Here is a 144,179-nt window from a genome sequence, read left to right on the forward strand (position 1 = left end):
TATAACCAGTGGATCTGCTAGGGAAGATTCCCCTGGTCCCGTCAGCCTAGTTCCAATTCAGTCACCCGAGCCACCCCATGGCACTCCCACTAGGGTAGTCTCACTCCCAGCGTCCAAACTCCTCATAGCACTCACACCGATCCGGTTCCACAGAAGAGGAGGTTGCTCCCCCACTTCTGTCCGACATTCGTCCTCCACCAGTTTTAAAGCAACCAGCGCAGCCGTGGCTGTAGCACGACCCAGCTTTTTCTTTTCTACCTATTTCCAATTCCTATACACTCTCCATGCTCAAACAAAGGAACTGCGGGAGCTTCCCTCCTTTCCCCTTTGGTTTTCCCTTATTTATTTATTTATTTATTATTTTTCACAGGTGCTCACCCTGCTCTGCAGGGGTTACAGATGCCTGCCTCTGCAACAGCACTTCTGGTTTAACCCCTTCTTAACCCTGAATGTGAATGTGCTGCTTGTTGCCAGTGACAGCAATTTCCTCCTCCTTATCAATACCTGATAGGACAGAGGCAGAGGGTGCTCCTCTCGGAGGTACCTGTGATATATAATTTTCTTGATGACTGTCCCAATATCACAGGCTGAACAACATCTCTCCAGCTTAGCTTTCTGTTTTTCCCTGTCCTTTTCCAAAACCAAAATTAGGGATCTGGCAGAGTTATATTAATTTCACATTCTGTCTGCCACTCCAGGTGCTTTCTTAAAGTGAAACATATCTGCATACATTACTTCATTGCATTTTCTTGGCCACCTCAAAACCAACATAAATTGAAAAAAATGCATTAGAATTCAGAGTTCCATTTTTAGGCCATTTTTCCTGATTTTCCAAAGTTTATAAAGGCCACCATTGATTACAATATTTTACCAATGTTTTCTTGTTTACCGAGCCCCCAGAAGAACCTCCCAGTTCTTTCCAATGTGCCAAAATGTAACCCAATGGGCTTTTCTTCAGAATTCCCTTGTTTTGACCGGCTCCCATTTCAAACAATCTCTTACAAATCTCTATAGCTTCTCTTTCCCAGTGCTCTGCAAATGCACTTAAAATATGAGAGCACCTACACACAAGTTTTATGATATTCTCAGGGGATTCAGTAAGATAGTATCTCTGGGTTCTGCAGATCAACTCCCCTGTCATTAGAACATAGTTTCAGTTCCAGCAAAATTTACACTGCCCTAGTATCCACAACAGGTTCCACTGTTCAAAACTTATTATGCACTCATATGTCAGGTTACGAAGGTTTTCCTAATATCCCCCGTTGATTGTCCCAAAAAGAGAGACATTAATTGTTGTATTCCCATTTTATTTTTTTCCTTTGTAACCACATCTTCTCAAATTTTCTTTGATACCTTTTATAAACCCTTTCTCAGTTTTCCATTCTAACTTCCCGGAAGTCCGCCAGGATTTTGTGGCTTTTCTCCACAAAGTAATCTTTTATTTCTGGTCACCGATTAGATAATTATAATTTTCTACCTGGCAGTGTTTTGTAAGACACCCCGAGCAGTATCTGCCCCACCGGTGTCCTGAGTGGCAATATCCACGTGAAATGCCACCCGTCCCATACAGTTACACTCCTACAAGGCACATACTCTCACAGGGCATATAGGAAATTCCCTTGCCCTTGTATTTCGTAAAGTTATCCACTGCGGGAGGGGTAGCCGGACCTTCCCCCGCTTTCTAAGCTGCTTGATGGTTATACACAGACAAGACACAGGACAGAAAAACATAAACGCTTCGTCCGTCTCCGGCCGCTCCCCTCACGGAGACACGGAACTACGGATTAGGACTCCACACTCGCTTCGTAGCTACGCTACGTCTCAGTCACACAGAAACACATGGGATCCCACACACTCACGCTATGGTTCCGCTTACCCTTCTCCTGCTTCCTACACGGTCATTAGCAGGTCCGTCCTGGCTCCCAAAACTTGGGATGCAGCGAAAACCCGGGCTCGCCCGATCCGCCTCCAGGATCGCTTGCAGCCGCGCTATCGGTCGACGAGCCCCCAGCTTGCAAGCCCTACCTACCAAGGGGAACTCCGCAGTGCGCCAGACATCTCTGCACGCCTTACCAGCAGCCCCGGGCCACGCGTACGCCCTACAGGCCCCCCAAAGTACCTAAATTCCAAGCATACCGCCTCTCCGCAGCCGGCGCAGGTCGCTGTCTGTCCCCGCAGTGAGCAGATGAGAAGCGGAGCTCCCCCAGGCAAGCGGCCTGGGAGGGGGGCTTAGGATATCCGCTCCTCACCCGATCCTGCAGCCGAACAGAGGCCTCCTGGCTGGCTTGCCAAATTGATACGCAGATTGACTCCACAACTCTTTAAAGTTGTAAAATAGGTATGCTTTATTCAGCGCTGAGGTGCATGGGGATCGTTCCTCCAAAGTATGCACACCCAGGGTCGTTTTTCCTTTACATTTATTCCCTTACGCCTATACATATTTAGTATCTGTCCCCGCTTCATGTTATACCTTCTTTTTCTTTTGTTTAGTTTTTATCTCATTCAGCGGGTAAAGTCTAGCTCCCGGTCTTTTTAGCCACACTTCCGCATATTGACTCTCCTCAGGGTTAAGGGTTTTTTTTTTTTATTATTAACCCAGAGGTTTAATTGCTGTCTTACCCAATCTTCTTCTGACCCATAGACTGGCCAAAAAAAAAAAAAAAAAAATTTAAAAAATCTTCTTCCCTTCCCATATCTTAGTACAATATTCTATCATTTTTTGCTTATCTTTCCCTAGGGTTCCAGGGAAATATCTCCAATTGTCTAAGATATATGCCAGAGGGGTATTCTTAGGTACAATGGGTTCCCTTCCCATGGGAGTCGAAGGCTTGCTGCCCTTCGCCCCCATCTTCTGGAATATCTCCAAACACACACTCACTCGCTCCCCCTTGTTCCTGGCCCAGTCCCTCGCGGGAGATGGGAACCGCAGTACTTAAGGGTCCACACTCGCTTGGTTCAGTATATCGAACCTCTCATTCGTTATATTCCAGGAAACCCAATCCCGCCCGAACGGTAAACCCGCGAACAACTCTGCCGTGAACAATCACTCTGCAGATCTGCCGTGAACAATTTCACTCTGCAGATCTCCCGTGAATAATCTCACTCTGCAGATCTGCCGTGAACAATTTCACTCTGCAGATCTGCCGTGAACAATCTCACTCTGCAGATCTGCCGTGAACAATCTCACTCTGCAGATCTGCCGTGAATAATCTCACTCTGCAGATCTGCCGTGAACAATTTCACTCTGCAGATCTGCCGTGAACAATCTCACTCTGTAGATCTGACGTGAATAATCTCACTCTGCAGATCTGCCGTGAACAATTTCACTCTGCAGATCTGCCGTGAATAATCTCACTCTGAAGATCTGCCGTGAACAATCTCACTCTGCAGATCTGCCGTGAACAATTTCACTCTGCAGATCTGCCGTGAACAATCTCACTCTGCAGATCTGCTGTGAACAATCTCACTCTACAGATCTGCCGTGAACCAATTTCACTCTGCAGACCTCCGCCGCGAACTATTTCGCTCTGCGGAAAATTTCGCAATATACTTACGCGTCCTGCGTCTTCGTCCGGACTCCCGTGCACAGAATTTTTATGAGATTTTACCGGTTTCTCCTTTGCTCATTATTCTAGAATTTAGGTTCGTCAGTAAGGATGAGGTAAGCTGTTGGTTGCGGGGCCGCGAAATGTCGCGGGGCGCCTCCCCGGAGGACCAAAGACCACCGTTCCTTATCCGAGTCACGGCACCAGAAATTGTTATAAATTGAGACCACAACGGATCATAATCCAATTAAAATTTTATTAATTATAGCAAGTAGAATATGAGCAAAGACAGCGCTGGACGACAGGGGAGTCTGCGCTCCGCCAACTGCCGTGTTAAGTATTTCAAACAGCCCCTTTTTATGCATCTTTACTTCTTTGTTCATGAAATAGTGGAAGTACTCTGCGCATGCTTCAGTTGTTGTTAGGGGGTAGTTTCCTGCCTCCTGGTGATCGATGAGACCAAGGTGAGAAGTCTTCCTCCTTTGATCCTTCATTCATATGTCTTTGCAGGGAGTTGCTAGTCTTATCTCTGCCAGTTCCTGGGACATCTTGCGGCTATCTTATCTTGGCCAGCTGTGTTTTATCTCTGTCAGTTCCTTTACATTTGGCTTAACATATATCTTAATAAACAATACACTAGTCTATAGTTTCTCACATGGAACATCTTACAGCTATCTTTAGGCAACATCTGCTATGTTTGCATAAACGATAAGCGATTGCGGTTGGCGACTGTTAGTCTATGTAAGCTGTGTCCGGTGACTGTTTGAGTAAGCAATTTCATACTTTTTATTGCCTAACCTTTACATTGGGCTTAACATAAATCTTAATAAACAATATCCTAATTCATAGTTTCTTACAATGCAGCTCTCCCGCCGCTGTTAAAGTGGGTTTTCCCATCACAAAACAGGGCCCTGAGGGCTGGAGGACAGCACTCTAAGCTGGGGTCACCCGGCAGAAGGCTGCTCTCCACCAGCTCTACCACCTTTACACAAGATCCCCCCACCTCCCGCCCGCTCCACCACCTCAACCCCAGCCCTGAACTGGCCTCGCCTTTTTGCTTCAGAGCCAGCTTCTTGTGCGAGTGCTGCCTCCATCACCATCCAGCACCACAATGTTTGGAAGCCTGGCACTCACCAGCAGCAAAAGAATTAAAGAACAACAAATAGCTTTCAAGACTTGTTTTATTGTTGAACGGATGACTTCGCTACAATTTCTTTTCCTTCCTGAAGGCCTGTGGAGCAACTGCCTCCCCTCCCCCGCACCTTTGGAGTGTGCAAGGACCAAGGGAGACAGGGCAGCAGTCATGGAGGATCAAGCTTTACAAAGACACACCCATCGTGGATTTCAGCAGAAAGCCAGCCGAGTTGTGCAGTCTTTCCCTTTGTGAAACGAACATGACAGTTCTCTGGGACACAGCTCCCTCCTCCATCGCCACTGGCTTTCTCTGCCCAGCACCAGCTGCATGGAAGATTATCTGCAGCAAATTTTTCAAAGCATTCACATCTTTCCAACAAAGAATGCAGGCACTTAGTCCTGTGTTCACAGAAGCAGCAAGGCTCTTCAGTCACCTCCATTTCAAGGGGACACCAGACACCTAGAAGCCATTGTGGACCTGGGCCTTAAATGCTTAATCTCAAACAGCAGTTGATCAGAATGTGGAGTCCTAGGCACTTCTGTACTTCTGAAAATTTTACCTCGCTTAATCCTGGCCAGGCTAACCAAAGCCCTGAAGCTCCTAAAATCTATTAAAGCAGAGTTCAAAATGCTTCTGTCCCACTTCTTCCCTAAAGTATGGTTTGTATCTTTGTACCTTAGGCATAAAAACCGATCATTGCATTTGGAAGCATTGAAAAAACTTAATTTCAAGTGGTTCTGAAATTCTACCATCTGCATGGCAGTGATGGTGTTCACATTTGCTCATTCAGCAGTGAGCAGGGAGGGACTCAGCCCTGACTGGAAATGTGGATTATAGCAAAACCTCATAAAGTACAGTCAGCAAGGAAATGAGGTCCCTGCAGCACAGATTTGGCAGTCTTGACTAATCAAAACAGGCATTCAAGGCAGAAGAGAATTCTCATTTTAGCAGAAAGGCTAACCAGCACTCCAGTTTGGGATTCAGTCTATATTGGGAAAAAAGTCAACAAGAAAAATGATGGACAGAACTGTCTTAATTCACACATCGTATTCCAGAGGTTCAAGAGAAACACTTTTTTAAAAAATAAGTATATTTCTGGATGACATTCAGCACCCTTGCATTAGCAAAGGCAGCAGGTGAAAGAGTTACTCTTAAAGAGCTTGATTCTGGGACCTGTGTGCAGCCCTCTCTGCTCCTATTTAGGTTAGCAGAAAGAGTAGGATTTACATTCTTTCAATTCTCCTCCCCATCTCTCCAAGAGCAGGGGGGAAGAAGGTGGGGGAGTGAGCGAGAAGCTGCATAGTTCTGATTTACTGGCTGGGCTTAAACCATGACACATACAAATGTCACAAGCGTGTAACTGAAGTGGAGCAGAGATTCCCAGTGGATGATCCCTAACCAAAAACATGAAGTGTGGCCCCAGATGTTCTCAGAGCAGGGCTGACATGTGGCAAACAAGGTGCATTTTTAAAAGACTTACAGAATAAGACCAAACTTGCTGTCCAAATAACTTTTTTTTTTTTTTTAAATAAACTGGCCCTAAGTTCTCTTCCAATCTTTTAAGATAGCACAATATTTCCAAAGTGAATAAAACTTTCAAAACCAACACTGATTAAAAAGAGATGTTAGATGATACCTTAAAAAACACCCAGAATATGAAATTAATCCCAGTCCAATGTTATAATTAGTTAAGAATACCTCCTGAAAATTATATCCTCACCAAAAAATGTGGGTACTGAAGTTAAAAGCATCAGAAACTTGAAAATACCACCAATCTTTTAACGTTTAAAGACAAATCAGAACATTCTTTAGAATCACAAGGTTATTAAAACATGTTTCTCTCTGGTCTCCACACTGACTTTTCAAATTAGTCTGTGTACGGATTAAGTCTTTGAACAGTTTAATATCCACTGTTGGAAAACAGAGTCTCTGACCAGCAGGAGGCTACATTGAACAGGAAAACATTGGCATTCTCTTTTTAGTACTGACTTCTCCAAAAAACTTGAGCACAAGACTAAACAGCCCTGGTTTAGGAGATACTTATTTGCTCTTCTTTTCTTTTCTAAAATGCATTGTATGTGTACTTCCAGTGCAAATTTTTTCAGCACTTGTGTCAGGAAAGAAGGAAAGGGGAAGAAGAAAGACAGTCTCCTATGGTCTTGCTTGGAGGAACCAACAGCCATAGTGCACTGAACTACTAGCTCTCCTTATTCTTGAAACCAGTTCCCATTGCTGGCAACTTGAAATAGTTTATTAAAGATTTCATTTTTAAGATTAACAGATAACAGATTAGCATGAAATCTGGCGATGGCTATGGTTCTATGTGCATAAAGATTGGTCGGAAGTTCTTTCCCCTTTCAGCACTGGCTGTAGTTAATTGAAAACAAGTCTGGTATTTCTCCATATGTGTCATGAAATGTGAGAGACCTGTCTGACTCGGGTTTGTATCTCCTGTCGACACAAAGGGCAGGTCTCCAGCTGCAAGGCACACTCCATACACAGGTCACTGCAGGAGAAGAAAAATCAGTTAAAGGCTGCATTTACAGTGTGAAAAACTCAACAAAACAAGAAAAAAAACCTCCAAGCACTAAGCAGTTTAGTTACCCTGCTAGGAACACCCAAGTCTTTCAGCATGGAGATTAGGAATTGCAAGTCAGGTGTTGTGGATCCACAGGCTTTGAGAGGAGCTCCTGCTGCTCAGCATCTTACAGACCCAGTGCCATTGGTCAGGATTACACTTTGTTCATCTGGGCACTGGGTCTGGAGAACAGTGGTCCCAGTGCCCTGTGGGGAGCTGTTGCCACTTACTGTGGACACACACTGGGCACCTCTCTCCTCTTTAACTTTCCAGCATCCAGACCCATGGCAAGACTGCTTCCATGAGTGCTCTAAAAATACTAAGGAACTGGATTTAGCTGGATTAATTTCCTAGTAGGCTCCTTAAAGGCAGGAAAGTACTATTATGGTATTGTACTGCTGTCCCATTTTTAGCTTTTAGAGGAATTTGTGACTTCAGACAATCCATTTGTTAAACATTTAATGAGTATTTGAGCATATAATGAATTTTCTGTTCTCTCTTCATGTGATCTGGATTTCACAGCACCAGTACTAAACAAGCACTGATCTAGTGGAAGGTATCCCTGCCCATGGTAGGGGGGCTGGAACTAGATGAGATTTAAGGTCCCTTCTAACCCAAACCATTCTAGGGTTCTGAATAAACCTTTGAAACCAGGGAATAAAGACTTAGGGGTACCCCCCCTACCCAGGGGTAGCATATGTACGTAGCTGCAGTACTTCCCCAACCCAAGACACAGACAATTAAGGATTAAATCTCAGTTCTATAGTGAGGGGAACAGTGGGAATGCTATGCTTAACCTCTGTTACGTCTGGAAGAGAAGGGGTTATTTCCTTTATACTTGGGAGTCAGTCAAGATAAGCAGGGACTGCATCTGATCTCACCTAAGCCAAATGTCAAATGCATATTTTCCCTCTTTTATTTAGTTTTGGGTTGTTTTTAAGGTTTTACCTGTGTCCGCACGGCCCAAGTTCTGTGTCTGCTACCTCATCACAGCAAAGCGTACAACAGTTCTCTCGGATACTCACTTGCTTCAACAAAGCCAGGCGCCTGTGTCTGAGGGAGAAGACATCCACCCGTTAGTCTGACTCAAAACAATAGATTCACACCTATTCCAACTGTTGCATCAAGACTAATGAAACACTTGCCTGTGCTATTCAACACTACTGCTGATAAACATTGATCATAACTTCCCCCCAAAAAGGCTTAACACACCCAGAGATGTTCAAAACAGTCTTCAACTCCCTATTCTGGTTTGTCAGAAAGGGACAAAGAGGGTGTCAGATTGTAATTTTTCTAGCTCCCACAGCAGAACACTTCAAAGAAATTGTTCTTTAGTATCTGTGTACTTTTAAGAGTTGTGAAAAAATCCACAAGTAAACCACACAAACCCTTGCATCAACAAAATTCAGAAACCCTACAATGCTGTAACATAGTTCAGTTTAAAAGAATAGAAATTGAAAATAAAACCAACAGCCCAGGGTTGAGTAAAAAAATCCCCCCTTTTATGAAATAAGACAGTTCAGATGTGGAAAACACATTACACATCTAAACTGTTCAATGGCAAGGTGTCTAGCCCAGACTACGACCCAACGCTGGACACATTAAATTCAGCAAAACTCTACATGACATCAAAAGGACCATGGCCAGCAGGTCAAAGGAGGAGATCCTGCCCCTCTACTCTGCTCTTGTGAGACCTCACTTGGAGTAATGTGTACAGTTCTGGAGTCCTCAACATTAAAAGGACATGGAACTGTTGGAACAAGTCCAAAGGAGGACCACGAGGATGATCAGGGCTGGAGCACCTCCTGTATGAAGACAGGCAGAGAAAGTTGGGGCTGTTCAGCCTGGAGAAGAGAAGGCTGCGTGGAGACCTCATAGTAGACTTCCAGTATCTGAAGGGGGCCTACAAGGATGCTGGGGAGAGACATTAGGGACTGTAGATATAGGACAAGGGGTAATGGGTTAAAACTTAAACAGGGGAAGTTTAGATTGGATATAAGGAGGAAGTTCTTTCCTGTTAGGGTGGTGAGGCACTGGAATGGGTTGCCCAAGGAAATTGTGAATGCTCCATCCCTGGCGGTGTTCAAGGCCGGGTTGGACAGAGCCTTGGGTAACATGATTTAGCATGAGGTGTCCCTTCCCATGGCAGGGGGTTGGAACTTGATCTTAAGTTCCTTTCCAACCCTAACTATTCTATGATTCTATGACATGACACGGAAGAATGGCATTAACATGCTAGGGGGAGACTGAGATGAGATCTTAGGAAGAGGCCCTTCCCTGTGAGGGTGGTGATGCTTTGACACAGGTTGCCCAGAGAAGCTGTGGCTGCTCCACGCATGCCCCCGGTAGTGCTCAAGGCCAGGTTGGACAGGGCTTGAAGCAGCCTGGTCCAGTGGAAGGGGCCCCTGCCTGTGGCAGGGGGTTGGAACTGGATGAGCTACACTTCATTAAGTGCAATGGTTTTCTTTATTTTTCAACTGCAAACATCAGCACCGCTCTGTTGTGCTTTAATCCAAGTGGTAAATCTGGGGTATGCTACATCCCAGATTACACTATGTACTTTGTATAATGCTTGTGTTCCCGTAAGTTATTTCATTACTAATGACCCAAACAAGAAAAGTTATTAGTTTTCTTTCCTAGCAGAAATTTGGTAAGTTAAGGAAAAATATATCCAAAACTGTTCTTACCTGGCTTGATTTATGTTTAGGTGGCAAAGTACTTCCAAATCTGAATAAACTTTGTCAACACTGTCATTCAAAAATGGGGAATGTCATGGTTTAGGCACAGCTGGTAATTCAGAACCACACAGCCACTCGCTTGCTCTCCCCCGCTCCCAGAGGGATGGGGAGGAGAATCCAAAGAATGTAAGTCCCATGGGTGGAGACAAGAACAGCCCAGTAACTAAGGTATAACACAAAACTACTACCACCACCACCAATAATAATACTGATAAGGGAAATAACAAAGGGAGAGAATATAAAACTAAAAGGGGAAAGGAAAAACAAAATGCAATAAACCCAAGTGATGCACAATACAACTGTTCACCACCTGCCGACTGATGCCCAACCCAAGCAGCTATCTGCCCCTTTGGGGTAACTCCTCCCAATTTTTATACTGGCCATGACATGCTGTGGGATGGAATACCCCTTTGGCTAGTTTGAGTCAGATGTCCTGTCTCTGCTTCCTCCTGGCTTCTTGTGCCCCTTCTCACTGGCAGAGCATGAGACTGAAAAGTCCTTGATCAGGGTAAGCATTATTTAACAACAACTAAAAACATCTGTACGTTATCGGCATTCTCAGACTAAACTCAAAAACACATCACTGCACCAGCTACTAAAAAGGAGAAAAATAACTATTACAGCTGAACCCAGGACATGATCCACCCCTTATTCCTTACCATTCACATCATGCTCAGATCCCATAATTTCAAATATACCATGGCTTTTGGTCTCTCATATATATATATATATACCCCCCCACACAAAGAGAGAAATATCATTATTTAGTCCATGAACCAATCCCTATAAAGTTGCTGAATTAATTCAGTCCATGATGTCAGGCTCCATCTCTTGTAACAGTCTTTCAGAGCAGGAGAGATGGTGTGTAGTGTTGGATTGTTGCCTGCTGATGACACCACTGGTGAAACTTGTCTGGTTTCATCCAAGTTTATTCTTTGTTGGGGTAATGATTAGAGAAAAGTCAGGGTCAGTCAACAGTGACCTGAGGACAGTTCCACTGCTGCTGGCTTTTCCCATGACTATTCCCTGATGATGATCATGGCAGCACATAACTTCTTTTGATAGCCCAGAGTGGTAGAGATGGGCATCTAGCTGGTGGGCTACAGAAGTGTTATATAGCAGGCAACAGCACATAATTGAGTTCATTGGCTGTTTTCCCCCCCACAATTAAATCCCATTGAGGTACACACCAGGCTTAACCATCATCCAGCATTACCCACCAAGAAAATCTGGGTCCCTGAGCAAAAGCAATCCCACAAGTGGGTTTGCCTTTACCTGAATCAGAAATAACCCAGACTGTCTCTCCCAGCAGATTCTTTATGTGCACCACAGGAACTTTGTCCACCTCTACAGTACATTAAAGTTCTTATTGGGCTGGGCCAGCCCTGTTGGCAGATCCCCTAGTGTTGACCAACCAGGTGGCTTTTTCTAAATCTGTATCCCAGTGTCTGAAATCCCCACCACCCATTGCTCTCAGTGTAGTTTTTAACAGCCCATTGTACCGTTCGATTTTCCCAGAGGCTGGTGCATGATAGAGGATGTGATATACCCACTCAGTGCCATGCTCTTTGGCCCAAGCGTCCATAACACTGTTCTGGAAATGAGTCCCACTGTCTGACACAGTTCTCTCTGGGGTACCGTTTTGTCATAAGACTCCATTTTCAAGAACCAGAATAGTGTTCCGGGCAGAGGCGTGGAGGACAGTGTATGTTTCCAGCCATCCAGTGGTTGCTTCCACCATATCAAGCACATGGTGCTTGCCTTGGAAGGTCAGTGGGAGTGCGATATAGGCAATGTGCCAGGCCTCCCCATATTTGTACTTCAGCCACCAAAGAGACTTTAACAGCTTGGCTTACTTAACTGCAGCATGCTTCACACTTGTGAATAACCTGAGCAATAGTGTCCATTGTTAAGTCCACCCCTCGATCATGATCCCATCTATATGCTGCATCTCTGCCTTGAAGGCCTGAGGTGTCATGGGCCCACTGGGCTAAAAATTATTCACCCTTATGTTGCCAATCTAAATCCATCTGAGCCACTTCTACCTTAGCAGCTTTATCCACGTTGTTGTTCTGATGTTCCTCAGTGGCCCGACTCCTGGGTACATGAGCAACTATGTGGTGGTATACCTTCACCACCAGGTTCTGCACCCGGGCAGCAATATCTCGCCACAGTGCAGCAGCCCAGATGGGTTTACCTCTGTGTTGCCAGTTCCTCTGCTTCTATTGGTGCAATTGCTCCCCACAGGGCATTTGCCACCATCCATGAGTCAGTAAAGAGATAAAGTACTGGCCACTTTTCTCATTCAGCAATGTCCAAGGCCAGATGGATGGCATTCACCTCTGCAGAATGACTTGATTCACCCTCTCCTTTAGCAGTTTCTGCAGCTTGTCCTAGGGGACTCCACACAGCTGACTTCCATCTCCGACACTTTCCCAAAATACAGCAGGACCCATCAGCAAACAAGGCATATTGCTTTTCACTTTCTGACAGTTTATTATATGGTAGGGCCTCTTCAGCACGCATCACCTCCTCCTCTGGTGGCATTCCAAAATCTTTGCCCTCTGGCCAGTCCATGATGACTTCCAGAATTCCTGGACAACTGGGATTTCCTATTCAAGCTTGTTGTGTAATCAGTGCAACTGACTTACTCCATGTAGCATCGGTTGCATGATGCATACAGGAGACCCTGCCATTGAACATCCAGCCCAGCACAGGCAACCGGGGTGCCAGGAGGAGCTGTGCTTCAGTGCCAATCATTTCTGAAGCAGTTCCAACACCTTTCATAGGCTGCCAGTATCTCTTTTTCAGTTGGAGTATAGCTGGCCTCGGATCCTCTGTACCCCTGACTCCAAAAGCTGAGGGGTCGACCTCGAGTCTCCCCTGGAGCTTTCTGCCAGAGGCTCCAGGTAGTACCATTCTCCCTGGCTGTGGTGTAAAGCACATCTGTCACATCTTGCCCGCTATCGGACTGGTCCATCCCAGGGCTACTTCATGAACTATCTCTCATTTAATTTGTTCAAAGGCTTGTTGTTGCTCAGTGCCACATTTGAAATCATTCTTTTTCCGGGTCATGTGATAGAGAGGTTGTACAATCAAGCTGTAATTTGGGATGTGCATTCTCCAGAACCCCACACCACCTAAGAAAGCTTGTGTTTCTTTCTTATTAGTTGGTGGAGACATAGCTGTTATCTTGTGATCACAAGATCCCCTCAGGGATTTACATTCTTTCGATTCTCCTCCCCATCCCTCTGAGGCTGGAGAATCATAAGTGGCAGGGTGTGTGGCATAGTATGATGTCATGGTTTAAGCTCAGCCAGTAACTCAGAACCACACAGCCCCTCGCTCACTTCCCCCCATTCTTTCACCCCTCTGCTCCCAGAGGGATGGGTAGGAGAATCCAAAGAATGTAAATCCCATTGGTTGAGATAAGAACAGTCCAGTAACTAAGGTATAATACAAAACCACTACTACTACTACTACCAATAATAATATTGATAAGGGGAAATAACAAGGGGAGAGAATATAAAACTAAAGGGGAAAAGGAAAACATTAAACACAAGTGATGCCCAATAGAATTGCTCACTACCCGCTGACTGATACACTGACCCGAGCAGCAATCTGGCCCTTCCGGGTGTCTCCCCCCAGTTTCTATCCTGGGCATGACTTGCTGTGGGATGGAATACCCAGTTTGGCTACTTTGGGTCAGGTGTCCTGTCTCTGCTTCCTCCTGGCTTCTTGTGCCCCTCCTCACTCGCAGAGCTTGAAACTCAAAGGTCTTTTATCGGGGCAAGCATTACTTAGCAACAAGTAAAAACATCGATGTGTTATCAGCACTGTTCTCAGACTAAAGTCAAAAACACATCACTGCACCAGCTATTAAGAAGGAGAAAAATTACTGTTACAGCTGAACCCAGGACACCTACTCATTAAGTTGCACTGGAGTCTTTTCTAAAGGAGACCTATGGAGGTGTGACCCTGTTAGATTAATGTTGCTACGTACAACAAAGACTTTGCAACTTGGAAGTGAATCATTTTATTTCTCCATATGGAAACACACTGCAACTAGACAGGAGGATTACCTGGGCAAAATGATCTTCTCTTCTGCTGTCAGAAAGGCATAATCATTAAAAGTACTAAATTTCATTGATGGTGGGTATTTGAAAGGTTTTGCCCCAAAGTTGAACTCACATTGTTGATAGGACATGAAACTAGCTGCAGCAAAAAAGCCAGATCTGCAATATGGAGGAACAGACATTTTAGAATTACTTAAACTATAGGAGAAATTTCCAGATGTTACTACTATTACCAGACAAAAATATACCCTGAAACAAAGAGACAAGTTCCTTCAATAGGAAGTTCTACAGCTAATTGCAAGAAAGCCTCTAACACACCCAGTTTCAACTGCACATGTTCACCTTATTTAGTTCTCAGCTTTTGAATTTACTAACAGAGTTTAGCTGAATTTACTCTGAGTCAGCCAATAAGGGCTGCCTGCTCTACAGTTAGGATTAGTCACACACTAAAAGCAGATACATCCATCTGAGCAGTCTACAGCCTGTTCCTCTTTACACTGATCACCTCAGATATCTCCTACAGCACTGGAAAAAAGTATTTTTCTTCCAAACAGCTGCTGTTTAGCAGAGCTGTGTGGAGCAATACCAGCTGCAAGGGACACCTCCACATCCACCGCTCCCCTCTGCTTTATTTGAGCAGGCAGGAACCTGGAGAGCTTGCAATGCTCATACACTTGTGTGGGATGAATCCAGGTCTGAACACAACAACCATCTGCTCCTTCTTGCCCTTGCAGGATTACCTCAGGACAGCTGTCTTCTTCACAGCCACCTTGTAAAAAACACCACAACTATTGCCTCTCTCAGTTTTATTTATTGAAAGGGCCAGAGTTGAGTAATACCTTAAGTTCTAACCAAGTAACAGAATCTGTTGAGTATATAAATGACATAGTCCACATGAAGATCTACAAGTTGAATATACAAGATACTCTGCAACTCTTTAAACTGAACTACTCTTTGCTTGCATCTTGAACTTAATTTTAAGGAGAAAACATGAATGAAATTATTAGCTCAGTAGTATTACTTTACATAGTACTGTAATGGTTAGTTAAGCTACACCAGAAGCTTCTTTCTCAAGTATCACACCAGCTTATCTTTTCAGAACTAAAAGGCTGAACTCCTCCATGAGCCTCAGAGGAGTTGGCCATGTGTTAATTTTAACAGAGCTATCAAAATAAGCCTAACACTTTTCTGTAATGATACCAAGAGACACCTTCCCATGAATACTCAATATGCTACTGCAGGAACTGGCTTCAGTGAGCAGCAGTAAGTAAACAGACATTCTTCAGCACTTGCAGGACTAAGGTGTCTTGCCTGCCCTGCCTTCCCCCCCCCCACCCCCAAGATAAAAATATTCCTCAAGCACTACTAGAAATATGTTCATCTTTGTTATAGCCTCATTCTATTTCAGTGCTGTGCTAGTTTGACAGTAGAAAACGTCGAGTTAAATCTACTTTTGAAAGTTCAAAGTATTTATTTTAGACCCTGAAATCCACCTGTAAAATGATATCCTTCTCACTGATTTCTAAGCAACTTTCAATTGGGAAACCTGCTTAGTGATGGCTTCAAGTAAGCAAATATGAATGTACATCTCAAATGGGAAACACTTCATACAATTAAAACAACTATTGTGCAGGTCACTGTCCTTCCAAGTGAGCACATACTTACATAGAAGATGAAAATATTTGCTTCTCAGCAGGAAGCTGGTTTCCATTTAAATAGAAGATCATTTGCTTTTCGTGCAAGTCTAGTAGAAATCCTATTATGTCTCCTTACATGCAAAACAAAGATAAAGATTTCAGTCATTAAATGCCAACAGCTGAAACAGTCATTGCTTTAAGTAACACATCTCAGTATGAGTTGTCTCACTTAAAAGGAATCGTTTGCAAAAGCATAAGGGAAGAAACACTGATAGAAAAAGATAGAAAAAAACAGGAGAAAATAGTAAAATATTAAAATATTTTAGTCTGCCAGAGCATTAATACTGCACAGTTGTAGAAGGATTGCAGAGTATTTGCCAAAGCTGGAAAAAACTGCACTCTGTCTCTCCCTGGCTGTTTACACCTGTTGGAGCTATTCTCAGAACACGTATTTGCTAAAATCTGTTTCGAACATACTTGTGCTATTTAAGAGGCGTTTTAATTTAGCCATCCTTGGGAGAAGTTTTTAATAGAAGAGAAGGCAGCACAGTTCACACAAGCATGGCATGCACAAACTCCTACCAAGATTTCAAAGCTGAGATCAAAAACAGAACTTTGCTGTCCAAGTAGTTATCCAAGAATTTAAAGTAAGCAAGACAGTGCAATGCCTCCTTAAAACAAACAAAGTTAAAACAAACAAAGTAGTCTAATTCAGAGATCAGGGTTTGTTTTGGTTTGGTTTTTTTTCCCCCTTCTCTAAAACAACTCTTTCAACCCAGAAGGAAGATTTCAACCCTGTTTTGTAGGATTGCAAACATCTGGACAGAAGTTTTATGATTGAATGTCCAGCAATGTTAGCTGGTGCTATGATTTGCACTCTGCCCATTAAAAGAAAAAACATTTAACCAACAGATTCCTTTTTAAACAGACTGGAGTAAGAGCATGGTGCCCACTTTGTACATTTAAACCACTGCAAATACTAGTAAAGGCACAATAATTATTAAACTTTTGGTATCATTGAGATTAGGCAGTAACTGCTCTGTTCCCACCTACTAACAAAATGCTTTCTAGACACCTGCAAGAGGAAAGTCCTGTGCAGAAATCCAGATCAACAGCAGAAGATGGACTGAGTACCTTCTTTCCAACAGGGATGGGAATGTGGTTTACTTCTGGCATTATACCAAATCAGCTGCCGGCAGCCATCGTAGGCACAGGAATATTCATCATCCCCAATGCCATAACCTTCCTTTAGAAAAAGAGTAAAGAATTTCAGTCTGCAGGCAGTCCTCACACAGAAGGGCTCAAGTGTATTTTTATTCAGCTACACTACTCATCCAGAGCAAGAAGGGTTCTCCCACCTACATAAACAATTCTTTCCAACTAGTCTTAAGTTTCATTTCACATCAAAAGGAATTTGTTGGGATAAGGAGGGGGAAAGAAAGGGATATTGTCTCCTAAGCATTTTTCATTCTCTGTGAGCTCAAATAAATCCTATTAAAATATTTAGAAATCAGAAGGCTAGTACCCAAACAGCTAGGTTTTTTGCATCTTAAAAAGTTAAACAGAACTGTAACTACCCTCTTATCTTGAAGTCCCACTACCAGACCCGTAGTACCTTCCCCCACAAGATATCCCAGTGCCATCGGAACATACAAAGAGAACAAACCCTTCACTGGATTTGTTGCATATTGTAGCCCTTTCAGTGCCAGCCTCCCTCAGCTTGCAAAGAGGTTATCAAGTGACAGTGCCAAGGTCCAAGACAAATGCAAAACTAAAAGTTTCAGAGCGGGAGAAGAATCTGTCATGTAGGAGAGGCCAAACATGCCACCCAAAAAGCTTGTGCTAAGAATAGCTTGTCTGGAGTGCAAATATTAGACAACACATCTGATTATACAAGCCTCCAAGTTCTCAAATTAAAGCTAAGCTCAGTTAATGGGTGTTTAATGTCACATTTAAGACTAGTCTTTTTGTTACACATGCTGTAAATACAGAGCATATGGCTACTCTGATGACTGTGTTTGCAACATACCCAGAAGATAATACCATGTATTTCAGGTACACACCCAATGAGCTTGAACAACAGCAGCATTTAGCCAACCAGCTGTAGCAACAGAAAAATCCTCCTGCTCAGATGTGACACTTCCTGTTTTCATACCTTGTACAGGAAGCACAGACAGAAAAATGCATCTACACTAAGCTCCTTACCAGTAAGTGTGAAAAATCTTTTAAGCCTCTTAGCAGTCTAAAGGCAGACACACAGCCTTGTATTTCTGTTTCCATTACACTCAACATCTACAATGCCTGTGCTCAGGGCAGATATGTAAGAACCTGCTAGAAATGCAGGACTGGACTGTGGTGGATGTGATGTAGATGTCATACACCAGTAGAGGACAATGCTATTGACATGAATAATTAGGAGGGATAAAGCAAGATGACTGAACTAACAAGGAAGATTGAAGTTAAATGGTAAGAAAAGCTACTCTCCCATTCCTTGGTTTTCTTGCCACTGGTGTTTGTTTCATGTCCTTGATGTATTTCTGTCATACCCCCCACCATCAACATTTACTCACATGTATGTTTTTAGCCTATCTTCATATTAGCTTCTGCATTTGACCCAGCTATAGAATGACTTTTTCCTATAACAATCAGAAATAAGCAGTTTTAACTGCTTATCTCTACATTAAATATATAAATATAATTCTTCTCCTAAATTAAATTCCAAGTAGGAACAGAAAGCCATGCAATTACAATAATAAAGAAGGGCTACAGGTACGTTTCTTACTCAAGCTCAGCCAGTAGTAATGTCAACTTAAAATCCCAGCACTGTATTTCCATTGTGGTTAGTGGTGGTAGGCTGGCCACACTCGCCTTCTGTACTGCAATTCTACCTTGCACTTGAATGAACTTCCATTAAAGTTTGGAAGGCTGATCATATGGGAAGTCCTCCCTAAGCTGAAGCAGACAAGTATTTTGGGTAGTAATCATTACACTTTCTTAGTATTGTGGAAATACAAGTAAATTATGCTACAGCATACTGAGTTTACAACAGGCATACAGAGTTACTACAAAGACTTAAGAAGAAAGAAGTTCTAGTTACATCTCTACTAACGGTCAAGATTATTGTTTGACTATAGGCTTGGACTTCATGTGCACATGGCACATTTTGCTTTAATGCTAATAAGTACTTGATTTTAATAGCAGAAAGAAGAATACTTAGAATTAAGAATAAGATATTAAGTTATCTAGATGAGAGGGAGAGGAAAGCAAACTATAAAATAAGACAGTGTACTTATGCTGTATTATCAGAATAAAGGCAAGAAGGGTTTCATGTTTTTGTAATCATAATTTTTTTAAAAAGGAAGCTGTCACACCCAAAACGTACCATATTTCTGTTACCAAGTACATGTACTCACATGATTGAGAAATTTGCTGTCTCTGGTAGCCCATCCTATTTGCATCACTCCTGAAGTAATGACTGTAACTTCGTAGTACCAAACTCCAGAATCGACGCAGAACGTACATCTAACACTTTCAAAGGATGAGGCATCACATCGAGCCTACCAAAGCCAAACAAAAAATTAAGTTTCTACAAAATTAGCATTCAAACAAGCTCCTTTCTTCCCTGGATCAAGTTTCTGCATATAAGAATACAGCAACATAATTTTAGAGGCACTTCAGACAGAAAGTGACCTCTCTTTATAGCAATAATTTTCACACAAACTAGTAGTACGCAAGACTGAGAATTGTTCAGTGGTAAGCCACAAGGGAAAGAAAAAAAAAGTATAAAGTTGACAGAGTCAATTTAAAGAATAAAGACTAAGCCAGGATAGGAAGACCCAAGTTACTGGTTATTAGTTGACTCCTGGTATGAAGGACAAAGAGGTATTTGAATGTTAATGAATGAAAACCCATGTGTAAGTAGTCAAAAAAGTTCTTAGAAAAAGTAGTGTGTGGGGGAAAAAAAAAAAAGCCACATGGCTGAGACAAAAATCCTGCTATGGGCTTTGCAAGACTAGACAATTAACAATTAGGAATTATATAAATTCCAATATTATTTAAAAATATCCTATAATTTAAAAATTTTAAAATTTTTATTAAAATAATATTTTTTATTATTATAAATTATTATAGAGGAATTACACTTTATGAACAATTTTAGTCAACATGCATGAAGAGCCAGCTGCCTCCTAAGCAACCTTGGAGGGGGGCTTTGGACAAGGGCCTGTAGGGGCAGGATAAGGGGGAATGGCTTTAACCTGCCAGAGGGGAGACTGAAATGAGATCTTAGGCAGATCTTCCCTGTGAGGGTGGTGAGGTGCTGGCACAGGTTGCCCAGAGAAGCTGTGGCTGCCCCATCCCTGGCAGTGTTCAAGGCCAGATTGGAGGGGGCTTGGAACAACCTGGTCTAGAGGAAGGTGTCCCTGCTCATGGCAGGGGGATGGAACTGGATGAGCTTTAAGGTCCTTTCCAACCTAACTAAACCATTCTAAGATCTTCCTCACTCTTCTGAAGTTCTGGGGCACAGATACAGGTGTTACTTCAGTGTGAACATTTCTCCAGCTGAGATCAGTATACCGATGTTAGGACCCTCTGACAAAGCAAAGCTTCTATACAAAGCTAGCAGAGAATTTTGATTTATTCCAGGAAATAACAGGAGCAAGTAGCAACCAAAAAGAGTTAAAAAATGCCTTTTTCTTCAGGCTCCTTTTTAGCTTGGAATCATGAAATTATATCCTACCTCTAATCCATGTGGAGATATCTTCAGGTATTCACTGACATCGTTACTGTTCAGCATAGCCCTAATGTTGGTCAAGTCAACCTTCTCATATGTAAACTGCCTGCCTTCTTTTAAAACTGCAAAAAAAAACTTGTTTTAATTACAGCTGCAGCAAACCCTTATTTTTATCATTTCACACCTGGACAATCAATTTCTCTGGGATCCAGTTAATTTTTGGCATACCTGAATGAGATATTGACATTTTGCCAGCATGAAAACAGCATCACTTCCCATACACTGTGTGCTAAAATAGCTGCTAAACATGAGAGCACAACCTAGACCTCTGACTAGAGCTCCTACAGTCTAGTTTCTACTTTCAGGAAACCCACAGGCAAATGTAAGGCATCCAAGTTCATATCAAGAAGCCACTGCTTCAGGATTTATCATAGTAAAAAAAAAAGAAAACAAGAAACCTGAACTGAGCCAAAGCAGCTCCTTCTCCCTGCACCCCCTTTTCACATGAAAGGATCAGAAGTATTTATCTTGCAGGTGTCAAACTGGTGACACATGCAGAGTAAGATCTCAGATTTGTAAATTAAGACACTTCATACATCCCAAACTTGCTATACACCCACACAGATGTTTACTAAACACAACTGACATTGGCCTTTCATAAGCTGGCTAAAGCCCAACAAGAAGATTTACTGAAATTTCCTCAAAAGACATTAGAAACTACAAGGTCTTTAGAGTTGCACCCTCCAAATCAAAACTAAACAAGCAAATCTGATGATTATTCATCATCCAAAAGGAGAGATCTCAGCAAGTGCTTTCTCAAACACTCTTCAATTTTGATCACAAGACTGCATCTATACTTTAAAAAGTCCTTAATAATTCTTTGTAACTGTGAACTGCTGGGGTATGATAACAGTAGTGACTGTCACCAGGATGTCAGTAATCCAGCTGTTCCAGAGATAGAGCTGTACTACTTAGCAATTCAGCACATACGCTGAAGCATGGGTTACAGGAACTACAGAACAAAGAACAATTTTCATTGCAGCTCACATTTGCAGAGTACAAACCACTTCCTTTCGCAAACATTATCCTTGCTCTCATGGTTTAAGCCCAGTGGGTAACTCAGAACGACACAGTGGCTCACACACTCGCCCACACCACCCCCACCCCCCCTTCTTCCTTCCCCTCTACTCCCAGAAGGATGGGAATGAGAATTGAAAGAATGTAAATCCCATGGGAGGAGATAAGAACAGCACAGTAACTAAGGTATAACACAAAACCACTATTACTACCACCAATAATAATGATAATGGAAATAACAAAGGGAGAGAATATAAAATTAAAAGGGGAAAGGAAAACCAAAATGCAATAAACCCAAGTGATACACAATGCAATTGCTCACCACCCCCCGACCAACATCCAGCCCAATCTAAGCAGCTATCTGCCCCTTTGGGGTAGCTCCCCCCAATTTTTATACTGGCCATGACATGCTGTGGGATGGAATATCACTTCAACTAGTTTGGGTCAGATGTCCTGTCTCTGCTACATCCTGGCTTCTTGTGCCCCTCCTCACTGGCAGAGCATGAGACTGAAATGACTTTGATCAGGGTAAGCATTATTAGCAACAACTAAAAACATCTGTGTGTTATCAGCACTGTTCTCAGAATAAACTAGAAAACACATCACTGCACCAGCTACTAAAAAGGAGAAAAATAACTATTACAGCTGAACCCAGGACATGATCCACCCCTTATTCCTTACCATTCACATCATGCTCAGATCCCACATTTTTCAATATACCATGCATATACACACACAAACAAAAGAGAGAAATGTTATTCCTTAGTTCATGGACCAATCCCTATAAAGTTGCTCAATTCATTCAGTTACAAGAGCTCCATCTCTTGTAAAAGTCTTTCAGAGCAGGAGAGATGGTGTGTAGTGTTGGACTGTTGCCTGCTGATGTCACCGCTGAACTCATCTGGTTGCTGATGAGCTCATCTGGATTCATCCAAGTTTATTCTTTGCTGGAGTAACAATTGGAGGGAAGTCAGGGTCAGTCAACAGTGACCTAAGGACAGTTCCGCTGCTGCTGGCTTTTCCCATGACTATTCCCTGATGATGATCATGACAGCACATATCTTCTTTTCATAGCCCAGAGTGGTGGAGATGGGCATCTAGCTGGTGGGCTACAGAAGTGTTATATAACAGGCAACAGCATATAATTGAGTTCATTGGCTGTTTTCCCCCCCACAATTAAATCCCATTGAGGTACACTCCAGACTTATCCATATTCCCAGATTACCCATCAAGTACATCCAGGTCCCTGAGCAAAAGCAATCCCACAAGTGGGTTTTCATTTACCTGAATCAGGAATAACCCAGACTGTCTCTCCCAGCAGATTCTTTATGTGCACCACAGGAAATTTGTTACCTTCTACAGTACATAACAGTACTGATTAGGCTGGGTGTGGGGCACAGCGTATTTATCCAGCCATCTGGTGGTTGATTCCACCATGGCACGCACATGGTGCCTGCCTTTGAGGATCAGTGGGAGCGTGACAAAGGCAATGTGCCAGGCCTCCCCATATTTGAACTTCAGCCACCATCCTGCATACCAGAGAGACTTTAACAGTTTGGCTTACTTAACAGTGGACACTATTTCTCAGGTTATTCATGAGTGTGGAGCGTGCTGCAGTTAAGTCCACCCCTCGATCATGATCCCATCTATATGCTGCATCTCTGCCTTGAAGGCCTGAGGTGTCATGGGCCCACTGGGCTAAAAATAATTCACCCTTATGTTGCCAATCTAAATACATCTGAGCCACTTCTACCTTAGCAGCTTTATCCACTTGTTGGTTGTTCCGATAGTCCTCAGTGACCCTGACACTTGGTTCCATGAGCACCTACATGGTGTACCTTCACCACCAGGTTCTGCACCCGGGCAGCAATATCTCGCCACAGTGCAGCAGCCCAGATGGGTTTACCTCTGTGTTGCCAGTTCCTCTGCTTCCATTGGTGCAATTGCTCCCCACAGGGCATTTGCCACCATCCATGAGTCAGTAAAGAGATAAAGTACTGGCCACTTTTCTCATTCAGCAATGTCCAAGGCCAGATGGATGGCATTCACCTCTGCAGAATGACTTGATTCACCCTCTCCTTTAGCAGTTTCTGCAGCTTGTCCTAGGGGACTCCACACAGCTGACTTCCATCTCCGACACTTTCCCAAAATACAGCAGGACCCATCAGCAAACAAGGCATATTGCTTTTCACTTTCTGACAGTTTATTATATGGTAGGGCCTCTTCAGCACGCATCACCTCCTCCTCTGGTGGCATTCCAAAATCTTTGCCCTCTGGCCAGTCCATGATGACTTTCAGAATTCCTGGACAACTGGGATTTCCTATTCAAGCTTGTTGTGTAATCAGTGCAACTGACTTACTCCATGTAGCATCGGTTGCATGATGCATACAGGAGACCCTGCCATTGAACATCCAGCCCAGCACAGGCAACCGGGGTGCCAGGAGGAGCTGTGCTTCAGTGCCAATCATTTCTGAAGCAGTTCCAACACCTTTCATAGGCTGCCAGTATCTCTTTTTCAGTTGGAGTATAGCTGGCCTCGGATCCTCTGTACCCCTGACTCCAAAAGCTGAGGGGTCGACCTCGAGTCTCCCCTGGAGCTTTCTGCCAGAGGCTCCAGGTAGTACCATTCTCCCTGGCTGTGGTGTAAAGCACATCTGTCACATCTTGCCCGCTATTGGACTGGTCCATCCCAGGGCTACTGCATGAACTCTCTCTCATTTAATTTGTTCAAAGGCTTGTTGTTGCTCAGTGCCCCATTTGAAATCATTCTTCTTCCAGGGCACGTGATAGAGAGGGCATACAATTAAGCTGTAATTTGGGATGTGCATTCCCCAGAACCCTACAGCACCCAGGAAAGCTTGTGTTTCTTTCTTATTAGTTGGTGGAGACATTGCTGTTATCTTGTTGATCTGGTGCCTTCCACTGTGCCATTTTATCCCCCAAAATTGAATCACCTGTGCAGGTCCCTTGGCCTTATTCCGTTTCATAGCAAAACCAGCTTTCAGAAGAATTTTGATTTTCCTCCCATTCTCAAAAAACTTCTTCTGCTGTATTGCCCCACACAATAATGTCATCAATGTATTGCAGGTGTTCTGGAGCGTGCCCCTGTTCCAGTGCAGTCTGGATCAGTCCATGGCAGATGGTAGGGCTGTGTTTCCACCCCTGGGGCAGTCAATTCCAAGTGTACTGGATGCCCCTCCAAGTAAAAGCAAACTGTGGCCTGCACTCTGCTGCCAAAAGAATTGAGAAAAAATGCATTGGCAATATCAATTATGGCATACCACTTGGCTGCCTTTGACTCCAGTACATATTGAAGTTCTAGCATGTCTGGTATGGCAGCACTCAATGGCGGTGTGACTTCATTCAGGCCACGATAGTCTATTTTTAGTCTCCACTCTCCGTTAGACTTTCGCACTGACCATACGGGCTATTATAAAGGGTGAGTGGGTCCTACTGATCACTGCTTGGCTCTCCAGTATATGGATCAGCTTATGGATGGGAATCAGGGAGTCTTGGTTGGTGTGATATCGCTGCCGGTGCACTGTTGTGGTCACAACTGGCAGTTGTACCTTCAGCAGCCCCACAACAGAAGGATCCTCTGAGAGACCAGGCAAGGTGGGTACCTGCTTAGTTTCCTCTATCTCCAAGGCAGTTATACCAAAAACCCATCAGTACCCTTTTGGGTCTTTGAAGTACCCTCTCCTGAGGTAATCTATGCCAAGGATGCCTGGAGCCTCTGGACCAGTCACAATGGGGTGCTTTTGCCACTCCTTCCCAGTTAGGCTGATTTCAGCCTCCAGTACAGTCAACTCTTGGGATCCTCCTGTCACTCCAGAAAACAAATGGGTTCTACCCCTTGATAGCATCAGGGTACACTGTGCACTGGTATCTACTAGAGCTTTATACTCCTGTGGGACTGATGAGCTGGTCCATCTGATCCACACAGTCCAGTAAACCCAATTGTCCCTCTCTTCCACCTGGCTGGAGGCAGGGCCCCTCTAATAGTGATCAAGGATTCTCCACTTACATCTTGTAGAAAGGGATTAGTATTCCTTCTCACAGGACTTGGAGTAAAATCAGCTCTTCCACTCCATCTGGGAAGCTGCTCACCAAATACTGGAGCAGCAACTTTCATGTGAGTATCATCCTTGACTGTTGTTTTCCTCCTCAGTTCTCACACCCATTCATCCAGAACTGGGTTAGGTTTTCCATCCCACTTTCTCATGTCTTCTCTGTGATCCCACAGGTAAAACCTGTGGCGTGTGTGTGGCCCGTGGCGTGTACCTCCTATATCGTGGCGTGTACCTCCTATATCGTCCCTCTTGGGCAATTGGGTGCTTTCTGTTAATAGCTGAGGCATGGGTTGGAACACGTTGGGAGTTGGACAGATCATCTCTCAATTGTTTGAACTCCTAGGTCAGGAGCTTTTCCACAGCTGAAATGACTGAAGGGGTGAGATTGTCTTCAAACTCTCGGAATTGCAGACTCACTTCATCCATTTTTGATGGTACTGGTCATTAATGCCAGTGAGTGGGCATATGATGATGGCACGCTCCGTGCCACGATGCCACGTGGGTCATGTACATTCAACTTCACCTGGATGTATGGGTGCATTCCCAGTATGTGACATATGATAGATCATCTCTGGAATGGCTAATTCCCTCAGGTACCAGAGGCCTCTGTCTAGCGTGGTTCACTTGGCTGAGCAACACATAACATTGTCCTTGTAGGGAAACCTTTCCTTCCCAGCTGCCAAGAGCCTCCTCCAAAGGCTGAGGGACTGTTTGTCTTTTGCAATCACTTTGTCAATTCCCACTTCCCTGGCAAGTGATCCCAGCTGCTTGGCTTCCCTACCTTCTAGTTCATGACCCCATTGTCCCAGCATCAGAGCAACCAGGTGACAATGTGCTATTTTTCTTTATTCCACAGCTCGGTCGAGGTCTAGGATCAAGAAGTTACCTCTTCCTTCGATTCCTGTAGTAATTCCTGTTGTTCAAATGTTGTCCCCTCTAGTTCATGCACTGGGTTTTCATCTTCCTTCAGTGCACAAGTTGCTTTTTGTGGCTCTCTTTTGCTTTTTGCCTTGCTTATAAGGGCACCTGATATTGGCATGGATTGGCCCTTTGGTTCAGCTGCAGTGTCTATCACTGCGGTTGGAGTAGCTGCAGTGTCTGTTGTCGGAGTTGGAGCAGCTGCTGTGCTTGTTGCTTGGGATGGAGCAGCTGCATTGTGTGTTGCTTTGCCACCAGATCCAGAGACATCTTCTTCCCCATGAAGGTACTGGATAGTGTTGAGCAGGACTTTGTAGGAGTAGGCCAAACCCCAGCACATTGCAGTGATTTGTTCCTCTCTGGTATTGCCAGGACAACAGCACCCATTTCCTAATATTTCTGCTATTTTTTCTGGATTCTGCATTTGTTCAGGAGTGATGTTCCGAAGCCCATATTTTCCCACACAACCTGCCACTCATGACTGTCCAGCATCAGGGAAGATCTCTTGGTGGTATTCTTTGATAGTTGCTTAACTTTAGACAAGACCCAAGCCAGACCGTGCTTAACTTCCAAGATCAGACGAAATAGGGCGTTCTCAACGTGGTATGGCCGTGGGTAAAACACATGCAGCATGTGCAGCAACGTGCTGATTCCCAGCAAAAGCAGCAGGCTGGCTTCAAGGGTATTCAAAGGATATTGAAAACCTTTAGATTTTTCAAATGCTACTGTAAATAGCCTGGTGGGGTAGCGGAGGGTGTGAGGGGATGTCACCTTCATAGGTTGACCCTCCAAGGTGGAAGAAAATGATGTGTAATTGTTAACAATTTCCATTAAATGCCTCCCAAAATATAGACATGACAGCCACATGGAGAATGCATGCCAGACCGGTTTTGTGATCAATGAGTCTATTGTATTACAAGTCATTACCATCAAGTACAACAAAACAAGAACCGTAGCCCAGGACCCAAACCTGATAAACACTAAAGCAGCAAATGCTGGCTGCAAATAAGGTATGAAATACTGAAACTCTAAGACCAAGCTCAACAACTCTGAGAGCAAATACATCAACATTGTGATGAGTAACTATTAATCCGAAACAATGACTGTTTATCGCAAATACAATTAGACACACTCTGGTCAGACCTGTCTTTATTTCAACCCTTTGTGCCCCACGTTGGGCACCAAAAAGAACTGTTGTGGTTTAAGCCCAGCCAGTAACACAGAACCACGCAGCTGCTAGCTCACTCTCCCCCATTCTTCCCTCTCCTGCTCCCGGAGGTATGGGTAGGAGAATCCAAAGAATATAAATCCCACAGGTAAGAACAGTCCAGTAACTAAGGTACAATACAGAACTACTACTATTACCACCAATAATAATAATGATAATGGAAATAACAAGGGGAGAGAATATAAAACTAAGATGGGAATAAGAAAAGAAAACAATGAACACAAGTGATGCAAAATACAATTGCTCACCACCCGCCGACTGATACCCAGCCTGACCCGAGCAGCAATCTGGGCCTTCTGGATGACTCTCCCCAGTTTATATACTGAATCCATCGTTTTCTTATACCTACACAGATTGTCTAAACTCCACTGGGCACAGAACCCAACCTGACGTTTTAAATAGTCTGGATTATCTGTCCATTTCTCAAGCAGGATCAGTTGGTCGCTAATGCATGATTGAGAAATTGTCAGTTTATTTTCACCTGCAATGACAGCAAAAAAGAATAAATGTTATAAACTAGTGACAAGTTCAGTTAAAAATAGTAACATTCTACAAATGCAGTAGAACCCCCCCTAAACCTATTACAAACAGCATAAATTTCTTTCCCCAAGCAGATGTGCATTAACTTCACACTCCAATATACCAGTCCTCAGCACAGAGCTTCATCAAGAGGCTATTATATCACAGCTGTTCTCCATCTCTCTAACAGAGATTTATTTCCTTTCAAATAACAAAGGTCTTATGTCATAAGTCTTTATGCAGCAATTTTGAAGCTGAGAAGGACTGAGTTTCCACAAATCCCTTAATGGTTTGTGGGTGGGGTGTTGTTAAAGCAATAAGTATTTTTTCCTGCTTGCAAATACCCAATCATAGCTGTTCTCTACCTGTAATAGATTTATTTCAGTGACAAAGGCCTCATGGCATGAGTCTTTCTACATCAATTTCCAACTGGGAAGGACTGCACTGAGTTTCAGCAAATATCTCAAGAGTTTGCAGGGGTAGAGGGATGTCAATAAAGCAGTAAATATTTCTTGCCTAAGTGGACAAACATTTCTCTTCCATACTTATGTTTACACCAACCCAGCCTCTCATGCTCCCAAGTTACAGTAGAAGCATAGTATGGCTGTTAAGAGCAGTATCAGGCTAATACTTACTTGTTTGTGCAAACTTCTCCAGTGCTATTAGTGCAAAAAGCATCACTGTCGGATGGGACTGGAAGTTCTAAACATGGGCAGGAAGAAAAGTTATTTAATAAACACCCAGCACGGATGGGTTGGAGAAGCTGTTAGTCTGCCACAGAATGCTTAAGGTTGAAGGGGAACTCCACAGCTCCTCTAGCTCAGCCTCCTGTGGAGAGCTGGTTTGAGATCAGGCTGCTCAGTGCCTTGTCCTAGTGACTTCTAATTATCTCCAAAGATGGAGATCCTAGAGACTCTCTGGAATCTCAACTTTCTGTAACAGATATTACCAGTATTTACCAAATATGACCCTAACTTTTCACAATAATAACAAAAAAAAGCATTTTAACTGTTATGTATAGATACATACAAAAAGATGGAAGACACTTACCAGGCTGTAAAGTAAATATTCCAATATGCCTGGGCTGAGTAAGCCTATGCTCGCAGGACCTACAAGGACATTAAAAGTTGACCACATCCATGGGAACTACCCTATACTCATCATTGCACAGATCTTTTAAACACAAGACAAAAACTAAAGAACAAGAACTTCTCAGCAAAGCAGAACTATAACGTAGAATCCTTGAATCATTTGCGGTGGAAGGGACCTTACAGCTCATCCAGTTTCACCCCCCTGCCATGGCAGGGACACCTTCCACTAGAGCAGGTTGCTCCAAGCCCCCTCCAATCTGGCTTTGAACACTGCCAGGGATGGGGCAGCCACAGCTTCTCTGGGTAACCTGTACCAGCACCTCAGCACCCTCACAGGGAAGAATTTCTGCCTAAGATCTCATCTCAATCTCCCCTCTGGCAGGTTAAAGCCACTCCCCCTTATCCTGTCCCTGCAGGCCCTTGTCCAAAGCCCCTCTCCAGGTTTCTTGTAGCCCCTAAAGTAGTACCTAAACTGGAAGTTGCTCTAAGGTCTCCCCGGAGCCTTCTCTTCTCCAGGCTGAACAAGCCCAGCTCTCACAGCCTTTCTCCAAAGCAGAGCTGCTCCAGCCCTCAGAGCATCCTTGTGTCCTCCTCTGGACTCGCTTGAGCAGGTCCAAGTCCCAATGTATGTAGAACAATTATCGTTGTTCCCAGTAAAATATTTGGTACACATTTAATAATTACACAGTTACTGGCAAATTACAAACATATTCAGTTTACCTGCTGTAAATGGGTAGAGTTCTATCCACACTTCTAAGATTTTGAAGACTCTACCAGCCTCTGCTTATTATTTTCATGCTCATTACTTTTGAAAAGAGACCGGCTCCCTTTTACTTCCAGAATCAATGTATAAAGATCAGTAGCCCAAAATAAGTAAAACTGAGCATCTAATGCAGCCTACCTGATAGTTAATGATACAATTTGCATCAGCATCATAGCAAGCAGCCAATTTAAAAATAAAATTAAAAAAAAAAAAAAGCCCTGAAACACTGTGTGCTGAATCAAGAGAAAGGTACAAGGGAACCCAACTCTGGCATCTACAAACTCAAACAAATTGCAGTGAGTTCCAACACAGCATTAACAGATTTGCTGCCTGAGCTGATACAGCAAGATCTCTGTCCACTAAAATGAAAGTAGAGACAGTATCTAATTTTGACTTAGTGATAGGACAAGGGGTAATGGGTTCAAACTTAAACAGGGGAAGTTTAGGTTAGATATAAGGAAGAAGTTCTTTACTCTGAGGGTGGTGAGGCACTGGAATGGGTTGCCCAAGGAAGTTGTGAATGCTCCATCCCTGGCAGTATTCAAGACCAGGTTGGATGGAGACTTGGGTGACATGGTTTAATGTGAGGTGTCCCTGTCCATGGCAGGGGGGTTGGAACTAGATGATCTTAAGGTCTTTTCCAACCCTAACTATTCTATGATTCTATAACAGGGTAGAAGTATTATAGTATAAAAAAGCTTCCTGCCCTTGTTCTTTACTTTTTTTGACAGAAACACGGATTTTTTCTAATAACCATTAGGCGATACCAGACAACCACTTTTTCTTCCTTTTCCTGTCCACTTTCAGAAAAGGATCAAAAAGCTAGATACAAAATCAACCATCAGCAGGAAAGTAACTAAATCGTCAGTTTCCAGCAGGGTACTAGAAATGGCAAGGAATAAAAATTTCTGTATGAGAAGACACCTTAAAATAGAATCCCAGCAATTTTCTTTTAAGTAACATAGAAGAGGGAGTCTTTTCTGTGACCTACGATAGAACAATACACGTTTAGCAGAAAAAAATCCCATATTTTTTGTTTCTCTATAGCTTCCAAGTCTACTAATTTGATACTCCTGCCTATGGGTAAAAGAACTATGTGTTCTCAGTAATTCACACACAGCCAGAGTAGATCCACAGAAGAGACTGGTGACCAGTACTGAGGCAATATACCATAAGCAAACACTGATCCACAATCACTAACCACACATCAGAAGGATTTGATGCTTTTCAAGTATGTGGGATTGTGAACGGCTCATTCAGACCCAAGCTAGGGAGTGCTCAATGTTTTAATCATACAGTAGATTTTCACACGAGGTCTCCCCGCAATGTGAAACATTATTCAGTTCTAAGACAATGTTTCTGAACTCAGCTGCAGTACGGGTGCTACAGCAGATGGTGCCTCAGTGAGCCAAGTGCAAGCTTCCTGAAGAATTCCACAGCTTTACCTGCTAACTTCTCTGCTAAGCAGCCCAGCACTGCCGTTGTATTCCGGTGTTTGGCAGGGTGACAAGCATCCTGGCAAGCAGCAGCTCCACTTAAGTTTAATATTTCAGTTAACTTCTGTAATGCGTCCTGAAAAAGAAAAATCAGAAGTCTCATCATCAGTGTCAGATACAATTTTCCCCCTAAATCAATATAGTACAACCAATTATTTTTATATTATAGTACTAAAGTCGGCATCACATCACAGACAGCACAGGATGGTTATCTTTTAAGATAAGAAGGTAATACAGAACAGATGGGAAGAAAAGTTCAACATAACCAAGAGTTTTAACTTTACAATTAGCACCAAATTGGTCACTGGTGTGATCAACAACTTGGGACACTCTGGACATAGACAAGTAACCTACCTATAGCAATACAAATTAGACAAGTAGACAAAGGCAAACTACCAACCAGCACACCTGGTACACCATCTACTCTGTTTCCAGTGTCCTAAAACTCACCCTTTCCAAACTAAAAGGGCAGTTTCAAACTTTAGAATTCAGGACTGAAGAGATAAGCTCCCCAAAAAAAGAGCCCACAATCCCAATCATAAATTTAGGAAACTGTCAGCTTTGCAAGATGTCATAAATTATGTTCTTGAGGGAATAAATGGCTTTCTGTAGCCACACTAATTTAGGAAATCACCAATGACGGTAATTGTCCTGGGTTCAGCTATAGCAGTTATTTTCCTCCTTCCTAGTAGCTGGTGCAGTGCCGTGTTTTCAACTTTAGCCTGAGAACAGTGCTGATAGCAACAATTAAAAACATCGGTGTGTTAAGTAATGCTTACTCCGATCAAGGACTTTTAGTCTCATGCTCTGCCAGTGAGGAGGGGCACAAGAAGCCAGGAGGAAGCAGAGACAGGACACCTGAAACAAACTAGCCAAAGGGGTATTCCATTCCACAGCACATCATGCCCAGTATAGAAATTGAAGGGAGTTACTCAGAAGGCCCAGACTGCTGTTCGGGATTAGTTACTGGACTGTTCTTATCTCAACCTGTGGGATTTACATTCTTTTGATTCTCCTCCCCATCCCTCTGGGAGTGTGGGGGGAAGGGGAGGAGTGAGTGACGGATACCCAGCCTGACTGGAGCAGCGACCTGGCCTTTCAGGTAACTCCCCCGCAGTTTCTATACTGGGCATGATGTACTGTGGGATGGAATACCCCTTTGGCTAGTTTGGGTCAGACATCCTGTCTCTGCTCCCTCCTGACTTCCCGTACCTCTCCTCGCTGGCAGAGCATGAGACTGAAAAGTCCTTGATCAGGTTAAGCATTACTTAGCAACAACTAAAACATCAGTGTGTTATCAGCACTGTTCTCAGGCTAAAGTAAAAAACACAGCACTGCACCAGCTACTAAAAAGGAGAAAAATAACTATTACAGCTGAACCCAGGACAAGTGGTCAGTGAAAAGTATTCTAATTTGCCAAAACTCTATCTAAATATTTCATAGTTAAAAACACCTCATGTGTTTAACTGAACACACACTGGTGTTGTATTGCTTATGCACAGGATAGGAACAAATTCAGTAGGGACTTCTAAATGTGCAGCTTCCAGAACTGGAGAACAGAAAGACAGAACTTGGACTACTTTCATGATATCTGTAGAGCATACACGTACCACAGGGCAGTAGAGGAAAGCAGGAAAAGCAGCTAAAGACCAAAGACCTCTTGTTCTTCTCCATCAACAACATTCCCCCCCCCCCCCCCCCCCCCCCGGCTTCTAGCATTAAGTAGCAATTATCACAGAATCATAGAATAGTTAGGGTTAGAAAGGAACTTAAGATCATGAAGTTCCAAAAACCCTGCCATGGGCAGTGACACCTCACACTAAACCATGTCACCCAAGACTCTGTCTAACCTGGCCTTGAACACTGCCAAGGATGGAGTATTCACAACTACCTTGGGCAACCAATTCCAGTGCCTCACCACCCTCAGAGTAAAGAACTTCCTCCTTATATCTAATCTAAACTTCCCCTGTTTAAGTTTGAACCCATTACCCCTTGTCCTATCACTATAGTCTCTAATGAAGAATCCCTCCCCAACATCCCTGTAGCCCCCCTTCAGATACTGGAAGGCTGCTATGAGGTATCCACACAGCCTTCTCTTCCCCAGGCTAAACAGCCCCAACTCTCTCAGTGTGCCTTCATACGGGAGGTGCTCCAGTCCCCTGATCATCCTCGTGGCCCTCCTTTGGACCTGCTCCAACAGTTCCATGTCCTTTTTATGTTGAGGACTCCAGAACTGTACACAATACTCCAAGTGAGGTCTCACAAGAGCAGAGTAGAGGGGCAGGATCACCTCCTTTGACCTGTTGGTCACGCTCCTTTTGATGCAGCCCAGGATACGGTTGGCTTTCTGGGTCATGAGCGCACGCTGCTGGCTCATGTTCAGTTTCTCATTGACCAACATTATACATCATACCAAGTCATAATTATATAGCAAGTCACCACAAATTACTCCAAACTGCAAGTCACAGCCATTTTCTGAACAGCTCACAGTTTTGCATCACTGGTGAAACCCTCTCAGGAGCTATCATGGGTGTGACAACCACGAATAACTGAAATTCAACCACAGGTAAATATTTTTGCCTTAGACTCACTTTTGTTGGCAGCGGACATTCATCAAGTAGCAGCGTTATAACAGCTGGTCCCAGGGGATCTTCTAATGGAATAACTCTAATTAAAGATTGGACCACTTCCAACCAGCCTTCATCTGTCAACCACAAAACAGAAGTAACACTCAGAATTAACACTGCGATCCTGAAATGTTCAAAATACATCCCTAAATATAAATTGAAGAACAACCCAACAGTTTACCTTTTACATCAATATCTTGGTTGGCAGTAGGTTAGAAGTTTAAATTCAAGGAGAAAAAGGTTTACAGCAGCTTGGGTAATAGTGAAACCCTCTCTTGTTTGGAGAACAGTCTTGCCCAGGCCAGAGCATCCTTGAGCTCCCACTGGTATTAGGAAAGAACACTCATGACCAATATGGACAAGCACTTTGCTCCAGTGCGATACTCTAAGAGTTCAGTGTCCAATATCAACTCTTAAATGTGAAATGCTGCATCCATGATGACACTGAGTAAGTATTTCTTCTAGCAAGAATGGGAGGACTCTTCCTGAGTTCCCTCAAGTGGGGAGACATGAGCCTCTGAGGAACTGCATTAGTTTGTCCCATGCCTAGTGGTCTACAGAAAATGTTTTCCTAAGGAACAGCTCTCACTGCTTAATGAGTAGACAACAGCCTCTATTTGCAAGTACACAATAATCCACATATAAGATGTTAAACTACTAATAAAGTAAACCAGGTTCAGATTTACAAGAAAGTAGTTCCCTTCAAAGTGAAAATATAGACAGAGTCTGTATCTGCATATAGGAGAGTGAGGTTAAAGACACTTAGTGCTCCCTTCAACAGTGACAAATAGGTAATACACTGGAGTTTGAGTTTGTTTGCACATTCCCCTGAAAAACATTTACTGAAGTGTTATAATATCTAATCAGGTTGATTAATTCATGATGATCTAGAAATATATTTCTTAAGACCAGTAGCAACTCTACCAAGAGACAAAAATCTTGAGCTGAGAGAATTTCTCCAACTGTAACAAAGATGAAACAGCCCATGCTGACAAAGCTCATAATGCAGAACTTAGGGACAGGGTTGGAACAACTACATCAATAAAGCAGAGGTGAGCACAGCAAAACCCCAGACAAAAAGTATGTAGTATTTGCCAGCACAGGAGCACATGGGTTTAAACCATGTCTACCATACACATCTAGGTTGGCTCTGCCTTGCTGCAGACAGACATGCTTTGTAGCTTATGGTTTAATGCCGTTACGAGTTTTGGCCATCCGTTGGATGATTCTGGAGAATTCACATGGGAAGTTTAACAGAGTTCAAAGCTGAGGCAAAGGCAATAAGCTCAGTGAAGCTTCTGAAGAGTAGAACTGTATTTTGGATCCCACCTCTCTAGAGCTACATAAAATCATAACTCATATTGCTCACATGCATTTGTCTTTGCAAAGAAAAGAGGGTTGTGGCTTTTTTTGGGTTGGTTTTTTGTTTGGGGTTTTTTTTTCTTTTGTGCTTTGGAACCACAACTGAAATGCCCAACACAATGCCCTGATACCTGTTTCTGCCATTTCATGCAACGTGATCATTGAATAAGGAGGCTCCTGGTCACTGAAAGAGATATTACACAGGTCAAATTTTATGCACAATCATCAACATAATACACTAAATGATAATACACAGACAGAAAATTACTCCAGTATTTAACAAAAGGAAGTTTCATCAAAAAGCAGACTGCTAATGCCACTTTCAGATCTGAAACACAGATGGGAATGGAGCCTCTCTCTGGCTCAAAATCAACATCTTCATATCTACAATAGCTGATGAATAAAATGGTGATCCATATCTGCATGTCTAAAAGCTGAACATAATCCCTAGCCTTAGTGCTACTCATTAGCAGGGTTCCTTGGAGTATGAAACGAGACTGCTCTTGGCTCACTTCACAATCTCTGGTACAGTGCACAAGGGACACAGCTTAAACATACTTTCCCCCAGAAATTCTCTGCTAAATATATAAACACTAAAAAAGAACAAAACAAAAAACACCCACAAAATGACATGTAAGCCATCTGTGAGCATCACAGACTTCAAACTCAGTAACAAGAACTGTAAGAGGTAGGTAAGGCAGTTGAACAGAAGCTATTTAACCCAGTCACCTTTCCAACATGAAAACCATTAAGAGTTCAAATTAGATCAGTTCCTAAGGCTTGGTGCTGGAGCAAGGACAAGAAGCTATGGCCAGGTCTGCCCATCTGAGCATTCACTGCTACTGGGAGTTCCTAAAGCAAGATCTCAAAATCCCATTCAGTAAGCAGCATAAAAATCATTCACAACAGCATGACCTAAATGCTATGTTTGAGCACTGCAGATTAACCCCAGGCTTAGAATGATACGTGCCATGCTCAATTTCTATCACACAGCTCTGAAATTAAATTAGAAACGTAAAATACAAATGAATTTTAGAAAATAATTTCAACACAGATTAATCATGCAGATAAAAAAACTTTCCATAGAAGGAAAAAAGCTTATAAAAGGTGGAAGTTAGGACAGGCAGCCCCGGGAAGAATACAGGGACACTGACCAGGAAGCTAGGAACCAGGTCAGGAAAGTTAAGGCCCACTTAGAATTGAGACCGGCCAGGGATATCAAGGATAACAGGAAAGTCTTCTATAAGTATGTTGCCACCAAAAGGAAATCTAAGAATAATGTGGCCCTCTCTGGAAGGAAACAGAAACACTAGCTACCCTGGATTTGGAGAAGGCTGAGGTTCTCAATGAATTCTTTGCCTTGGTCTTCACTGGCAAGTGCTCTGGCAACACTGCTCAAGTCTTGGAAGGCAGAAACAGGGACTGTGAAAATGAAGACCTTAGGCCCACTATACGAAAGGATCAGGTTTGAGATCATCTTAAGAACCTGAAAGCGCACAAGTCCATGGGACCTCATGAAATCCATCCGCGGGTCCTAAAGGAGCTGATGGATGAAGTTGCTAATCCACTGTCCATCATATTTGGAAAATCATGGCAGTCAGGTGAAGTTCCCGACGACTGGAAAAAGGGAAATATAACCCCCATTTTCAAGAAGGGGAAAATGGATGACCCAGGGAATTACAGACCACTCAGTCCCACCGCTGCCTGGCAAAATCTTGGAGCACATTCTCCTGGAAGGCATGCTAAGGCACATGAAAAACAAGGGGGGTGGTGACAGCCAACATTGCTTCACTAAAGGCAAATCATACCTGACCAACTTGGTGGCCTTCTATGAAGGGGCTACAAAACTGATGGACAGGGGCAGAGCAGTTGATATCATCTACCTGGACTTGTGCAAAGCATTCAACACTGTCCCACATAAAAACCTTGTCTCTTAATTGGAGAAACATCAATTTGATAGATGGACCACTTGGTGTCTAAAGAACTGGCTGGATGGCCACACACAAAGAGTTGGGGTCAATGGCTCAATGTCCAGTTGGAGACCAGACGTGTCCCTCAGGGGTCAGTGTTGGGACCGATCTTGTTCAACATCTTTGTCGGTGACATGGGCAGTGGGATTGAGTGTGCCCTCAGCAAGTTTGCCGATGACACCAAGCTGTGTGGTTTGGTTGAGATGCTGGAGGGAAGGAATGCCATCCAGAGGGACCTTGACATGCTTGTGAGGTGGGCCGATGCCCACCTTATGAAGTTTAACCACGACAAGTGCAAGGTCCTACACCTGGGTCGGAGGAATCCCAGGCACAGCTACAGGCTGGGCAAAGAAGAGATTCAGACCAGTCCTGAAGAGGAATTGGGGGTGATGGTCAATGAGAACATGAGCCAGCTTCAACATGCACTCACAGCCCAGTAAGTCAACCGTATCCTGGGCTGCATCAAAAGGAGCAGTAGGTTGAAGGAGGTGATCCTGCCCCTCTACTCTGCTCTTCTAAGACCCCACTTGCAGCAATGTGTGTGGTTCTGGTGTCCTCAACATAAAAAGGACATGGAGCTGTTGGAGCAAGTCCAGAGTAGGGCCAGGAGAATGATAAGGGGCTGAAGCCCTTATCACCTGCTACAAGCTCAGGAGTGCTGCATCCCAACTAGAAGGAAGTGCAGCAGGAGGGCCAGGAGACCTCCTTGGATGGATAAGGAGCTGCTGAGGAAAATTCAAAGGAAAAAAGAGGCTTATATAAAATGGAAGCAAGGACAGGCGTCCTGGGTAAAGTACAGGGATGTTGTCCGGGAAGCTAGGGACCAGGCTAGGAAGGCTAAGGCCCAGTTAGAATTAAACCTAGCCGGGGTGTTAAGGATAATAGGAAGGGATTCTACAGGTACGTAGCAAACAAAAAACAGACTAGGGACAAAATAGGCCCCCTGAGGAAGCTTTCGGGAGAACTGGCTACGCAGGATTTGGAGAAGGCAGAGGTTCTGAATGACTTCTTCGCCTCGGTCTTCACTGGCAAAGGCTCTGACTGCACCACCCAGTTCTTAGAAAGTAGATGCAGGGGCTGTGAGAATGAAGACCTTGGGCCCACTGTAGGAGAGGATCTGGTTCGAGACCATCTTAAAAATCTGAACGCACACAAGTCCGTGGGACCTGATGGAATCCATCCACGGGTCCTGAAGGAGCTGGCAAATGAAGTTGCTAAGCCACTGGCCATCGTATTTGAAAAATCATGGCAGTCAGGTGAAGTTCCCGATGACTGGAAAAAGGGAAATATAACCCCCATTTTCAAGAAGGGGAAAATGGAAGACCCGGGGAATTACAGACCAGTCAGTCTCACCTCTGTGCCTGGCAAAATCTTGGAACACATTCTCCTGGATGGCATGCTAAGGCACATGAAAAGCAACAAGGTGCTTGGTGACAGCCAGCATGGCTTCACTAAGGGGAAATCCTGCCTGACCAATTTGGTGGCCTTCTATGATGGGGCTACAGAATTGATGGGTAAGGGTAAAGCAGTTGACGTCATCTACCTGGACTTGTGCAAAGCGTTTGACACTGTCCCACACAACATCCTTCTCTCTAAATTGGAGAGATATCAATTTGATGGATGGACCACTCGGTGGATAAAGAACTGGCTGGACAGCTGCACACAAAGAGTTGTGGTCAATGGCTCAATGGCCGGCTGGAGACCGGTAACGAGTGGTGTCCCTCAGGGATCGGTGTTTGGACCAGTCTTGTTTAACATCTTCGTCGCTGACATGGACAGTGGGATTGAGTGCACCCTCAGCAAGTTTGCCGATGACACCAAGCTGTGTGGTCCGGTTGATATGCTGGAGGGAAGGGATGCCATCGAGAGGGACCTTGACACGCTTGTGAAGTGGGCTGATGCCAACCTTATGAAGTTCAACCACGACAAGTGCAAGGTCCTACACCTGGGTCGGAGCAATCCCAGGCACAGCTACAGACTGGGCAAAGAAGAGATTCAGAGCGGCCCTGCAGAGAAGGACTTGGGGGTGCTGGTCGATGAGAAAATGAACATGAGCCGGCAGTGTGCACTCGCAGCCCAGAAAGCCAACCGTATCCTTGGCTGCATCAAAAGGAGTGTGACCAACAAGTCGAAGGAGGTGATCCTGCCCCTCTACTCTGCTCTTGTGAGACCTCACCTGGAGTATTGTGTCCAGTTCTGGTGTCCTCAACTTAAAAAGGACATGGAACTGCTGGAACAAGTCCAGAGGAGGGCCACGAGGATGATCAGGGGACTGGAGCACCTCCCGTATGAAGACCGGCTGAGGAAGTTGGGGCTTTTCAGCCTGGAGAAGAGAAGGCTGCGTGGAGACCTAATAGCAGCCTTCCAGTACCTGAAGGGGGCCTATAGGGATGCTGGGGAGGGACTCTTTGTCAGGGACTGTAGTGACAGGACAAGGGGTAACGGGTTAAAACTTAAACAGGGGAAGTTTAAATTGGATATAAGGAGGAAATTCTTTCCTGTTAGGGTGGTGAGACACTGGAATCGGTTGCCCAGGGAGGTTATGAGTGCTCCATCCCTGGCGGTGTTCAAGGCCAGGTTGGATGAAGCCTTGTGTGGGATGGTTTAGTGAGAGGTGTCCCTGTCCATGGCAGGGGGGTTGGAACTAGGTGATCTTGAGGTCCTTTCCAACCCTAACTATTCTATGATTCTATGATTCTATGAAGCACCTCCCATATGAAGACAGGCTAAGAAAGTTGGGGCTGTTCAGCCTGGAGAAGAGAAGGTTTTGCAGAGACCTCATAGCAGCCTTCCAGTGTCTGAAGGGGGCTACAAGGATGCTGGAGAGGGACTCTTCATCAGGGACTGTAGTGGTAGGACAAGAGGGAAAAGGGTCGAACTTAAACAAGGGAAGTTCAGGTTGGATATAAGGAGGAAGTTCTTTACTGTAAGGATGGTGAGGCACTGGAACAGGTTGCCCAGAGAAGCTGCGGCTACCCCATCCCTGGCAATGTTCAAGGCCAGGTTGGACAGAGCTTTGGGCGACATGGTCTAGGGTGAGGATGCCTACCCATGACAGGGCGGTTGGAACAAGATGATCTTAAGGTCCTTTCCAACCCTAACTATTCTATGATTCTACACTGAAAAACAAGACCTCCAGACATGATATTTTTTCTAAGTGAACATTCCTATTAATCTAAGAAGGGTTTATAATTAGCTTCAAGTCTAGCAGAACAGCTTCTTAAACTTTTTTCAGACATATTTAGAGATCTTGCCTTGTGAACAGACCCCTCCATTATTCATAACCATAGCTCTTTGTCTTATCTGCAAGAACTTGCAATATTTAGCTGCATTATAAAACTAGCTGGGGCTTGCAAAACAAGGGAAACCAGCATTCCAGTACAGCCCCTTTTTGGGCTCCTCACGACCAGACATCAAAAGAATGAGTCTAGCAGAGGGCTTCCAAGATGGTTGATGGCTGAAAAATATGTCACAGAAGCAGAAGCTATGAGAAATAGGTTTGTTCATCCATAAGGGGGAGTAGTGGAAAGGAGAAGAAATCATACTGCTGTCTGCAACTATGTAATGGGAAAGAGCAGAGAGGACATTCAGATTTTTCAGAGTTGCATGGAACAGGGGTGTGTTAGAACATAGGAAATTCCAACTTTTAAAACTATTTACTATTTAAGTCATGGGCATGGTCAAACACTAGAACGGGGACCCAAGGATGTGGAGGATTCTCTATATCATGAAGATGTTCAACACTTGACTGGGTAAAATCATGAGCCACCTGCTCCTGCTAGAACTGGGTTTTAAGCAGGAGGCTGGAGTGGATGATCTTCATGAGGTCCCTTCCAACCCATGTGGTTATGGGAGTCTCAAAGTATTTCACTGGAGTCTGTATTAAATAAGAAACACGGTAGCTTCAGGAATTTATCAGAAACAGGACTCCAGGATCAGCAAAATAACTGCTTATTGTCCCCCTGTAGCATAGGAAAGCACTTACAAGATTACAAAACTGATTGCAAGACCCACAGGAACAGGATCAACTATGCATGAAGTGTTGTGAAACAGCTTAAGAAGCCGAACTTAGGGGAAAGGGGAAGGCATGCAAGATTAGGGAGAGGCTTTCAAAACAGTTTTAACTTTATGATTTGAAGACAGACCACAAAATAAAACCTGTTAAGAAAACCAAACCCCTTAGATTTAAATGTTCAGGAAAAAAAAAAAAATAAAAATCCTGTTATTTCCATTTAAAGCATTTTACAGCAGGAAGACAAACTCTGCAGGCACATTTCAAAGTAACAATGCAGATATATGAATCAAGGCTCACATTCTGAGCCTCGTCCACCTTAAACTCAAACCCTAGCTGTGAAGCTAGAATAGTTCCTTTCCTTCTGTTTCGGCCTTTCCAATTCCTAGCCTGCACCTAATCTAAAAGGTGATGAGCTAACTTATCCCATCATTTGAAAGGTCCTTTAAAAACTTTGTAGAAAACAATGCAAAACAAACAAAAATGATGAAACCATAAATATCCCCCTTAATGGGTGCTTTGAGCATGTAAAGAACACAGTTGAACAGTCACAACATGCAGTCCCTTAAAAGTAGAGAGAAAACCTCAGTCTGTTTATACAAGCTAACAAAGATCAAAGCTTCTCAGTTTTGCTTAACTATTTCCAAAGAAATGTAAATACAGCCTGAAAACAAAAAACTTGCACAACAATCAATTTTTAGGAGAGAAGTTCCCAAACTCTGAAGTGTTTGTTGCTTCCTAAACTGTGTATCTATGCCAGGTAAGAAACACTGAACACACTCCTCATCCCACCTGCGTGTAGTGCCATACAGGAATTGTGAGAAAGCTCTCAGCTCCTGGGAGAGTCTGTACCTGTGCACTTCAGAGCTACTTCTATTACCTAGGAAAGGTGCTCCTCTCCTAAGCCTCCAGATGGAAACACGCAGCTGCTTCAGGGAGGGTCAGGTGCAGACTGGTGAGAGGATGGAGCCACAGTTTGAAAGGAGACAAGAACATTTTCACTCATGTTGGATTATTCCTTGAGGAGGTACTTACTTATCTACTAATGTCCGAATTACAGCCAATGTGTCGAGTACTAGTCCATCCACATTCTGTTTTTTCCTTCTTGGTTCATGAGGCCCTCGACCCCTCCTGGGTGGACGGACAGGGTCCCTTGGGTGGCTTCTTGCTTCAGGTACATGTACTCTACTGTTCTCCATTTGCTGATTCCGAGATTCCACATTGTCTTCTGCTCCACTGTCATCATGGCAAACACATGAGTTTCCCATATTGCCAGCCCCCAGGGCTCCCAGTAAATGGGGAATGTGGTGCTCCAATGTTAACTGTAAACTTTGAAAAAGGCTTCTGCTAGCATAGAACACAACTAAAGCAACTACAATCATCTAGAAAGTTTTAAGAGTAATGTTTGTGTGATCCTGAATCATGATTTATTTGCATTATAAGCATTGCTACCAGCTGGAATGAATGGGAAGTCAGAGACTTAGTTTCTGATACAATCAGTTAAAATACACGTTGGTCATCCAGAAGGAGGTCTGAAAAAGCAAATCCAAAACAAAAGTCAGTGTTTCTACTTCTAATGAATAGCAGAAGAATTCCTATTTTAGTCAACAGAATCAGTCTTGGTGGATAAAGCACCTCAGAAACAAAGTTTGTACCTGAAATCTATTGCAGGGAACAGGAAAGGAAGTAAGAGGAGGAGAAGGAAGTGCCCTGGGTAAAGTAGCTCTCACCCACACACCATTCCTTTCTATACTACCTATTATTTCCCCTTTCTTCCATGGGTTTTTGGATGAAGAGAAACAACTTTGTCTAGCACAGTGTCTAGCACGCTTTAAATCTATGACACTGCAACCCTTTAAGTACTACGTATTACCAAACCAATTTCATTTGTTCTTTACCCTTTATAAAGGCATACTGCTTAGGCCATCCAAATAAAGGCTGAATACTTAAGGGTCTCATTTTGCATCAGGAATATTCAGTATCATTTCCAGAATCTACAAAATAGCCAAAATTGTAAAGAATTGAACTTACAGTTATAGCATATCTCAACAAACTGTAGATTTAACAGTGAACTGTTTAGTCCATCTGTGCATAAACATGTCTTTTGGAATGTTCCTACATCAACTGGATCCTTACCCAAAGAAGCACCAAGTACCAACCCTGAAATAAACAGGAATTGCAGACACCATTTTAATGCCTACAGATCTAACTGGGATTTCAAAAGGGGTGTTTTCTGTGCAGGTTTATGCTTGTTCAGATCTAGTGTCAAACCAATCTTCCCTTTTTGAAAACGAGAGCTAATTCAATTATTCCTTTGTTCTTTATACAAATGGTTTGGATCAAATACAGGCCCACGAGCAACTGAGATTGTAGGGCAGTCCCTCCGAGCCATTACACTGAGAATGCTAGCAAGAGCAAAAATATTCAGACCCCCATTTCATCAGAAGTGATTTTTTCAAGTCATAGGGTGTATGATCTATTAAAATCTCACCTAAAATAAAGCCTTACAAAAGATATCATTTCACTACTTAAGCACTTCAGGTATGCCAGAATAAATAACTTTTAAGACTAAGCACATTTTATACTTTTAAGAATCAAGTTTAACTTGAGTTAAGCTACAAGTTATAGTGAATATCCTGTAACAGGTTATTACTATTCTACAATCATTAAATAATTTATTTAACAGTACACATGTGGCACCATGAACTTAAAAGAAAGGCTTTCAGACATGAAAGGCTGCCATTTGGGACAAGATCATAACAACATTACTTGGGAAGCAAGACAGTGGTCATATGAGCAAGTCTCTGGATGTCCAGCTGTCACTAGAGAGCACTGCAAACAAGCTCTTGGACTCTTCTCTAGTTTGAAGTACATTATCTTCTTTTAGCACAGTGAAAGGTTCTGCATTAAGAAATTAACTGAAGGCTAATTAGGGAAGAAAAAAAATCCCTCAAAGGATATTAATTGCAAAAAAAAAAAATATTAAAAAAATTAAAAGATCTTGACAACTTGTTCAAGAAATTCCTAAACCACAGATCATTAGAAGGGTTCTGGCACAACAGTGTGCTTGCCTTACTCTCTAAGCAGTTGGATCACAACAAGAGGTAGGACACAAGGCTCAGGAGCTCTCCCATCTGAGCCATAGTCATCCAGTCAAAAGTACATGTGAGGGAGCCAGTAGAGATTGCATGGATCTTAAACAGAATTGTGCAAGATCACAACAGGTTCAAATGGTTGGGGGGGTGTGTGGGGGGTTATTTTTTAAAAAGAGCTAGTTACATTAAACACAAAACATGTCTTCCCAAGGAAAAAAAATATGCATGGATCTATGAATCAAGATAATTTAAGGGCATTATAGTAACATAATACTTAAATGTAAAACGGTTACAGATTTTGAACCTGAATTAAGCTGTTCTATAACTTACAAAAACGTTAACACAGTGAATCTCTTCTCATTAAAATGAGCATGGAAAAGCTGTATTTTATGAATTAGCAGTGAGTAAGAACCTACCTAAGGAACAAAAATAGACATAAGATCAAAATTGATAAGTGAAATCTAGGTTTTTCTAGTTGACAAATTAAAAGCACGATTAAAAACAAGTGGTTCTGATCAACTCACCCTTAGGTATGTTTGGCTCAGGAACAGCTGGGATTGTTCACAAAGAGCTGTAACAGAAGTGGACTGTACTTCAGGGCGTAGATGCAGTTGTATCTGGAACAGCAGCAATCTGTAAGCCTTTATGGTGGGCAGCAAGTCAGGGCTGACCCTGCTTTCACTTTTAGGAACTATGCTGAAGAGTCTCTGAAGACAGATGGAAAAGAACAAACAATTCACTTGGAAACTGCCTCTAAGGTAGATGTTTTCCACCTCCTTCCTAGACCTCCCATGACACCAAGCCATGCTGTTATTTTCAGCTACATTCAGCCTTACAGGGGATATGCTCTTGAGGTTTCAAAAAACAGTTTGCCACCTACTAGCTTTAGGACTAGACACAGCTACTGAAAAACACAATCTGTTTTTTACAGCCTTGGTACTTGAGACACCATAGCACCAAATGCAGAGCAGTGACTAACACCTTGCCTCAAATTACTGCTTACAGGAGGAAGAGGAGCACAATAGTATCTGTTCCAGGTCACCCTCAAGTAAGGAAAGCAGAACATAAAAGCAAGTACACTATAAAAGTTGATTATATGAAAAGTGACAGGATAAACTCCCCTTATTTAGTAGAAGCCAAATTGGACAGCACAGCCTTGGCTGTTGCTTACCATCATTTACAAGTTCTCTGTCAAGCCTCAGACAAACCGAGAAGCTCAATAATTAGAAACATAAGGTAGAAGGCGGAGAGAGCTGGGCCTGTTCAGCCTGGAGAAGAGAAGGCTCTACGGAGACCTTAGAGCAGCTTCCAGTGCCTAAAGTGTCTACAAGAAACCTGGAGAGGAGCTTTGGACAAGGGCCTGTAAGGAAAGGATAAAGGGGAATGGCTTTAACCTGCCAGATGGGAGACTGAGATGAGATCTTAGGCAGAAGTTCTTCCCTGTGAAGTTGCTGAGGTGCTGGCACAGGTTGCCCAGAGAAGCTGTGGTTGCCCCATCCCTGGCAGTGTTCAAGGCCAGATTGGATGGGGTTTGGAGCAACTTGGTCTAGTGGAAGGTGTCCCTGCCCATGGCAGGGGGTTGAAACTTTAAGGTCCCTTTCAACCCAAACCAGTCTGGGATTCTATGAAGAGTGCTACAGATCTGCCTTGCAAACCAGATTATCTGAACAGAGTATCAATGCATGAGGAAAGGTTCTGATGTGCAGAGGAAAAGCTCTTTAAGAGAAGTCTTTTAAAACAGTGATGCACTGGATTGCAGGAGAGCTGGGGCATTTTTTAAGGGCAGCTTTACAACATAATGAACTTCATCATTTGGCTGCCAGTGGCCATCCTGACTCCCTCACCCAGACTGCTGAAGAAAAGATGATGAAGGCATCAAACTTTAATTCAGGTCAGCTTCATGATGGAACAGTGGGGGGAAATACAGCAGAGAGGGAGATGCAAGCGATAAGTGATCAATTCTGCTTCTGCCCAAACTTAGAGACCTCAGAGACACAGCCAACACACAAGAACAAAAGCATCGTGTACATCATGAAAGATGCACAAGATATTATTGTTTCAGTATGATGTAACAATCTCTGCATACAGAGATGGAAAGAAATTTAAAAATTAACTTCAAGCCTAATTTTGGAAAATCTCTGCTCTCAGTAAAACCTTGACACAAAAATGTTTTGTTTGGGCTTTTAATTCTAAAAATACTTCACAGTCCACTTACAAATACTGTGGGAATAAAAGGGGGCTTTTTAAATACTTTGCCTAAACCAAGAAAAAAAATTCAAGGAACAAACCAAGAATGTTACAACAGCAGCACTGAGAGAGGCCAAGAGAAGCCTCCTGTCCTACCTGGCAGCAGGCAGCTAAAGCCAAGCTTAACAGCTAAGCACATACTAAGACAAACAGGCACTTTCATAGTGTTCAGCAGTTACACAGCCAAGTATCTGCAACTGCTCTGAAAATTCAGCAGTCTTCCATAAGGCCATGACCAACTGTTAAGCAAAGAGCGCCAGTTTCCTTATGAATTATGCTATAGGAGAATTCAGTGTGGCTTGCAACTTTTACCTTTTGTGTTTGAACATGCCCTCCAAACACTCTTTAACCCAAACATAATATGAGCTAACAGCTAAGATTCAACTAAGCAAAAGCACCATTTTCTTTAACAATTAGTGCAGGTCAAAGTAGAACTGAAAGTCTTCAGATGAAGCCACTGTGTGTGCAAATACCAGCAAGACCTAAGCTACAGTAAAACAGATTCTCCATGCTAAAAAGCTGTGAGCCTTTTCATATAATCATAGAATAGTTAGAGTTGGAAAGGACCTTAAGGTCATCAAGTTCCAGCTGCCCTGCCATGGGCAGGGACACCTCACACTAAACCATGTCACCCAAGGCTCTGTCCAACCCAGCCTTGAACACTGCCAGGGATGGAGCATTCACAACTTCATTGGGCAACCCATTCCAGTGCACTCAATCCCACTGTCCATGTCACCAAGAAAGATGTTGAACAAGACTGGTCCCAACACCGATCCCTGAGGTACACCACTCATTACTGGTCTCCAGCCAGACATTGAGCCATTGACCACAACTCTTTGTGTGCGGCTGTCCAGCCAGTTCTTTATCCACCGAGTGGTTAATCTATCAAATTGATGCCTCTCCAATTTAGAGACAATGAAGTCATGTGGGACAGTGTTGAATGCTTTGCATAAGTCCAGGTAGATGACATCAACTGCTCTGCCCCTTTCCATCAGTTCTGTAGCTCCATCATAGAAGGCCACCAAATTGGTCAGGCAAAATTTCCCCTTAGTGAAGCCATGCTAGCTGTCACCAACCACCTTGTTGTTTTTCATATGCCTTAGCATGCCTTCCAGGAGAATCTGCTCCAAGATTTTACCAGGCACAGAGATAAGACTGACTGGTCTGTAGTTCCCTGGGTCATCCATTTTCCCCTTCTTGAAAATGGGGGTTATATTACTGTCCTGGGTTCAGCAGTAGCAGTCATTTTTCTCCTTCTTAGGAGCTAGTACAGTGCTGTGTTTTGATCTTTTGGCCTGGGAACAGTGTTGATAATGCCGATGTTTTCAGTTGCTGCTCAAATGTTTGGTCTGGCCAAGGACTTTCTGAGCCTCATGCTCTGCAAGGGAGGAGGGGAGGCCAGGAGGAAGCAGAGACAGGACACCTGACCCAAACTGACCAAAGAGGTATTCCATACCACAGCACACCATGCCCAGGATGTAACGGGGAGTTACCCCGGAAGGGTGGGAACGGTAGGTTTGGACGAGGTATCGGTCGGTGCTCGGCTGGGGGGAGTGGGGCGAGTTATTGGTCGGCTGGTGTTGAGGTGTTGTATTCTTTCCTCTTGTTATTTCCTTTATCATTATTATTATTGGTGGTAGCAGCAGTGATTTGTGTTATACCTTACTTACTAAACTGTTCTTATCTCAACCCGTGGGAGTTGCATTCTTTTCAATTCTCCTCTCCGTCCCTCCAGAAGCAGGGGGAGGGCAAGAAGGGGGGGAGTGAGTGAACGAGGTTTGTGGTTGGGTTTAAACCACGACAATTACCCTTTTTCCAATTGTTGGTAACTTCACCTGACTGCCATGATTTTCCAAATATGATGGACAGTGGCTTAGCAACTTCATTTGTCAGCTCAGCTCCTTCAGGACCCGTAGATGGATTTCATGAGGTCCCATGGACTTGTGCACGTTCAGGTTCTTAAGATGGTCTCGAACCAGATCCTCTCCTACAGTGGGCCTAAGGTCTTCATTTTCAGTCCCTGCGTCTGCCTTCCAAGACTCGGGTGGTGTGGTCACAACATTTGCCAGTGAAGACTGAGGCAAAGATTTCATTGAGAACCTCAGCCTTCTCCAAATCCAGGGAAGTCAGTTCTCCTAATAGCTTCCAGAGAAGGCCCATGTTGTCCCTAGTCTGTCTTTTATTTGCAGTGTACCTATAGAATCCCTTCCTATTATCTTTCACATCTGTAGCCAAGTTTAATTCTAACTGGGCCTTAGCTTTCCTAACTTGGTCCCTAGCTTCCCAGACAACATCCCTGTATTCTTCCCAGACCACCTGTCCTTGCTTCCACCTTTTATAAGCCTCTTCTTTCCCCTTTAAGTTTCTTCAGCAACTCCTTATCCATCCATGATCGCTACAACCAAGGCTGCACTGAAGTATCACATTTCCAACCAGCCTCTCCCTGTTGGTGAGCATGAAGTCAAGCATGGCACCTCTCCTTGTCAGCTCCTCTATTAATTGCAGGAGGAAGTTGTCTTCCACACAATCGAGGAACCTCCTGGACTGCTTGTGCCAGGCCATACCATCACTCCCACAGATATCAGGATGGTTGAAGTCCCCCATGAGGTCAAGGGCCTGTGAGCGTGAGGCTGTTCCTATCTGTCTATAGGGCGCTTCATCCACAGAGTCCTCTTGATCAGGTAGTCTGTAACAGATTCCCACAGTAATGTCCCCCACAGCTGTTCTCCCTTTGAACCTGACCCAGAAATTCGCTGTTAACTGATCACCTGTCCCCAGACAGAGTTCCATACTCTCCAGCCTATTACTGACATAAATAGCCATCTCACCATGTTTCTATTATATCAATTATATCCCCGTAGACATGCACACATCTTTAATTCCTCTTGTTTACTCCCCATAGTATGGGCATTTGTATAGAGGCATCTGAGCCAAGCTCCAAATGAAGCCGGCTCATTGGCTGGAGCAGCTGAAATATCTCTACATCACTCTGAGCATTTATTATAGGTGCTGGCAACTGACTAGGTATGTTGGGATGGAATGATGCCTCCCACCCCCAACACATCTAGTTTTAAGCTATGTTGACCGGCCTGGCACACCTCCTACAAAAACAGCTCTTCCCCTTTGTTGTCAGACCTCACAAATCGAGTCCCATGTTCTAAATGCCCAAACCCCTGACTATGGCACCACTGTTCTAACCATTTATTAACCTGGCCAATCCTCCTAGCCTTTTTAAGGTCCTCCCCTATATCCTGGAGAACTGATGAAAAGACAGAGCTACAAAGACCCTAAACACCTCTCCCAGGGCTCTGTAGTCCATCCTTCCTTCCTTCCTTCTTCCTTCCTTCCTCCATCCCTCCCTTCCATTCTTCCATCCCTCCATCCCTCCTTCCTGCCTCCCTTCCTCCTTCCTTCCTTCCTCCCTCCCTCCTTCCTTCCTCCCTCCCTTCTGTCTTTCCTCCCTTCCATCCATCCCTCCCTCCTTCCTTTCCTTCCTTCCCTCCCTCCTTTCCTTCCTTCCCTCCCTTCCTCCCTCCCCCCCTTCTCTCACTCCTTCCTTCCATCCTTCCTCTCTCCCTCCCTCCTTCCTCCCTCCCTCCTTCCTTCCACCCTGCCTTCCCTCCCTCCCTTTCCTTCCTTCCCTCCCTCCCTTCCTCCCTCCCCCCTTCTCTCACTCCTTCCTTCCATCCTTCCTCTCTCCCTCCCTCCTTCCTTCCCTCCATCCCTTCCTTCCCTCCCTCCCTTCCTTTCCTTCCTCCTTCCTTCCCTCCATCCCTTCCCTCCCTCCCTTCCTTTCCTTCCTTCCCTCCCTCCTTCCTTCCCTCCATCCCTTCCCTTCCTCCCTCATTCCTTCCTTCCTTACTTTCTTCCTTCCTCCCTTCCCTCCCTCCCTTACCTTCCTCCCTCCTTCCTTCCTCCCTTCCTTCCCTCCCTCCATCCTTCCTTCCTTCCCTCCCTCCTTCCTTCCGTCCTTCCCTCCCTCCCTTCCTTTCTGCCTTCGTTCCTCCCTCCCTCCTTCCTTCCCTCCCTCTTTCCTCCCTCCCTTCCCTCCCTCCTTCCTTCCGTCCTTCCCTCCCTCCCTTCCTTTCTTCCTTCGTTCCTCCCTCCCTTCCTTTCTTCCTTCGTTCCTCCCTCCCTTCCCTCCCTCCTTCCTTCCTCCCTTCCTCCTTCCTTCCCTCCCTCCTCCCTCCCCTCCCTCCTTCCTTCCCCCTCCATCTCTCCTTCCTTCTTCCCTCCCTCCTTCTTCCCTCCCTTCCTTCCCTCCCTCCTCCCTCCTTCCTTCCCTCCCTCCCTTACTTCCTCCCTTCCTCCTTCCTTCCTTCCTCCATCTCTCCTTCCTTCCTCCCTCCTTCCCTTCCTCCTTCCTTCCCTCCCTCCATCTCTCCTTCCTTCCTCCCTCCTTCCCTTCCTCTTTCCTTCCCTCCCTCCCTCCTTCCTCCCTCCTTCCTCCCTTCCTTCCCTACCTCACTCCCTCCCTTCACTTCCTTCCCTCCCTCCCTTCACTTCCTTCCCTCCCTCCCTTCCTCCTTTCTCCCTCCCTCCTTCCTCCCTCCCACCCTTGCCTCCCTACCTTCCTCCCTCCCTTCCTTCATCCCTTCCTCCTTCCTTCCTCTCTCCCTTCCTTCCTCCCTTCCTTCATCCCTTCCTCCTTCCTTCCTCCCTCCCTTCTTTCCTCCCTTCCTCTCTTCCCTCCTTCCTTCCTTCCTCTCTCCCTTCCTTAATTCCTTCCTTCCTCCCTCAGTCCATTCCTTCCTTCTTTCCTCCCTTCCCTTCCTCCCTCCTTCCTTCCTCCCTTCCTTCCCTCCTTCTCTCCCTTCCTTCCTTCCCTGCCTTCCTTTCTTCATCCCTTCCCTCCATCCCTCCTCCCTTCCTCCCTCCTTCCTTCCTCCCTTCCCTCCCTCCTTCCTTCCTCCCTCCTTCCGTCCTGCCTTCCTTCCCTCCTCTCCCTTCCTTCCCTGCCTTCCTTTCTTCATCCCTTCCCTCCATCCCTCCTCCCTTCCTCCCTCCCTCCTTCCTTCCCTCCCTGCCTTCCTTCCTCCCTCCCTTCCCTCCATCCCTCCCTTCCTCTCTCCTTCCTTCCTCCCTCCCTCCCTTCCTTCCTCTCTTCCTTCCCTCCCTCCTTCCTTCCCCACCACAGTGAAGCAGCCACTCTCCTGGCAGGCTCAAGCACATACACAGATGCACAAAGGAGCTGCAATCTACATAGGCTGACCAGCTTGCCACTGCGGGAAACCCAAGTGGGCAAAATGAGCTCATCCTCCAGTGGAACAAAGTGCTGTCCAAGTGGATATGCAGTTGCAGGGCAGTGAGGATGCCCAGCAGACCCAAGAGCGGCCTCCTCTGCATCAACCCACGGAGTATGCCCATTTAGTCAGCTCCAAGTGGCACTAGCCTCCTTCTCTCTGCAGTGTGCAGCCCAAGAGCCAGTGATTCATCCCCTCAAATATTCACTTACAGCCAACCCTAATACTGCCTCATGATGGAAATTGCCTTTCCTTTCCATGAAATGGGAGTGAAATGCCAAGGAAACAAAAAGAACCTCTCACACACAAATAAGCTTTTCCAGCTTCTGCCACTGTTACAAGAGTAAGACCAACAGTTTCTCCTCTCAAGAGCAGAGTAACTCAGAAGCTCAGTCAGCAAACCACACAGTGAAGCTGACAGCTTTTCAAATGCAAAATAGAGTTTTGGCCAGCAGCTCCTTATTAAAGAGATAAAATAACTACAAATATTTCCTCAGTATTTCTTTCCCAAAGACACAATACTCCTAAAATGTCAGAAGAGATGGAAATACTTGTCATGCCAGTGGATGAAAAGTTCTAACTACCACAAGAAGGAAACACAGCTGATGAATTGCTGCAAGATATTTTACTTCAATACAGGAATGAGAGGGGGAAGCAGCCTGTTTTCAAGTACAAGCTTTTATAATATGGAGAGGATATCAGGGTGGAAAAAAACTGGGATAGGTGACAAAACCCAAGAATTTCCAATAAAATAAATATAATTATCACAGAACCATAGAATCCCAGACAGGTTTGGGTTGGAAGGGACCTTAAAGCTTGTCCATTACCAAACCCCTGCCATGGGCAGAGACACCTTCCACTAGACCAAGTTGCTCCAAGCCCAGTCCAACCTGGCCTTGAACATTGCCAAGGATGGGGCAACCACAGCTTCTCTGGGCAACCTGTGCCAGCACCTCACCACCCTCACAGGGAAGAATTTCTGTCTAAGAGCTCATCTCAATCTCCTCTCTGGCAGGTTAAAGCTAATCATCCTTATCCTTTCCCTACAGACCCTTGTCCAAAGTCTTTCTCCAGGTTTCTTGTAGCCCCTTTAGGCACTGGAAGCTGTTGCAAGGTGAAACAAGGGGGACAGAAAATCACAAAATGGAATATATAAACCTTTAGAATCAGTTTTAAGTAATGTTAAGTTTGATGGCTTTGTAACAGTAGCAATGAAAAATTACTAAAGTGCATGATACATAGAAAAAAAAAGAGTGCAGCTAGAGAACACACTGAGCATTCTTGTACAAGATAAATTGTTATAGTTGACAGAGTTTTAAGAAAAACAGGCTAGAAGAACAGGACACAGGGATAAGGAGTATCTGGGAACGGCAGGTGTCCAGGATGGGCTACAGTTAAACTAACTGATAAGTAGGAGGATAGGAGGATTATTATGTCTCCTGTGCTAACGAACCGAGTAGCTTGAGAGAGGACGCCTGCAACACCGGAGCGGAGAGGGGAGAGATCAGCGTCCAGGAGCCTCACCTCAGAGCGACAAGAGCCACTGAGGAGGGAGCCTCAAGTCCTCAACAGGACTTGCCCAGGACTCGGAAGCTCAGCTCCCGCGAGGGGCTGACTCACAGGGGGCGGAGCCAGGAGGAGTGGCACCAGCTGGGAGTGGCTAAAAAACCTTCCCAGGGAGCGCGGCGAACAGAGCCAGCAAACAGAGAGCGTCGAGGCAGAGGGTCGAGGCAGTTTGCGCGGCAGTTCGCGCGGGCAGGCGAGCGGGCAGGGAAGCGTTCCAACCGCCTCATCGAGAGGACTCGCCTGGAGTACAGGAGGGGGAAGGAGTGCTGAGGGACGTAGACGGATTGATTGACCAGATAGATCATGGTTACAACACGATCGAAAGCTGTAGTGAGTACTAATGTGGGTATCCAGACTGAGCCTTCCTGCAGACATGCAGCTGTGCAGGTCTCTGGCTGCAGCGAATGCCTGAGCCTGGCACTTGTATTGGAGGGAGCCAGTGATACTGCTTGTGTTTGCTGTGAGCAAATAAATGACCTGCTCAGGCAGGTGGCTGAACTGAGGGAGGAGGTAGAAAGGTTGAGAGCCATTAGAGAGTGTGAAAGTGAAATAGATTGGTGGAACCACACCCTAAGGCAAGGGCAGAGGGAAGTGGTTCAACAAGCTATGGATCCCCTTCCCTCCTACCATCAGACAGAAGGAGAGAGCTTAATGGACAAGGATGGATGGAGGGAGGTTCCTCCTCGGAGAGGTAAGCGAAAACCCTCACAATCCCTTCCTCCCTCCCAGTTGCCCTTGAATAACAGGTACGAGGTCTTGGAAATTCAGGGCCAGGTGGATGGAGATGGTGAGGCAAATCTATCTAGTGAGTCACCCAGGGCTAGTCACTCACCCACATACCTCAGAACTTCCCCAACCAAGAAGAAAAGAAGAGTAATTGTGGTGGGTGACTCCCTTCTGAGGGGAACAGAAGGGCCCATTTGTCGACCGGATCCACCCCACAGGGAGGTCTGCTGCCTGCCTGGGGCTCGGATTAGAGATGTTAAAAAGAAGCTCTCTGAACTGGTGCAGCCGTCTGACTACTACCCACTGCTGGTTTTTCAGGTTGGCAGTGACGAAATTATTACGAGGAACGTAAGGGCAATGAAGAGAGACTACAGGGCCCTGGGACGGCTGGTTAAAGGGTCTGGAGCGCAAGTGGTGTTTGCCTCCATACCTGTTGCAAGCGAGGGTGAAGGGATATATAAGAAGACTCTGCAGGTTAATGTATGGCTACGTGACTGGTGCCAAAGGCAGGGGTTTGGGTTTTTCAGTCACGGGCTGCTGTATGGGACACCTGGTTTGCTGGTGACAGGCGGGATACACCAGTCCCAGAGAAAAAAAAGGGTTTTGGGGCAGGAGTTAGCAGGGCTTATTGACAGGGCTTTAAACTAGTTATGAAGGGGGGAGGGGATTTAACTGGGCCTGTTGGGGACAAGCCCAAGAGGAACATGCTAGGGATTGAAGGATGGCGGGCTAAGGAGGACTATCAATCTCTTGTTTCACTTGTGGGAAAGGATAGCTCTTTAGACCCTGTCCCGCAGGGGAAAAAGGGTACTAGGACTGGCTCCCTGAAATGCCTGTACACCAATGCACGCAGCATGGGGAATAAACAGGAGGAGTTAGAAGTCTGTGTGCGGGCTAAAGGTTATGATCTAGTGGCGATTACAGAGACATGGTGGGACAGTTCACATGACTGGAATGTGGTCATGGATGGCTATGTCCTTTTTAGGAAAGATAGGTCAGCGAAGCGAGGTGGTGGAGTTGCTCTTTACGTGAGAGAGCAACTAGAATGTATTGAGTTCTGTCCGGGGTCGGATGAGGAGCAAGTGGAATGTCTGTGGGTACGAATCAAGGGGCTGACTGGCACGGGTGATACAGTTGTGGGGGTCTATTACAGACCTCCTGATCAGGACGAAGGAGTTGATGAGGCTTTCTACAGGCAACTGGAAGTAGCCTCGTGACTACATGCCTTAGTCGTCGTGGGGGACTTTAATTACCCCGATATTTGCTGGAAGACTCACACAGCCAGTCATTCACAGTCTAGGAGGTTCCTCGAGTGCATTGATGATAATTTCTTAATGCAAATGGTGGACGTACCAACTAGGGGAGCAGCGCTGCTAGATTTAGTACTCGCCAACAAGGAGGGTTTGGTCGAAGTGGTGACGGTCAATGGCAGCCTTGGCTGCAGTGACCATGAGATGGTGGAGTTTAGGATCCTGTGTGGGAGGAATAGAATACCTAGCAAAGCCACAGTTCTGGATTTCCGAAGGGCCAACTTTGGCCTCTTCAGTCAACTGCTAAGGGAAGTCTCATGGGAAAGTGTACTAGGCGGTAAAGGGGCTCAAGATAGTTGGTTAGCATTCAAGGACCGCTTCTTCCAAACTCAGGATCGGAGCGTCCCAATGAGTAGGAAGTCAAGTAAGGGATCTAGGAGACCGGCGTGGTTAAACAAGGAGCTGCTGGGCAAACTCAAGTGGAAAAGGAGAATCTATGGATTATGGAAGGAGGGGCTGGCCGCTTGGGAGGAATATAGGACAGTTGTTAGAGGATGTAGGGAGGCAATTAGGACAGCTAAGGCCTCCTTGGAACTCAATCTTGCTAGTCGGGTTAAAGACAATAGAAAGGGCTTCTTCAAATACGTAGCAAATAAAACTAAAACAAGAGGCAATATAGGCCCACTGCTGAACGAAGTGGGTACCCTGGAGACAGAGGATATAAAGAAGGCAGAGGTGCTGAATGCCTTCTTTGCCTCTGTCTTTACTCCTGCAGACTCTCCCCGAGGGCCCCGGATTTCTATAGCCCCAGAAGGAGTCAGGACAAAGGAGGAGTTTGCTTTGGTAGATGAGGATTGGGTTAGGGATCAGCTATGCAAACTGGACATCTGTAAATCGATGGGTCCGGATGGAATGCACCCACGGGTGCTGAGGGAGCTGGCGGAGGTCATTGCTAGGCCACTCTCCATCATCTTTGGTAAGTCGTGGGAAATGGGCGAGGTGCCTGAGGATTGGCGGATGGCAAAGGTCACACCAATCTATAAGAAGGGCAAGAAGGAGGACCCGGGTAATTATAGACTGGTCAGCCTTACCTCCATCCCTGGAAAGATGATGGAACAACTTATTCTTGACTCCATCACTAGGCATATCAAGGATGAGGGGGTCATTAAGAACAGCCAACATGGTTTTATGAGGGGGAAGTCATGTATGACCAACCTTATAGCCTTCTATGAGGAAGTGACTAGGTGGAGGGATGATGGTAGAGCGGTAGATGTAGTTTTTCTTGATTTCAGTAAGGCATTTGATACTGTCTCCCACAGCATCCTCATAGATAAGCTAAGGAAGTGTGGGCTTGATGATCAAGTAGTGAGGTGGATCGAGAACTGGTTGAAAGGAAGAAGGCAGAGAGTTGTGGTCAATGGCGCAGAATCTAGCTGGAGGTCTGTGACTAGTGGAGTTCCTCAGGGGTCGGTGCTGGGACCGGTGCTGTTTAATATTTTCATCAATGACCTGGATGAGGGAACTGAGTGCACCCTCAGCAAGTTTGCTGATGACACAAAACTGGGAGGAGTGGCTGACACACCAGAGGACTGTGCTGCCATTCAGCGAGACCTGGACAGGCTGGAGAGTTGGGCGGGGAGGAACTTGATGAAATTTAACAAGGGCAAGTGTAGAGTCTTGCATCTGGGGAAGAACAACCCCATGTACCAGTACAGGTTGGGGGTTGACCTGCTGGAAAGTAGTGAAGGGGAAAGGGACCTGGGGGTCCTGGTGGATAGGAGGATGACCATGAGCCAGCAATGTGCTCTTGTGGCCAAGAAGGCAAATGGCATCTTAGGGTGCATTAGAAAGGGTGTGGTTAGTAGGTCAAGAGAGGTTCTCCTCCCCCTCTACTCAGCCTTGGTGAGGCCGCATCTGGAATATTGCGTCCAGTTCTGGGCCCCTCTGTTCAAGAAGGACAGGGAATTGCTTGAAGGAGTCCAGCGCAGAGCCACAAAGATGATTAAGGGAGTGGAACATCTCCCTTATGAGGAGAGGCTGAGGGAGCTGGGTCTCTTAGGTTGCAAAAGAGGAGACTGAGGGGTGACCTCATCAATGTTTACAAATATGTGAAGGGTAGGTGTCAGGATGATGGAGCTAGGCTTTTTTCAGTGATATCCAGTGATAGGACAAGGGGCAATGGGTGTAAACTGGAACATAGGAAGTTCCACATTAACATCAGGAAGAACTTCTTTACTGTAAGTGACAGAGCACTGGAACAGGTTGCCCAGGGGGGTTGTGGAGTCTCCTACACTGGAGATATTCAAGGCCCGCCTGGACAAGTTCCTGTGTGATGTACTGTAGGTTACCCTGCTCTTGCAGGGGGGTTGGACTAGATGATCTTTTTAGGTCCCTTCCAACCCTTGGGATTCTGTGATTCTGTGAATTAAACTGGTATAAGCATCTACTGCGCGTGCTCCAAAGGCTGCCAGAAGTGATGAAGATTGTTGGAAGAAGTAAACGACCCTCAGAGACCACCACCACAATTCTGTACGCATGCGGGGAACTTTCTGGAAAATGACGTAATGTATATATGCCCAGGGACTATATAAGGACAGCTTGTGGAGCAACAGGGGGACACACGTTAGGTGGAGCTATCCCCCGTGTCTCCCGGCACCGCAATAAAGAATACCTGCTTGTCAGCTTGAAAACTTTGTTGGCAAGTTTGTTCCTGGAGTTTTCTCCGAATCAAAGGACTCACCAGAGCCTTCCCTTCTCCAGGTTGAACCAGCCCAGCTCTCTCACCCTGGCTCCAGAGAAGAGCTGCTCCAGCCCTGGCAGTATCTCCGTCACCTCCTCTGGCTCCAACAGCCTGTCCTATCTGGACTCAGGTCCAACAGCTCCCACATCCCTCCTGTGTTGTTGCCCCAGAGCTGGAGCAAGACTGCAGGAGGGGAGTACCTCCCCAGAATGCAGCAGAGGGGGAGAATCCCCTCCCTTGACCTGCTGCTCATGCTCTGCAGGTGCAGCCCAGCACATGGCAGGGGGGCTGAGGGGTGTGGGGGGAGTGTGGTGTTTCTGGGCTCAAGCACACACTGAAGCTGGGCCACGGGGAGCTTCTCATCACCCAATACCCCCAAATCCTTCTCCTCAGGACTGCTCCATCCAATCTCCCCCAGCCTGTGTTTGTGCCTGGGATTATAATGTGAAATTAAGACTTTCTCAGAAGATTGCATTGAGATAAACTGTAAGACTTGATTGTTCCATACAGGCCTCAGGCCAGTGGGCAAGTAGAAAAGATGAACCATCTGATCAAAGAACAGACTGGTAAAATACATGTCAGGAAATTAATTAATATTGGTACCAAGCCTTATCACTGGCTCTATTAAGAATTCAAACTAAACCTCGGTCGAAAGAAGAGGTTAGCCCATGTAAAATTTTATATGGAAGACCATATCAGTCCCAGTTTAAAGGAGAAAGTCTTCTGGAAGTGGGAATAGGCTATCTCCGAGAGTTTCTGGTCAATCTGGGAAAACAATTAGAAATAAGAGAATACTGGGGACAAGAGCGAGAGGCATGGATTATCCAACTCACCCTTTTAGATCCAGAGACTGGGTTTATGTTAAGAATTGAGATCCTCTACAGGAGAAGTGGAACGGACCGTACCAGATATTACTGGCCACCTTTACAGCAGTGAAGATAAAGGAACAACCTGCTTGGACACATTATTCAAGAATAAAGCAAGCACCAGAACCAGAGAAGACATGGCAGATCGAACCTTCAGGACCCTTACGTATGAAATTGCATCTGTCATAATTTGGACTCATGATAACTGGCACACAAGCTTAGGACCAGAACTTATACCTGAAATTAGTGCAGAATGTCACTAACGTTTTTAATCGTAGTGACTGTTGGGTGTGTGCATAGTTGCCTGAATCAGGAGAAGATCAGGGCCTTCCATTAATTGGCGTTCCAATTTCCAATACTATCTCATGGACAAATTTAAGATTTGGAATAGTTAATCCCAATCCAAGTAAAGAATGTTATACCTGTGTACAAAGATGTATTACACCAGGAAACAGAGTATAAGATTGTTTAAATGCCACAGGTGTAAGTCACTATTCAAATTGCAATCACACTATTAATATAGGTGGTATTGTGGTTCAGTGGTGGCCTGCTCCTGAAGGGAAAGGATGGTATTGGTTAATTTCAGTTTTGCGAGATGGCTAATTCCATCTTTGGGAGTAAGTAAATTAGAGAAGGCAATCATAAATATCTCAGCAACCATAGAGGAAACAGAAAGTAAAACCATTGATATAATCCAAGTGGAACAAGAATCAATGAAAGTTGCTGTTCCTGAAACAGATCTGAAGGAAATCTGGAAACAAAGTAAAATATTTCATAAAATGGCCAAGGATGATACCTCCTGAGGATTTGAAGAAATATGGAAAAAGTTAACTTCATGGTTACCTGATCTCTCCTGGTTAAGGCAACTGTTTGCAGGAATACTAATATTAATTGTTTTAATATTGATTACTTGTGGTATAACAAAATTTTCTTTCTGGAACTGTAAACAATCTATGATAAGTTATGAAGATTGGAAAAAGAAATGAAATTTAAGCATCAAGTAGAAACAGGAAACTATTTCAAAAAGACTCTGAATGGTAATGGCAGTGTATAAAATGTTGCAAAAGAATTTGCAAAAGGACAGAAAAAGGGGGGATTTGAGACAAGGAGGCACAAAAGCACAAAACGTAATCAGTTCTAAGTAATGTTAAGTGTGATGGTTTTGTAATGGAAAATAACTGCAGTGCTTGAAGGTAGTTGACATAGTTTCAAGTCCTTAGGACCTTAGTACAAAAGGTGTAAAAAAAGCAGAATATTAAAACAGGACCTGGGGATGGGAAGTATCTGGGACTAGCAGACATCCACGATGGGCACAGTTAAACTGATAAGTAGAAGGACAGGATGATTGCTATGTTTGTGGTGTTAATAAATTAGGTGGTTATGAAGATTGTTGGGAAAAGTAAACGACCCTTAAAGACCACAGTCACATTTTTGTATGCATGTGGGAAACTTTCTGGAAAATGATGCAATATGCCCAGTGACCATATAAGGATGGCCTGCATGGCAATACAGGGACACACGTTAGGAGGAGCTATCCCCCGTGTCTCCCGGTGCCGCAATAAAGAATACCTGCTTGTCAGCTTGAAACTCTGTTGGCGAGTTTGTTCCTGGAATTTTCTCCAAATCAATAGGTATTTGCAAACAATGCTTTCTGTTAAACAGGCAAAATTCCTTTATCCCTTCTTGCACAACCCCCTTGTACATTGGTCAACCCTCCGCATCAGTGGGCTTTTGAACACCCCCCCCCCCCCCCCCCCCGTGTGGTTATTTCTTCATCACTTTGTTTTAGGATCGTTGTCATATCAGTAACCACCAGGGGGTTCTGGCAGAGCTTATTTTAGTAATTTCCTTTTCTCTATAGTTGCTAACAAAGCCTAACATCCTTGAGATTACTCATTTACAACCCTATTCTTCAATCAACCCCATTCTTCAGACTAGTGCAACTAAAGAGAAACAACTACTTGGCATGCAGGATGGCTACCATGCAGCACATGCGTAAGTGGACCACAGCCTTCGGGAAGGGCAAGTAAATGCTGTGCCAGTCCTTGTGCACGCAGTAACCAAGCACTGAATTGTGCAATTGAAAACAAACCCCTAATTCAACTCTTATTTCTTTTAAAGAATCCTGGAGAGTTAGAGCTAGTGTAAAAACCTCAGTGGAAGACAGCATTTACTCCTGTGCAGTGTGTCACCATCTGACGGACAAAGCCATTACCACAGTCATTTGTTCTCTTGCTGTAGTCAGAGCACCCTAAACCAAAAGCAGACTGATCATGCCTGTTCCACAAAAAGGTAAAGAGACTGATCACATCTGGAAAGTTTCCAGCTTCTGCCAAGGTACTTAGCAGTGAAACCCCCCCAGGGGTGTGCAGGGCTTATGCTTAAATTGGGCTTTAAACCTACAGTCTCCTCTAGGCAATTTTAGCATGGTCAGAAACACTGAGTAGCTGATCTCTCATTTGACTTGATGTAACAGTCAAAGGAGGAAGACACAATAGACACTAAGTACCACCACAGTAGTTTCTTCCCCATGAGGGTGGCAAGGCCCCGGCACAGGTTGCCCAGAGAAGCTGTGGCTGCCCCACCCCTGACAGTGTTCAAGGCCAGGTTGGACAGGGCTTGGAGCAACCTGGTCTAGTGGAAGGTGTCCCTGCCTGTGGCAGCAGGTTGGAACTGGATCAGCTTTAAGCTCCCTTCCAACCCAAACCAGTCTGGGATTCTGTGATTTTTACATAGACTCATTGTGAAAGTCAGAGTTTATCACTGTTGGACTATTTTGTCTTTTTACCTCCCTTAAATCTGTTTATTAAACCAGTACAGGAATGCTAAAATTGCAACATCGATGTAAAGCAAACTTTACGTTCTCACTTAAACGGGTATCTCCAAAGTAGGCACCAGAGACTATTCTGCTACAGCTCTTTCTGAAGAAGAAACTGAAGCAATTACCACTTTCCCCATCTCAGAGGTCCTAATTTGTCACCTCACAATCATTTAGGTGGAACTGTCCTTAGTACCCCAGCCTCCAGAAAACCTCAGCTTCACTTTATGTCTAAGCCACCCATTCAATGCTGGTATCAATCATGCTTCCTGGTTCTCATCTCCCCAAGCTGTTGACAGGTCATTACATTTCTATTCAGAGACAAAGCTCCATGTTAGGCTTCGAGGCAAATGACTACACTTCTGAGATAAGAATCTTTTAACCAGATAGTTGCATTTGATAGCTCCAGGGCAGCTGAACAGGAGTTGCCTCCAGGAGGTTGATGTGGTGTGGCAGAGCAGTAGATCTCAGCAGTTGCCCAAGGATCAGAGTATAATGCGCTGTTTCAGAAGTGGCAGTAGGATAAGGATAATGCCCTGCAGATGGCAGGGAACACTAATCCTACAGCCTTAAGGGATACAAGCACGTGGAATAAAATTGATAAGCTATACCATATTAAGTTTTGGCAAGCTCATTTGGAGGCTTAAAAATAAATCCTTCAATTAATTCAAGTTAATCTTCTTTGCTGCCCTGAAAGTTACAGACCTTAACAATAAATTAATTAGTTAAATTTTGACAAAAGGATTCCCAATATCAGCATTCAAAATTTAAGAGGAAAAAAATATCAAGAAATTTCAGAACAGACAGTGCTGTAAGGAATGTGTGGACTCTGGGTACCAGAGAGGTATAGAACTGCAAAGAAACACCACAAACAACACATTGGTTTTTAAACTTTTTCTAGTAAATTTAAATAATAGTCTGCTTCAGAAAGGATAAGGATTTACCTATATTACTTACCCAGAAACCAATGAAAGTCCTCAAATTATAGGGAGATCAACTCCTTGTAGTAAACTGCAGTAATACATAAAGTACCTCATACATTAATAAAACATAAACCCCAAAAGCATTTTGGAGGGACAAATCAAGAGACTGAGCAGCTCAGTCACACAGGGTAGTCCTGCTGTGGAAACTAGATCTTGGGCTGACACCCAAGGCTACATCCATATCATATATATATATATACATATATACATATACATACACACACACCTAAGATCATCCCATGGGCTACAGAAAGATGTTACAAGCAGGGTGTGCTGGAAGCAGGGGCAGATCCTTGTCAGCCAACCACCAGCTTCACATAACTGAGCTGGTACAGTGACAGCCCAGAATTGTGCCATTTCTTGTCTGTAAACTAATCTTAGTGCTTTTGTTTCTTCTAAGTCAGAGGTGGGCTTGTTTTCAAAGGAAGTCAGGTACAGAACTACTCTGCAGAAGGCAGAATAGTTTCCTGCTGTAGACCACAGAGAGGAGCGCCGGAAGACAGCATGACTAAGCTATTAATGCAGAGTGCGTAAAACACCGAGAACAGTTTTGAGTGTGTGAAAGATTTTGATAACATTGCTGAAAGATTCAGTGATGCCTTAGTCGGAAGCTTGCATTTTCAGCTGTTTTGTCACCTCAGAGAGCAGAGCACAGAGCAGACAATGTCTAGACCCTCCAATTCTCAGCCTCACCAAATTTGTCACTTTGTGACACTGGTTCTCCCTAACATAAAAAAAAAAAAAAACAAATCTAACAAGTGCAGCAGGAAACAGGCTGAAGAAAGCTCCCCTTCTTGATTAACTGAAGCAGCACTGGAGTTGAAGCAGCCCAATCTGTTGGTAGCTATAGCTGAAAGCCAGAGTTGTGACCTTCATTGCTGGCCACAGAAAGCTGGCAGCTCTTTGCTAGCTTAAGTTCAGGACTTCAGCAGAACAGAAGACATCCTTCTGATTCTCTTTCCTCCTGTAAGTGGATATGGTGACAGCCACTCAAGAGACTGTCATCTGAGTCTGATATAACATGTAAGTCACTAGGTTAGCAAACCTGCCTCAGAGGCATTCACAGAAAGCATGATCCCTGATCTGTCTGGGGCATCCAGAGCTGAAGTCTAGTGTACTTGATGCATGACTCTGGGCAGGCCACTGGAACCCCTTATCCCTTATCTCACCTATTCAAAAGGAAAAAAACCAAACCAAGCAACCAACAAACAAACAAACAAACAAAAAAAAACAAAAAAAAAAAAACCCACAGAAAAACCACCCAAACAAAATCCCCCCCCAAACCCAAATAAAACAAAACAAACCAAAACCACACAAAACCCACAAAAAAGCCAAAAACAAAAAAACAACAACAAAAGCCACAAACAAACACCAAACCCACAATAAAGAAATGGATGAAAAAAGACCCCAAAAAACTCCAATCACAAATGATCCCACACAAGACCCCAGCTTTGTTTCTCCCCATTTGCCTCTTCAGGTTCTTTCTCAAGGACCTTTTCTCTCTGCCTTGCTACAAGTCTACCAGGAAAGCACACTGCAGGAGATCCTGATGTGGAGTAGGTTAGGGGGTTAGGAAGGGGGATGAAGACAAATGTGTATACATTTCATCACAGTCTAAACAATGGCTTAAACAAGAGCATGTACCCATTTAGGTTGTCATCACTGCACACCAAAAAAGGCAGAAAGCACAACACAATTTAAGCAGGTTTCAAAAAGCTGGAATTACATCAAGGACTGATACATTGACCAGAGTTTGGGTGCAAACACACACATCATTCTTCACTCATCATTAGGTGAATGTTTTTAAAAGCATTGAAGAATTCTAAGCTTTTGGCATGCCACCAGACAGCTTTGCTTCTAAATAAAAATGAGCATCAGTATACCTGCTGGGTTTTCCTTTTCCATTATCACTTCCTAGCACATCCCACTGTCTAGAACATGTAAAATACACACAAATTGCCCAGTCTTCCAGCACATGGTTCATTGGCTGTCCTCTAACCTGTGTTTCAAGCTATATTAATATCAGTTTGTGCACATGCACTGAAGGAAGCAATACCAAAAGCTACACCAATGCTTCAGAATTTCCTCAGCTCTTGTCCTTCTCCTCATGTCTATCAAAACATCAAGAACCTCGGAAACTTACAGCAAGAGCAAATGGTTTCCTATGGCAAAAGCAGCCTTAGAAAGGGAGAAAAATAACTACAGTTGCAAGTGTCTTACATCTTTCCCCTTGGGAGAAGATGCATGCATCAGGTAAAGGATGGATTTCTTGTCACTGACCATGGTGACCCACTGAACCCCCATTAATAAGGATACATTAACAATGAGGCATCCCAAACTTTGAACTGTCAGGTATCATCAAAGGCTCCTAAAATGGTTTGCATTGGAAGGGACCTTAAAGCTCACCCAGTTCCAACCCCCTGCCATGGGCAGGGACACCTTCCACTAGAGCAGGTTGCTCCAAGCCCTATCCAATCTGGCCTTGAACACTTCCAGGGATGGGGCAGCCACAGCTTCTCTGAGCAACCTGTGCCAGTGCCTCACCACCCTCACAGGGAAAAACTTCTGCCTAAGATCTCATCTCAGTCTCCTCTCTGGCAGGTTAAAGCCACTCCCCCTTATCCTGTCCTTACAGGCCCTTGTCCAAAGCCCCTCTCCAGGTTTCCTGTAGCCCCTTTAGGCACTGGAAGCTGTTCCAAGGACTTCCCAGAGCCTTCTCTTCTCCAGAGCAAATAAAACCTATCAAATACACAAAGTTCCCATGGCAGAGTTGCACTTCTAAAGCACAAGTTTGGCCACAGTAGCGGTAGATCAAGCAGGGCTGAAGAGAGATAATGATGCATTGATCAGTCACACAATGAGTCACACATGAACATATGACTTTTTTTTAGACCTCAATACCATAATGAATAATAGAAAAGGCAATAAAGATTATGCTGGCAAAGGCACTGCTGTGGCACGCCAGCTTCACAGCCACCACATACAAACTGGGAGTTGGTAGGACACAAGGAAACACAAAGCACAGCAACATGACACAATTCTAATGAGATATTCAAAAGACACGAATCCCAGCACAGCACCTCTGCCTGAACTACATTAAAGCAAGGAATAAATTCAAAGTCTACTGAGCAATCATAAGCTCAGGAGAAGGAAAACTAAAAAACACCACCACAAACACAAACAGTTTAAAATGTTGAACACATGCTGACAATAGAGCAGAACAAGACAAAACCTTCACATTAACTTGCCTTTAATTTATTACAAGTTGACAGTGTTTTACCTTAATGCTCCTGTGTCAAGAGGGAAATCAAGCAGTGCATATGACTAGCTCTGCTCCACTCTGTGAAGATACCAGCACATGTTGAAGTGACTTGGAGACCAAGAGGAGAAATTTTAAAACACAATATGTTAGCAGCTAGGGGAAATACTGATATGAAAGGAAATCTGAACAGAGAAGCCTAAAGAAAAGAATGCCAGGTAGCATATGACAAATTGCCTCCTTTCTATCACTAATTACTGATAACGCTAACCTATTGCTTACACCACTAAATATCCCCCTTCTAATCCTTAATTTTAACAAACAAGCAAAAAGCTTGAGGGAAATGGACTTTGATATCACCTGATAGGCAGAATATGAGAGATATCTTACTAGGGAACCAAAATGTTGTAAGTAATCTATTTCAGCCTATTCATCTTGTCTCTAAATTGGAGAGACATCAGTTTGACAGATGGATCACTTGGTGTCTAAAGAACCGGTTAGATGGCTGCACACAAAGAGTTGTGGTGAATAGATCAATGTCCATCTGGAAACCAGTAACGAGTGGTGTTCCTCAGGGATGAGTCTTGTTCAACATCTTTGTCAGTGACATGGACAGTGGGATTGCGTGTGCCCTCAGCAAGTCTGCTGATGACACCAAGCTGTGTGGTCCGGTTGATATGCTGGAGGGAAGGAATGCCATCCAAAGGGACCTTGACACGCTTGTAAAGTGGGCTGATGCCAACCTTATGAAGTTTAACCATGCCAAGTGTAAGGTCCTACACCTGGGTCAGAGCAATCCCAGGCACAGCTACATGTTGGGCAGAGAAGGGATTCAGAGCAGTCCTGCAGAGAAGGGCTTGGGGGTGTTGGTGGATGAGAAATTTAACATGAGCTGGCAGCATGTGTTCGCAGCCCAGAAAGCCAATCATACCCTGGGCTGCATCAAAAGGAGCATGACCAGCAGGTTGAAGGAGGTGATCCTGCCCCTCTACTCTGGTGAGACCTCACTTGGAGTACTGTGTCCAGTTCTGGTGTCCTCAACATAAAAAGGACAGACTTCAAGGAAACTAAACACCCCAGGTATGCAGAAGCATACACCAGTACCACAGCTGAGGGAGGCATAGGGACTAGCTGAATTAGAATATAAGTAATCTAAGAGCAAGTAGAGAACCAAAATTAAGCTAACAATCAGCAATAGCATTGGCAAGAGATATGCAGAATGCAAGGTACTGCATTAAAAGATCCTGAAGAAGCTTCCTAGGCAGGTGATTGATGGCACATATTGAAAGTGTTCAGTTTGCATGAACCTTGAGAGTGTGTTTGCATGAAAAGGGGAGAAACAAGAGATGATCACATAAATACAACTGAGATTCATGCATCTGGGAAAACCAAACCACCCCACAAAACAAAACCGGACATCAGGAGAAATACAAAATGTATTCAACCAGACTTAGGAGAACAAATAGCAGAGATTAGGACATGAAGGAATAACAGTAACATCCTAAAGAAAGAGACAAAGGAACAGGTGCCAGCAGGAGAGAGGACCTCTTTTACTGAGTGGGCAGACAACATACACACACAAAAGCACTTGCAGAAGAAAGGACCGGATTTAGATCAAAAAGATGAATCCTTCACATATGGATAAATGCAAAAGAAAAATATATTTAACAGCATCCTGGATTCTCAAAAAAGAAGTATGAGACTCTTAAAGTAGTTTTCTTGCACAGTCCTGCAGAAATCCAGTCAAATACTGGAGTCCAGGAGACAAGACATGAGGGAATATTTCAGATGGCTCATAGGTGCTGAAAACATCCACTGTGAACAGATTTCTAAAGTTTAGCAGTTGTGATAAACACATAAATGTATTGGCTTTCGTAAATCATAGGGTGTGGTTATGTGGCTATAACTGCACAAGTTTACAATAACAGAAACAAAGCTCACTAGAGACACAAGATTAGACAAGTTAAAGAAGGGCCAGAACTCTTGAGCAAAACAGTCACATAGCAAAAGAATTTGTAAAGGTAAAAGAAAGAAGGGGAGGCTTGATATAAGAAAAGCTAGTGCCTGAACAACAGAGTTAAAGTACTTTTTAGCTTAACTTAGGTTGTAGAAAGAGAACATGTTGTAAGTCTGTGGAATGTAGTGGCCCCACTAAACATGAGTTGTTTCACACTAGTCTTCTAAAGTACCTTTAGCTTTAAAGAACAATGTTTGTGTTGTAAGTTTGTGGTGAGATAACAGGATTTAGTGTCCCCACTAAACATGAATGAGTTATTTCACACCATCCTTCTACTTATCAGTTAGAGACAGAGCCTCCCAAACATCTGCTAGCTTGGGATACTCCTTGTCTGCCCATCCTGCAATAAATTTTGCAGGAAGGTCACACTGTTTTAAAACTTTGCTAGTTATCAGAAGAATTACAGATATGGCTGGTTTCAGCTAGTTGTGCTATTACTGGGGCACCCAACTGTGCCAAAGGTGAAAAGTACACTGTGAGGAAGACTGCTTACTTCATCTTGAAGACCCCTACTCACAAGAGGAAGACTGCTTACTTCATCCCCAAGACCCCTGCCCACAATCACTGGATAGCAGTGTGCAGATGCCAAGAGGAAGGGACTTATTATAAATAGCTTCAGGAACTTATTATAATATTCCCCACCTATACACGGGAATTATGAATATGTATGTGACTAATGCAATAGTGAAAGTATATAAGCCTGTAACAAATACTAATCACTTGCGCCTCTGGCTACGGTCATGTACCCAGCGCTGTTGCTTTTGCTTTATTGACTTTGTCCCTCAATAAAACCTTGTTATCTCATTTAGAGGAGTGAGTTCCTATTTCACACAGGGAAACAGCAAAAAACTTTAATCCTAAGAAGTAAACAGGGGAATAGTCACAGGACACAAATGGATGTAGATCTCCATATAACAATAACCTCATAGCACCGATCTACAATGCAGAACTGAACTGAAGACCAGCATGAAAGAAAAAAAAAAAAAAACAAAACCCCACTACACCAAAACAAATGCATTCACTGTGAGACAAAGGACAGAAAAACTAAAAACATGAGGCAAAGCTAGTGCTAAGTGGAAAAAAATTCTTATGTTGAAGAAAAACACTGACAGACCTAAAAGGAAAAAAACAAGCCACCAAACACACAAGCATTAAGAAAACAGTGCAGTATCTACAAGGCTGAATAAATTTAGAAGAGAAAAACCAGCTCTTCTGTCCATGCTTCCCCACGGAGCAAAGTCCTCCTGTGCAAGAAACACTGACAAATGCAGGCTGACCACAAAACGAGCTCTGGGCTCGGGTGGATACAGAGAGCTTCAGTGCAAGATTTTGGAATAACAGAACAGAAAATGAAACCCAGGATGACTACAGTCATTCTCAGTAATGTCTCCGCTATATTAAGACTCTACCCAGAAGGGACACTGCACCTACTGCTGCACAATAGAAGGTAAGAAACAGCAGTATTAAAGAAAGAGGAGTGATGAAGATATGCAAGATGGAAACAGTGATGAGCAGGACAGAATCAAAGTGCTTAAAAGAAAAATGCATGCTTGATATCAGCACAATACAGGCTGTGCAAAGACCTGCTTTGTAAGCTGTTAGCTAAGAGCAAAGCAGCACCCTGGTGTTACCGCTGCACAATCCAGTGCCCAAACCAGAACCTCTAGGTAAAGAGCTGCACTTGGTAGCTCACTCCACATATTTTCTCTGTAAAAGCAGAAATTTGCTCTGCAGAAATATTTTTATACTGACAGCAGTAAACAGTTGTAGGATTCTGACTTTTTACCTCGATATAAAAATATCCCAGGGCTCAACAAGATTCTTCCGAGTGTTCCCGAGCTCCTAGGAGATCCCAGAGCAGCCGGTCACCTCGCCCCCAGCCCACCCTGGACCGCTGGAGCAAAGCCCATGTTTGGCAAGCCATACAAGCACCAGGACGAGCTCTCAGCACCCGCCGTAACACCGAACGGCCCCTGCCCCGGGGCGCCCGATTCCACCAAACCCCCGTTTCATCCCACAGCCACCCATCTCTTCCCGCTGGCTGCGTTCCTGCGGGGTACGGGAGATCCCGGCGAGGCAGCGCCCTGCCACAAGAGCCAGGGGAGCGCAGCGCCTCAAGCCCAGCCTCAGCCCCACACCCGGCGGGCTCCAGCCCTCACCCCCTCCTTTGGGACCCTAACCCAGTAGCGGCGGCGGCACACGCGGAAGCTGGACGATAGGGTAGGGGCAAGCACCACACTCTCCCCTCGTTAACCCGAGGCCGGCCCCAGCATATCAGACCCGCCGCCACAGCCCAATACAGAGCAGTCTCTTCCCTTCAGCACCAGCCGGTGCGGTGCGGTGCCCTGCCCTGCCCGCTCCACCTCAGCCTCGCGGTGCTCACGCGCCCCTGCCATCCGAGGGCGGGATGCTACCCATCCCGCCGCCACCTCCTCACCTCAGAACCAGTAAAGCGCAGCAAGGCCCAACCACTCCTTTGTACCACAGCGCCACACAGCAGAAAGACAGAAGGCGACTCGCAACCCGCCCCAGCCCCCCACCATTTCCCAGGTAGCCCGCTCCTCCCTCAGCACGAGCGCTTCACCTAATCGGGACGCAGGGCTACCCTTACGTCACCTGTCGTCTGCCGTGCGCATGGCCTTTCGCGTGTTCTTCCTTCCGTAAGAGCAGCGGGGATTGGCCATCAGATAGAAGGGGACGTTTAAGGAAAAGTTTGTTCGGTTGGCTCTTATTAGCGGAGGGGGTGGACGCTAGCGGCGAGCGAGCTGTTTAGAGGGGATCAATAGTGGTGTGCTGGGTCTGGTTGCGACTCTCACTGTGACGGGTCGGCGGCTGCGGTACGTGTGGGCGGTGGCGGGATCTGCAGCAGGTCTGGGGCTCTGCGGGCGTGGTGGGGAAACTGGCCGTGCCCGGGCTGCGGGGCCCTTCGGGTGCGGGGGCGGAGAGAGCCGAGGCCGGGTCCTGCGAGTATGGCGGGTCGATCCGTGGGGGGAGGCAGCTCCCGGAGCCGGGGGGAGGGGGGGGGGGGAAGGTGGAGAGAGGAGGCCGCGGTGAGGGCTTGGCGGCGCGGGCTGGAGCAGGCCCCGGCCCCGCACTGCGGGCCTGCGCCAGGGAGGCTCGCTCGCTCCGAGCGGTACCGGCAGCGGCGAGGCCGGATCTCGGTGGCGGGTTCTTGACTGGGTACACCGTGGTTGGAGCTACGCCTCGCCCTGGCTCTGCGGTGTCTCCAGACTCGGCGCACTGCACTGGGTTTGATGTGCGGCGAGGTGCGGGGAGCGCCGCCGGGTGTGTTGCAGTGGTGGGGAGCGGGGCCCTCAGTTGAATGAGCTCTGAGGGTGTCGGGAGCTGCACAGGGGTACCCAGGAACGGCTCCAGATCCCTTCCAGCCTGGACGGTGGCAAGGGCTGTGCAGGTGTTGGTTTTGCTTTGATCCTGGGAATGTTACCATCCGGTAGTATCGAGAGATGCAGTTTACCGCTGTGACGTGGACGTCTGTCATTCACCATGGCTGGGTGTCACTCGCTAGAACACAATTATAAGTGTAAGTGGACTTAAATGTGATGCTGCTTGAGTTTTATTTTTTTCCCCACATCTTTGTGCCTTGTCACGTGGTTGTCGGGTATTATTATTTGCTGAAATGCATTTGTTCAGCCACCGGTTTCCAGGACTGCAGTGAAAAACACTGTAGCTGTATGTCAAAACTTTAATCTACTTTAAGTGTCTTAAAATATGATGTCTAAGTGAACTGGCTGTTTTCCAGAAGGCAGGTGGTTTGCTGTTGAAAGCTTTAGTCCCAGATGATACTGTGCCCTTGCTGAATCCTTCTCTTCCAGTTTGTTTTTATGACTTTCTGTCACCATTGTATTGGAACACTTCATTTCCTCTCTAAATGGACTGTCTGAGGTGACATAAGTGGAGAACCAGGTTATCTTGGTTTTACAGCACATGGACAGGAAAGCTGGCCGTGTGATTACGACCTTTAGTCAGGAGGGAGATTCACTTCTCATTTTCTCTGTTTCCAGTGTGAATCACCTTCAGAAATTACACTCAAAGGGCTGGTGTTCTGTGCTTTTTGGAAAGGGGACTTGGCTTAGGGTGGATTTTTGTTAAATATTAAAAAAGAAACAAAAGAAAGTTTAAAAAAAAAAACACCCTTGGCCTTACCTTCCTTTCCCCAGCACTTAAGAGGATCCTTTTGTTTTCTCTTGATAATTCCCACCTTAAGAATTCGTTCTCCTGTAAAAAATATTTGTCCAGTACCTTAAACTGGATTTCTCCTGAGACTTCAATTTGTCATTTGTATTGCAAACAATACCCCACAAAAGTACCAGTTTTTGTAAGAACTCTGGGACTCTGCTGCCTGTAGGAGTGGTTCCTAGTGGTACAAAGGAGGGATAAACTTAGTTCTTCCATTAGCTGGGTTACTGCATTCCTCCCTCCCTCCCTGGAAGAGTAAGTGTTCTGGGTTCTCTTCCAGAGCCAAAATGCAGGCAGGCTGAGATCCTAAGTGAATAACGCTTGGCAGTGCAGGGGTCAGTTGTCTGTAGTCCTTGAGGTACCTGTTGAAGTTATACCAAGGAAATAAGAAACTAAAAGAAAATGAGGTTAGCATGACTTGAAATGAACAAGTGTGTTTAGGTTGTGTCTACCTTGTACTTGCCTATACAGGCTTGGTGTAAGAAGCAAAAATAGGCATTAATGCTCTGTTCTCGTCATGGTTTAACCCCAGGTGGCAGCCAAGTACCACACAGCTGCTCACTGACTCCCTGCCCACCCCCCCCTTGGGCTGGGGAGGAGAAATGGAAAAAGGTCAAATCTGGGGGTTGAGGTAAGAACAGTTTAATAACTGATATAAAGTAAAATATAGTAATAAGTGTGTGAGAGAGGAATAAAACCCAAGAAACCCAAGTGATGCACAATACAGTGTCTCACCACCTGCTGACCAATACCCAGTCCAACCCAAGCAGCAATTGGTCCCTACCAGGTGACTCCCCCAGTTTCTATACTGGGCATGATGTGCTGGGGTATGGAATACCCCTTTGGCTAGTTTATGTCAGGTGTCCTGTCTCTGCTTCCTCCTGGCTTCTTGTGCCCCTTCTCACTGGCAGAGCATGAGACTAAAAAGTCCTTGATCGTAGTGATATAAGGAAAGCAAGTGCCTGGAAAACATAGAATGTACCTCCCACTGGTTGAGATAAGAATAGTCCAGTAACTAAGGTATAATACAAAACCACTACTGCAACCACCAAAAATAACAATAAGGGAAATAATAAAGGAAGAGAAGATAACCGCTCACCACCTGCAGACCGATACCCTGATATAAGGAAAGCAAGTGCCTGGAAAACAGGGTTAAAATACTTTTAACTTAACTTAGGTCTAAGATAGAGAACAACCTCTGAGGTAATACCATCCAAGTTAATTGAGTTTTCCTTCCTGTGTCAGGATTTTCCATTCAAAAGCAAATAAATTTTGGCTTTCTTTGGCCAATGGTAAGCAAAAGAAAGCATCCTTTCAATCCAAGACAGCAAACCATTTCTGATTATTATTCAATTTAAAGTCAGTAAGGTATACGGATTAGCTACTACTAGATGAATATCCTCTACAATTTTGTTGATTGCTCTAAGATCTTGAAACAATCCGCAACTTTTCCCATCATATTTCTTTACTGGCCAGATAGGAGTATTATGTTCCAATTCACATTCAATTAATAATCTATTTTTTAAAATTTAACAGTGATCTCTTTGATTCCCTTTAATCTTCTAATTTTAAGGGATATTGTTTTATTCTAATTGAGCAGGCCCCCCTCTTTTTATTTCCACTTTAACAGGCAAAGCATTTTTCGCCTTACCTGGAGCTTCAGATGCCCATACTCCCAGATATACCTGATTAAGGATTTCTTCTATTTCAGGGAGGTCCTCCTGTTCACTTTTCTGTTGAATTAAAGATAAACTCAAAATTGTAATTAATTGATCGTTTTTAACTCTTAATTCCATTTTGCCTTCTTTAAATGTTGCTTCTAGCCCTCATAAAGATTTTGGAGAATTTGGCATGCATAAAAATTTATGCATTCCAATTTGTTTTCCCAATTTGTACTTTAAAGGTTTCAGAAAGAATGCTTTTTTTTTTTTTCTTTTCCTTGGCAGCCAGTAGCTCCTACAACTGTAACAAATTCTTTTCCCCCTGATTTAACGCTGAATAAGTTGCTCCTGTATCCACTAAAAATTCCACTCTATTTCCTCTAGTACCTGGCTTTAACCACTGGATCTGCTAGGGTAGATTCCCCAGGTCCCTGTCAGTCTAGTTCCAACTCAGTCACCGGAGCCACCCCACGGCAGTCCCCCCAGGGCAGCTTCACTTCCAATGTCCCAACTCCCCACAGCACGCCCACTGATCCAGTCCCACAGGAGAAGAACCCACTCCCCCACCTCCACCTAATATCCCTCCTCCACCTTTGCCTGACATTCCTCCTCAACCAGTTTCAAAGCATCCACCATAGACATGGCTATAGCACAACTCTTTTCTTTTCTACCTGTTCCAATTCCTATACGCTCTCCATGCTTCCTCCTTCACTCTTGTCCGCATTAATCCAACAAGCCCTCTTTTTTTCCTCCCTCTTTCTTTCCTTCCCCCCACCCCTCCCCGCTCCCAGAGGGATGGGGAGGAGAATTGAGAGAATGTAACTCCCATGGGTAGAGATAAGAACAGCCCAGTAACTAAGGTATAACACAAATCACTACTGCTACCACCAATGATAATAATGATAAGAGAAAATAACAAGAGAAGAGAATACAATACCACCGCTGAACGAGGCAGTTACCTGCCTGGGCATGATGTGCTGTGGTATGGAATACCTCTTTGGCTAGCTTGGGTCAGGTGTCCTGTCTCTGCTTCCTCCCAGCCTCCCCTTGTCCCTGGCAGAGCATGAGACTCACAGAGTCCTTAGTCAGGGTAAACATTACTTAGCAACAACTAAAAACATCGGTGTTATCAGCTCTCTTCCCAGGCTAAAAGTCAAAACACAGCCCTGCACCAGCTACTAAGAAGGAGAAAACCTGACTGCTACTGCTAAACCCAGGACACCCCCTCAAACCAACATTAATTGTAACAAGGTATTATAGTTCAGAGTTCCATTTTTAGGCTTTTTTTCCTGATCTTCCAAAGTATACAAAGGCCACCATTGGTTACAATATTTTACCAATGTTTTCTTTTCTGAGCCCCCAGGAGACCCTCCCAGTTCTTTCCAATGTGCCAAAATGCACCCTAAAGGACTCTTTATCAAGATCTCTCCACTCTGCTGATTTTCCATTATCAATCTCACATTCACACACACAGAGGTTCCCACAGACACACTCCACACAGTTACAACACTTGAGACAGATACTAAAATTCAATCAAACAACAATTAATAACACAGTTATAACATCTTGTCACCAATACCAAAATCACAAGACCAAAATCATTACTGTAACAAGCCACAAAATAAGTCGAATACCAATAAGACCCAAAACCATTTCCACAAGACACCCCCTGTGTCTTGTAGAACCCAAACCACAAGATGCCCCCTGCTTCTTGTGGGTGTATACCAAACGGACGCTAGCAGTCACCTATACACCTTTATCTACCACCTGTGTATCGATACACCAAACCCTTGGGGCGAGCACCTGCACTTCTTTACCTCATGTAGGACGTCTCCTTACAACTTATAGGTATCCCCTTTACCTGGTTCAAACATACCTGACGATTCACTAGTGATGGTCCTTGTCTGCCCCTGTGGTGATCTGAGTGAGTGGGAGAGTCCTCCTGAGAAATCTCAGGGGCGCCCAGAGGAGTCCCGTCCTCAGCAGGTCCCGCAGCTGGACAGAGATTGTCCCATCTGGGGTGCCAAATTGAAGCACGGAATCAGACTCTCCAACCCTAACTATTCTATGATTCTAACTCAGAGAGAGTTATAAAGCAGGTACGTTTATTATGGTGCCGGGTGCAAGGGGGATCGCTCCTCCTAATTTGCACATTGAGGGATTAAGCAAGCAGATATTTATTACACACAAACATACATATTTGTTAGGTTCCCAAGAGTTCGGGGGGGGGTGGGGGGGGAATATTACAATTAGTTTAGGTACTCATCATAAGTTTCCTCCCTTTTGGCGCTTGCGCACTGCCCTCCAATGGTCGTGGGCAGAGGTCTTCAAGATGAAGTAAGCAGTCTTCCTCAGGGTGCACTTTTCACCTTTGGCACATTTGGATGCCCCAGTAATCACAAATTAGCTGAAACCAGCCATATCTGCATGTTTCTGATAGCTGGCAAAGATTTAAGACTGTGTGTGACCTTCATCTACGAAATTTATTGCTTCCCAAGCTAGCAGATGTTCGGGAGTTGCTGTCTCCAAACTAACTGATAATTAGAAGGATGGTAAGAAATACTTCACTCATTAGAAGGATGAAAGCAAACAATTCACTCTTGTTAGTAAGACTACTAAATTCTGTTATCACACCACAGACTTACAACACAAACATTGTTCTCTATCTTAGACCTAAGTTAAGTTAAAAGTATTTTAACCCTATGTTTTCCAGGCACTTGCTTTCCTTATATCAGGGTGTCGGTCTGCAGGTGGTGAGCGGTTATCTTCTCTTCCCTTATTATTTCCCTTATCATTGTTATTTTTGGTGGTTGCAGTAGTGGTTTTGTATTATACCTTAGTTACTGGACTGTTCTTATCTCAACCCGTGGGAGGTACATTCTTTCGATTTTCCTCCCCATCCCTCTGGGAGGGGGAGGAAGAAGGGGGGTGAGTGAGCAAATGGCTGCGTGGTTCTGGTTTGCTGACTGGGCTTAAACCACGTCAGTAGGTATCTCAATCAGTGTGGTGGTCTTTAGAGAACTGAAATTATTACCAGTGCTGCAGGTCTGTTTTTCAGTATGTGTAGTAACCTGTTATGATAAGTGAAATCAGGTCTCTGACGTCCTTCATATTGTGTTTTTAGGATGGGCTCTTCCACAATGGATGGGGCAGATGGTACTGCTGACCTTGTGATTAACAAGAGATTTGTGTCTGAATCTGAGCTAGAGGAGCGACGGAAGAGGAGGCAAGAGGAATGGGAAAAGGTCCGAAAACCTGAGGATCCAGAAGGTATGATCCCATACCTTTTAATTTTAATAATTTTAGGAAGGAGATCTGAGAATATTTTGCTTTTGTGGAAAACAGAAATAAAAGGTAATAGTTTGTGTTCTACGATTTCAAAAGGTTTCTACATGAAGGAACTAAGATCTGTTGGTGATTTAGTGTTTCTAATGTATGGTCTCATTTCCCGATTTGTTCCTTCCTTTCAGAATGCCCACAGGAGGCATACAACTCACATTCCTTGTATAAAATACTTCAGGAACAGAGAGAAAAAAAGCAGGAGTTTGAGGAGCAGTTTAAATTCAGTAAGCACCAGTAGTTCCTATTTTGAACCAAACCCCAGCAAGCTGCATGTATTGTGCAACAGCTGTGTACAACATCTGACTGAGGGATATATCTGTGTTTTGTCTGTCTCTGAGAGATAAATAGAGGCTTCAGAAAAGTATTATTCATGTCTTGTATTGTTCAAGGGTGGTAGACGTTCCTGCAGACAACACATTGTCCTGGGCCCTGTGACAGCACTGTGCAGGTGTGACCCTCAAAAGTTGCTTGCAGTTTCAAAGCTGCGTTCCTGTAAAGCATGGAATGCTTGGCTTATTTTGCACAATTAAATCAAAAAATCCCCTGATACCAATTCCTGGAAGAGTGGAAATATAATGTGGTTTTGAGACTCTTGAACTCTGTCCTGGTTTCAGCTGTAACAGTTATTTTTTTCCCCTTCTTAGTAGCTGCTGCACTGCTGTGTTTTCAGCTTTAGCCTGAGAACAGTCCTGATAACACAACGCTGTTTTTAGTTGTTGCTAAGTAATGCTTACTCAGATCAAGGACTTTCTCAGTCTCATGCTCTGCCAGGGAGGAGAGGAAGCTGGGAGGAAGCAGAGGCAGGACACTTGACTCAAACTAGCCAAAGGGGTATTCCATCCCACAGCATGTCATGCCCAGTATAACTGGGAGGAGTCACCCAGAAGGCCCAGATCACTGCTCAGGTCAGGCTGGGTATCAGTCGGTGGGTGGTGAGCAATTGTATTTGGCATCACTTTGGTTTATTGTGTTTTGTTTTTCCTTTTCCCCTTTTAGTTTTATATTCTCTCCCCTTGTTATTTCCCTTATTATTATTATTGGTGGTAGCAGTAGTAGTTTTGTATTCTTTCGATTCTCCTCCCATCCCCCCAGGAGCCTGGGGGAGGGAGAAAGGAGGGGAGTGAGTGAGCAGCTGTGTGGTTCTGAATTACCAGCTGGGCTTAAACCACAACAAACTCATTCTTTAACACAAGACCATTCTATTTGAATCAGTAATAAAAAAAACACCCTGTTTCAGCAGCTGTTAAATTTCCAAGCCATAATTAGTTGACACAAAAATGAGTTGAAACTCAAGATGACTAAACATGCAGGAGTTGATTATTCTAAAAGTAGGTGTTTAGCTCTTCTAATGAAGTAGAAACCTAATTTCTGCTGATGTTTGAATTACTGGTTTTATAGAAAAATCCTTTGCATTGTATCACCTGTATATGTGCTGCTGAGTGCAAAGATGATAATGAGAACTAGAAAATTATTAGTCCACCATTTTGGGAAAAAGGGAGCTATTGGCTCTTATCTAAAGAGAAGTGGGGATGATACTGTGAGACTCTATTTTAAGGTGGCTTCCGATCCATTTTCGTTCTTTAGCTGGAAGCCTTACCCTTAAATGATTGTGTTCTTTAAACTCCAGTTTGCCTAGCTGGGTTCTGTCTAGAATTTCTCTTGCATTTGTGATGTGACAAAATCATGTTTTACCTTTATGTTTGGGACAATCTGAGTTTCCTTAGGTAATGCTCCCTGCCCCTGCAGATGCTATTGAGTACGGCACTGATGACCATGACTGCCTTTGCTGTTTTGTAGTAGATGCTTTTAGAATCATTCCTATAGCCAAATTTCTTTGGGAGAAGGTAAGTGGGAGGAACTGACTAACAATCAGTGTTGGGTGGACTTTGGACCACTAGTTTTACCTCATCAGAGTTCATCCCAGTTTGGCCACTTGTGACAAGATTTGTCCCCTTATATGCTTGAATTTACCTTAAAATGTTCATAAATAATTTTTCTATCCATGGGAATTTTGGAGGTATAGAAAATGAGTTTAGTGCACTGTCATTCTGATCTGTCAGAATTGGTGATGGGACTTGGGAGGAGAAACACCTTAATGATAAATTTGTTCACATAAATACACAAACTTAGTGACACTCTAAACTTTTTGTGCAGATAAAAACCGATACACAGACTAGCAGTTCTTTCTGCTGGGTTATTCAGCATTGCAAGAATGTCTTCCTTTTCAAAGTAAAGTAATTTTAGTAGACTGTTACAGCATTTTAAATGAAGAATAATGATAGAATCACAAGAGTGATTTGTGTTGGAAGGGACTTCAAAGCTCATCCAGTTCCAACCCTCTGCCACGGGCAGAGACACCCTCCACTAGAGCAGGTTGCTCCAAGCCCTGTCCGACATAGCCTTGAACACTGCCAGGGATGGGGCAGCCATAGCTTTTCCGGGCAACCTGTGCCAGCATCTCATCACCCTCACAGGGAAGAATTTCATTCCATTCTCCATAATGCAACTTTAAAAATTTTCTTTCTGAATGAATATGTAACCAAAATAAGGAGAAGTGGAAGTTATTTCCTGTCTCTCAAGTGTCACTTGTATTTTTGGTGGTGAAAAGTGGAAAGTACAGATGGCAGCATGAATGCATAAAAGTCTCCAACTGTGCCTACAGGATTCTTTCCAGCTGGAGAGTTAGTTGCTAAGCCACTGGCCATCATATTTGAAAAATCATGGCAGTCAGGTGAAGTTCCCGATGACTGGAAAAAGGGAAATGTAACCCCTATTTTCAAGAAGGGGAAAATGGAAGACCCGGGGAAGGAATTACAGACCAGTCAGTCTCACCTCTGTGCCGGGTAAAATCTTGGAGCACATTCTCCTGGGTGGCATGCTAAGGCACATGAAAAACAACAAGGTGCTTGGTGACAGCCAGCATGGCTTCACTAAGAGAAAATCCTGCCTGACCAATTTGGTGGCCTTCTATGATGGGGCTACAGAACTGATGGACAAGGGTAAAGCAGTTGATGTCATCTACCTGGACTTGTGCAAAGCGTTTGACACTGTCCCGCACAACATCCTTCTCTCTAAATTGGAGAGACATCAATTTGATGGATGGACCACTCGGTGGATAAAGAACTGGCTGGACAGCCGCACACAAAGAGTTGTGGTCAATGGCTCAATGTCCGGCTGGAGACCGGTAACGAGTGGTGTCCCTCAGGGATCGGTGTTTGGACCAGTCTTGTTTAACATCTTCGTCGCTGACATGGACAGTGGGATTGAGTGTGCCCTCAGCAAGTTTGCCGATGACACCAAGCTGTGTGGTCCGGTTGATATGCTGGAGGGAAGGGATGCCATCCAGAGGGACCTTGACACACTTGTGAAGTGGGCTGATGCCAACCTTATGAAGTTCAACCACGACAAGTGCAAGGTCCTGCACCTGGGTTGGAGCAATCCCAGGCACAGCTACAGACTGGGCAAAGAAGAGATTCATAGTGGCCCTGCGGAGAAGGACTTGGGGGTGCTGGTCGATGAGAAAATGAACATGGGCCAGCAGTGTGCACTAGCAGCCCAGAAAGCCAACCATATCCTGGGCTGCATCAAAAGGAGCGTGACCAGCAGGTCGAAGGAGGTGATCCTGCCCCTCTACTCTGCTCTTGTGAGACCTCACCTGGAGTATTGTGTCCAGTTCTGGTGTCCTCAACATAAAAAGGACATGGAACTGCTGGAACAAGTCCAGAGGAGGGCCACGAGGATGGTGAGGGGACTGGAGCACCTCCCGTATGAAGATAGGCTGAGGAAGTTGGGGCTGTTCAGCCTGGAGAAGAGAAGGCTGTGTGGAGACCTCATAGCAGCCTTCCAGTACCTGAAGGGGGCCTATAGGGATGCTGGGGAGGGACTCTTCATTAGGGACTATAGTGACAGGACAAGGGGTAACGTGTTCAAACTTAAACAGGGGAAGTTTAGATTGGATATAAGGAGGAAATTCTTTCCTGTTAGGGTGGTGAGGCACTGGAATGGGTTGCCTAGGGAGGTTGTGAGTGCTCCATCCCTGGCGGTGTTCAAGGCCAGGTTGGATGAAGCCTTGTGTGGGATGGTTTAGTGTGATGTTTCCCTGCCTGTGGCAGGGGGGTTGGAACTGGATGATCTTGAGGTCCTTTCCAACCCTAACTATTCTATGATTCTATGAAGTAAACTCTTGATCTAGGTCATTGGTGATGTGAGTAAGCAATTCTTGTTCAGGTAGCCACCAGGAAACTGACTGCTAGCAACCTGGATGGGTAAGACTTCTAGTGCTTTTATTCCTTAATTACAGAATCCAGCTGTTTCCTAAGTGGTTTTAGCTTATCAACATGCATTCTTTTCCTTTATTCAGAAAATATGGTAAGAGGCTTAGATGAAGATGAGACTCATTTCCTTGATGAGGTTTCTCAGCCGCAAGAGCTACTAGAAAATCAACAAAGAGAAGAGCTGAAAGAACTGAACGAATACAGAATATCCTTTACGTTCAAATGGCTGGTGGTTTTATAGAGAAGGAGAAGAGACAGGGCTGTCATTTTATTCTGTGATAAACATTGCTTCTATAGAACTGTGTTACAGAACGTGTTCTATGATAGACTTTTTAATATTGAATGTTTCCATTGTAACTTGCTTCTCCCACTGTAATGCTTGATGTTCCTCCCTCCCCCCCAACCTACACATCTTTGGTACTTTTCTTTCCCCCTCCTCTTGTTTGAGATTTTGGTTTAGTTTTCCCTGTAATTAAGGGCATGAAATACCATAGTTAAAAAGAGTAAAAGAACATAGAGGAAAATCAGCATATTACTTCTAATCTTTTCCTTCTTATTGAAAAGTAAATGTTCTTGTTTGGTTTTTTAACTGCATATTGGCTGGTTTTAACATGCCTGCTTGAAATAACGTTTGAATGTCTCTCTGTTATTGTTTTGAAGTCTTATCTACTTTCTCTCTTGCTGATACTGCAGGATGAGAAATTACATATATCTGTGCAGGTGTGCTTACTTTTTTCTGGGAAGTCAGTGCCCATGGAGACTCAGCTCCTTTGGGTAATACAGACTTTTGGGCAGTATTAGGAGCAGGATAGTTTGGCTTTGCTGTTAAATGCCAAATTTTCAAGATGTGCTAGAAAATAATATAGGATGCTTTTTCTCTTAGATCATGCCAGTCAAGGTAGGTTGGAATGATTTGAGGATTTCTGTGCTAAGCTAAGCATTGTTTTTTTGAGGTTTACTGAATCTATGCAGAACCTGATGGTCTCTTGCCTCCTGATAAAAACCATTTTAAGTCATCAGTGAGCAAAGCACAAGTTCTCCAGGATGCTTTAACATAAATGAGTTTGTTGGCACAAGGAGGTGACTAAAACCAGTCAGCAAGTGAAGCTGAATAGTGCCAATGCTACAAAGGTCTGCATTACCTTGTATTAGTTAATGTTTTACAATTTAGAGTATGTGTTCTGAGAAGAGCATCTAAGTTATCTCAGCAATGTGTTTATGAAAAAGCAATAATCCTAGAATGGTTTGGGTTAAAAGGGAGCTTAAAGCTGATCCAGTTCCAACCTGCTGCCATAGGCAGGGACACTTTCCACTAGACCAAGTTGCTCAAAGCCCTGTCAAAGCTCATGCATTTTTTTCACTTCAGAAATAGGTTACAGTTGGTTCAATGATTTGGAATTTTTTCTTGATTTGTTGGATCTCATAATGAGATGCTCATAGGATAAATTCATTCGGAGAAATCTCCAGGAACTCGCTCACAAAGTTGACAAGCAGCTATTCTTTATTGCGGCGCCTGGAGACACAGAGTATAGCTCCACCTAGCGTATATCTCCGTATTGCTACACAAGCCGTCCTTATATAATCACGGGACATACATATTCATTACCTACATGCATATTCATGAGGCTGCGAATGAATTGCATCATTTTCCAGAAAGTTTCCCCCCATGTGTACAAAATGTGGTGGTCGCTGAGGGTAGTTTACTTCTTCCAGCAATCTTCATCACTTCTGGCAGCCTTTGAAGCACGCACAGTAGATAATGTTTATACCAGCTTAATTGGTTCAGTAACACTGCAGACATAGCAATCATCCTGTCCTTCTACTTATCAGTTAGTTTAGCTGCAGCCCATCCTGGACACCTGCTAGTCCCAGATACTCCCCATCCCCACGTCCTGATTTTCTCTCCTATTTTTCTTACACTTATTGTTGTACTAAGGTCATGAGGACCTAAAACTATGCCAGCTACAACGGTTTATCTTATACAAAAATTCTCATTATGTTCTCTAGCTGCACTCTACTATTTTTTTTTTTTCTGTGAAACATGTACCTCAGTTATTTTCCATTGCTACTGTTACAAAGCCGTCAAACTTAACATTACTTAAATCTGATTCTACTTATTTACAAAGGCTTATATTTCATTTTGTGATTTTGTGCCTCCTTGTCTCAATATTTAGTTTTGGTGATTGTTGCTTCTGGGTCTGGCCGATGCAGGGATGTGTCATATAAGATTGTGCTGTGGAAGCAGATGACAGCTCTAGTTAGGTCACATACATCTGGGGTGAACCATACCAGCCCAGAGGGAATCTTATGTTGTCTTGAATTAGCCACATAACACATGGATCCCTGAATTTAGTGAGCAAGGCCTGTTCAAGATGTACAGGCCATCTAACATCAGTCTTTACAGTCTTAGAAATATTGTCTGGCTTTGTATCTGAAGTCTTGCTGTAAATTAAACTGCAGAACTTATTGCTGATGGAGTGGGTGCAGGGAGAATGTTTTATAGTTGCTTCATCTCATGAGGAACTGAGAAGTTTTGCTCATTCCTTTCCCTTTTTTAATTTTTTTATTATTATTATTTTTATTTAACCATAATATTTCAAGTAACCTCAGGCAAACTTGCAAAATGACTCACCTGTGTTTTGAAAGTTTTGGTGGTATGCTTTTGAAACAGAAAAGGTGGTTTTGCATCTGCTAGTTGTTACTAATGGTTTATCAGTACAGTGACAAAAAACAGTGGATGCTAGGTAAATGTGCTGGATCTATAGGCACTGTTCAAGTGCTCTTCCAAACTAATAAGAGGAATGTCAACCTCTTGGGTTTGATTGTTTGGTCTTTTTCTTGGTATAACACCCAATTTAAGCTACACAGAGGCACTAATTTAAAGGTAAAAACCTATAAATGAAATCATGTGTTTTAAAGGATAAGTATGCCTTGGAATATTTTAATGTGCTCTCAAGCACAAGAAATTCATATGCATGGATGCATAGGAATTTTACTTCCTCCTACATGAACAACTAGGGGGGTTTGCTTCTTGCCCTATCCAGACCCCGCTGGTCTGACAGTGTTTCATAGAATCATAGAATAGTTAGGGTTGGAAAGGACCTTGAGATCATTGAGTTCCAACCCCTCTGCCATGGGCAGGGACACCTCACACTAGACCATGTCACCCAAGGATTAAAGATTTAAACTTTAAAGATTTTTTATTTTTTTAATTTTTTTTTAAAACCAGTTCCAGGAAGTGTTTGAGAACAGCATCCTCTTGTCTTAAATCCTATGTAAATGTAGGAAAAGTCCCACTCCCAAGAAGCAGGCTTTTCTGTAGGACAGCTTTTTAAATGCTGTTGATATTTAATATCAAGAGTTTTATTTCTAATGTAGTCTTCCTGAGAGGGGATGCTTCTTGTCTAGATAGTGTTACATTTGCTAATGGTAGCAGTACATAGAAAATCCCTATTAAAAATGTGCTGTGTCTCTGGTAGTTGAGGTGTGTCAGGAGAATGGCATCCTGGATGGAAGTGAAAACCCTGTAATTTGGTATTGTTTAAAAGAAAAGTCTTTGGGTTCTTCAGCCTGGCTTTTGTAGTGCAGTGTTAGAATGCAACAAGGTAATGAATGGACACACAGAAGTTGAACACTGGTGTGTGGAATCGTGTGTTGCAACATCAAACCATGTTTGACACAATGAGCTTTCAGATTGCTTCTGATAGCCACAGGATGGCATTCCTCTGCCATCTGAAATAAAACTTAGCAGAGGTTTTGGCTGACATGGCTTTCAGTTGAGATAGTGATTAGTCTGGGTTACTACTGTATCCTTAGGAAAATCCAATAAGGAATGGCATCTGAATGCTCCTAATTGTAAAGTGATTGGAGACTTTGAGCATGTCACTTCAAAGGAAGGTGTAAGGGTTTTCTGATTTGCAGATGTTCAGTGAGGAAAAAACTGACTTCATATATATGATCCATTGATGTGAAATTCACTGTCCAATTTGTCCACAGTAACTGGGGCACCTGTGAAACTCTGGCTTGTGGTGATATCATATGTTCAGTGGAATTGCTATCAGGTTAGATTTAGGTGTATAAACAAATGCCCTTTTAAATCAGGTTGTTTTGCCTTTGCGATGTGGAGTTTAAAAGTTTTGCAGACGTTTTTGTGACTCCACTGGCACCTCATTAACAAACAGGATCTTTGACAGACCTTGCTTCATCAGGGATAGCTTGGACATGAACAGTTATGGGGGTGGGACTAGGTCCTGCATGGAAGGAGACCTGTTTAGTGTGATTGTGCCTTAATAACAGACCAAGCTCCTCCTTATCCTAAGATCCTGTTTAAGCTTCTCTTCCTCATTATAGGTTTCAGCTGCATCCCAGGATTCTAACACTGTTTTAAGGTAATTAGTTTTTTCTGTGCTGTCACAATCTTTTGGGGAACCACATGCACCCTTTAGTCAGATGTGTCTCCTTACTCTTGGGTTTGGTATTCAAACTGGCCTTGTGGCCCTTACAAAGAGATGAGATAAAAAGTTAAAGTGATAAGTACCAAACCAGAAAGTTGAACTTTTTTGCTGTGGCAGGCTGATGTCTGCTGGACTTAGCAAAAGGAGGTTTGGAGGAGTGGAAGTGAGCCCACATATTGCTACTTATGTTTTTTGTAAGGATTTAGGGGTTGAAGCAGCAAATTTGAATTACAAATGTGTTGATCCCCATAGAGAGAGGAAGTATTGTATTGTGCTTTTTTTTTTTTTCTTTCCCCTGTTAGTTCAGTCTGACCTTTTTGCTTTTCTAAGACCTTTAGGAAAAGGCAGGATGCTGGGTATGTTTATGGGTGCTGGATATGTCATGTGTTGCACCTTTCTGCCTTCAGAAAAGCATCTCCTGATCTGCTGCCTGGATGTCTTTACAGGGAGAACTGGTATTAATACTGAGAGAACTTCAGACTCAGAGGGTGAAGTCTCTGCTGTCTTGGCCAAAGATGTCAGCTAAATGTCATTACAAATAAGGTTATTTTGATAGAATATGTGAATGAACTTCAGTCGCTGCTGTCAGCAGAGCTGGCTAAATATATCAGGAGAGGAAGTATCTGTTCTCTCCCTTTCTTCCTGGTTGATCTTTAACCCTTAGTTCACAGCTCTCTCACCGAAGTGGGAGTCAGTGTGGACCCAAAGAAGGAAACTGAGAAGAAATTGCCCATGAAGTTAGTGGAAAGCAAGAACACATTCTCTCAGGCAAAGCTGTTAGCAGGAGCTGTGAAACACAGAAGGTTAGTTTCGCACCTTTATAAATTCATGAGGAACAGAACCCAGTTAATAGTGTAAAGGGAGGCAGGCCAAAACTGCCTTCAGAGAGTGAGGTGTGAACTTTAGCCCTAAAGAAAAAAGGGGGGAGGTAGAAGAAAAGACCAGCCTTGTTTCCACAGGCTCTCACAAACTGTGGGAAAAACATGACAAAATTCAAATAGATAAGTGTGTAAAAGCAAGTGGGTAGACTGTTTATTCTAGACTGCCAGGCTTGACCAGTCTCGCTTGGGGATCTAGAGGGAATCTATTTTACATCTCTATTTATAGATATCAGTGTCACCTCACTTGTGTGATTTCATTCAGGTTTGCATAGTGTATCAACTGATTTTTATCTGTGTTTTAATTGCTGCTGGGGGCAGCATGGGGGAGACAGAAGTTACAAGAGAGGAGCTTGGTGTACCAGTTTGATCCTGAGGGTATCAGGCAAACTTCCCTTATTCCTCGCTGATTTGCACTGATACATCAACACTCTTTCCATCCCAGGGAGATGGTAGCTGGGTTTGTGACCTGTTTGCTGTTTTGATCATGGCCTGCAAATGCAGCTGCTGGTGTGCTACAGGTTATGGAGAAATTAGGCAATGTGGGACCAGACTTATTTCCCACAGATGAGTCATCTAATACTTAAGATGATTACTGACATCTCAAAATTCAGTCAGTGTTTTTGTCCCAGAGAATTAGAGATTATTTTAGAAGCTTATCTTGTAGGGTGATATTTAGCTACCAGTACAGCAGTAATTGCATGTCTGAAAACTGAAGTAAGTACTTCTACCACCTAATGTGTGTAGGGTTGTGTAGTTTGGGTTTTTGGAAGGCAGAGAAGAAAAGCCTTGAACTGATAACAAGCAGCCAACAATGTTCTGGGGTGTGTTTGGGTTGTTGTTGTTGTTGGTTTTGGGGGCGGGGGTTTCTTATAACTACTAGTACTTAACACAGTAGAATGTAGAGAAGGAGCTGGCATGTGCTTAATGGCACATCTGAAGTCTGCAGATGGCATCGATTTGAAGAGAGCAGCTTAACTGACATGTCAGTGCCATCACAGACTTGTTTTGCAGTCTTCTATTTTTGCTGTCTTATCTTTTATTGCAAACTGTCCAAACCCAAGCGTAGCATGAGATCAACATCTGCTCTCTGAGCTTTGTAGTTTCCTGTAAAGGATGTATTATTATTATTAAAACCTTTTATCTTTATTGTATGCTCTGACAGGGACAGGAAAGAGTTAATGCATAAGGATGCTCATACTTCATCACTTTAGTTCATCACAGCTGAAGCTGGGAAGCATTTGTTTATGTGGATGGCTTAAGATTGGGAACATGCAAGAGGGGCATAAAAAGAAACTGAAACTGTAGAAGGGAAGAGACATGGGTGTTGCACCAGCAACCATGGTAATCATCCACATGAGCAAGCCTATGGGCATGTGGGGTGGCTAAAGCTCAGGTCATCATTCTTGATCTCCTTTGAGATACTTCCAGCTGAATAGGCAGCTCTGGGTTGCTGTGCAAGAGGTCTAACTTGGACTCCCAGAGTCCAAGTGTGTCTGATTCCCAGGTTAACCTACTTGCAATGTAGATATTGACTGTCTAGGATCCTGCATGTTTCCCAAGGAGCTCCATTTAATAGCAGTTAGAAGTGGTCATGGTCATCAAGGGATCCCACTGGCATTTGCTATAGCATTTGAGGCAAAGATGTGACTTTAACTTCACAGTAATTAAATGGTTACCTTATGAGGAACAAGACACTTTCTTATTTTGTCTGCAGTTCAGATGGTGGTAACAGTGTGAAGAGGTTGAAACTAGACACTGATCATGATGAAAAGAATCAAGGTATGTCCTGATTTCTGCATGTGGCAAGCTGGCTGTCTCTCACCTGAACAGCAACTGACTTGGTGTTAAGTCTGATAGAGGATTTGCTTGTTTGGTCCTTCATTATGCAAGACAGCACAGATCACAGTTGGCATGTTCTCTCTTAAAGCAGCAGAAATGGTAACTATAGGTACTGACAGCAGTCTTCATAGAAAATAGGGCTGGAAGGAACCTCTACAGGTCATCAAAAGAGCAGACTTTGGCCTCTTCAGGAGCCTGCTTAGTAAGGTTCCATGGGATATAGCCCTGGAGGGCAGGGGGGCCCAAGACTGTTGGTTGATATTCAAGGATCACCTGCTACAAGCTCAGGAGTGCTGCATCCCAACTAGAAGGAAGTGCGGCAGAAGGGCCAGGAGACCTCCTTGGATGGATAAGGAGCTGCTGAGGAAAATTCAAATGAAAAAAGAGGCTTATAAAAAATGGAAGCAAGGACAGGTGGCCTGGGTAGAGTACAGGGATGTTGTCTGGAAAGCTAGGGACCAGGTTAGGAAGGCTAAGGCCCAGTTAGAATTAAACCTAGCCAGGGATGTTAAGGATAACAGGAAGGGATTCTACAGGTACATAGCAAACAAAAAACAGACTGGTCCCTGCTCATGGCAGGGGGGTTGGAACTAGATGATCTTGAGGTCCTTTCCAACCCTAACTATTCTATGATTCTATCAGTCTGTCCCCTGCCTAAATTATTCCTGATGGATATTTGTCTGAGCTGTTCTTAAATCTCCACAGATAGAGATTGTGCACCCTCCTTAGGCAGTTTATTCTAATGCATAACTGATTTTACCCTTAAGGAGTTCTACCTGATAACTAATAAGAGTCTCCTTGGCTGCATTTTGAGCCTAATGCTTGTTCTGCCAAGAGGAGACATGGAGAACATATCAACCCTTCCTCTTCACAGCAGCATTTGATGTATTTGTATATATCCACTATTAGCTTTTCATGCGTTGTAGTGATCTTTTCCATCCTGAAACCAATTTGTTTCAGGAAATTATGGGGAACTAGAAGCAAAATTAAGTTGCATTTCAGTCTTAGCTGTCAGGGCTGCAGCTGACTTGCTGTCAGGATACTCTGACACAAATAGGATGAGCTGCAATTGCATAATACCAACCCAAGGCGCTTCCTGAATCTCCTTCTGTTCAGTACACTTTCAGAACACTAGAAATAATTAACTGTGGAAGATGGGAGATGTTGACTGGCAGAATAAAGCTTTTCCCCAACTATGCTGTTAAATTGCAAAAAAATACTCAATTACACAAAGCAGAGCTATTTATTCTTATTTAGTGGGTTTGGTACTTGACAAGCATCAAACTGACAACTTCAGAATGAAAATCTGTAATGCCAGCATAGAGCTGGACTGAAATTAGTGATGAGAAAAGGAAAAAAAAATTAAAAAAAATAAAAATACCCTGAAGTAGCAAGTCCTTCCTGTCAGAATAGCTTCATTGCAACATAAAGCTGCCTTATGCTTTAATTAAATCCTGCAGTCATTCACTGCTGTGGCAATAGCAGGTAACTGACACAAGGCTGATTAAAAGCCTTTTCCCTGTGTATTCTTTTTTGATTGTGGTATCTCTCTTTCAGAAAAAACATCCTGTGTTCCCTTGGGGAGCAGCTCAGTGGGAGGCTCCACAGTCCACTGTTCCTCAGCAGCCGTGTGCATTGGGATCCTGCCTGGCCTGGGCACCTACTCGGGCAGCAGTGATTCAGAGTCCAGCTCGGATAGCGAAGGCACTATTAATTCCACTGGGAAGATTGTCTCTTCTGTCTTCCGTAGCAACAATTTCTTTGATGGTCCATAATGAAATCCCTCCATGTGTAATGTAGTGCAGAGTATCTTCCAAAGCCCTGATGGATGCTTGATGCATCCTTCTGCCCCAAATGGAATCTTTCTAGCTAACCTTGCAATGTTAATACACTCAGATACTCCTAAAATAACTCATTATATCCCACCCCCACCTATCTTTCCATTTCTGTAAGAAAGGCTGCCATCCTAAACTATAAGGCACACCTCATAACTGTCATGGTTTAAGCCCAGCCAGTAACTCAGAACCATGCAGCCCCCGCCCACTCCCCCCCCTCCTCCCCCTGCTCCTGGAGAGATAGGGAGGAGAATTGTTGAGGGCTTTTTAACAAACAATGGGCATGTGAGTGATCCAGGACTCTTGCCATTGGTTAGAGTTTGTAGTAAGGATTAACGGCCTAGTTCAGGTTACTTCCGGGCAAAGTTGTGGCCACGTATGTGGAAGTTCTGCAGGAGGGAAACAACTCCCAGATGCTGAAGAAGGGACCAGTCAGCTAGTGTTGCTCCCGGATGCTGAAGAAGGAACCAATCAGCTGTCTTTGCATCATGTGTAGAAACCAATCATTGTAAAGCTTAAGCGCGTGACCAAGCTTGGAAGCTATAAAAGGCAGTGCTCTGAAGTGAATAAAGGTCAGTTTCTGATTACATTAATCAGCGTGCTGTCCGTTGATCTTCCGCAAATGGTGCCCGAACAGGGACCCTCTTGCTGTTGCTTGACTGAGCGAAAAAGACAGCTGGAATAGGAGGGGAGCGGAAAAGCCGACCGAAGGGGTTGCTGTCCCGGCAACTGAAAAAGCAGAGTGCACTCTGAGGTATCCACGCGGAAAGGGAAGCGTGAGGAGAGAGGGAATCTCATCCTGATCAGGTGAGCAGTCAGGGAGGAGATGGGGTCTCACTGTTGAAAGAAGAGGCAGCAGTAGTAAAGCTCCTCCAACATATCCTTTCTAAGAGAGGACTAACATATGATGATGGTACCTTAAAAGCCCTTTTAAAATGGGCAAAGGACTGGGAACTAATTTTGGGAGTGGGTGCAGCTTTTGAGCTACACACCTGGGACCAGATTGGGTCCGCTTTATGGGAAGAAATTAGTAAGGGATCCAAGGAGGTTCATAAATTAGCTACCTTGTGGCGACTGATTAAAGAGACTTTAGAAGAAATGAAAAGTGAAAGGGCAGCCACTGCGTCTGTGTTTGCTGCGCTTTCGCCAAATTCCTCTGGGACAGAATCTACTTCAAATGAACTATTTTCCCCGATATCAGTGCCTGGACTGGCGCCGATACAAGCCCCAATCATAAACCCTCTTCAACCATCACAATCAACAGCTCCTGAAGTGAAAAAAAAAAAAAAAAAAAAAGATCATGGAGCCCATTGCCCCCCCCGGCGGCTGTGAAGACTGAGGACAGAGATGAAGATGATCCTTTGATCCAGGCCCTATTGACCCCGAGAAGGAGCCTGTGAATATTCATCAGACTGTTGTTGCTGCTTCTGAGGTTCTGATGCCTGATAATTCTGATGCTGACCTGGATGGTCCTTTTGACCCAGGGCCTATTGATCTGGAAAAGGAGTCTGATTTATATCCCCCAGATCCTCATGATAAATGGGCAGCTGTAGAGGGAGAAGCGAGATGGGTGGGGGATGCAGATGTACTGTGTGCTTTCCCTGTGATGTATGTGCTGGATCAAGACCTGCGGTGGGAAGGTCTCTCGTATGCTCTTATCAGGGGTATCAGGCAGACTGTGGTGGACTGTGGACTTGGGGCCCCATATACAACTCATTTGATACAGTCTGTGATACTCATGTACTAGAAGTTGGCAAGTATAAGTATGTCCATGTTTCTATTGATGCTTGGAGACCTTTATAGATATTGCTGGCCACTTCTTCCGACATAGGCTGGCCACCTGTGTCAGAATGAGTGTGCATTTTGGTCAGCATAAAAGCCCAAGCCTCATGCAATGTGGGGGAGGCAGAGCCTCTGTGGGGACGCTCGTTAAGGTTGAGCCTGCCACCTCGTACTGTGATGATGCTTCTTGGAGCTGGTTTCCTGATAGTCTTCACAGGGTCCTTGTGCCACGTTCTGTACATGGGACCGTGTAGTGGGAGTAATGATTGTCTGGATTTTGTGTTTCAAATATTGTAGTTGTGTGGAGTGTGCTTGTGGGATCCCGTGTGTGTGTGTGTGTGTGTGTGTGCTGAGGACAGATTGTGTCTTTTTTTTTGTTGTCGGGTTCATGTAAAAATTTTTAACAGGTAGCAGTTTAACATTTCAGGCAAGAAAAGGTTAATGCAAAAGTGCGGTTGCTGGCAGATATTTATGGTTGCTGCTGAAGCAGGCAGGCAGCTGTAGCTGCTGCGGAGTAGGCAGGCGTTTATAGCTGCTGCTGAGCAGGCCGGTGTTTGTAGCCGTGCAAAGCAGGGTGAACATCTGGAAAAAAAAAAAAAAACCAAACCAAAAAAAAAACATAACCCCAAGAAACAAAAACCAAACCTCTTCATCTATTGAAGTATTGAGGCAGTTTGTAGAGACAACACAGACAAAGCCTAAAGAGCACCTGCAACACAATGGGTGCATGGTAGGAGCCTTGCTTAGTGTGTTTAAAGTAACCTGGGGCTAAATCCAACACTTGGAGGAACAGATTGCTTGAAACATGAACTGCTAACTGAAAAAGTGAGAAGGGTAGTGCAACCACAAGCTTTATGAGCTGTCACCTAAGCAGCATCAGGGTTGCAGGGAAAGAAGAAAAAAAAAATAAAAATGGGTAATGATGCAGCAAGCTTCTTGACTGTTAAAAATGTGCAGTTTACTTCTGCAGCTGCTTTACATTCCTTTTGCATCGGAATGCCTCTACTTTAAGGAAACACTTTAACCTGTCTACTTTTCAAGAACTGATAACATGGAAGAGGGGGTATATTTGTGTCCTCCTACCTACAGGTCCATGGCAGCTGCCTGCAAAGTTTGTCAAGCCTTGCCATGAGTTGGACAGACGAGTGGAAAAACCCAATGCCTCAGCTACAGGAGCCGACCGTGAATACCCCAAGCAGAATGAGAGGAAGAGAAAAATGAATGATTGCAAAACATCACTTGGAGGCTGTCGTGGTTTAAACCAATCCACACAGGTCGTCCACTCACCCCCCCCCCCCCGACCCTCCCCACTCCCGGAGGGATGGGGAGGAAAATCAGGAGAATGTAACTCCCACGGGTTGAGATAAGAACAGCCCAGTAACTAAGGTATAACACAAACCACTGCTGCTACCACAAATGATAATATTGATAAGAGAAAATAACAAGAGAATACGATACCACCGCCGAACGAGTTCGACCCCCCCGAAGAGCCAGAGCCTGCCCCTTCCGGGTAACTTCCAGTTCCCCCTCCAGGCATGACGTGCTATGGTATGGAATACCTCCTTGGCTAGTTCGGGTCAGGTGTCCTGTCTCTGCTTCCTCCCGGCCTCCCTCGTCCCCAGCAGAGCATGAGACTCACAGAGTCCTTGGCCAGAATAAACATTACCTAGCAACAATTAAAAACAATCGGTATTATCAGCTCTCTGCCCAGGCCGGAAGTCAAAACACAGAGCTTGCACCAGTTACTAAGAAGGAGCAAAACGGCTCCTGGTAAACCCAGGACAGAGGCAACTGAAAAGTAACAAGTTGAATAAGTGTGCTTGTAAAGTAGCTATTATTAGAGGCTGTAATTTTGTGTATAAAACCACCTGTATTTACTAGCCAGTTGCTAATACGAAACTACAACTTGTATGGATTTGTCACTTGCAAAAGAGATGTTAGAGCATGCAAATTTGCAGCAGCTGCTAGAAAATGCTAAGGCAAAAGCTAGAAAGATTCTAATATGACGGTAGTGTTATAAAGCAGGTAATGGAACAAATTAAGAGGGTGGGAGAACTCCACTGGTAAGAAATTTCTTTGGCTGGTCCCTCACTGCCATCAGCATCTACACAACAAGGAGCAAGGACTGAGGTTGGCCAAATGCCTGCTACTACAGTCAAGGGCAAGACTGGGTTGGCCTCTGTGTTTGCCACCAAGAAGAACCTTTATCTCCACTGTTGGATGCAACCCAGCAGGTGTGGAGCGGTGGGGACACATGCCATGCCAGACCTCGATGTGAGGGATGGCCTCCCCTGTTATCAGAGAGCCATCCAGGAGAAAAAGGGCAGGCCCAGCAGCCTGTGGCTGGCATATGTTGGAGGTATAATCTAGTCCAAATCCTCTGCTCATGTAGGGTCATCTAAAAGATAACTAAAACAAAAAAAAGGGGAATGCAAGGGTTTTCTCCACGTGACTAACGATTCCTTGCCCAAACCACTGGTTCTGTATAAAGACCTACATGATAACGAGTGGAAAGGACCAGTGCCATTGCTTACATGGGGTCAAGGATACGGCTGTGTACAGCTATCAACAGGACCATGCTGGCTGCCAGCGAAACGTATAAAGCCCCAGAACTCAACAACATAAAGAAATGGCAATGTTAGAAATCTTTGTAATATCTGTTCTATTATGTGTGATCATGGGTAATGGACGAGTATACTGGGCACATTTGTTAAATCCCCATTATTCCGACCGGTTACATGGTGTGTAGGATTCACTGGTATGCCACATGTTATAAAGTTTCAAGTGACTTCAAATCAGACTAATCTTACTGAAATAAAAGGAATTGTAAACTCTTGTCCTGCATGTCAACACACAGGCTTTGGCCTTGGTATTGGAGTAAATCCTCGAGGCATTTTACCGCTACAACTTTGGCAAATGGATGTCACTCATATTCCAGAATTTGGACACCAAAAATAGGTTCATGTCTCTTTCAACACCTTTTCCATGGCAATTTGTGACATCGCTCAAACTGGAGAAACTTCTCACCATGTTGTGAAACACCTTCACGCCTCTTTTGCCGCCTTAGGTGTACCCCTATTTCTTAAAACAGATAATGGCCCAGCCTATACTTCTTCTAGGTTTCAGCACTTTTGTTCACTTTGGGGTGTGAAACATCTCACCAGACTCCCTAATTCACCCACTGGACAAGCAATTGTTGAGTAGGCTCACCAGTCCCTTAAAAACCTGTTAGTTAAACAAAAAACGGGGGAGAGCGGTGTAAGACCTAGTGAACGTCTGGCAAAAGCATTATATGTGTTAAATTATTTATGCCTGGCAAGAGAAAGGGAAGAACCTTCCATGGTAATTCACGGTAGTGCCTTAAAATCAGGGTTAACAAAAAAGGAAAATATTTTTGATCAATACAAAGATCCCAAAATGGGAGAATGGAAGGGACCTGTTGAGGTTTGTATGACTGGTCGAGGCTATACATGTTTAATTACAGGAGAAGGCCCTCGTTGGATTCCAGCACGATGGGTAAAACCTTGGAAATCACCGATCGAGGAAACCTCAGAATAACCTCATTTATAGGTTGCTGGATGATGGCTATGACTATAGGTCAAGCATTACATACCATAGAACCACAAGAGAACATGTGGATCACCTGGGCAAACCAAATGAACCACTCATCCTTCTCTCTCCATGGCCACTCCTGGGGACCCTTTTCGTACTTGTTTAATCGGCATCCCTTACCAGAGCCTGGCGGACTGGACCAATTGGATAAATAACAGGATGGTTTTAAATGGCTCTTTCATAACCAGACATGTAATAGAATTTATGATTGTACTGTTCCAGAAAACAAACCGGCCTGCTGTTATGGGGAAGTGAATCAAACAGGGATGGCTGGAGTAACAATCATTAATGCCTTAAACGCAACAATGCCTTGGGACCCTCAGGAGTTAGATCTCTGGGGATCCTTAGCGGGCAATGGGTCATGTTTTTATTTTGGGGGATCGGCACCTACAGGGGTAAATTTTTATAAGAAATATATTTGGAATTATGATTATAAAAATTATAGAAAAAACGGATATTGCAATGGAGCAATAGGTGCTGAGAACCTAGGTAGTAAATTTTCTATTTGGAATAATAATTCGGCAAAACAATTTCCTAAAGGATATTTTTTTAAATCTGTGGACATAGAGCTTGGCAAGGGGTACCGAAAAACGTTCAGGGAGAGCCATGTTATATAGGGAAGCTGATTATGTTTGTTCCTAGCATGAGGGATATGCTATCATTTTATAAAAGTAAAACCAAGCAACGAAAAAGAAGATCAGTAGAACAACTAGGACCAAACTGTGATGGTAATGTTAATATGTTAGGTAACATTGGAAGAGTTTTTATGTCCATTTTTATTCTTGGGGCGATGGCTGGGAGGGCACTAAAAGACATAGAACGTTTAGCTTGCTGGACTGCAAAGCAGATTAATATCACATCTAATGTCTTATCAGAATTATTAGAAGATTTAGACAGTGTTAGGCATGCAGCTTTACAAATTCGTGCAGCTATTGATTTTTTGCTTTTAGCACAGGGCCATGGTTGTGAAGATTTTGAAGGGACGTGTTGTATGAATCTGTCTGACCATTCTAGTTCAATTCATCAACAACTATCCCAATTAAAAGATAGCATGAAGAAATTAATGATCAGTCATGGTTTGGATGGTTGGCTCCAAAGTTTAGGTATTACTGGATGGTTTGCAGATTTGTTTAAATCAGGCATTATAATGTTATTAAGTATTATATTCTTTGTTATTATTATCAGTATATTATGGCGTTGCTTAATGTCTGTAGTATCGTGAATGAGAGGATCTGGTTCGAGACCATCTTCAAAATCTGAACGCACACAAGTCCGTGGGACCTGATGGAATCCATCCGCGGGTCCTGAAGGTCTGGCGAATGAAGTTGCTAAGCCACTGGTCATCGTATTTGAAAAATCATGGCAGTCAGGTGAAGTTCCCGATGACTGGAAAAAGGGAAATATAACCCCCATTTTCAAGAAGGGGAAAATGGAAGACCCGGGGAATTACAGACCAGTCAGTCTCACCTCTGTGCCGGGTAAAATCTTGGAGCACATTCTCCTGGACAACATGCTAAGGCACATGAAAAACAACAAGGTGCTTGGTGACAGCCAGCATGGCTTCACTAAGGGGAAATCCTGCCTGACCAATTTGGTGGCCTTCTATGATGGGGCTACAGAATTGATGGATAAGGGTAAAGCAGTTGACGTCATCTACCTGGACTTGTGCAAAGCGTTTGACACTGTCCCACCCGACATCCTTCTCTCTAAATTGGAGAGATATCAATTTGATGGATGGACCACTTGGTGGATAAAGAACTGGCTGGACAGCCGCACACAAAGAGTTGTGGTCAATGGCTCTATGTCTGGCTGGAGACCAGTAATGAGTGGTGTCTCTCAGGGATCGGTGTTGGGACCGGTCTTGTTTAACATCTTCGTCGCTGACATGGACAGTGGGATTGAGTGCACCCTCAGCAACTTTGCCGATGACACCAAGCTGTGTGGTCCGGTTGATATGCTGGAGGGAAGGGATGCCATCCAGAGGGACCTTGACACGCTTGTGAGGTGGGCTGATGCCAACCTTATGAAGTTCAACCATGACAAGTGCAAGGTCCTACACCTGGGTCGGAGCAATCCCAGGCACAGCTACAGACTGGGCAAAGAAGAGATTCAGAGCGGCCCTGCAGAGAAGGACTTGGGGGTGCTGGTCAATGAGTAAATGAACATGGGCCAGCAGTGTGCGCTCGCAGCCCAGAAAGCCAACCGTATCCTGGGCTGCATCAAAAGGAGCGTGACCAACAGGTCGAAGGAGGTGATCATGCCCCTCTACTCTGCTCTTGTGAGACCTCACCTGGAGTATTGTGTACAGTTCTGGTGTCCTCAGCATAAAAAGGACATGGAACTGCTGGAACAAGTCCAGAGGAGGGCCACGAGGATGATCAGGGGACTGGAGCACCTCCCGTATGAGGACAGGCTGAGGAAGTTGGGGCTGTTCAGCCTGGAGAAGAGAAGGCTGCATGGAGACCTAATAGCAGCCTTCCAGTACCTGAAGGGGGCCTATAGGGATGCTGGGGAGGGACTCTTTGTCAGGGACTGCAGTGACAGGACAAGGGGTAATGGGTTAAAACTTAAACAAGGGAAGTTTAAATTGGATATAAGGAGGAAATTCTTTCCTGTTAGGGCGGTGAGACACTGGAATCTGTTGCCCAGGGTGGTTGTGAGTGCTCCATCCCTGGCGGTGTTCAAGGCCAGGTTGGATGAAGCCTTGTGTGGGATGGTTTAGTGTGAGGTGTCCCTGTCCATGGCAGGGGGGTTGGAACTAGATGATCTTGAGGTCCTTTCCAACCCTAACTATTCTATGATTCTATGATTCTATTGCTCAAAATAACGAAGGGGGATTTGTGGAGAACAAACAATGGACATGTGAGCGATCCAGGACTCTTGCCATTGGTTAGAGTTTGTAGTAAGTTCACAGGTTACTTCAGGGCAGAGTTGTGGCAACGTATGCGGAAGTTCTGCAGGAGGGAAACAACTCCCGGATGCTGAAGAAGGAACCAATCAGCTGTCTTTGCATCATGTGTAGAAACCAATCATTGTAAAGCTTAAGCGCGTGACCAAGCTTGGAAGCTATAAAAGGCAGTGCTCTGAAGTGAATAAAGGTCAGTTTCTGATTACATTAATCAGCGTGCTGTCCGTTGATCTTCCGCAGTCCCCATATTTGTACTTCAGCCATCGTCCTACATACCAAAGGGGCTTTAACCATTTAGCTTGCTTAATTGCAACACATGTTTCACAATCATGAATAACCTGGGCAATAGTGTCCATTGTTAAATCCACCGCTTGATCGCGAGCCCATCTGTATGTTGCATCTCTGCCCAGATGGCCCGAAGTGTCATGGGCCCACCGGGCCAAAAATAATTCACCCTTATGTTGCAAATCTACGTCCATCTGAGCCACTTCAGTCTTAGCAGCTTTATCCGCTTGTTGGTTGTTCCGATAGTCCTCAGTGACCCCGACACTTGGGTCCATGAGCACCTACATGGTGTATCTTCACCACCAGGTTCTGCAGCCAGGCAGCGATATCTTGCCACAGTGCAACAGCCCAGATGGGTTTACCTCTGCGTTGCCAGTTGCTCTGCTTCTATTGCTGCAACCACCCCCACAGGGCATTTGCCACCATCCATGAGTCAGTACACAGGTAAAGTCCTGGACAATTTTCTCGTTCAGCAATGTCCAGGGCCAGCTGGATGGCTTTCACCTCAGCAAAGTGATTCGATTCATGCTCTCCTTCAGCGGTTTCTGCAACTTGTCATTGAGGACTCCATATGGCTGCCTTCCATCTCCGACACTTCCAAAGCACTGGAGGGACCCGCTGTACTAGATACTTGCCCATACTATCCCTTGCCACTCATGACTGTCCAGCCTCTGGGAAAATCTCTTGTTGGTCCTCTTATATTGTCGTCTAATCCTAGACAAGACCCAAACCAGACTCTGCTTAACTTTCGAGGTCACTGAAAATGGTCATGGGTAAAACACACTCTGTACGCATGCCAACATACTGATCCCCATCACAATCAGCAGGCACATCTCAAGGATACCCAAAGGCCATTCAGAACCTTCAGAACTCTCAAATGATGCTGTAAATAGTCTGGTGTGGCGGCTGGAAACGTAAGGGTATGTCTTCTTCATAGGCTGACCACCCGAGGAGGGGAAAAAGGATTTGGAATTGCTAAACATTTCCATTATATACCTCCCAAAGTACAGAGGTGATGACCACACTGGGAATGCAAGCCAGATCAGTTTCATGATCAATGAGTCTATTGCATGAGGAGTAATTACGTACAGTACAGTGAAACAAGAACCCTTGCCCAGGCCCCCCAGCTGATAAACACTAAAACAGGAAATACCCGCTGTAAGTAAGGTAGGACATGCTGAAACTCTGAGATCAAGAGCAACAGCTTTGAGAGGCAATAAATCAGCATTGTGATGAGTGACTATTTATCTGAAAGAATGAATGCTTATCACAAAAAGGATCAGACACACTCTGGTCAGCTCTGTCGTTATCTCAACCCTTGATGCCCCAAGTTGGGTGCCAGAAAGAACTGTCGTGGTTTAAGCCCAGCCAGCAACCCAGAAACCACGCAGCCGCTCTCTCACTCACACCCCCCCCCCCCTTCCCTTCCTCCCCCCACTCCTGGATTTTTCCATCAGGCTTCACACTCTTCTCTGAAAGCTGATCTTCAGCTGCTTCTGTGCCTTTTCCAACCTTTCTCTCTTACAGTTGTGTCGTGGTTTAAACCCAGCCACAAAGCTCGTCCACTCACTCCCCTCCTTCTTTCCCTCCCTCTACTCCCGGAGGGATGGAGAGGAGAATCAAAAAGAATGCAACTCCCATGGGTTGAGATAAGAACAGTTTAGTAACTAAAGTATAACACAAACCACTACTGCTACCACCAATAATAATGACGATAAAGAAAATAACAAGGGGAGAGTATACAACACCTCAGCACCAGCCAACTGATAACTCGCCCAACCCCACCCGACCGAGCACCGACCGATACCTCGTCCAACCCTGCAGTGTACTAGCCCTTCCGGGTAACTCTCTGTTACATCCTGGGCATGACATGCTGTGGTATGGAATACCTCTTTGGCTAGTTTGGGTCAGGTGTCCTGTCTCTGCTTCCTCTCGGCCTCCCCTCCTCCCTGGCAGAGCATGAGGCTCAGAAAGTCCTTGGTCAGACCAAACATTTGAGCAATTACTAAAAACATCGGCGTTATCAGCACTGTTCCCAGGCCGAAAAGTCAAAACAGAGTGCTGCACTAGCTACCAAGAAGGAGAAAAATAACTGCTACTGCTGAACCCGGGACAAGTTGTCATGATTTCAGTCACTTTAATTCATTATTCTTCAGTCTGATTCCTAAATGGACACATACAAGCAATGCATCTTCCTACCCAAACTCTCACTTCAATACTGTATGAAATACCTGAAAACAGAACCATATTTTATTGCCGTCAGAGACTTTGACTTACAGAACTATACCATAGTTGAAGTGCATCATACAAGAATGCAAGATTTTAAAAACTTGTACAAATCTTGAGTACAAATGAAAGCATAGAAAACATTATCTTAAATTTGTAAAGACTTAAGTTCACCATTTTACATCTTGAACAGGTTTTCAGAACGATTATTTTGACTGCCCTCCCTTTTAGCCCCAGAGTGAAAATGCACACCAGACACCACTTCTTTGAAAAACTGTAAGCCCTCCAAAGAAAAATTAGTCCTTTTAGGGTATTTTAGTTGGATGGCTAAAATAGAAAGCCAGTTGTTTAAATCTTGGCTTTCAGGAAATCCCAAAGAAGGGGGCTATAAGATGCATAAAATTTTTATTGCTGAGCAGGTTTCTCACAGTTTCACTCCTCCTTTGTTTCTCATGACAGTCAATTTCATCTTAGCTTGCACATTTTACAACTGTAACAACTGAGACTTAATAAACCAGTAACTCAAATACCACTTGCTGAAAAGCTTAAAATAGGAAAAATCAGAGCAAGCAGCAACTTAGTAAGTTGCTCAAAGATGTTTAGCTCAGAGTAGCAGACACATTTATGATAAAATTTGTATGTGTATTTATCACATTAGCAAACTGCAGAGCTCTGCAGAAGAAATAAGAGGAAGCAATTGTTCCCCAGTTCTAAATGACTTGAAAGCACTTCTGCAAAATAAATAAGTTTTCTTCCTTTTTAAGAGCACCACTTGTTAACAAGAACAGCCAAAGCTAAGCATAATGTTAAAGCACTGTGCAAACAGGAATCTAACAGTGGAATTTAACTAGTCTCAGTCCAAATAAAAATCTAGTTGCTACTTCAGCCACTCTTTTACCTGCACAATTACTCTTCATTTATTCTACTTCTGGGCTAAGGTTACAACCGTCAAATCAGCATTCACCTTGAAACAAAAACAAAAGGACCTTTCACTGTTTCTGAGCACACAAGAACTCTTCCTCCCTCCCTATGGGATGAACACTGAGCATTGTATGAAAAACAGCTCTGACATGTTCCAGTGCACCCTGCTCACTGCAAGGGAGCAAAGGAAGAAACCATCTATTCCTACCCCTTTTAGACTGCGCTTGTATTGACTTCTGTGAAACTGAACTATTTCAGAGTAACACCTCTGAATTATCAGATTATAGAGCAATGAATTTGCAGCTAGCTCAAGGCTTCCTAGCAAGCAGGGAAAAAACTAAGTTTTATGATCCCAGAACATCCATCTGACAGCAGTGTTACAGGGTCTGGAAAGGAGGGGTCAGCAGCATTCCAAGAAGATGCTCATTTCTCTCAGCACCTCCCCTTCAGGCACCCATTTCTTCCAATGAAGGGTTAAGAGCTAGCACAGGATCTCATGATTTTGGTTTTGTCTCTACGCAACACCCCCCAAGACCATTTTATGCCTAACAACTCCAGCCTTCCTACCACTGCTCCCACCCTTCTCAGACAGGGACCCCCAGGGACTTTACATCACCTGACAGCAACAGGGGAGCATGGGCAGATTAGTTTGTATCAATTTCTCGTGCAACTTTTTTGTTATGACCCCCAACTTGTAAGCTCCAAAACCAAGCTCATTCTTAAAAAAGTGGTAAGAAGGTTCGGCCATTGTATTTTTTATAATGAGGGTGGCAGAACACTGGCCCAGGTTGCAGGATGGGCAGACAAAGGAGTATCCAAAGCTAGCAGATGTTTGGGAGGCACTGTCTCTAATCTAACTGAGAAGTAGAAGGATGGTGTGAAATAAGTCATTCACGTTTAGTGGGGCCACTAAATCCTGTTATCTCACCACACACAACACAAGCATTGTTCTTTATCTTCGATATAAGTTAAGCTAAAGGTACTTTAGAAGGACGGTGTGAAATAATTTACTCATGTTTAGTGGGGCCCTTAAATTCAATAATTCAATAAATTCAATAAATTTTGCAGGAAGGTCACACTGTTCTACATCTTTGCCAGCTATCAGAAAAATTACAGGTATGGCTGGTTTCAGCTAGTTTTGTGATTACTGGGGCATCCAACTGTGCCAAAGGTGAAAAGTACACCATAAGGAAGACTGCTTACTTCATCTTGAAGACCCCTGCCTCTATGAGGAAGACTGCTTACTTCATCCTCAAGACCACTGCCCACAATCACCAGAGAGCAGTGCGCAGACACCAAGAGGAGGAGACTTATGATAATAAATTCCTGGAGCTAGTTATAATATTCCCCGCCTATACACGGGAATTATGAATATGTATATGGCTAATGCAATAGTGAAAGTATATAAACCTGTAACAAATGCTAATCAGTGCGCCTCTGGCTACGGTCATGCACCCAGTGCTGTTGCTTTTGCTTTATTGACTTTGTCCCTCAATAAAACCCTGTTATCTCAGTTAGAGGAGTGAGCTTGTATTTCACAAACTGGGGCTCGTCTGGGATAAAGCCTCCTTGCTTCCGTGTGCCTAGGGGAATTCAAGCGAAAGGTGAGCCCTGCCGATTTTGGCAGTTTGCTCGATTTTTTCTGGTCTCATTGGCAATTGCAGGTAATATCCTGGGCAAAGAAGGGGACTTATAAAGCAAAAGCGGGGAAGGGCTCCCAGGGAAACCACGGTCGCCTGTAATTCACATGCACAAAGACCTGGACAAGAAAATGGACTATAAGTATTGCTCAGTTAGGCGGGAATATGGGGGTGATTGGTGTGTGAATGAGACACGGACCTGATAGCCTGGATCTGTGAAGTGAGTACTGAGTCTTTCTAACCACGGTTCCAATCTCCCGCGAGGGAATTGGCTGGTGAAGAGACAAAGTGAACGAGTAACTGAAGAAAGACTGAAAGATCCCCCAGGGTATAAGTATGGGACAAGGGGTGGGTAAGCTGAGTCCCAGGAAAGAAAGGGAGCAAGGAACTACCGGCTGAAATAGCCCCAGACAGTCCACTGGGGCTTATGTTAGCTAACAGGGAATATGGTTCATGTACAAAAAGAAAAGGACGTGATAAAAAAATTCAACAGGGGGAGATACAAGACTAGGGGTGTCAGGGGCTCTACCTCCTGGGGAATAAATACCATCTAGAGCCCTTGATAAATTTAAAAGTAGGACCCCAGGAGAGACATTGAAGTTTTTAGTATGTATCAGGTAAAGGGGATACCTATAAGTCATGAGGAGATGTCCTACGCGAGGTAAAGAGCACGGGTGCTTGCCCCAAGGGCTGGTTTAGTAGGGTATTGATACAAGGGTAACTGTACTAATGTTTTTACTAACCTTTGGCAGGTAAACAGTGGCTTAACATTTATGTGTTTTCAATTATTGGCTTAGACGACACTCTGTGTGAAGTGGGTGATTAAGAGACAGGCCCTTGTATGAATGATTGTTTTGTGAGAGTGAGACGTGGCATAACTACGAAGCAAGTGGGGAGTCCTGATCCGCGGTTCTGTGTTCTCCGCGAGAAGAGTGGCTGGAGACAGACAAAGTGTGTATGTCCTTTGAAATTGAACCTATGGTTGAGTTTTGGTGTCCTATCCACTGTAGTGTTGTGTGTAAACCAATTTTTGTCTTTGAATGTTTTGTTTGTGAGGATAAAGTGTGGGGGAATTTGATCAGGATTTTTGGTGTGTTAATTGCCTGGGAAATTGGTCTGATTGGGACCAGATTGAATGTTCGGGTGGATTATTACGAGTACTTTGTGGAAATTTGTGAGAACTAAAGAACCATTAGAGCAATATAGGGGTTAACTGTCAAAGTAGTGTTCAAGCTCCCTGGCACGGGGCTCGAACTAGCCCTTGCCCTATCTGTCATCACTGCAGTTTGTATATCCGAGCTAAGTGTCCTGCTTGTTCAAAATATGTTATCTCTTTTGGTGGGAGACAAGAGGTTTATTTACAGAACTGTTTGGAATTTAGGTGCATCCGTTGTGGGTGCAGCACTCCGTTATACCTTTTACTCTGGGTAAGATTTTATTGTTGTAGGTCTAACCGTATCATATATCTTTAAAGGTTTACAATGGGAGGACAACAGAGTGGGGGAATTCTCAGAAAGAGACCGTTAGGTTGCATTTTAGCTCATTGGAAATACATAAGGGTGCCACCGGGAGGAAGTGTGAATAAGAAAACCCTGATCAAATATTGTAATCAAGGGTGGCCTTTATATAAATTGGAAGACTGGGAAAAGTGTCCCTTCAATGGAACTTTTGAACTATAATACATTGTTACAATTGATGTTCTTAAAGCGACAAGGAAAAAGGGATGAAGTGATTTATGCAGATATATTTTTCACTTTAAGAAATCACCCAGCATGACAGACGGTATATGAAATTAATATAGCTCCTGTGTTTATTAATATAGCTCTGCTAGATCCCTTAATTTTGGCTTTGGAAAAGGACAGGGAAAAACAGAAAGCTAAGCTGGAGAGATGTTGTTCAGCTTGTGATACTGGGGAAAGATATTTAAAGTTAAAAAAAAACCCAACAAAAAAACCCCAGAGTAATCAGGAAGATAGGCTGGAAAATTATGTGTCACAGGTACCTCTGAGGGAAGCACCCTCTGCATCTGTCCTATCTGATACTGATAAGGAAGAAGAGATGACTGTCACTGGCAACAAGCAGCAGATTCACATTCAGAGTTAAGAAAGGTTTAAACCAGAAGTGCTGTTGCACAGGCAAGCATCTGTAGCCCCTGCAGAGCAGGGTGAGCAACTGTGAGAAAAAAAACAAAAAAGGGAAAGCCAAGTGGGAAAGGAGGGGAGCTCGTGCAGCTCCTGTGTTTGAGCGTGGGATGAGTGCTGGGGCAGGCAGACAAGTGGGAACAGACATGTTGACAGACGGGACTGAGGGCTTGCTGGTCCCTCACTGGACAAACCCTTTTATTTGTATGAAGCAATATTAATTAATAACAATGATTTAAAATTAGTGGTGGACAAAAGTCTAAACCCTGCTTAGTTCTTATATGGGGAGCAAAATGAAGGTTTAACCCATAACTGTTTAGAAGTTATACAATACCAGACCAAGATTCGGAAAGATTTAATGGAACAGGCCCTCCTGGAAGGTGAAAGAATATATGTGGACAGATCTTCTAGATGTCTACAGAGAAAAAGGATGTCAGGGTATGCACTAGTTAATGGAGAAAAGATGCAAACCATTGAAAAAGGGAAACTACCCTCAAATTGGTCTGCTCAAACGTGTGAGCGATATGCTCTAAAAAGAGCCTCAGAATACCTAGTGCATAGGAAGGGAACTATTTATAATGACTTGAAATATGCATTTGGTGTAGTGCACACTTTTGGGAAAATTTGGGAAGACCAGGGACTTTTAAATTCAAAAGGGAAGGGGTTGATTCATGAAGGGCTTATCCTGGAAGTCTTGGAAGCATTAAAATTACCTGAAGAAATAGCTGTAGTGCATGTTAGGGGACATCTGAGAGGAATGACACCCAAAATAAGGGGAAATAATCTAGCAGACCAAGAAGCTAGAGATGCAGCTGAAAAAAGAATTGAGAGAGTCACATTGGTTCTGTTACCTGAGGAAGAGGAATTGGAGATTCCAAAATTCAGTGAGTCGGAAGAGAGAGAGTTGAGTAAAATAGGAGGAAAAAAGATCAACATGGGAAATGGAAACTCCCTGATGGGAGGCAACTTCTTAATAAACCACTGACCAGACAGATATTAGAAAACATACACCAAAAGACTCACTGGGGCACACAGACCCTGTGCGACCACTTTTTAAGGGAGTATGGATGTACTGGAATTTTTAGGTTAGCGAAACAACTGATGAATGCATGACTTGCCAAAGAGTAAATAAAAAGGTTATAAGAAAAACTACCTCCGGGGGACGTGAATTGATGATGCAGCCCTTTCAAAGCATCCAAATAGATTTCACTGAACTCCCTCCTGTGCACAGGTGGAAGTTCCTATTAGTAATAGTAGATCACTTAACTCATTGGGTGGAAGCAGTTCCAGCTGTCAGGGCTACAGCAAATACAGTATCAAAAACCGTTTTGGAACTAATTATCCCTAGATATGGGATGGTTAGCAGAATCGACTCAGATAGGGGAACACATTTTACTTAAAAAATTGTACAAGTAACCCAAGCCTTGGGGATAAAATGGGAATTGCACACCCCATGGCATCCTCAAAGCTCGGGAAGAGTGGAAAGAATGAATCAAACCTTGAAACAAACATTAACTAAACTAATGATTGAGACCCAAATGTCCTGGGTAATGTGCTTGCCTTTAGCATTGTTAGGCATTCGAAAGCAACCCAGTTCGGATTTAGGGATATCTCCTTATGAAATGATGTTTGGATTACCTTTCATGGCAACCCAAAAGGAGACTGCTACTTATGAAGGAGGAGAGGCGTGTATCAGAAAATATATATCACCACAATAGTTCAGACTCTGGAACATTTAGGATTAAAAGGATGGATTCCCCAGACGATGCCTTTAGACTTTAAAATTCATATCATTAATCCCGGGGAGTGGGTATTGATTAAGACCTGGAGAGAGCAATCTTTAACTCCACAATGGGAAGGTCCCTTTCAGGTATCGCTGACAACAGAAGCTGTGATCCGAACGAAAGAAAAAGGGTGGACCCATGCTTCTTGAGTAAAAGGACCAGTGGAAAAACCTGTTACATGGACTCTAACAGCAGCCGACGACCCACTGAAAGTAACTCTTAAAAGGACTAAATAATCATCAAGGGAGGGGGATATATGTCTTTGCACAGATGGTTTGGACTAGGCTGATTTGAGGGCCTAGAAAAGGAAACACTGGTCGTATTTCAAGAAGGGACATGTTGGGAACCAGTAACAAACAATAACAAGAAGGCAGAATATACAAGGCAGAACACAGTTGGAATCCTATCACTATTGATTGGGAACTACCTAAAGCAGAGAACTTTGTCTTAGACTCAAAGAAACCCCGAATAATACTGTGTCTAGAGCGCCTCAATAAATTCCATCCAAGTTGAGTTTTGTGCGAATGTCTATAGTGTAAACAAAGGTGTTTTTGTTCCTCCCATAAAAGTTCAGAACGCTGCAGTAAGTGTAATTGTAAGGACAAATCAGAGGCTAGCATTATTACTCTTGTGTGTGGAAAAACAAGATTTATTCCTGAACATTGGAATATACCAGGAGAGTGGGAAAACATTGTGGAAAAGTGTCAGAGGAAATTTGCCCCAAAAGTTGAAAAACTTCTATAGCACCTAAATAAATAAAGGATAATAGAGGGCAAGACCAGATTGACCTCTGTACTCGCCGTCGTGAAGATCACATATACCTGCTGTGGGTAGCAACCCCACAGGCATGGGAGGTGGGGGTATAAGTCATACTGGACCTCTGTTAGTCCTTTTATGGTATTTCCCTTTGGGAATGCAGGCAATATCCTGCTATAAGTGCTGATAAAACATCTATATTAGAGGCATACAGGGTAATTACCTCATTACACACACACATATAAATAAGGTCTGTTATGATTCAAAAAAAATGGAAACCTGCACCATGGTAAAACAGCAATTTTAGGTAGCTAAAAATTTGGGAACAGGGGGAATAAGATTGGGAATAGGTTGTCCATGAGGGGAAGAATGGATATGTTTTACTAAAGCAGGGCACTGGGACATTTCAGATGGATATGACTCTGGGAATAATACAACCTGGGTTTTCATTACTACTGGCCCAGGAAGGTAATGATTTGGGAGTACCAGTATATGAAAATTTAAAAAGAAACAAATAATCGATAATTGGAGGATTCCAAAGATGGGGAGAGGATGAATGGCTCCCAGAGCAGATAATAAAAACCTATGGGCCAGCAACTTGGGCACAAAATGGAAACTGGGGCCAAATATGAAATTCCCACAATTGCCAGGAATTTGTTTGTGAACTTGGCAGAAAACATAGCAAAAGTACTCAATGTAAGTAATTGTTATATTTGTGGAGGTACCAATATGGGGGAACAATGGCCTTGGGAGTAAAAAGAAATTAATATTACTAACAATAATATATGGAACTCAAGCAAAGTCCAGAGAGTGAAAGAATGGGCACTACAGATGACTATCATTGGTCAAAACTGTTGGCAAAAGCCCCCTGGGAGACAAGGAAAAAAGCCATTGGGTGGTTTAACTTGTAAAAACAGTAGAATTTGGAATGAAACCATGAGAAACTGGACAACGTGGGGCCATCCTTTGGATATTGAAGATGGCGGGAAAAATTTGACTTTAAATAAGAATCCTGGGGATAAGTGGGAAGCTCCAGAAGGACTATATTGGACCTGTGGAAAATAAGCATACTCTGAATTACCTGGGAATTGGACCGGAACATGTGTTTTGGGAACCACCTGGCCAAGTTTCTTTTTATTACCAATACACAGGGGGGAATGATTAGGGGTGCCAGTCTATTCTGACGTATCTGAACTATCCCAGGTAAAAAGGGACTTACAGATTGGAAACTGGAAAGATGATCAGTGGCCCCTGGAGCGAATTATTGCATACTACGATCCTGCCTCCTGGGCTGAGGATGGATCCTAGGGATACCAGACTCATATATATATATGTTAAAATGCATAATTAGGTTGCAAGTAGTCCTAAAAATTGTGGCTAACAAAACTGATGATGCATTAACCCTATTAGCCAAACAGAATAGCAAAATTCATACGGCAGTATATCAAAATCACTTAGCCCTGGATTACCTTTTAGCCCAGGAAGGTGGTTTGTGTGGTAAATTCAATCTATCCAACAGTTATTTACAGAGAGATGATGAAGGAAAAGCTATCGGAAAGACATTTACTGAAATGAAAAAGGTTGCACATGTTCCCGTTCAAACCTGGAAAGGGTTTAACTTGCATATGGTGGAACAAGAACTGGTGGAACTTTGGGGGGTTAAGAGGAATCCTGCTGGGCTTTGTTTTTTTAATAATTGTTTTACTTGTTGTACCTTGTGTCGTTCCCCTGATGAGTAGAATGGTCCCTAGGACCATAGAGCAATTACGATTAGAAATAATTACTCCTGAGCGAACAGAATCAAAAATTAGAAAGTTAAAAATTCGGTCTCATGATGATCCATTTGAGGAGGCAAAACTAATCTTTGAAAAAAATGAATGAATAAGAAAAGCCAGAACTGGAAATTATGGCTCAAGCCAAATAGATTAAGGAAAAGAAAAAGGGGGGAATTGTGATAATCACATAAATGTATTTGCTTTCGCAAATCATAGGTGGATATGACCGTATCAGTTTGCAAAGCTTGCTAAAGACACAAGATTAGTGCCATGGTTTAAACCGATCCACACAGCTCGTCCACTCACTCCCCCCCTTCTTTCCCTCCCTCTACTCCCGGAGGGATGGAGAGGAGAATAGAAAAGAATGCAACTCCCATGGGCTGAGATAAGAACAGTTTTGTAACTAAGGTATAACACAAATCACTACTGCTACCACCAGTAATAATAATGATAAAGGAAATAACAAGAGGAAAGAATACAACACCAGCCGACCAATAACTCACCCCACTCCCCCCAGCCAAGCACCGACCGATACCTCCTCCAACCCTGCAGTGCACTAGCCCTTCCGGGTAACTCTCTGTTACATCCTGGGCATGACATGCTGTGGTATGGAATACCTCTTTGGCTAGTTTGGGTCAGGTGTCCTGTCTCTGCTTCCTCTCGGCCTCCCCTCCTCCCTGGCACAGCATGAGGCTCAGAAAGTCCTTGGCCAGACCAAACATTTGAGCAGCAACTAAAAACATCAGTGTTATCAGCACTGTTCCCAGGCCAAAAAATCAAAACACAGCACTGCACTAGCTACTAAGAAGGAGAAAAATGACTGCTACTGCTGAACCCAGGACAATTAGACAACAAGTTGAAAATGGCCAGAACTCTTGAGCAAAATGGAGTCACATAGCAAAAGAATTTGTAAAGGTAAAAGAAAAGGGGTGGGGGTGGGGGGTACTTGATATGAGGTAAGCTAGTGCCTGAAAAACATAGGGTTAAAGTACTTTTAGCTTAACTCAGGTCAAAGATAATGAACAATGTTTGTGTTGTAAGTCTGTGGCGAGATAACAGGATTTAGTGGCCCCACTAAACATGAGTGAATTATTTCACACCATCCTTCTACTTATCAGTTAGTTTGGAGACAGTGCCTCCCGAACATCTGCCAGCTTTGGATACTCCTTGTCTGACCGTCCTGTTTTGTTTGTGTCGTGGTTTAAACAAAGTCACCCATAAATCATACAGTCGCTCTCTCACTCCCTCCGCTTCTTGCCCTCCCCCTACTCCTGGAGGGATGGAGAGGAGAATCGAAAAGAATGCAACTCCCACGGGTTGAGATAAGAACAGTTTAGTAACTAAGGTATAACACAAATCACTACTGCTACCACCAGTAATAACAATGGTAAAGGAAATAACAAGAGGAAAGAATACAACACCTCAACACCAGCCGACCAATAACTCACCCCACTCCCCCCAGCCGAGCACCGACTGATACCTCCTCCAACCCTGCAGTGCCCACCCTTCCGGGTAACTCTCCGTTACATCCTGGGCATGACATGTTGTGGTATGGAATACTTCTCTGGTCAGTTTGGGTCAGGTGTCCTGTCTCTGCTTCCTCCCGGCCTCCCCTCCTCCCTAGCAGAGCATGAGGCTCAGAAAGTCCTTGGCCAGACCAAACATTTGAGCAGCAACTAAAAACATCAGCGTTATCAGTACTGTTCCCAGGCCGAAAAATCAAAACACAGCACTGCACTAGCTACTAAGAAGGAGGAAAATGACTGCTATTTCTGAACCCAGGACAGTATCCACCCCTTATTCCATACCATTCACATCATGCTCAGATCCCACATTTTCAATATACAGAATCACAGAATCACAGAATCACAGAATCCCAAGGGTTGGAAGGGACCTCAAAAGATCATCTAGTCCAACCCCCCCGCAAGAGCAGGGTAACCTACAGTACATCACACAGGAACTTGTCCAGGCGGGCCTTGAATATCTCCAGTGTAGGAGACTCCACAACCCCCCTGGGCAACCTGTTCCAGTGCTCTGTCACTCTTACAGTAAAGAAGTTCTTCCTGATGTTAACGTGGAACTTCCTATGCTCCAGTTTACACCCATTGCCCCTTGTCCTATCACTGGATATCACTGAAAAAAGCCTAGCTCCATCATCCTGACACCTACCCTTTACATATTTGTAAACATTGATGAGGTCACCCCTCAGTTTCCTCTTCTCCAAGCTAAAGAGACCCAGCTCCCTCAGCCTCTCCTCATAAGGGAGATGTTCCACTCCCTTAATCATCTTTGTGGCTCTGCGCTGGACTCCTTCAAGCAATTCCCTGTCCTTCTTGAACAGAGGGGCCCAGAACTGGACGCAATATTCCAGATGCGGCCTCACCAAGGCTGAGTAGAGGGGGAGGAGAACCTCTCTTGACCTACTAACCACACCCTTTCTAATGCACCCTAAGATGCCATTTGCCTTCTTGGCCACAAGAGCACATTGCTGGCTCATGGTCATCCTCCTATCCACCAGGACCCCCAGGTCCTTTTCCCCTTCGCTACTTTCCAGCAGGTCAACCCCCAACCTGTACTGGTATATGGGGTTGTTCTTCCCCAGATGCAAGACTCTACACTTGCCCTTGTTAAATTTCATCAAGTTTCTCCCCGCCCAACTCTCCAGCCTGTCCAGGTCTCGCTGAATGGCAGCACAGCCTTCTGGTGTGTCAGCCACTCCTCCCAGTTTTGTGTCATCAGCGAACTTGCTGATGGTGCACTCAGTTCCCTCATCCAGGTCATTGATGATACCATCACTCTTATCTCAGTGCACTCTTAGTGCATGGACCAGTCCCTGTAAAGCTGCTGAGTCCATCTGGTCCATGATGTGAGGCTCCATCTCTTATTACAGTCTCTCAGAGCAGGAGAGGCTGTGTGCAGTGTTCACACTTGTGAATAACCTGGGCAATAGTGCCCATTGCTAAGTCCACCCCTCGATCATGAGTCCATCTCTATGTTGCATCTCTGCCTTGATGGCCTGAAGTGCCATGGGCCCACCAGGCTCAAAATAATTCTCTGTCCCCTTCAGCAGTTTCTGCAGCTCCTTCCTGGGGACTCCATACAGCTGCCTTCCATCTCCGACGCTTCCAAAGCACTGGAGGGGTCCAGTGGACCAGATACTCTCTCATACTGTCCCACACACCCTGCCACTCATAACTGTCCAGCCTTGGGGAAGATCTCTTGGTCCTCCCATATTGTCGTCTAACCCCAGACAAGAAGCAAACCTGACTCTGCTTGACTTCTGAGATCAGACAAAATGGTCGTGAGTAGAACACACTCTGTGTGTGTGCCAACATGCTGATCCCCATCACAATCAGCAGGCAGGTCCCAACGGTACCCAAAGGCCCTTCAAAACCTTCAGAACTCTCAAATGATGCTGCTGTGCTTGTCTCTGGGGCTGGTGTAGCTGCTGTGCTTGCCAGCTCTCCCACCACCAGCTTCTCTTTTCCTGAGTGCAGATCCTCCTCTGCCTTGCTGGGAAATGCTGCGTGGACTCCTGCATCTTCCTGGTGCTCGGCGGGCATCTTACAGGGGACGCTCTCGGCCGCTGCAGGGCTGTGCTCTGCCGCGGGGCTCGACTCCTCTGCCACCTCCTCCCGCTGCTCAGCAGCCGCCTTCCTCCCGGCCTCCGGTACCGCTCGCCGCCGCCGCCGCCTGGTCCCTGGGGCCGCTCTCCCGGGCCGCTTCGGCCGCCGCCTGGTCCAGGGGCCGCTCCCCGTCGGCTCCCCGCAGCCTCACGAAGACGGAGGCGAGGACAAGGGCCAGGACGGTGAAGAGCAGCGGGACGGCCAGGTACAAGTCCACGGCCGCATCCATCTCTCCCTGTTGCCGGAGCCCACAAGTATTACAAGTCATTGCCATAAAGTACAGAGAAACAAGAACCTTAGCCCAAGCCCCACACTTGAAAAACACCAACACAGCAAATACCAGCTGTATGTAATGTACAGCGTTCTGAAACTGTGAGATCAAGAGGAACAGCTTTAAGAGCCAATAAATCAGCATTGTGACGAGAGACTATTAATCTGGTCAGATCTGTCGTTATCTCAACCCTTCGAGCCCCACATTGGGCGCCAAAAAGAACTGTCACGGTTTAAACAAAGTCACCCATAAATCATACAGTCTCTCTCTCACTCCCCCCACTTCTTGCCCTCTCCCTACTCCCGGAGGGACAGAGAGGAGAATCGAAAAGAATGCAACTCCCACGGGCGGAGATAAGAACAGTTTAGTAACTAAGGTATAACACAAATCATTATTGCTACCACCAATAATAACAATGGTAAAGGAAATAACAAGAGGAAAGAATACAACACCTCAACATCAGCCGACCAATAACTCACCCCACTCCCCCCAGCCAAGCACCGACTGATACCTCCTCCAACCCTGCAGTGCCCACCCTTCCGGGTAACTCTCCGTTACATCCTGGGCATGACATGCTGTGGTATGGAATACTTCTTTGGTCAGTTTGGGTCAGGTGTCCTGTCTCTGCTTCCTCCCGGCCTCCCCTCCTCCCTAGCAGAGCATGAGGCTCAGAAAGTTCCTGGCCAGACCAAACATTTGAGCAGCAACTAAAAACATCGGTGTTATCAGCACTGTTCCCAGGCCGAAAAATCAAAACACAGCACTGCACTAGCTACTAAGAAGGAGGAAAATGACTGCTATTGCTGAACCCAGGACAGCTTGCAATAAATTTTGTACGAAGGTCACACTTTTCTAAATCTTTCCTAGCTATCAGAAAAATTACAGATATGGCTGCTTTCAGCTAGCTTTGTGATTTCTGGGGCATCCAACTGTGCCGAAGGTGAAAAGTACACTGTGAGGAAAACTGCTTGCCTCAACTTGAAGACCCCTGCCCACAATCCCTGGAGAGCAATGCGCAGACGCCAAGAGGAAGAGACTTATAATAATAAGTTCCTGGAGCTAGTTATAATATTTCCCGCATATGCACGGGAATTATGAATATGTATATGACTAATGCAATAGTGAAGGACTTGGGGGTGCTGGTCAATGAGAAAATGAACATGAGCCGGCAGTGTGCGCTCGCAGCCCAGAAAGCCAACCGTATCCTGGGCTGCATCAAAAGGAGTGTGACCAACAGGTCGAAGGAGGTGATCATGCCCCTCTACTCTGCTCTTGTGAGACCTCACCTGGAGTATTGTGTGCAGTTCTGGTGTCCTCAACATAAAAAGGACATGGAACTGCTGGAACAAGTCCAGAGGAGGGCCACGAGGATGGTGAGGGGACTGGAGCACCTCCCGTATGAAGATAGGCTGAGGAAGTTGGGGATGTTCAGCCTGGAAAAGAGAAGGCTGTGTGGAGACCTAATAGCAGCCATCCAGTACCTGAAGGGGGCCTATAGGGATGCTGGAGAGGGACTCTTTGTCAGGGACTGTAGTGACAGGACAAGGGGTAACGGGTTAAAACTTAAACAGGGGAAGTTTAAATTGGATATAAGGAGGAAATTCTTTCCTGTTAGGGTGTTGAGGCACTGGAATGGGTTGCCCAGGGAGGTTGTCAACGGCCACTCTCGATCAGTTGCTGAGGTGAGTAGCTTGAGAGAGGACGCCTGCAACACCGGAGCGGAGAGGGGAGAGATCAGCGTCCAGGAGCCTCAACTCAGAGCGACAAGAGCCACTGAGGAGGGAGCCTCAAGTCCTCAACAGGACTTGCCCAGGACTCGGAAGCTCAGCTCCCGCGAGGGGCTGACTCACAGGGGGCGGAGCCAGGAGGAGTGGCACCAGCTGGGAGTGGCTAAAAAACCTTCCCAGGGAGCGCGGCGACCAGAGCCGGCAAACAGAGAGCGTCGAGCCAGAGCGTCGAGGCAGTTTGCGCGGCAGTTCGCGCGGGCAGGCGAGCGGGCAGGGGAGCGGGCAGGGAAGCGTTCCATCCGCCTCATCGAGAGGACTCGCCTGGAGTACAGGAGGGGGAAGGAGTGCTGAGAGACGTAGACAGATTGATTGACCAGATAGATCATGGTTACAACACGATCGAAAGCTGTAGTGAGTACTAATGTGGGTATCCAGACTGAGCCTTCCTGCAGACATGCAGCTGTGCAGGTCTCTGGCTGCAGTGAATGCCTGAGCCTGGCACTTGTATTGGAGGGAGCCAGTGACTCTGCTTGTGTTCGCTGTGAGCAAATAAATGACCTGCTCAGGCAGGTGGCTGAACTGAGGGAGGATGTTGAAAGGTTGAGAGCCATTAGAGAGTGTGAAAGTGAAATAGATTGGTGGAACCACACCCTAAGGCAAAGGCAGAGGGAAGTGGTTCAACAAGCTATGGATCCCCTTCCCTCCTACCATCAGACAGAAGGAGAGAGCTTAATGGACAAGGATGGATGGAGGGAGGTTCCTCCTCAGAGAGGTAAGCGAAAACCCTCACAATCCCTTCCTCCCTCCCAATTGCCCTTGAATAACAGGTATGAGGTCTTGGAAATTCAGGGCCAGGTGAATGGAGATGGTGAGGCAAATCTATCTAGTGAGTCACCCAGGGCTAGTCACTCACCCACATGCCTCAGAACTTCCCCAACCAAGAAGAAAAGAAGAGTAATTGTGGTGGGTGACTCCCTTCTGAGGGGAACAGAAGGGCCCATTTGTCGACCGGATCCACCCCACAGGGAGGTCTGCTGCCTGCCTGGGGCTCGGATTAGAGATGTTAAAAAGAAACTCTCTGAACTGGTGCAGCCGTCTGACTACTATCCGCTGCTGGTTTTTCAGGTTGGCAGTGACGAAATTATTACGAGGAACGTAAGGGCAATGAAGAGAGACTTCAGGGCCCTGGGACGGCTGGTTAAAGGGTCTGGAGCGCAAGTGGTGTTTGCCTCCATACCTGTTGCAAGCGAGGGTGAAGGGATATATAAGAAGACTCTGCAGGTTAATGTATGGCTACGTGACTGGTGCCAAAGGCAGGGGTTTGGGTTTTTCAGTCACGGGCTGCTGTATGGGACACCTGGTTTGCTGGTGACAGGCGGGATACACCAGTCCCAGAGAAGAAAAAGGGTTTTGAGGCAGGAGTTAGCAGGGCTTATTGACGGGGCTTTAAACTAGTTATGAAGGGGGGAGGGGATTTAACTGGGCCTGTTGGGGACAAGCCCAAGAGGAACATGCTAGGGATTGAAGGATGGCGGGCTAAGGAGGACTATCAATCTCTTGTTTCACTTGTGGGAAAGGATAGCTCTTTAGACCCTGTCCCGCAGGGGAAAAAGGGTACTAGGACTGGCTCCCTGAAATGCCTGTACACCAATGCACGCAGCATGGGGAATAAACAGGAGGAGTTAGAAGTCTGTGTGCGGGCTAAAGGTTATGATCTAGTGGCAATTACAGAGACATGGTGGGACAGTTCACATGACTGGAATGTGGTCATGGATGGCTATGTCCTTTTTAGGAAAGATAGGTCAGCGAAGCGAGGTGGTGGAGTTGCTCTTTACGTGAGAGAGCAACTAGAATGTATTGAGTTCTGTCCGGGGTCGGATGAGGAGCAAGTGGAATGTCTGTGGGTACGAATCAAGGGGCAGACTGGCACGGGTGATACAGTTGTGGGGGTCTATTACAGACCTCCTGATCAGGACGAAGGAGTTGATGAGGCTTTCTACAGGCAACTGGAAGTAGCCTCGCGACTACATGCCTTAGTCGTCGTGGGGGACTTTAACTACCCCGATATTTGCTGGAAGACTCACACAGCCAGTCATTCACAGTCTAGGAGGTTCCTCGAGTGCATTGATGATAATTTCTTAATGCAAATGGTGGACGTACCAACTAGGAGAGCAGCGCTGCTAGATTTAGTACTCGCCAACAAGGAGGGTTTGGTCGAAGTGGTGACGGTCAATGGCAGCCTTGGCTGCAGTGACCATGAGATGGTGGAGTTTAGGATCCTGTGTGGGAGGAATAGAATACCTAGCAAAGCCACAGTTCTGGATTTCCGAAGGGCCAACTTTGGCCTCTTCAGTCAACAGCTAAGGGAAGTCTCATGGGAAAGTGTACTAGGCGGTAAAGGGGCTCAAGATAGTTGGTTAGCATTCAAGGACCGCTTCTTCCAAGCTCAGGATCGGAGCGTCCCAATGAGTAGGAAATCAAGTAAGGGATCTAGGAGACCGGCGTGGTTAAACAAGGAGCTGCTGGGCAAACTCAAGTGGAAAAGGAGAATCTATGGATTATGTAAGGAGGGGCTGGCCGCTTGGGAGGAATATAGGACAGTTGTTAGAGGATGTAGGGAGGCAATTAGGACAGCTAAGGCCTCCTTGGAACTCAATCTTGCTAGTCGGGTTAAAGACAATAGAAAGGGCTTCTTCAAATACATAGCAAATAAAACTAACACAAGAGGCAATATAGGCCCACTGCTGAACGAAGTGGGTGCCCTGGAGACAGAGGATATAAAGAAGGCAGAGGTGCTGAATGCCTTCTTTGCCTCTGTCTTTACTCCTGCAGACTCTCCCCGAGGGCCCCGGATTTCTATAGCCCCAGAAGGAGTCAGGACAAAGGAGGAGTTTGCTTTGGTAGATGAGGATTGGGTTAGGGATCAGCTATGCAAACTGGACATCTGTAAATCGATGGGTCCGGATGGAATGCACCCACGGGTGCTGAGGGAGCTGGCGGAGGTCATTGCTAGGCCACTTTCCATCATCTTTGGTAAGTCGTGGGAAACGGGCGAGGTGCCTGAGGATTGGCGGATGGCAAAGGTCACACCAATCTATAAGAAGGGCAAGAAGGAGGACCCGGGTAATTATAGACCGGTCAGCCTTACCTCCATCCCTGGAAAGATGATGGAACAACTTATTCATGACTCCATCACTAGGCATATCAAGGATGAGGGGGTCATTAAGAACAGCCAACATGGTTTTATGAGGGGGAAGTCATGTATGACCAACCTTATAGGCTTCTATGAGGAACTGACTAGGTGGAGGGATGATGGTAGAGCGGTAGATGTAGTTTTTCTTGATTTCAGTAAGGCATTTGATACTGTCTCCCACAGCATCCTCATAGATAAGCTAAAGAAGTGTGGGCTTGACGATCAAGTAGTGAGGTGGGTCGAGAACTGGTTGAAAGGAAGAAGGCAGAGAGTTGTGGTCAATGGCGCAGAATCTAGCTGGAGGTCTGTGACTAGTGGAGTTCCTCAGGGGTCGGTGCTGGGACCGGTGCTGTTTAATATTTTCATCAATGACCTGGATGAGGGAACTGAGTGCACCATCAGCAAGTTCGCTGATGACACAAAACTGGGAGGAGTGGCTGACACACCAGAAGGCTGTGCTGCCATTCAGCGAGACCTGGACAGGCTGGAGAGTTGGGCGGGGAGAAACTTGATGAAATTTAACAAGGGCAAGTGTAGAGTCTTGCATCTGGGGAAGAACAACCCCATGTACCAGTACAGGTTGGGGGTTGACCTGCTGGAAAGTAGCGAAGGGGAAAGGGACCTGGGGGTCCTGGTGGATAGGAGGATGACCATGAGCCAGCAATGTGCTCTTGTGGCCAAGAAGGCAAATGGCATCTTAGGGTGCATTAGAAAGGGTGTGGTTAGTAGGTCAAGAGAGGTTCTCCTCCCCCTCTACTCAGCCTTGGTGAGGCCGCATCTGGAATATTGCGTCCAGTTCTGGGCCCCTCTGTTCAAGAAGGACAGGGAATTGCTTGAAGGAGTCCAGCGCAGAGCCACAAAGATGATTAAGGGAGTGGAACATCTCCCTTATGAGGAGAGGCTGAGGGAGCTGGGTCTCTTTAGCTTGGAGAAGAGGAGACTGAGGGGTGACCTCATCAATGTTTACAAATATGTAAAGGGTAGGTGTCAGGATGATGGAGCTAGGCTTTTTTCAGTGATATCCAGTGATAGGACAAGGGGCAATGGGTGTAAACTGGAGCATAGGAAGTTCCACGTTAACATCAGGAAGAACTTTACTGTAAGAGTGACAGAGCACTGGAACAGGTTGCCCAGGGGGGTTGTGGAGTCTCCTACACTGGAGATATTCAAGGCCCGCCTGGACAAGTTCCTGTGTGATGTACTGTAGGTTACCCTGCTCTTGCAGGGGGGTTGGACTAGATTATCTTTTGAGGTCCCTTCCAACCCTTGGGATTCTGTGATTCTGTGATTCTGTTGTGAGTGCTCCATCCCTGGCAGTGTTCAAGGCCAGGTTGGATGAAGCCTTGTGTGGGATGGTTTAGTGTGAGGTGTCCCTGTCCATGGCAGGGGGGTTGGAACTAGATGATCTTGAGGTCCTTTCCAACCCTAACTATTCTATGATTCTATGATTCCACAAAATTAATAAAGCATATTTAAAGTATTTTGAAATAAATCTGAAATCAAATAATGCTTTTAAGTTGAATGTTGCTGTATTGGAAAACAACTTGACAATGCCGTGAGTTTAAAATATTTTGAACTAGAAGTAAATGTTATGCTTGCTGCTTTTTCATTGTAAAAAAAAAAAAAGTTACAAAAGTTTAAGTATATGGATTTTTATTTTAAATAATTTTATATGGATCACTATATATGGCGTCTTAGAATCATAGAATAGTTAGGGTTGGAAAGAACCTTAAGATCATCCAGCTCCAACCCTCCTGCCATGGGCAGGGACCCCTCACACTAAACCATGTCGTCCAAGGCTCTGTCCAACCTGGCCTTGAACGCTGCCAGGGATGGAACATTCACAACTTCCTTGGGCAACCCATTCCAGTGCCTCACCACCCTCACAGTTAAGAACTTCTTCCTTATATCTGACCTAAACTTCCCCTGTTTAAGTCTAAGCCCATTACCCCTTGTCGTATTGGTACAGTTCCTGATGAAGAGTCCCTCTCTGGTGTCCTTGTTGGTCCCTGTCATATATTGGACTGCTGTGCAGTCTCCATGTAGCCTTCTCTTCTTCAGGCTGAACAGCCCCAATTTTCTCAGCCTGTCTTCATATGGGAGGTGCTCCAGCCCCCTGATCATTCTCATGGCCCTCCTCTGGACTTGCTCCAGCAGCTCCATGTCCTAGCGATACCTTTATAAAAAATAAATTATTTAGGAAAATGAGCACAAATGCAATTGAGTGTGTATATTAGGTGTATATGAGACAGTGACTTCTGGGGAGTAAAATCTGCTCTGTAAAATGGGATTATTTCCACTTTGGTTTTAAGCATTCAAGTTGGTCTAGAAGCATTTATGCAGCTTCCACATAGAGCAAAAAAGTGTAGACTGTATAGCACAAAGCCAGTGACATTGAGTATCGACTTGTGTCTGCAAAAATAGTGTAAGTAGAGTTTAATAAATGTATTCTGTTCATAAGTGTCTTAAATGTGAAGTGTTTCTTTGTTTAGTTTTTTTTGTTTGTCTGTTTGGTTTTGGTTTTGTTTTTTTTTTTTTTTTAAGAACAGATGATGTTTCAGGAAGAACATAGAACCAGTTTTCCAAATCTTATTTGCTGTTTCCGTAAACAGAACTGCTTCCTTAATGAGGCTTCCTTAATGATTTGGGTTTTGTCATTGACCTGTTTTGATATTTATTTAAAAACCTGTGGAAGTTTAGACAAGTTTCTGAAAATTATTTACTAATCTAATCTATCCTTATGTATTGTTCCTTACAGACGTTCATCTTACTCCTGATACTCCTTTTCTTGTGTGTGTGGTAGTTACATGCTTACCTGACCTGAAGTTCTATACCTGTATATAAGTAGCTTTGTTTTTCTTTATTCTTTTTTTTTTCTTTTTTTTCCTGAACATATTTTGGATTCCTTTTGTGCTCTCCTTATATTCATGTTGGTATTCTAGTCTGTAAAAGCCACAGTGAGGAAAAAAGGTTTTCACTGGGGTCTGTTGGTAAAGAAAAATGGTTTTGTATCCTTGAATTACAGGGTGCTATTGTCAAAGATCCTGCCAACTCGAGAGGGACATGATTAGATCCTGGAAAATACAGCTCTGCAGCAAGAAAGCTGCTTTGATTTGTGTCATTAAAGAATATCAAAACTACATGTGACCATGCAGGTTTTTGATGGTTTGGTTTTGTTTTGTTTTGTTTTGTTTGTTTTTTATATGTATTCTTTTTTGGAGAAAGAAATTAGTATTTGACTTCCAATATTCTGACAAAATAAATATTAGCCCATTTTGGATAGGAATAACATATGTCTTCAACGGGCCATCATTGGGAATTACCAGAAAAGTAGTAAATTGGCACATTTTTTTTATGGTACTCTTCATTCGATTCACTTTTTTTAAAGTTGCAGAAAATGATAAAAGAGTGAGCTTGATTTTCTACTACAGACTTTTCAGTCTTCAGCACTTCAATGTTTAAGTGCTTGTTCAAAATTGCTCAATATCTATTAATGCATTACAGAAGTGGATTCTTGCTTTCTTTTGGCTTATTTTGTTTCATTTGTAACCATATTTTATGTAAGCCGTCGTACCTTGACAAAGCAATACCCAGTAAGTTTTAATCATCTCATTTTATTAATGAGCTGAAAAATGTTATCAAGACTGAAGATACATTCTAAGTAGGAAGAGTCTGCTAATGTGTCTAATTGATGTGCTTCTTAAGATCTGGTGTGGCTTGGAATAATTTCTTTACCTGCCTCTAAAGTTTGTTTGCTTTTTGTTTTTCCTCAAAACTACTGTTTTAATTTTTTATGATGTGGGATAACTGGTTGGTTTTATTTTCTTAGACTATCCAGTGCTGCTACTTGGTATTTTCAGAAACTCCTCAAAGGTAAATAAAATCTGCCAAAATCATAATTGGCACTTCTGTTTTTGGAAAAATGAACTGTTAGAGAAATGTAGTACTTGTGTGTATATATTTGATTATATTTAAGAATGTTGTATATTAAAAATAAAGAGCAGCTATGTACAGGTTTTTGGATGGACTGAATAAGGAAAAAATACTTGAGTTGCATCTTGAGTACTGTGGGCTTCCATGCTGCATAAATTTTGATAGTTGACCAGATGGTATCTGGCTCTTGGACAGGCTAAATAATGTAGCGTGTAGCACTCATGTAACATATGTTTTGAACAGTGGAGCCTTTACGTGTATTTGGCATAAATCTTTGACTCAGCATCACAGTGGGAGTTTTGTACAGAGATGGCAAGATCTGGCTTAGGAGTTTACACATTCAGTTGTTTTTTGATAAGGATGTAAGTACCAGCTCAGAAAAGGAGTATCTATTATAGTTGTTAACAAATAGGTTGAGCTCCAAGAAGTTACTTAGTAAGCTAGAACTGCTTTTTTCTCCTGTCTGTTCTTGTCCCTATGTTTGGTGTTTTAGTAGATTATCCAGTCTTTTTCATATCAAGCCCTCTGTTCTGCTCACATGCTTTGACCTGAAAAACAGCCTGCTTACTCACAAGTAAAACAAACTCCACATAAAATGTATTTGGGAAGGAGAGGATGAGATTATGAAAGCAGTAAAGGATATTTAGGCTGATAATTTCACAAACTAACTAGGATATACCAATTCTTACTGTTTACTTCACTTCCCATTTAAGTGTCACTGCGCAAAGTAAAGGTTAGTAGGGAGCAATAACTTCATGGTGGAACAAGATGATGTAGAGATAGTGATAACTAACACTGTCAACCCAGCTTCTTTCCCCAGTGGAAATGAAGGAAAACCGGTACACCACTATTACCTGCAAACCATTGAGGCCACATACTCCAGCCATCCAGACCTGAAGGATAGCCCTTTGGACGACGCAGAAACCTGGTTTACTGATGGGAGCAGCTATGTCGTCAGTGGAAAAAGACATGCTGGATATGCAGTTACTACCTGCAGAAAGGTAATAGAATCTGGACCTTTGCCAATAAACACCTGCACAAAAAGCGGAACTGATTGCTCTGACTAGAGCCTTAGAAATAGCAAAAGGAAAGAATATAAACATCTATACAGACTCAAGATATGCATTTGAGGTTGTGCATGCACATAGAGCCATTTGGAAAAAGAAGACTATTGAACTCGCAAGGAAAAAACATCAAACATGCACAAGAAATAGTGCGACTGTTGGAAGCGGTCCAACTGCATGAGAAGGTAGCAATCATGCACATAAAGGCACACCAAAAGGTGAGCTCAGAATTGGAGGAGGGAAATGAGCTGGCGGACAGAGAGGCAAAAGAAACGACAAAAGGTGAGATAACAACTGAAGGGCCCCTAATTCCTGACAGGAAAATTTCCCTGAAAGGTAAACCAAATTATAATAAGGAAGATCAGAAATTAATCACAGACCAAGGCGGAACATTCAACAAAGAAGGGTGGGCTAGCACAACACAGGGAAAAATAATTATCCTGATTCGGAGAAAACTCCAGGAACAAACTTGCCAATAAAGTTTTCAAGCTGACAAGCAGGTATTCTTTATTGCGGTGCCGGGAGACACGGGGGATAGCTCCTCCTAACATGTGTCTCCCTGTTGCTCCACAAGCTGTCCTTACGTAGTCCCTGGGCATACATACATTACGTCATTTTCCAGAAAGTTCCCCGCATGCGTACAGAATTGTGGTGGTGGTCTCTGAGGGTCGTTTACTTCTTCCAACAATCTTCATCACTTCTGGCAGCCTTTGGAGCACGCGCAGTAGATGCTCATACCAGTTTAATTGGTTCGTTAGCACAGGAGACATAATAATCCTCCTGTCCTCCTACTTATCAGTTAGTTTAACTGTAGCCCATCCTGGACACCTGCCATTCCCAGATACTCCTTATCCCTGTGTCCTGTTCCTCTAGACTGTTTTTCTTAAAACTCTGTCAACTATAACAATTTATCTTGTACAAGAATGCTCAGTGTATTCTCTAGCTGCACTCTATTTTTTTTTCTATGTATCATGCACTTTAGTAATTTTCCATTGCTACTGTTACAAAGCCATCAAACTTAACATTACTTAAAACTGATTCTAAAGGTTTATATATTCCATTTTGTGATTTTCTGTCCCCCTTGTTTCAATCCCCTCCTCTTTGTTATGGTCTCTAGTAAGGAGTGGTCATCAAAAAACACACTTTAGGGGGCGTGGATGCCTTGCATAAACATTTAATAAACAAACTTATAGCTAGAAACCTGTATGCTACTATCCAACAAGTAACTCAATAATGCAATCTCTGCCTGCAAATGAATTCCAAAAACAACCCTAGGCCAAAGAGAGGCCAAATTGGTAGGGGTAACGGGCCAGGACAACAGTGACAAATTGACTCCACGGAACTGCCAAGAAAAGGGGGGTATAGATATTTGTTGGTCTTAATGGGTACCTTTTCAGGTTGGCCAGAAGCCTTTCCAACTAGAACTGTAAAAGCTCAAGAAGAAACACAATCGATGCTAAGGACATATGCGTCAATACAGAACAAGGTATCTGTCATTTTAAAGTCCATCCAGACAACATTCAAAAAACTGTACTCATATATATTGGCCAGGGCTGTGTTTGTTTCAGAACTGCTTGTCTTTCTGTGAAGATAGATGGTAATGAAATTATAACTGTTAGAAATTATTCCAATCTTTATATTTGTAACTTTATCAAAATTATCAGATGTGACTTTGTCACCTACACCCATTGGAATGGATCTCACCCTGGTAAGACAGCTAATAAAACACCCTGATCTAATTGACATTCTAAAAATGTACAGGAAAATAGAAAGAAAACTTTAATTACTACTCATCACGATACGGAAAAAATAAATAGGGTCTTACAAAGAGTAAGACAAGATACAAGTCATCACTGGTGGGATGTACTTTTTGGGTGATCACCCACCGCAACTGGCATTCTAAAAATGTTACTTCACCCTATCATTGTTCTTCTAATATTAATTGATATAAGCTTCATAGTCTCTATTGTGTTATTTATTTAAAATTGAAGAATGTTGCGAGGAGTGACAATTTTAACTTCTTTGTCAAAGGCACACGATAAAGTGCTAAAAGATACCTTTCGTAAAAGCTCACTAAAAGAAAAACCTATATTAGTAAAAGAATTTACTAACTTTATAGAAAAGGGGGGACTGATGCAAAGGGTTAACCAATGTACAGGGGGGTTAGGGTTAAGCCACTTGCCTGACAATGTTACTGCTTGGTCATGCTTATCGTACTTGCAATGTATAAGGGGGTAGGTCAAGCCGCTTGCTTAACAGTGTTACTTCTTACTCATACTTATCATACTTGCAATATATAAGGGGGTAGGTCAAGCCACTTGCTTAACAATGTTACTGCTCGTTTACACTTACCGTACTCGCCGTGTATGCTAGAACAAGATATAAGGACATAGCTATTGTTAAGAAGTAGGGACAGTAACTTGATTCCCGTCCTTTGGATGCCCAGGCTGGCTGAAATTGGCTCTGCGGTTTGAACAATGACCAAGCCTCCAGGGAGCATGCGTAACAACTAGAGGTGAAAAGTTCAGGCTCGAGGAAGACTCATTTACTTCATCTTGAGACCCTTGCCCACGACCACTATTAGGCACTGCGCAGGCGCAAAGGATTTTTTAGCTCATTATAATACGAAGCAGGGATAGGACATGAATATGTATAGGCGTATTGTGCAACCTCATGCATATGTATAACTTTAGAGGATAAATGTAAAGGGGAAACGACGCTGAGGTGTGCATGCCTTTAGAGGAGCTATCCCCCATGTGCCTCAGTGCTGAATGAAGCATACCTACTTTACAACTTTAACGAGTTGTGGAGTCTATCCGTGTATCACGCCAAGAAAAAAAAGCATTCTTCCTGAAACCTTTAGAGTATAAATTGGGAAAACAAATAGGAATGCATAAATTTTTATACATACCAAATTCTCAAAAATCTTTATTAGGGTGAGAAGCAACATTTAAAGAAGTCAAAATGGAATTAAGAGTCAAAAACGATCAACTCATTGAAGTTTTGAGTTTATCTTTAATTCAACAGAAAACCAAACAGGGGGGCCTCCCTGAAATAGAAGAAATCCTTAATCAGGTACGCCTGGGAGTATGGGCATCTGAAGTTCCAGGTAAGGCAAAAAAATGCTTTGCCTGTTAAAGTAGAAATAAAAGGGAGGCCAGCCCAATTAGAATAAAACAATATCCCTTAAAATTGGAGGATCAAAAGAGAATCAAAGAAATCATTGATAAATTTTTAAAATATGGATTATTAATTGAATATAATACTCCTATCTTGCCAGTAAAGAAATCCAATGGGAAAAGTTACAGATTAGTGATTCAGAGAAAACTCCAGGAACAAACTTGCCAACAAAGTTTTCAAGTTGACAAGTAGGCATTCTTCATTGCGGCACCAGGAGACACGAGGGATAGCTCCTCATATTGTGTATCTCCATATTGCCACACAAGCCGTCCTTACATAGTCCCTGGGCATGCATACATATTCATGAGGCTACGTATGAATTACAGCATTTTCCAGTGATATGCGGATTGACTCCACAACTCGTTAAAGTTGTAAAGTAGGTATGCTTTATTCAGCGCAGAGGTGCATGGGGATGGCTCCTCCAAAGTATGCACACCCAGGGTCATTTTTCCTTTACATTTATTCTCTTAAGGTATACATATGCATTAGATTACTGATACGCCTATACATATTTAGTATCTATCCCCGCTTCGTATTATAATGAGCTAGAAGGTCCTTTGTGCCTGTGCAGTGCCCCCCTCTGGTCATGGGCAGGGGTCTCAAGATGAAGTAAATGAGTCTTCCTCCTGTGGGCAGGGGTCTTCAAGATGAAGTAAATGAGTCTTCCTCTTCTTAAACTTTTCACCTTTTAATCTTTGCGCATGGCCTTAGGGTTTGGTCGGTATCCCAGCCATAAATCATCTGCTTCTCCCCCTTATCAATAGACCTATACCTTCACATTTCTTTGTCAATAGTTGCTTATCAGTAGAACCAGATCTCTGCTTCTCCCCTTATCAGTAGTTTGTGCCTTTGTTCTGCTTAGTAAGCATGATAGGTGTTTACAACAAACAATACTTTTGTTTAAGCAATCGAATTCCTCTAACCCCCTTGTATATTGGTTAACCCTCTGCATCACCAGAAAGTTTCCTGCATGTACACAAAAACGTGGTGGTGGTCTCTGGGGGTCGTTTACTTCTTCCAACAATCTTTATAACTTCTGGCAGCCTTTGAAGCACGCACAGTAGATGTTTACACCAGCTTAATTAACATTACAGACATAGCAGTCATCCTGTCCTTCTACTTATCAGTTAGTTTAACTGCGCCCATCCTGGACATCTGCTAGTCCCAGATACTCCCCATCCCCAGGTCCTGTTTTTCTATCCTGTTTTTCTTACACTTTTTGTACTAAGGTCATAAGGACAGAAAACTATGTCAACTACAGTGGTTTATCTTCATGCATCTCAGTTATTTTCCATTACAAAGCCATCAAACTTAACGTTACTTAGAACTGATTCCACTTACTTACAAAGGTTTATATTCCATTTTGTGCTTTTGTGCCTCCTTGTCTCAGTTAAAGATCTATGGACATTTCTGGGAATGACAGGGTGGTGTCGACTCTGGATCCATGATTATAGTGTTCTGTTAAGACCCTTATATGAGCTGCTAAAAGAAAATCCAGCCTTTCTAAAATGGTCAGATCAAGCTGAAGTAGTGTTTAAAAGTTTAAAGACAGAAGTCATGAGATCTCCAGCTCTGGGGCTCCCGGATATAACTAAACACTTTTGGCTTTATTCCCACAAGAAAGAGGGAAGCCTTGGGAGTTTTGGCTCAAAGATTGGGACCTTATAAAAGAGAAGTTGCCTATTCTTCAAAATAGCTGGATGAACCAAGTAAAGGCTGGCCTGGATGCTTCAGAGCAGTGGCAGCGGTTATCTTAAACATCCAAGGGGCACAAAAATTTACACTGGACAAAAGATCTTCGTTTTAGTGTCACATGCAGTATCAACAGTCCTAGAACAAAAAGGTACTTATTGGCTATCGCCATCGCGTTTCTTGAAATATCAAGCCATCCTAGTAGAACTGGATGATGTGGAAATTGTGATCGCTAATGTTGTGAATCCATCATCTTTCCTTCAGGAAACCCCTACCGAACCATTGGTTCTCAATTGCTTGGCCACTATAGAGACATATATACATAGAGTATACTTGTCTCTATAGAGACAGTATACTCGAGCTGACCAGACCTGAAGGAGGAGCCTCTGGAGGGTGCAGATTCTTGGTTCACCAATGGCAGCAGCTTTGTTAAAGACGGTAAACAAAGAGCAGGATATGCCATAACTATGACTTCAAAGGTAATAGAAGCTAAACCATTACCCTCTAACACCTCAGCACAAAAGGCAGAAATAATAGCCCTGACTAGAGCCTTGGAGTTGGCAAAGGACAAGCGGATAAACATACGGACTGATTCCAAATATGGTTTTGGTGTAGTTCATGCACACGGAGCAATTTGGAAAGAACAAGGACTTTTAAATACCCAGGGAAGACAAATTAAACATGCAGTGGAAATTCTGTGATTGTTAGAAGCTGTATGATTACCTAATGAAGTGGCTATCATACAGTGTAAAGGACATCAAAAAGGTAACTCTGATCAAGAGATTGAAAATAATCTGGTTTATCGTGAGGCTAAACGGGTGGCAGAAACAGAAAGAGTTGAGGTTATGTCCTTAATTCCTGATGGTAAACTGGTAATTGAGCAATATAAACCTAGGTACTCTAAAGAAGATATGAAACTAATTGAAGACTTGGAAGGACAGGAAAATGAAAAGGGTTGGATAAAAATACCTGATGGGCAAGTAGTCATCCCCTAGAATCAGTGATGGAAGTTGATATAAGAACATAACAAAACTCATTGGGGAAGTAATGCCTTGTATAAACATTTAAACAAACAGATCATATGAAGAAATTTCTATACTATAGTGCAATTAGTGACAAAACAATGTCAACTATGTCTGAAAAATAACCCTAAGACTGAAAACAGGAATTAGGTTGGGACAATTGGAAAAGGGAATTATCTGGGAAAACAGTAGCAAACAGATTTTTCTGAATTACCTAGGAAAGGAAGCTATCAATATTTTTTGGTATTGACAGATACTTTTTCAGGGTGGCCAGAAGCATTCCCTTGCAGGGAAAATAATGCAAAACAAGTGATTAAGGTACTATTAAATGAAATAATACCTCGCTTTGGGGTACCAGCAACTATCTCGTCTGACTGCGGTTCACATTTCAGTGCAAAATTTTTACAGGAAAAAAGCAAGAAATTGGAAATAGATTTGCAATTACATGTTCCATATAGGCCTCAGGCCAGTGGGCAAGTGGAAAAAATGAATCACTGTCCTGGGTTTACCAGGAGCCGTTTTGCTCCTTCTTAGTAACTGGTGCAAGCTCTGTGTTTTGACTTCCAGCCTGGGCAGAGAGCTGATAATACCGATTGTTTTTAATTGTTGCTAAGTAATGTTTATTCTGGCCAAGGACTCTGTGAGTCTCATGCTCTGCTGGGGACAAGGGAGGCTGGGAGGAAGCAGAGACAGGACATCCTCAGCGACAAGTACAGTTGCTACTCAAACCACAGTGAAAATCACTGTAGCTAAACCAGAGGATCAATTTGTACCAATATCAGTTGCCCCTGTACGCAAGAGAAAAAGCAAAAAGGAGGCAAGAAGGGTGAAGCAAGATGAAGAAACAATGTATTCACCACCTGGTCCAGAATCTGAGGAGGAGTCATCATCGCATGATGACGAAGAAGAAGAAGAGGTGACTTCTCGACCTCGGACCTCAACTGAGCTACGGAATATGCGAAAAGATTTTACCCGTCAACCAGGGGAGCACATCATCACCTGGTTGCTCCGATGCTGGGACAATGGGGCCAATGGTCACGAACTAGAAGGTAGTGAAGCCAAGCAGCTGGGATCACTTGCTAGAGAAGGGGGAATTGACAAAGCAATTGCAAGAGAGAAAAAGTCCCTCAGTCTTTGGAGGCGGCTCTTGGCAGCTGTGAAAGAAAGGTTTCCATACAAGGACGATGTTATGAGTCGTTCGGCTAAGTGGACTACTTTAGACAAAGGCATCCAGTCTCTGAGGGAATCAGCCATCGTAGAGATGATCTATCACATCAAGCCAAATAATGGGGATGTACCCATAGACCCAGATGAAGTCGAATGTACATGACCCATGTGGCGAAAACTAACACGGAATGCACCGTCATCATATGCCCATTCATTGGCAACAGTAACCTGGAATGATATAGTACCACTGACAGTGGATGAAATGATTCATAAACTCCGAGAGTTTGAAGACAACCTCACTCCTTCCATCATCTCAGCTGTGGAAAAACTGTCCCAGGATCTCAAACAATTGAGGGACGATCTATCTGATTTATCCAGCTCCTCACGTGTACCAACACAAGTCTCAGCTATTAACAAAAGGCGTCCTATTCTTCGAGAGAGAAGATACAGGAGGTATACGCCACGGGCCACCCTATGGTTTTATCTGCGGGATCACGGAGAAGACATGACAAAGTGGGACGGAAAACCTACTTCAGTTTTGGAGGAACGGGTGGGCGAATTGAAGAGGGGAGCAAGGCCCAAGACTCATCATCCCATGAGAGCTGCGGTTTCAGTCTCTGGTGAGCAGGCCCCCAGATGGAGTGGAAGAGCTGACTTTACTCCAGCTCCTGTGATAACGAAGAATAATCCCTTTCAATATGACTTATGTGTTCAAAGTTGTGATAACTATTAGAGGGGTCCTGCCTCCAGCCAGGTGGAGGTAGGGGATAATCGGATTTACTGGACTGTGTGGGTCAAATGGCCTGGCACATCAGTCCCACAGAAGTATAAGGCTTTAGTAGATACCGGTGCACAGTGTACCCTGATGCCGTCAAGCTGTCAAGGGGTGGAACCCATCTATATTTCTGGAGTGACAGGAGGATCCCAAGAGTTGACTGTATTGGAGGCTGAAATCAGCCTAACTGGGAGGAAATGGCAAAAGCACCCCATTGTGACTGGTCCAGAGGCTCCAGGCATCCTGGGCATAGACTACCTCAGGAGAGGGTACTTCAAAGACCCCAAAGGGTACCGATGGGCTTTTGGTATTGCTGCTTTGGAGACTGAGGAAATTGAGCAGCTGTCCACCTTGCCTGGTCTCTCAGAGGACCCTTCTGTTGTGGGGTTGCTGAAAGTTGAAGAACAACAAGTGCCAATCGCGACCACAACAGTGCACCGGCGGCAATATCGCACCAACCGAGACTCCCTGATTCCTATCCATCAGCTGATTCATAGACTGGAGAGTCAGGGAGTGATCAGCAGGACCCGCTCACCCTTTAATAGCCCCATATGGCCAGTGTGAAAGTCCAACGGAGAGTGGAGACTAACAGTAGACTATCGTGGCCTGAATGAAGTCACACCGCCATTGAGTGCTGCCGTACCGGACATGCTAGAACTTCAGTATGAATTAGAGTCAAAGGCAGCCAAGTGGTATGCCACGATTGATATTGCCAATGCATTTTTCTCAATTCCTTTGGCAGCAGAGTGCAGGCCACAGTTTGCTTTTACTTGGAGGGGAGTCCAGTTCACTTGGAATCGACTGCCCCAGGGGTGGAAACACAGCCCTACCATCTGCCATGGACTGATCCAGACTGCACTGGAACAGGGGCAAGCTCCAGAACACCTGCAATACATTGATGACATTATCGTGTGGGGCGATACAGCGGAAGAAGTCTTTGAGAAAGGGAGGAAAATAATCCAAATCCTGCTGAAAGCCGGTTTTGCCATAAAACAGAGTAAGGTCAAGGGACCTGCACAAGAGATTCAATTTTTAGGAATAAAGTGGCAAGACGGACGTCGCCAGATCCCCACAGATGTGATCAACAAGATAACAGCTATGTCTCCACCAACTAATAAGAAAGAAACACAAGCTTTCTTGGGTGCTGTGGGGTTCTGGAGAATGCACATCCCAAATTACAGTTCGATTGTAAGCCCTCTCTATCATGTGACCCGGAAGAAGAATGATTTTAAATGGGGTCCTGAGCAACAACAAGCCTTTGAACAAATTAAACGTGAGATAGTTCATGCAGTAGCCCTCGGACCAGTCCGGACTGGGCCAGATGTCAAAAATGTACTGTACACCGCAGCTGGGGAAAATGGTCCTACCTGGAGCCTTTGGCAGAAAGCCCCAGGGGAGACTCGAGGTCGACCCCTTGGTTTTTGGAGCCGAGGGTACAAAGGATCTGAGGGCAGCTATACCCCAACTGAGAAAGAGATACTGGCAGCCTATGAAGGGGTTCGAGCTGCTTCAGAAGTGATTGGCACTGAAGCACAGCTCCTCCTGGCACCCCGGTTTCCTGTACTGGGCTGGATGTTCAAAGGCAGGGTCTCCTCTACACACCACGCAACTGATGCTACATGGAGTAAATGGGCTGCACTAATTACACAGCATGCTCGAATAGGAAATCCCAGTCGTCCAGGCATTCTAGAAGTCATCATGGACTGGCCAGAGGGCAAAGATTTTGGAATGTCACCAGAGGAGGAGGTGATGCGTGCTGAAGAGGCTCCACCATATAACGAACTGTCAGAAAGTGAAAAACAGTATGCCTTGTTTACTGGTGGGTCCTGCCGTATTGTGGGAAACCATTGGAGATGGAAGGCAGCCGTATGGAGTCCTTGACGACAAGTTGCAGAAACTGCGGAGGGAGAGGGCGAATCAAGTCAGTTTGCCGAAGTGAAAGCCATCCAGCTGGCCCTGGACATTGCTGAACGAGAAAAGTGGCCAGTACTTTATCTCTACACTGACTCATGGATGGTGGCAAATGCGCTGTGGGGGTGGTTGCAGCAATGGAAGCGAAGCAACTGGCAACGCAGAGGTAAACCCATCTGGGCTGCTGCACTGTGGCAAGATATCGCTGCCCGGGTGCAGAACCTGGTGGTGAAGGTACGCCATGTAGATGCACATGTACCCAAGAGTCGGGCCACTGAGGAACACCAGAACAACCAACAAGTGGATAAAGCTGCTAAGATTGAAGTGGCTCAGATGGACTTAGACTGGCAACGTAAAGGTGAATTATTTTTGGCCCGGTGGGCCCATGACGCTTCAGGCCATCAGGGCAGAGATGCAACATACAGATGAGCCCGTGACCGAGGGGTGGACTTAACAATGGACACTATTGCCCAGGTTATTCATGACTGTGAAACATGTGCTGCAATTAAACAAGCCAAACGGTTAAAGCCTCTCTGGTATGGAGGACGATGGCTGAAGTACAAATATGGGGAGGCCTGGCAGATTGACTATATCACACTCCCACCAACCCGCCAAGGCAAGCGTCATGTCCTTACCATGGTGGAAGCAACCACCGGATGGCTTGAAACATATGCTGTGCCCCACACCACCGCCCGGAACACTATCCTGGGCCTTGAGAAACAGATTTTGTGGCGACATGGCACCCCAGAGAGAATTGAGTCAGACAATGGGACTCATTTCCGGAATAACCTTATAGACACTTGGGCCAAAGAGCATGGCATTGAGTGGGTATATCACATCCCATACCATGCACCAGCCTCTGGGAAAATCGAACGGTACAATGGGCTGTTAAAAACCACACTGAGAGCAATGGGTGGGGGAACTTTCAAGCATTGGGATACACACTTACCAAAGGCCACCTGGTTGGTTAACACTAGAGGATCGGTCAATAGAGCTGGCCCAGCCCAGTCAGAACTTTTACATATTGTAGAGGGGGACAAAGTTCCTGTGGTGCATATGAAGAATTTGCTGGGGAAGACAGTCTGGGTTATTCCTGCTTCAGGTAAAGGCAAACCCACTCGTGGGATTGCTTTTGCTCAGGGACCCGGATATACTTGGTGGGTAATGCAGGAAAACGGGGAAGTCCGATGTATACCTTAAGGGGATTTGATTTTAGGGGAAAACAGCCAATGAACTTAATTGTGTGCTGTTGCCTGCTGTGTAATACTTTTAGAGACCATCAATTAGATGTTTTCAGGTTACCAGCGACTGGCCCTGACTTCCCTCCAACCGTCATCCCAACAGAGAATGAATTCTGATAGAACCAGACAAGTTCTGCAGTGAAGAATCATCACCAGCAGGCAACAATCCAACACTGCACACAGCTTTTCCTGCCCTGAAAAGACTGTTACAAGGGATGGAACCTGACATCATGGACTGAATGGACTCAGCAGCTTTATAAGGACTGGTCTATGCACTAAGAGTGTACTGAGATAAGACTGATGGTATACTGAAAAATGTGGGATCTGAGCATGATGTGAATGGTATGGAATAAGGGGTGGATACTGTCCTGGGTTTACCAGGAGCCGTTTTGCTCCTTCTTAGTAACTGGTGCAAGCTCTGTGTTTTGACTTCCAGCCTGGGCAGAGAGCTGATAATACCGATTGTTTTTAATTGTTGCTAAGTAATGTTTATTCTGGCCAAGGACTCTGTGAGTCTCATGCTCTGCTGGGGACGAGGGAGGCTGGGAGGAAGCAGAGACAGGACACCTGACCCAAACTAGCCAAAGAGGTATTCCATACCATAGCACGTCATGCCCGGAGGGGGAACTGGAAGTGACCCGGAAGGGGCAGGCTCTCACTCTTCGGGGGGGTCGAACTCGTTCGGCGGTGGTATCGTATTCTCTTGTTATTTTCTCTTATCAATATTATCATTTGTGGTAGCAGTAGTGGTTTGTGTTATACCTTAGTTACTGGGCTGTTCTTATCTCAACCCGTGGGAGTTACATTCTCCTGATTTTCCTCCCCATCCCTCCGGGAGTGGGGAGGGTCGGGGGGGGGGGTGAGTGGACAACCTGTGTGGATTGGTTTAAACTACGACAATCACTTAATTAAACAACAGCTTGGGATGATTTGTTAAGAGACTATGTTATATTGGTATCAAGCATTACCATTGGCCTTATTGAGTATCAGAACAAATTCTCGGTCAAAGGAAGGAATTAGCCCATTTGAGATTCTATATGGAAGGCCATACCAATCTCAATTTAAAGGAGAGAGCCTTCAAGAAGTAGGAGAAGGATACCTTCAACAGTTCATGGTAAACTCGGGAATACAGTTGGAAGAAATAAACGGCAGTGTTAGGGACCAGTGCCAGAGGTTTAGATTATCTTATTCATCCTTTTAAGCCAGGAGATAGGGTTTTTTATTAAGAATTTTGCAGGTGATCCCCTAGAAGAGAAGTGGAGCGGACCAGACCAGATATTACTGACTACCTTTACAGCAGTGAAGATGATAAAGGAACTGATGAATTATTTGTTGATATTTGTCGATATTTGTCTTGTATTTGTAAAATAGGGGGCACCAAACAGGAGGTTAGGGCTCCCTGGAACGGGGCTCGGACTAGTTTATGTCCAGTTTGTCTTCGTTGTTGTTTATATGTCCAACTTAAATGTTTGAATTGTGATAAATATATTATTTAAGTTAAGACATCTTATTTTTAAGACAGGAATTTTACTTGAGTAAGTGTTTAGAATTTTTTTTGCATAAGATGTGGTCATAATATGCCTTTCCACTTAGCATTGTGGAAAAGGTTTTATTGTTGTCAGTATAATTGTGTTGTGTGGTTAAACGATTAAGATGGGTGGACAGCAAAGTGGGGAAATTCTTAAGAAAAGTCCTTTGGGGTGTGTTCTGGCACACTGGAAAGACCTGGGAGGACTGGGAGGTAGTGGCAAGAAAACTTTAATAAAATATTGTAACCAGTGGTGGCCATTGTATAAACTGGAAGACAGTGAAAAGTTGCCATTTAATGGAACATTGAATTATAATACTTTATTACAATTGATGTTGTTCTTGAGGAGAGAAGGTAAATGGGATGAAGTTTCATATGCTGATATGTTTTTCACCTCAGGAATCATCCTGAGTGGCAGGCAGAAAGTGAATCAGAATATAATACTCCGATATTACCCATCAAAAAGACAGGTGGAAATTACAGAATAGTACAGGATTTAAGGGCAATAAATAAAACAGTAGAAGATTTATATCCGGTAGTTGCTAATCTGTATACCCTTTTAACAAAACTAAGATCTGAATTGACTTGGTTTACCATATTGGACCTGAAAAGGCCTTCTTTTGCCTACCTTTGAGTACTGAAAGCCAAGTATTGTTTGTGTTTGAGTGGGAAAACCCTGACACAGGAAGGAAAACACAGATGACTTAGACAGTATTACCACAAGGGTTCAAAAACAGCCCTACTCTTTTTGGAAACCAGTTAGCAAAGGACTTGGAGTTGTGGGAAAAGCCACCAGGAGATGATGTGCTATTGCAATATGTGGATGACTTATTAATAGCCACTGAAACAAAAGAACAATATATTATTTGGACAGTGAGTGCTGAATTTCTTGGGTCTTAATGGCTACCGAGTTTCTCCATAGAAAGCACAAATAGCCCAACAGCAAGTATCATATCTAGGATATGTGGTGACCGCAGGACAATGGACTTTGGGAGCTGCTAGAAAAGAGACTATCTGCCAGACTCTGCGGCCACAGACGGTCAAAGAGCTTCGTACATTCCTAGGTATGAATGGGTGGTACCGCCTCTGGATTTACAAGTATGGACTAATGGTGAAGCCCCTCTACGAACTCCTAAAGGTGAGCACAAAAGCCCTTGTTTGGACTCGGGAAGCAGAAAATGCTTTCAGAAATTTAAAAAGGAGCCTGATGGATGCCCCGGCATTGGGCCTCCCTGATGTTACTAAATCTTTTCTGCTATTCTCCCATGAGAAGCAGGGGATAGCCCTGGGAATCCTGGCCCAAAACTTGGGGCCATATTGGAGGGCTGTAGCTTACTTCTCCAAACAGTTGGATGAAGTTAGCAAAAGATGGCCCAGTTGCCAGAGTGCAGTAGCTGCAGTGGTATTGAACATTCAAAAAGCACAAAAATTTACACTTGGACAGAAAATGACAGTGTTGGTGTCCCATACTGTTTTTGTAGCATTGGAGGTAAAGGGGGGGCATTGGCTCTCTCCCCAATGATTCCTCAAGTATCAGGCTATCCTAATGGAACAAGATGATGTGGAAATAACTGTTACTAAGATTATCAATCCAGCTTCTTTCCTCACTGGAAACACAAGAGAACCCATCTCTCATGATTGTCTGGAAACCATCAAAGCGGTATATTCCAACCGACCGGACTTAAAAGAACGACCATTGGAAGATGCTGAAGATGCTTGGTACACAGATGGTAGTAGCTTTGTCTGCCAAGGAGTTCGTAAGGCTGGATATGCTGTGGAAACTATTGATGAGGTAATCAAATTGAAAGCCTTTGCATCAAACACCTCAGCACAAAAGGCTGAAATTATCATGTTAACTAGGGTGCTGGAACTGGCAAAAGGTAGATTAATATATGGATGTGGGGAGTGAAGGCGATAAGATTTGTATGAAAAAGAGTTTGGGAATGAGCTCTGAGGCCTTGGTGCTTTGACAAGCCCTGGGGTGATGAGTTGGGGCTTTGAAGGACAGGAAAGGTCGAAAAGCAAGCCTTGAGGGGATGGGCCAGGATGTAGTTGTGGCGGGAATCTCAGTTGGAGGCCAGAGGATGTGGGGGTTGTGAGAGGGTCTGCAGAATTGTGATTGGACTATTTATCTGGAGAGTTTTACAGGGGCCAATGAGATTGAACGTTATATGTATGTGCAGGTTGGGAAAGTACCGAACAGGGGGATAAAAAGGGCTTGGTTGTAATAAAGTTGGATTTGAGTCTCCTCATCAACTTGAGTCCGTGTTGTGAAACGCCACATATGGACAGATCGAAAACATGCATTTGGAGTGGTCCACGCTCATGGAGCAGTTTGGAAGGAAAGAGGATTGCTAACTACTCAAGGAAAGCATATTAAAAATGCCACAGAAATTTTAAGACTTTTAGAAGCAGTACAATTGCCAGAAAACACAGCTATTATGCATTGTAAATCACATCAAAAAGGGAATGCGAAACAGGATTTAGGTAATGCCATGGCAGATAAAGAAGCCAAAAGAACTGCTGAAGAAGGTGGTGTAGAAGTGCAAGCCTTGGTCCCAGATGGTACAATCCAAATTGAGGACAAGCCTATGATTTAGGAGGGAAAATAGGAGAAACTGGATGTGCTAAGACCCCGGAAGGAAAATTAATAGTTCCTTCCACATTATTATGGCCTATAGTCATGGCAGAACATAGAAAAACTCACTGGGGAGTAGAAGCTTTATATGCATATCTACTCAAAATAATGAGAGCTAGAATTATGTATACTACTATTAAGCAGATGACACAGCAGTGTGAGATTTGTCTGCAAAATAATCCTAAAGTGGGACCCAAAGCCCAATTAGGACAGATAGGGAAAGGAAATTATCCAGGGCAGCAATAGCAAATTGACTTCCCAGAACTCCCAAGAAAAGGGGGGTTTCAATATTTGCTAGTAATGACCAATGCCTTTTCAGGTTGGCCAGAGGCTTTTCCATGTCGAAATAATAAAGCAAGAGAAGTACCAAAAATATTCTTACAAGAAATAATACCAAGATTTGGGGTCCCAGTGACCATTTCCTCAGATCAAGGACCTCATTTTGTCGCAAAAGTTGTCCAGCAAGTGAGCAGACTTTTGGGGATAGATTAGCAATTACATACCCCTTATCACCTGCAGTCCAGTGATCAAGTGGGAAAGATGAACCATTTAATTAAATTGTAAATTGTGAAAATGGGACAGGAGGCTAATTTGTTTTTGCCTCAATCACTACCTCTGGCTTTGTTGAGAATCAGAATTAAACCAAAACTTAAAACAGAATCACAGAATCACAGAATCCCAAGGGTTGGAAGGGACCTCAAAAGATCATCTAGTCCAACCCCCCTGCAAGAGCAGGGTAACCTACAGTACATCACACAGGAACTTGTCCAGGCGGGCCTTGAATATCTCCAGTGTAGGAGACTCCACAACCCCCCTGGGCAACCTGTTCCAGTGCTCTGTCACTCTTACAGTAAAGAAGTTCTTCCTGATGTTAACGTGGAACTTCCTATGTTCCAGTTTACACCCATTGCCCCTTGTCCTATCACTGGATATCACTGAAAAAAGCCTAGCTACATCATCCTGACACCTACCCTTTACATATTTGTAAACATTGATGAGGTCACCCCTCAGTCTCCTCTTCTCCAAGCTAAAGAGACCCAGCTCCCTCAGCCTCTCCTCATAAGGGAGATGTTCCACTCCCTTAATCATCTTTGTGGCTCTGCGCTGGACTCCTTCAAGCAATTCCCTGTCCTTCTTGAACAGAGGGGCCCAGAACTGGACGCAATATTCCAGATGCGGCCTCACCAAGGCTGAGTAGAGGGGGAGGAGAACCTCTCTTGACCTACTAACCACACCCTTTCTAATGCACCCTAAGATGCCATTTGCCTTCTTGGCCACAAGAGCACATTGCTGGCTCATGGTCATCCTCCTATCCACCAGGACCCCCAGGTCCCTTTCCCCTTCACTACTTTCCAGCAGGTCAACCCCCAACCTGTACTGGTACATGGGGTTGTTCTTCCCCAGATGCAAGACTCTACACTTACCCTTGTTAAATTTCATCAAGTTTCTCCCCGCCCAACTCTCCAGCCTGTCCAGGTCTCGCTGAATGGCAGCACAGTCCTCTGGTGTGTCAGCCACTCCTCCCAGTTTTGTGTCATCAGCAAACTTGCTGAGGGTGTACTCAGTTCCCTCATCCAGGTCATTGATGAAAATATTAAACAGCACCGGTCCCAGCACCGACCCCTGAGGGACTCCACTAGTCACAGACCTCCAGCTAGATTCTGCGCCACTGACCACAACTCTCTGCCTTCTAACAGGTCAAAAAACAGGTGTCCTGGGTTTAGCAGTAGCTGTCGTTTTTCTCCTTGGTAGCTGGTGTAGTGCTGTGTTTTGACTTTTGGCCTGGGAACAGCACTGATAACACTGATGGGGTCAATTGCTGAGGTGAGTAGCTCGAGAGAGGACGCCTTCAACACCGGAGCAGGGGAGAAATCAGCGTCCAGGAGCCTTAACTCAGAGGGGCAAGAACTACCGAAGGAGCATCAAGTCCTCGAAAGGACCTGCCCAGGAGCCGGCAGCTCAGCTGACGCGAGCAGCTGACTCACAGGGGGCGGAGCCAGGAGCAGCGGCACCATTTCTGAGTGGTTAAAAACCCGCCCCAGGGAGCGCGATGAGGCAGTTTGCTCGGGATGGTGAGCACCCGTTGTATGACCAGCGCTCGGTCTGGGAGCGTTGCTCTGGCTGCCCCGGCGGTTACCAGCGTAGGCACCCAGACAAAGCAGATGAGAGGGGAGGCTGCAGTGCAGAGCTCGGAGTGTAGAGAGTGCCTGCACTGGTCTTGTGAAAGAAAGGTGCACAATGGGCAGGGCTGCACTCAGTGCTCCCTGGTGGAGGTCCTCCTGTAGCAGGTGGCTGAGCTGCGGGATGCTATTAGCGGGCTTCAAGATGTCAGGGTAGCTGAGAGGAAGCAGGGCTGCTTGTTCCAGCACCAAACTGTGCAGGGGCCTCAAGTTTCCCCTCCAGCTCATGAAGGAAAGAAGGAGGCTATTATCCCGGGAAGCTGGAAATTAGTAACAAAGAAAAATAACAAAAGAAGGAGGAAAAGGATAATTAAAAGCAAGGGGCTTCCTCCTAAATCTGTTGTCCCCATGCAGAACCGCTTTGCTGTCCTGCACGAGGCTAATGAGGAAACGCACTTGCACCACAAACAGCTGGATTATGCACAGGTAAAGATCTCTACTGGTGCTACCAAGAAAAAGCGGCGGGTCATAGTAATAGGGGACTCTACTTTGAAAGGGACAGAAGCACTTGTCTGTCGGCCTGACCCCATCTCGAGGGAGGTGTGCTGCCTACCAGGAGCACGGATCAGGGATGTTACAGAGAGGCTGCCAGCTCTAGTAAGTTCCACGGACTATTACCCACTCCTGGTGCTAGGGATATAGATAGTAGTAGACTGGGGACCATAAAGAAAGGCTACAGAGCCCTGCGAGAGGTGGTTATGGGCTCTGGAGCTCAGATAGTCTTTTTGTCAGTTCTCCAGGACACAGGGGAGGACCTAAAAAAGGCTAGGAGGATTAGCCAGGTTAATAAATGGTTAAAAGAGTGGTGTCATAGTCAGGGGTTTAGGTGTTTTGAACACGGGACTGAAGTTTGTAGGCCAGGTCTACTGGGGGCTGGGGGAGCTGGTCTGATGATAAAAAAGGGGAAGAGCAGTTTTGGTAGGAGGCTTGCCAGACTGGTCAAGGAGGCTTTAAACTAGATGAGTTGGGGGAGGGGGGCATCATTCCATCCCAACACACCCAGTCAGTTACTAACACCTATAAGAAATGCTTGGAACAATGTAGATATATTCCAGCTACTTCAGCCAATGAGCCGGCTTCATTTGGAGCTTGGCTCAGATGCCTTTATACAAACGCCCGTAGCATGGGGAACAAACAAGAGGAATTAGAGATGTGTGCACATCTTATGGGGGTATGATATAATAGGCATAACAGAAACATGGTGGGATGGCTCCTATGACTGGAGTGTTGGAATGGAAGGTTACAGGCTCTTTAGAAAAGACAGGCCTGGCAGGTGGGGAGGGGGAGTTGCTATTTATGTTAGGGATAGGCTGGAGAGTATGGAACTCTGTCTGGGGGCAGGTGAGCAGTTTACAGAGAGTTTGTGGGTCAGGGTTAAAGGGAAAACAGCCATGGGAGACATTACTGTGGGAATCTGTTACAAGCCGCCTGATCAAGGAGAACCTGTGGATGAAGCACTCTACAGACAGATAGGAAAAGCCTCACGCTTGCAGGCCCTTGTTCTGATGGGGGATTTCAACCACCCTGACATCTGTTGGAACGATGGCACTGCACGGCACAAGCAATCCAGGAGGTTCCTCGATTGTGTGGAAGACAACTTCCTTCTGCAAGTAATAGAGGAGCCGACAAGGAGAGGTGCCATGCTTGACCTTGTGCTCACCAACAGGGAAGGGCTTGTTGAGAATGTGGTACTCCAGGGCAGCCTTGGATGCAGTGATCACGAGATGGTCGAATTTGAGATACCCAGGAGAGTGAGAAGAGCGTGTAGCAAGCTCACTGCCCTGGACTTCAAAAGAGCAGACTTTAGCCTCTTCAGGAGCCTGCTTAGTACGGTTCCATGGGATATAGCCCTGGAGGGCAGGGGGGCCCAAGACTGTTGGTTGATATTCAAGGATCACCTGCTACAAGCTCAGGAGTGCTGCATCCCAACTAGAAGGAAGTGCGGCAGAAGGGCCAGGAGACCTCCTTGGATGGATAAGGAGCTGCTGAGGAAAATTCAAAGGAAAAAAGAGGCTTATAAAAAGTGGAAGCAAGGACAGGCGGCCTGGGTAGGGTACAGGGATGTTGTCCGGGAAGCTAGGGACCAGGTTAGGAAGGCTAAGGCCCAGTTAGAATTAAATTTGGCTAGGGATGTTAAGGATAACAGGAAGGGATTCTACAGGTACGTAGCAAACAAACATAGGCCCCCTGAGGAAGCTTTTGGGAGAACTGGCTACACAGGATTTGGAGAAGGCTGAGGTTCTGAATGATTTCTTTGCCTCGGTCTTCACTGGCAAAGGCTCTGACTGCACCACCCAAGTCTTAGAAGGTAGACGCAGGGACTGGGAGAA

General features: G+C 44.5%; 2 protein-coding genes and 1 long non-coding RNA gene across 16 annotated transcripts; 1 reads left to right on the forward strand and 2 right to left on the reverse strand.

The window, feature by feature from the left end:
- Window positions 1-4,708: 4,708 nt before the first annotated feature.
- LOC136004317 (RING finger and SPRY domain-containing protein 1) lies at window positions 4,709-71,193 on the reverse strand. 9 transcript variants are annotated; one of them, XM_065660718.1, is made up of 17 exons: window positions 70,826-70,928; window positions 45,198-45,380; window positions 43,610-43,738; window positions 42,614-42,907; window positions 35,728-35,780; window positions 34,199-34,311; window positions 31,557-31,683; window positions 29,308-29,366; window positions 28,893-28,959; window positions 28,088-28,219; window positions 20,448-20,563; window positions 19,123-19,266; window positions 16,844-16,955; window positions 15,738-15,840; window positions 14,079-14,231; window positions 8,207-8,311; window positions 4,709-7,186 (listed from the first exon to the last, which is right to left on the reverse strand). In XM_065660718.1, exons 4-17 carry the CDS (start codon window positions 42,844-42,846, stop codon window positions 7,090-7,092), a joined length of 1,614 nt encoding a protein of 537 aa, XP_065516790.1. In that variant the 5' UTR covers window positions 42,847-42,907; window positions 43,610-43,738; window positions 45,198-45,380; window positions 70,826-70,928; the 3' UTR covers window positions 4,709-7,089. The 9 variants fall into 9 exon arrangements, with proteins under 9 accessions (XP_065516790.1, XP_065516788.1, XP_065516784.1 ...); XM_065660716.1 differs by having other exon boundaries at window positions 42,614-43,110; XM_065660712.1 differs by lacking the exon at window positions 43,610-43,738 and adding an exon at window positions 66,393-66,452 and having other exon boundaries at window positions 42,614-43,110; window positions 70,826-70,907.
- On the forward strand, window positions 71,038-91,464 carry LOC136004318 (PSME3-interacting protein-like). Of its 6 annotated transcripts, XM_065660721.1 has the most exons (9): window positions 71,038-71,225; window positions 71,844-71,929; window positions 73,118-73,216; window positions 77,371-77,516; window positions 77,717-77,812; window positions 81,949-82,067; window positions 86,986-87,119; window positions 88,912-88,976; window positions 90,594-91,464. In XM_065660721.1, exons 3-9 carry the CDS (start codon window positions 73,188-73,190, stop codon window positions 90,809-90,811), a joined length of 807 nt encoding a protein of 268 aa, XP_065516793.1. In that variant the 5' UTR covers window positions 71,038-71,225; window positions 71,844-71,929; window positions 73,118-73,187; the 3' UTR covers window positions 90,812-91,464. The 6 variants fall into 6 exon arrangements, with proteins under 6 accessions (XP_065516793.1, XP_065516794.1, XP_065516795.1 ...); XM_065660722.1 differs by lacking the exon at window positions 71,844-71,929; XM_065660723.1 differs by lacking the exon at window positions 73,118-73,216 and having other exon boundaries at window positions 71,039-71,225.
- Window positions 90,265-94,390, reverse strand: LOC136004319 (uncharacterized). The gene is made up of 2 exons (XR_010608380.1): window positions 94,112-94,390; window positions 90,265-91,708 (listed from the first exon to the last, which is right to left on the reverse strand). It is a non-coding gene; the product is annotated as an uncharacterized LOC136004319 (long non-coding RNA).
- Between the last annotated feature and the right edge of the window lie 49,789 nt (window positions 94,391-144,179).

Source organism: Lathamus discolor, chromosome W (genome assembly GCF_037157495.1).
Source record: "Lathamus discolor isolate bLatDis1 chromosome W, bLatDis1.hap1, whole genome shotgun sequence".
Lineage (NCBI taxonomy): Eukaryota > Metazoa > Chordata > Aves > Psittaciformes > Psittacidae > Lathamus > Lathamus discolor.

Excerpts from the sequence above, each read along its gene's own strand:
- LOC136004318 (XM_065660721.1), top strand. The coding sequence starts at position 73,188 with ATGGAAAAAGGTCAAATCTGGGGGTTGAG. Across the intron at positions 77,813-81,948 it reads TGAGGAGCAGTTTAAATTCA|AAAATATGGTAAGAGGCTTA; the intron begins GTAAGCACCAGT and ends TCCTTTATTCAG. Across the intron at positions 82,068-86,985 it reads AAGAACTGAACGAATACAGA|AGCTCTCTCACCGAAGTGGG; the intron begins ATATCCTTTACG and ends CCCTTAGTTCAC.
- LOC136004317 (XM_065660714.1), bottom strand. The coding sequence starts at position 42,960 with ATGATTGTAGTTGCTTTAGTTGTGTTCTATGCTAGCAGAAGCCTTTTT. Across the intron at positions 31,684-34,198 it reads AATGTCCGCTGCCAACAAAA|GACGCATTACAGAAGTTAAC; the intron begins GTGAGTCTAAGG and ends TTTCTTTTTCAG. Across the intron at positions 20,564-28,087 it reads GTGGAGTTTAGACAATCTGT|TTTTAAAAGAAGGCAGGCAG; the intron begins GTAGGTATAAGA and ends TTTTTTTTGCAG.